This window comes from Nipponia nippon, unplaced genomic scaffold (genome assembly GCF_047370975.1).
Source record: "Nipponia nippon isolate SJK-2023a ecotype South Korea unplaced genomic scaffold, ASM4737097v1 scaffold_20, whole genome shotgun sequence".
NCBI lineage: Eukaryota > Metazoa > Chordata > Aves > Pelecaniformes > Threskiornithidae > Nipponia > Nipponia nippon.
In genome coordinates, this window is record NW_028262337.1 from 1520911 (window position 1) to 1665089 (window position 144179).

General features: G+C 40.4%; 3 protein-coding genes and 1 long non-coding RNA gene across 5 annotated transcripts; 3 read left to right on the forward strand and 1 right to left on the reverse strand.

Annotated features, from left to right (window-relative positions):
- Positions 1 to 28727: 28727 nt before the first annotated feature.
- On the reverse strand, positions 28728 to 112900 carry OXCT1 (3-oxoacid CoA-transferase 1). The gene is made up of 17 exons (XM_087759773.1): positions 112634 to 112900; positions 109906 to 110014; positions 108407 to 108497; positions 95670 to 95805; positions 93453 to 93602; positions 91774 to 91880; positions 86958 to 87018; positions 67656 to 67763; positions 64867 to 64978; positions 64308 to 64402; positions 63584 to 63632; positions 60150 to 60222; positions 59305 to 59380; positions 46025 to 46114; positions 41486 to 41566; positions 39408 to 39509; positions 28728 to 32617 (listed from the first exon to the last, which is right to left on the reverse strand). The coding sequence occupies exons 1-17, from the start codon at positions 112715 to 112717 to the stop codon at positions 32582 to 32584; spliced, it is 1560 nt and encodes a 519-aa protein (XP_087615899.1). The 5' UTR covers positions 112718 to 112900; the 3' UTR covers positions 28728 to 32581.
- On the forward strand, positions 112279 to 117039 carry LOC148055562 (uncharacterized). Its single transcript, XR_015705241.1, has 5 exons — positions 112279 to 112705; positions 113287 to 113393; positions 114246 to 114320; positions 115378 to 115556; positions 116308 to 117039. It is a non-coding gene; the product is annotated as an uncharacterized LOC148055562 (long non-coding RNA).
- A 9653-nt stretch (positions 117040 to 126692) lies between these two features.
- RIMOC1 (RAB7A interacting MON1-CCZ1 complex subunit 1) lies at positions 126693 to 131019 on the forward strand. Of its 2 annotated transcripts, XM_087759848.1 has the most exons (6): positions 126720 to 127235; positions 127801 to 127901; positions 128309 to 128455; positions 128857 to 128988; positions 129191 to 129305; positions 130581 to 131019. In XM_087759848.1, exons 1-6 carry the CDS (start codon positions 127127 to 127129, stop codon positions 130868 to 130870), a joined length of 894 nt encoding a protein of 297 aa, XP_087615974.1. In that variant the 5' UTR covers positions 126720 to 127126; the 3' UTR covers positions 130871 to 131019. The 2 variants fall into 2 exon arrangements, with proteins under 2 accessions (XP_087615975.1, XP_087615974.1); XM_087759849.1 differs by lacking the exon at positions 128857 to 128988 and having other exon boundaries at positions 126693 to 127235.
- Positions 131020 to 131170: 151 nt separating this feature from the next.
- FBXO4 (F-box protein 4) lies at positions 131171 to 139223 on the forward strand. Its single transcript, XM_009469030.2, has 7 exons — positions 131171 to 131371; positions 131474 to 131709; positions 133406 to 133626; positions 134624 to 134699; positions 135220 to 135398; positions 136301 to 136476; positions 137526 to 139223. Exons 1-7 carry the CDS (start codon positions 131186 to 131188, stop codon positions 137613 to 137615), a joined length of 1164 nt encoding a protein of 387 aa, XP_009467305.2. The 5' UTR covers positions 131171 to 131185; the 3' UTR covers positions 137616 to 139223.
- The last annotated feature ends 4956 nt before the right edge of the window (positions 139224 to 144179 follow it).

The following is a 144179-nucleotide window of genomic DNA, read 5'->3' on the forward strand; positions in this document are numbered from 1 at the left end:
TTTATATTTATTGTTTATATTTGGTAAACCCTCATCCAAAGGCGAGGGCTAGGACCCTGAAGATGAGCACTCCTTCACACTGGTCTGTCACCGTGGCAGGGATGGCAGCCTGGCTCTGGGCAGTGGCAGGAGGTCATTGGCACCAGCTGTATGTAGTGACAATTATAGGTTTGCAGATGGCGGGTCAGTGACAACTTTCCATGTAGGCGTTGGTACTCCTGGTCACCCAGGCCATGTGGCCTCCATGCTATGGACAAACGGAGATTCAGTAGACCATGAACAGCCTTCTGGGTTTCTGTTTGAGAGGGCGGGTCTAAATTTCAATAAAGGCATTTTTTGGGTTTTGTTACCTGTAAGCAAAAGACACTCTAATTTTTGCCTTAGAAACGAGAACCCCTGAAAGCGTAACTGACAGTCAGGACTAATTACCTGTGTATCACACAGAGCTGTTACAGTAGCTAGGATTTGTCTGATACAATTGTGCCTGGGAGAGAGATTATTTATGTACCTGTTGTAATGACAACACAGAAAGACGTCAAGAATTTTCCACTGTGTTTAGTTTGAGCCTGAATGAGCTTTCTGCAGGGGTGCTGATCTCTAATCTCTTTATTTTCCCTTTACTTTTAATATACTCATCACAAAACAATGAATTGAAAACAACGCAGCTGGGTTTGATCTGACATGATTAAAATTTGTAGTATTTCATCAGTGTATCAATGTGCTAATCTACAGTAGTGAATTTTCTTCTGCGTTGTTTGGAAATGCTCAGATGATGTTTCTCTCGCAATGTAGTATCTCAAGACTTTCAAAGAAAAGGTCAGTTATCTGAACTGTCCTTTGCTAGGTGATAGTTCCCCTGTTTCTGAGGTTTAATCCTCAACCAAAAATAAGGGACAAACTTCTGATTGTGGCCAGATAGTCTTAGCAAAATATATTAATTATATAATTTTAAAATTACTATATATTTTTGGTTGGGTAAAGAAGTGTAGAGCTTTCTAGAACTGTAGAGCTCAGAAGGTGAATAAGGGCTCCTTTTGCTGCCTGCTGAAATACAACCATTGGTAAAGACAAGTCATCTCTGTCACAGACTAAGAATAACAAGAACGGGTGGCAGACATCTCCACCTTAGAGATATGAGAACACACAGTCTGACAGGTGAGGATGTTGAAGCTGGAACAAAGCACCAAGAGACACTGATGTTCAGCCGTCACTTGGTCTCTCCAAATCAAGACTGGGTATCTTTCTGGAAAATAAATCATAGATCAATGGGCCAGGGTGAATCTTTACAGCATATGGCATATTGGTCAAACTAAATAACTAGAGCTATCTTCCAGCCTTAATATCCATTAGTCAGCTGATCAGAGCAGTAAATAAAAAATCGTGCATTCAGTAAGAACCATAGGCAGGAACCGAGGTAGGCAGGGAATATAATCTCCTGACCTTCCAGTGGCCAAATCACTGTTCCTTACATAAATAAAGCCACAATGTATTCTATAGGAAGGTGCACAGGGTCTTGATTTCACCCCTACATGGTGGGGCTTTTTTCCCTAGGAAACTTTCTGTTTCTCTCCATACTTTTTTTTTGTTGTCATTGTTTTATTATGAGACAAAGGGTCGGAACAGTACCTTAATTTCTTTTGTAGCTCATGATTTTATATCCTACATCTGAAAATGAAACGTAGCATGAAATTTACTTTTTGTCCTAATGTGAAATTGGATCAAGTAAAAGCAATTTCTGTACTCTTAGCAAGGAGCGCTCCTTAAAAATGGCTGAAAAGGCCTCCATTCAGTTTAAAAAACATAACCATCAGATTTGTGCCTTGGTTCACAGTGATTTTATTACCATCTGATGTAAGACTGATGATATCGAATTACAGATGGATCACCATATCAAGCAACAAAATTATGAGATTTTTCTTTTGCACTAATGTATTGTTCAAATCCTGGCTCTCTCTGACTCAATAGAAAGCACCAGGCTCTACACAGCTGCAGCTAAAAGAACTTCTGCCATAAAACATTGGCTCTGTTTGCAGCAACTAGGACAATAGTTTTTATTTTAATAACAGTGTTCAGTGACTCATGTTAATAAAAAATCCTCAAGAAATACAGGCCTGGAATGCTTAGATTTTTTTTTTTTTTTTAATTATTCTCCGATTTGAATGTGGCAGTACAGTTCAGAAATCTCTGGAAAAAAATCATATTATTACTATTATTCATCCTCAGGCTAGCAAGACAGATCAGCTGCCTGGAAGGTTACAGCAAAGTAGGGAGGAAGCACGAGGGCTCATAGCTGCTTCCCTATGCTCTTGGTCCGGCTGCAGGAGCCGGGTGACAAACGCAGGAGCTGCCACAGCACTGCCCAGCTCCCCCCACACAGCCGCCCTGCAGCACCACGCAGCAGCGTATGCTCTGCCACAGCCCCCAAGGTACAAAACAGCACCAGGGAGGCAGAGCGCAGCCCATTTGGTGCAACAAGAGATGCTCTTCTAAGAGCTTCTGAGAAGATGCTCTTTACAGACCCCATCAAGCAAAACAGACTTCATCAAATAAAACGGCTCTGAGACCAAACTGGTCCTTAGAAGTCCTCCAAAGTACCCTCCTCACAGCAAACATTAAATAGCATTAATACACATAAGTTGGCAGAATAAGCAAAATGTGGGTGCCTCCATGCATCTGTAATGCTGGCAGCCCTGTGCATGGGGAAAACAAGCTCTCTTGGAGAGCAACTCTCTTCTCTGCATTTCACATTGCCTTGCAAAGTACTTAGAAATACTGCCAAACCACCGTGATTTGAGTAAATAAATAAATAGTCCCAGTGTGTAATTAGCATAAAGCAGAATGATAAAATATAATGAAAAATGAGACCTTCCCCAAGCCATAAATTATTGTTTCTGACACAGTGTTAAAGAGTGATTTGTCCATGTCCAAGAACAATGCAGGATGAACAGCAAACTGCGAGAGCTTTTATACATCAATAAATTAAAATTATCTCGGTGGAAATTATACACAGACATACACACTCATATGTATATACAGAAATTTCACTGAGAAAATTACTCTTAAGCTACTCTTCTGAAGCCACAATCGTTGGATGACCAAACTCTCAAACAAGTACTCAGGTGCTTGGCTTCATCTGCTCAGGCAGCCCTAGCACAGGAAAGGGACTAGCCACAAGTAACAGCTTAAAGCAGGTGTAGGATGAGCTTCCAGACAGCAAAGCTGCTATTATTTTGAGGAATACTGTTGCCATGGTTTCTACAAAAATATTCCAGGTAATACCAAACCACTTGCTCATCCTATTTCATAGAATCACAGAATCGTTTAGGTTATAAAAAAGACCTTTAAGATCATCAAGTCCAACCATTAACGCAGCACTGCCAAGTTCACCACTAAACTACATCCCTAAGCACCACATCTACACGGCTTTTAAATACCTCCAGGGACGGGGACTCAACCACTTCCCTGCACAGCCTGGTTCAGTGCCTGACTACACTTTCAGTGAAGAAGCTTTTCCTAATATCCAACCTAAACCTCCCCTGGCACAACTTGAGGCCATTTCCCCTTGTCCTATCACTTGTTACTTGGGAGAAGAGAAGAACCCCCACCTCGCTACAACCTCCTGTCAGGTAGTTGTAGAGAGCAATAAGGTCTCCCCTCAGCCTCCTCTTCTCAAGGCTAAACAACCCCAGCTCCCTCAGCCGCTCCTCACAAGACTTGTGCTTCAGACCCTTCACCAGCTTCGTTGCCCTTCTCTGGACACTCTCCAGCACCTCAATGTCCTTCTTGTAGTCAGGGGCCCAAAACTGAACATAGCATTCAAGGTGCAGCCTCACCAGTGCCAAGTACAAGGGGACGATCACTTCCCTGATCCTGCTGGCCACACTATTCCTGATACAAGCCAGGATGCTGTTGCCCTTCTTGGCCACCTGAGCACACTGCTGGCTCACAGTCAGCTGACTGTTGACCAACACCCCCAGGTCCTTTTCCGTTATGCAGCTTTCCAGCCACTCTTCGCCAAGCCTGTGGCGTTGCTTGGGGTTATTGTGACCCAAGTGCAAGACCCAGCACTTGGCCTTGTTGAACCTCATACAGTTGGCCTCGGCCCATCGATCCAGCCTGTCCAGATCCCTTTCTAGAGCCTTCCTACCCTCCAGCAGATCAACACTCCCGCCCAACTTGGTGTTGCCTGCAAACTCACTGAGGGTGCACTCGAGCCCCTCGTCCAGGTCATTGATAAAGCCATTAAACAGAACTGGCCCCAGTACTGAGCCCTGGGGAACACCACTTGTGGCTGGCCACCAACTGCATTTAACTCCATTCATCACAACTCTTTGGGCCCAGCCATCCAGCCAGTTTTTTTACCCAGCAAAGAGTATGCCGGTCCAAGCCATGAGCAGCCAGTTTCTCCAGAAGGATGCTGTGGGAAAACAGTATCAAAGGCCTTACTAAAGTCCATGTAGACAACATTCACCGCCTTTCCCTCATCCACTAAGCAGGTCACCTTGTCATAGAAGGAGGTCGGGTTAGTCAAGCAGGACCTGCCTTTCATAAACCCATGCTGACTGGGCCTGATCCCCTGGTTGTCATGTACGTGCTGTGTGATGGCACTCAGGATGATCTGCGCCATAACCTTCCCCGGCACTGAGGTCAGACTGACAGGCCTGTAGTTCCCCACATCCTCCTTCTGTCCCTTCTTGTAGATGGGTGTCACATTTGGTAACCTCCAGTCAACAGGGACCTCCCCGGTTAGCCAGGACTGCTGATAGATGATGGAAAGTGGCTGGGTGAGCACCTCCGCCAGCTCTCTCAGTACCCTTTGGTCAATCCCATCTGGCCCCATAGACTTGTGTGTGTCTAAGTGGTGTAGCAGGTCGTTAACCATTTTCCCGTGGATTATGGGGGCTTCATTCTTCTCCCCATCTCTGTCTTCCAGCTCAGGGGGCTGGGTGCCCTGAGAACAACTGGTGTTACTGTTAAAGACTGAGTTGCCTGCCCCTTCTTTCAAAGGTCATAAACTCTGCTTTTATTCCTCAGCTCCAGCCAAAGCTCTCTGTTCAGCCAAGGCAGCCTTCTTCCCCGCTAGCTCGTCTTTCGACCCACGGGGACAGCCTGCTCCTGCGCCTGTAAGATTTCCTTCTTGAAGAATGTCCAGCCTTCCTGGACTCCTTTTGCCCTTCAGGACTGCCTCCCAAGGGACTCTGTCAACCAGTCTCCTAAACAGGATATTTCAGCAATGTTCCCCCTGCTGATGGCGATGGTGCAACAAAAATCCTTGTCCTGGCATCTGTGCCTTGCAACCAGAGAGTTTCCAGCCTGTGGCAGGCAGCCACAAGTTGAGCTCCCCATGCTCTGCCATTTTGCAGAAGAGGTGGAGGTGCCCTGGTCACCATGACTAGACCGGTGCCCATGAGCCAGCGGAACAGAGCATCACTGGAGCCCCAAAACTACCGATTTGCCACTCCAGGATGCAGAGTCACCAGTTTAAACCCTGTGACTCCCTCCTCACCTGTCATGTTGGTTCATCAACACCCTGTGTCACCACTGTCCCCTGGAAAGACCCTGTGGACCTCAAGGGCCTGGCCAGATCCCCATAGCAAGGGTTTCCATGAGGAAACCTCACCAAGAAGGGTCTGAGCCCATAACATCTGCCTGAGTGCCCAAACCGCCAGTTATGGGCTCTCCTGGAGCAAAACTCTGTGAGTACCACTTTGCAAGGCATAATGAAATACTCCTGAGGATGGAGAGGGCCTGAATGTGAACACACACAGAAGTGTGGTCAGAGCTCCCATCCACCAGGCTATGGGCTGACCTCATCCAGTGACTAACATTAAATGATATTATTACAAAATATAGAAAATTAATTGCTAACATAATCTGATTTTTAAATGCAATGGCATATGATGAAAGCCATTTGTCTGCAGTATGAATGAATGTGGACTAGAGCAAGCACACATTAAGATGGGTGAGAGTGGCTGGCCAGTCCCTGCAAGGGCATGAAACATCCTGGAGCAGTTAGCTGTGGAAACCATTGGCAAGGAGTGGTGGGAATTTTCTTCTGAAACGCAGTATGAATAAACTAAATACCAGAAACAAGAATTATTAAGGCCAAGAGGTGTGTTTGGCACCACAACAAAAGGTACAAACTGCCACTAATAGTATCAGGCTGGAAGTGAGAGGAAAGTTCCCAGCCACCAGAGGCTCTGAAGCAGCCTCTCAGCCTGGACAGTGGGCAAGATGACATGCTGAAGTGGGGCTTGGCAGACATGTGAATGGGAAAACATGGAGTGACAGACAGGGATAGTGGGAGACTAGACTTGATGGCTCAGGAAGGCTTGGATCCTATTTGCTTATCTGCAGGCAGAAAAAATTCAGTCTGAAATTTGCAGCTTTTTCATGCTGCTGGTGCCAGGTAGCATCAATGAACAGTGGTTTCATCATTGCCATCTCTGTAAGAGGTTCATTCCCATCCTCACACATGACCCAGGCTTCATTTCACAGCTTTTTATTATTGCCACTGAAACTGTAGCCATGTAACATTAATAGGACTTGAAATGTGAAAAGATTCAAATCTAAACAAAAGTATTTCTAAAGTAAAATATTCTTCTGCAACTACATTTTTCCCTCTGAGGACATATTACAGAATGGCCCATGCCTGTCTGAAGTACCATGGAAACTCTTCAGATACTACAGTGATGGGGATTCTGTAAAAGCCCGTATAAAATCTGTACAATCCTGATTAGATATGTGTACACAGAAGGGAGAAGTAAAGATAACAACATGCATTAGAGCCTCCGCAGAGGCACACTGCGAATTGCTTTATGTAGTGCCTTCTGAAGTTTATTCTTGGCTGTAAATCTAAATGTGATGAAGGAAATAACAATGTCTGTTCAGATCATCTGGGAAAAGATTGCTTAATGTCATTAATATTCCATAAGAATTAATTACAAGCCCACTGTTACTTGTATAAACCAATCAAACTCTGTAGACTCAAGGGCTTTTTGAAATATTTTTGCAGCCGTGTCATTTGGAGAGCCCGTAGGCCTCTCACAGCACCATCCTCAGGCCTGCTTTAGCCCAGCACTGGGCGCTCCGTGGTTTTTGCTAAGTGGGTGTTCACAAAGAATCAGGGTGTTCAATGGGACCAGCAAAACCTGGGTATTTATAGAGACTAAGAAAGCTGCTGTTCAGCCACTGTTTCTAGGGCTTATAAGCATAAGCTGCAGAGAGCATGTGCTCTCGTGCATGAGTTGTGTATGAGAGACTAAACAGCCATGAACAGTAGGTGATATCAAAGAATAAAAAAGTAACATTGGGCTTCACGCACTGCCTGGATGGTCTAGAGAAGCCTTCATTTTACACTAGTGACTCCAAAGTCTTTGAGTGATGGCACTGATCTTGTTCTTCACAGTGAGACTGCTGCATGTTCTGAATAGAAAGAGGGAATTACAGTTTAAGGGTTATGAGCATACACATCTGAGCTCCTACGTAACGAATGGCTATCCTCAAAGGACAAGAAAATTATTCTTCTTGCAGAGAGTGAATGTGCAGCGTTCCTGTAAACTGGGAGGAGTGACAAAAATATTCCTAACAATTCAGACTGATTTGGTTTTGTTTATGGACAATGACAAAGCTGTCCAGAAAAACCTCACCTGGCACAGCAAGTGCTGCTGTTTTAAGACACAAGAGCCCCATGCACACATGGAAGCAACTGTGTGCCCCTGCAGAGGACGCTGACATTACAGACCCAAATGCTTCTCATTTAGACAGGTGGCAGATTGTGAAATGGGTGGCTTTTAACAATCCTTGGTCACAATTTCTATGCAGACTCTACTAGTAAAGAGTCCCTAAAGGATGTGCCAGGCTCCTATGGCTAGCATTAGAGATGGTCCTATGCACATCTATGATTGTAGATAATTATTAGCCATGGTTATGAACAATTTATTGACCTATTGCATTTCTTTATTAAGGTATCCATGATTAATTCATTAGCTTGCCCATGGCAAAGTGCTTAAAATTAAAAGCATAATGTAAGGCTAATTATTTCCAAGCTGTGTTTTCCAAACAAAAAATTCTTCCCTACTGAAAGATAAAGATGTCAGTAGAAAATATTGTTCTGAAAAAAAGGACAACTACTGCCATTGACACACCACATCTGCCTGAATGCATTTAGACAGACACATCTATATGGCTCCAGGCTTTGGAACAGTGGAATTGCCTGAAGACTCTTTTCCTCAGACTTGTCTCCTTGCTGGACCAGTCACTCTCACTTTCTCTCTGACCTTGCTGGCATTTCCAAAAGAAATCTCCCTGATAGATGAGCTAGTTTGGTGTTTCATCTTTTATTAACCAAAACTGACCACTAGAGTTTAATACTCCTTCCGTACCCTGCTCTAACATAGGAGGAAAGAGTTAGGCAGTGAGGAACTGAAGAGCTGTTGACTAACCAGGGGTGCAGATACTGAATCAGTGCTTTCACAATATTTTTGCTTACAGTCAAGCTTTTTTTCATCCTTTTACAATGCACAAAAAAAAAAAAAAAAAAAAACAAACAGATTGGGAGTGTTAAGGGGCTAATCAGGGTTGCATGCTGGTGAAGTCACATGGGAAGCTTCACAGCTTGCTTGTGTGCAGAGAAGTCTTCTGCACAGAGCAGGCAAAGCATACGCAACAGCAGCACGAGTAGTAGGAAAATGGACATACTGCCTGATTTCCATTTCTTCATAGTCCCAGAAGTTGTGATGCTGCACTCTAGGCCAGATTTGGCTCTCAGTCTATGGTGGATTATGTATGAAGTTTTCAGAAGAGAAATCCAAACAGTGAGTGCAGAAGGATACAAAAAGAACGAATCTGTTTTTTAAGGACAGGCCACACTCTCAGATAATGTCACATCACATTCTCGCAGAAAAACTCAATTGTCTGAAAACTCAATATTGTTTCAGTGTGCACGCCGTACTGTCAAAATTACCAGAATTTTTTTGTCAAAACTGCCAGATTTGTCCATCCAATGGCATTTACCTACACTGTAAGAATATAACAGAAGAAGGTAGCCAAAACTTGGGTTTTTTCTGTCCCCGAGAACTGAGCTTCAACAGTTAGTGTTACAAGTGCTGCACCCAGCAGGTCCTATGACTTGCTACGGGAGAAGGCTCAACTCCACAATCATGTCTCAGGCAAAGACAACACACTGCTAATGGTCAGAGAGACACTGCACAGTTAAACGAGCAGCTTTTTTGCAAACAATTCCCACTCTCTGACTGTTATATTTCAAGCTATCATAGGCCCAGTTGATATAAGTTAGCATTTTTAAAGTGAAAGTTTATTCTAAGCAAAAAATCTTCATTTAAATGGAACTTCATGATTTCATTTATGAACACTGGAAAAAAGTACACAGCAGATAGATACAGGAGGGTAATTTTGGTCACGGTAATACACTAGAAACTGACCGTGCACTAAAAACCTTACAAAGCAGCATCTCTTGCTGCTATCTGAGGGGCAATGCAGAGTTATTTGCAGGGCAATGGACAGGAGTACTCAGTACATAAAGGAATGCCAAGCTAGGGGGACTGTCATGATCACAAGATGGCAGGCAGCAAGTGTCAAGTGTAGAGGGACCCCAGGACATCCACCCATCTGCCAGGACATGCTGCAGGCCACAGAGCATCCCCCTCTGCAACAAACGCAAAGCCTATGATAATAAACCGAGATGCACCCACAGGAAAAGAACAGGAAAAATCAGGGACATCACTCACACCACTGGCTCTCCAATAACTGCAAATTGATGTGCTATTCCAAAAACCTAAAAAAAATCCTAGATGGACCAAAAAAGCAGACCAGGATCAGGCTACCAGAGCAGACATGAGAAGCCCTCAGTTGTCCCTTCTGTCTAGACCGACTTCTGGTAACAGGTTTAAGCACAGAAGGAAAGAGGACATGCACTGAGACTCCTTTGAAGTGAACACCCCAGCAGCAGCGGTGTGTGTTGCCACCACCCTGTTCACCAGTGACCCGTGCTGGGGGAAGCCAAGGAGACGTGTCCTTCCCAGCACCCCAGAGAGCTGAAACACGAGGTAATGACAGTACAAGCATGGTGTTAGCAGAGGAATCCAGTGACTCTTCAAAAACCCTTTGGATTTAATTTGTTGCAGCCAAAGTCTTACAGCACAAACCTCATCCCTTTTCTCCAAGGATTCCTCCTTTCACCTATTCTATCCCTTGTGTGGGGCCATAAAGCTGTCTTAAAACAAGCCCCCGTTTCCCTGACCGAACAAGCTCTTCAGAACTGGCCTCTTCAGATACCCAGAAACTGTCTTCTAATTTACAGTATGAATTTATTCATGACCACTATGTAGCCGTTAGATCCTGAGCTAATAATATCCTTCAACCCAAAGAGCTCTTTCCTCTCCTCAGCATTTACCATCCGACATATTTATTAAGAGATATTACATCCCCTCTAACCTTTGTTTGACCTGGCTAAATGAGCTAAGCTCATCAGACGAAATGTTATAATTATTTTAAAATACAATTACCAGTTCTTCTAACGGGAGAGAACAGAGAGACTATAAAGTCAGGGGGACTTCAGTGTCAACAATTAAAACATGAAGGTACCTGCCTTAGAGGTTTTAGCTGGAGACAGCCATTAATTTCCCAAATATATATTTCCCCATGAGACACAGCAACAACCAACTCTCCTACTAAAGAAAAGGATAATTCATTTTACACTCCACAGTACCAAACCTTCCCAGCATCCAGCTGGAACAGCTCTTTGCATATCTTCTGGTCTTTGCCAGAGTGGGTCTCAGGAGGTCCCTCCGGCTGCGGCACAGGCAGCAAGTGCATTAGCTGCGGTGGGAGGCAGAAGGCTGGCTGTGCTGAGGAGCAATCATTTCACAGGTTATTACTGAATTTGTTTTCCACTGACACAGACTGTCAGACCCACTTGGCTCCACTTCCAATCAAGTCTTTTTTCAACCTTTTTTTAAGGAAAAAATATCCCTTCTTTTCTTTAACCAAATTGTGATTTGAAGACATTTATGTTTTTACTCTGACATGTCAGAGGCTGAATGGCAGGTAAATAAACTGGGAAATTTGGGCCCATGTTGGGGAAGAGCCCTGTCATTAGAGCAGGAGTGCTCAATATGCCAAACACTCAACCTCCAAGAAGGAATAGCAGAAAAAAACATCTCCGATTTTAATGACAGTCTTCTCCAAGAAGTCAGTGGCTGAACGGACACGAAGCTGTGACTGGGACACAGCACTGCTCATCCATGCCTGGGAAGCAAGGCCCTGGGAAGGCACCCTCAAGGCACTTGTCTCCTTATCTGAATTACAGCCCTGCAGGGGTGAGGGGCACTTAATGAATACAAACCTACTCCAGCAAGAAGGATTAATCAGCTGTTGAACCCTCTACCCACTCTGGCTCACTGTGCTTAAATCCTGATGACTCTTACAGCATCTCTAAGTCTCCAGGAATTATATTATATGTAGATAGATATGCATCTATATAAACGATGCTTCCATAAATGCTAGAGGAAACTGATTCCATTTGTACAGAGGAAGAAAAATGTTCTTGCCCTGCAGTCTGATAAAACTTGTAAAAGCTGTAGGACATGATTTCTCCTCATTATCTGTGGTTCATTTTTCCCAAACCATTACATTTTCCTCCATGAGCAAAAACATGCTAATAGGATACTACAGCTGTTTGGTAGCAAACCACATCGTTTACATCCTGCATGTGGCCTTATGGGTATTTGGTCCAGCCCTGGTGCACCTCAGGAAGGTTAGAATGGAGGACACAACTTGCAGCACCTGGCAGAAGCTGGAGGTGAGCAAATGGCACCAGATGGCACCTGGGCTGTCTGCAGGAGGTGCGGAAACACTTGAATCACTGAAGAACCTGGGGCATCTCCACAGAGCTGCCTCATTGTTGTGGTTTAACCCCAGCCGGCAACTAAGCACCACACAGCCACTCACTCACTCCCCTGCAGTGGGATGGGGGAGAGAATTGGAGGGGTGAAAGTGAGAAAACTCATAGGTTGAGAGAAAGACAGTTTAATAGGTAAAGCAAAGGCCGTGCACGCAAGCAAAGCAAAACAAGGAGTTCATTTACTGCTTCCCATGGGCAGGCAGGTGTTCAGCCATTCCTAGGAAAGCAGGGCTCCATCACACATAACAGTTACTTGGGAAGACAAACGCCATCCCCCCTTCCTTCTTCTTCCCCCAGCTTTATATGCTGAGCATGACCTCATACGGTATGGAACAGCCCTTTGGTCAGTTGGGGTCAGCTGTCCCAGCTCTGTCCCCTCCCAGCTGCTTGTGCACCCCCAGCCTCCTCGCTGGTGGGGTGGGGTGAGGAGCAGAAAAGGCCTTGACTCTGTGTGAGCACTGCTCAGCAGTAACCAAAACATCCCTGTGTTATCAACACTGTTTCCAGCACAAATCCAAAACATAGCCCCATACTAGCTACTGTGAAGAAAATTAACTCTACCCCAGCCAAAACTAGCACACCCATTTATTACCTGCCGCACTGCCCACCCAGGCTGCACACCAGGTAAGTGAGATGGGGGCAAGAAAAAAGTCTTATGCACCCATAAGAGTGCGAGTGCTTTTCCCATTGCTCAAGCTGATTTGACCCTGATCTTCCTAGGTTTCCAGAAAGCAGGCTCTGCAAAATATCACATAAACACAATTCTTTTGTTTTATAGTAGCTGATCTACAAAAGAGATGCAGAGGTACTCAGGATTAGTGCCCCTTCCAGTGCTGGGGCTGCCGGGCACATCCTTGGTGCCAGCCTCAGCTGAGGACACAGACGTGCTCTGAACATGCGATGGAAAGCTTTACTGCATGGCATGGCATTGAGCAGTGTTTGAGGCAGGCTGCGGTGCCCATCCTCCTGGCATCAACTGCCTCCTTTGTTACAACTTCAAAAGACTCAGAAATTAAAACAACCTCACTGTACTTTGCTACATGGCTGAAGCAGGTAGGGACAGCCTTAATTAGGGTAGATAATGCCACAAGAATAAAATCCTGACATAACATAATGTCTCTTGGTGGTACATAAATGTCAAGACATTCATGGAAGACAAGTGTTGCAGCAAAACAAATGTCTGTATTTTCACTATACCGAGTGATGGATGAAGACGCAAATGTCACCATATGGCTGAAGGGTGCTGTGCAGATGAATGGAGGTGGCTTGCTTGCGGCGTGCTGCCCGAGCTGCTGTGCACCACCACTCCCAGGGAGGGGCCGCCCGGTGCAGTTTGTGCTAGAGCTGCCCAGGAGGGCATGCCAGGGCCAGGCTTTGGTCATGTGTGTTGTGGGGTACATCCCTGCAGCTCTTTCCTTACTGGATTAAGCCTGGCTCCACCTGGTGCAATATCTGCCTCGCCCACAAAGCATGCATAAGCAAGAGAAAAACACAGCCCCTTGAAGGAAGAGATGGGGAGAAAGAGGCAGAGAGGACCATTTTCCATAAGCTCTTCAGATAGTGAGGATTTGTGCTCCAAGATTCATTGACGGTACAAGCAATAAATAGCAACAGGATATAACCTGGACACAGGACTTCAGTTTGAAGATAATATGACTTTAAATAAAATTAGCCTTTATGTTTCATTCAAATCATAGTCTAATTTCAGAGGCATTTTCAGAAGTCTCCAACACTACACACAGCAGGAGTAATACATTAAAAATGCAAGTGGCAGGTGAGCGATGAGCTAATAAATGAAGAACAGAAATTGTTTTCTAGAAGGGAATAACTCCTTCCTTCCTTTTGCCTCATTTTAACTGTTGGCTTTGAATAATACTTTGCATTTCATGGTTTTTAAACGTGAACTCAGGTTTCATCACCACATGTAGCTCCAACCACTGAACACTGCAAAGCCCCCAGGTCCTCAGCATGGCCCCGTGCAGCCTCCCGGCACCCTGCCGCAATGGGAGCAGCCCCGAGCCCGAGTCTGCCAGACACAGTACACAAACACGAGCCTGTGTGAAGAGGTTCACATGCACCATTTACTGTTTGGCTGAGGCTCATTTTCCTCCCCTTCCCCTCCTGCTAAACAAGAGCCCAATAGGACTATGAAGGGCCAACCAAGGTCTTGCAGTTGGAAGACCTTGCAATTTTATACAGCTGGTGAATCCCCAAGAAAATATGCTGGATTAGGAAAAAAGGTATCTGCCTTTTCTTCAGGCACAAAATGATTCACTTGAGGGGTGCTACAACAGAGGAATACCCTCCCGATGATGCCAAGAAAAATGTTGAGATAGAACTTAAAGAAAAACCCACATTATTCAAAGCCAATTCCTGTGAAAAACAGAGTTTTCATGAGCAGCCTGCTTAGGCAATAAATGAGTGATTGAAAACATCAGTTGATGGTTTTCTTCTAAGAAATGACAGATTAGACTGGAAAACACTGTAATTTAGACATGTTAAAACAGACTCTAGAACAAATCAAAACCGTTTTTTACTACACATTAATGACATCCATTCCTCCAGCAAAGGATTTTTCCCCACACTGTGGGGAAACTGCAATATATGAATCTATTTTCAAAGTAGGTGATTTAAAAGCAGTATTAAAACAAGACAGAGCCAAATAGTTAAATTTCTTTCCTCTAAAGGACTGGAGGTCAATCTTCCTTACTGTCAACATTTTAGTCTTTAATGCATTTATCTTCTTAAGATTGTTTTTCTTTTTAAATCAGATAAACCTTTAGATAGGATAGTCTGATTTTTTGCAGCTAATGCTGCTCCAGAAGGCAAGTCTTTCCTACCCTTTTCCTCTGTCCCAGTAGGCCTCCTGTGGGGCCTGCAGCAAGCACCCTCCTGCAGCACCTGCACATGAACATGCCTGTGAGCTGTGGGTGCGAGAGAGAAAAGTCATTAATGAAGTAGTTCCAATGCAACCTGTATGCAAATGCACACACCCAGCCGGACAGGAATACAGCTCCAGTTTTGCCCACTTCCAGAGCCCAAGTTTATCTGCAGACAGTCCCGTCCCATGCACAGCAGAAAGGGGTTTGTCGAGCTGATCGTGTTCCATCAAAGGGCAGGGTGGGCCACATTTTGGGGTTATAGCCATCAGTCACTCAGGAGCGCAGGAGGTTGTGGGAAATGGATAAAGCCGCTACAGAAAGAGCAAAGCCTGAAAGAAAGGACCGGCCTGCAGGGTGCAGTAGGGAGCGAAGGGATTTTGGTGGCTTTTTGGGTTTTTTGTTTTGTTTTTCAAACTCTTATTTCTATTCAGTCTCACTTTGAGGTTTTTGTTCAATTTTCAGAGTTTGTTACTTGAGGTCTGGAGTTCAAAGCCTTTTGGTGTCCTTGGCACCCATGGTAAGGGAGAGGTTCTGTGGCTGCCTTCAGAGCTGTCTGTGGCTGGAGGCCCACCACAGCCATTCACCAGCGGGAGAGGGGGACTGATCCATAGACCATTTCATTTTCACTCAAAGGCAATATGAAGGAGCTTAAAAAATAGAAGGAATGCCAAACCTTCTAAAAGCTCATAATTTGTAATATCACAGGATGGGTGGGGTGGGAAGGCACCTCTGGAGGTCATCTTGTCCAACCCCCCTGCTCAAGCAGGACACCCAGAGCAGGTTGCTCAGGGCAGCATCCAGTCAGATTTTGAACCTCGACAAGGATGGAGGCTGCACACCCTCTCTGGGCTGCCCAAGGCATCAGGCATGACCTGATAGGCATGATATCCCCATTGCAAGTATTTCCGTTTCAGCTTTTCTAACATGTAGCAATGCAAAAAGTAGCTTTTCTCTATATATATACTTATGGTTAGCACCACTATAAAAGTCAGTTTCCACCAACTTTAGATATGTCCAATCAAATATATTTCCCACTAAATTAAGGCAAGAATCATAGAATCATTTAGGTTGGAAAAGACCTTTAAGATCATTGAGTCCAACTGTAAGAGACATGGATGAAACAATACAAAGAACTAGAAAGTGTCTGCTGCTGTGTGCAATCCATAATTCCTCTTGCATCAAAATACTTCCAGCAGCAGTCAACCCCTCTGCCCAGCCATGGGGCAAGCAGGGTGGGCTGCCCTTTGCATGCACGGGCTCTGCGGTGCATGAGCACATCACCATGACCCATTGAGATCCTACATGTCTGTTTATTAGCACAAGCAGACTACACACACCACATCTTGTCTTCTGCTCAGGCTTGCCCTTTCCAAGTGTTAAGCCCACCATTATTCAGTGAATTAGCTTAAGATGAGACTTGAACACCAGCAAATATTCTACATGGGACCAACCAGGGAGGACCAGCTATCCCCCACCACATGGTGCCTTTCCACCCTGGGGACAAGCAGAAACACTGGAATACTGTCCCATCCCATCGCTCTCGCTAGCAGCGTGCTCGGTGGCTGCAACCTCACTGGCCTCCCCAGTAAATCTGCACCCACAGTGGACCAAAACCTGTCGGCTTCCCTGCAGCACCCAGCCATCCCTGGTGCAACAGAGAGCAGCCCCAGGGGGAACTGCCAGCTGAGATTTCATAGTTTGTTGCAGAAGGACTCCTCCAAACACTGGGAAAGGCATTTAACACTGTTCCCGCCAGGTGCCTGCTGCTGCACCACATCCCCACCCATTCGGCCCAGCCCTCAGGAGAAGCTGCTCAGAGTGAGCAGACTGAGAAGTTTGCAGCCTGGGTGTCAGTGCAGAGCCTAGACATGGCCCTCACAGTGAGCTAACACCCAGTAAAGGTCTTGTCAACTCATTTGGTCTGTGAGTTTACGAACAGTCTTTGCTTCTCTTTTCCTTGGCCTTTTCACCTACAGGGGAAGGGATGCTTGGAGGAAGCACAGCAGCGGCCAACCCATCCATCTTGCTACCACTCTCCCCAGTGCCATTCCAACCACACCAGCCCTTCTGCTGTGATCTTCTGAACAGTGTCATCACTACCCTTATATTATCTAATGCAGCTGGTCTGCTTAGAATCCCCTTTGGTGTTCATTTAATTCACTAATAACACTGTATAAACACCTGGGGCTTGTCTGTGAGCACCTCTAGGTGATACCAGGGGAGAGCAAGACCTTCTCAGTGTTTCACTGCTCACCAGCATGCCCTTGCCATGCCTGATGGATGTGCAGGAGTGTGTGACTCCTGATTTAGAGAATTAAAGTTGCTGAGGTTTAGGTCTAAGTTAAAAGAAGGATCTTTCTTCTGTCCAATGCAGAGGACAGGTGCCCTCTGCAAGGGACCCCTGCAAGGCCTGTGTATTAATAAACATTAGTTTCCGTGGGGCAGTTCCTGCTGTTTTGGCTTGCAGAACAGCCCCTTCGAGGGACTGGGCTGCAGAAGCTGGTGGGGAGCAATAACATCTGGGACCATTTGCCCCCCACTTCACAGGCCACTGAGGCTGCAGCAGGCATAGCACCTCCACCAGATCCCAGCACGCTTCAACCTCTGGCTGATACCATAATGTTTACTGTGGTTTTATTTGCGCCCCTGATCTTTCAGGGACCTTTTAATTCAGTATTTTTACAGCGGTGGGGGGACAAAGAAACAAAAGACACAGAAAGGAATTATGCCATTGCCTTCAAATTTGGACAAGGCAGTACCTGAGCCTCAAGTTATTTATGTACCAGTCCTGACTTGTGCTTGGCTGAGACGCTGTATGGCATCCCTTTGAAGACAGCTATTTGGCCTTACTAAAATAACAGGAGCACCTGCCCAGTCCCTCCTGCTCTAACACATCCAGCACTTACAGGCTGGCAACCAGAGCTGGGTTTGAGTTCCCCTAGGATCCAAAAACCATGGTTTCACCTTCCACATTTGCAAACCCTGTGCCACAACATTCTCTCACTGTGCAGTGACTCACCTTGTGTATGAGGTAGCCCATACTTCTGGGCTTTTTTTTTGCTGCATGCAGATGTGCAACACCACAGCCTTGCTCCTCCTAGAAACATTTCTGATGACATGAAGAGAGTGAAAGAACAGGCAACCCTTCTGACTGCTGGCTTTTTTTTTTTTTTTTTTTTAAGCCAACTACCAAGTAACAGGAACCACCAATTACCCAAGAGGGAACTGCAGAGGCAGGATTTAAAGAAGAAGGACTGAAAATGCATCACCTCGTCTTGTTCTTAATTGCATAATGCACAGCTGGAGAAAATAAAGGGAAACTTCTCTTGGAGCAAATAGCAGTGAAGGGCAGCAGGTGAGTGCATCAGGGCCCTACCGCAGGGGTGAGTCTCCCTTAGCAAATATTCAGTGAGAAGCAGCCAGTTGCCTTCACCAGGTATCTGAGAGGTTGTACCCATGGGGGCAGGATTAATGCCTAGGACCTGCAGCTGCATGTGCGGCAGCCATGCAGGAGGGAGATGTTCTGGACTGCCATGAGACACTCTGTGGTGTGTGCAAGAGAAAATACGTCTCCTTAAATAACATTTTTCTAGAAACTGTCCTGCCTTAGGGGATATATCAGGCACTGATTGAGGGAGGTTTAGGGAGTCTCTGGGCAGGTTATCGCATGTTTATAGCCATGGAAATTTTGTGTATGTGGGAAGTGGCACTATTCTAACAAAAATCAGTTTCAAAAAGCAACTTAATTTAGTGTAAAACCCCGATGGGGTGCTCTGATAGCAAATTAATCTAGTTATATCAATTTAGCTGAAATGGACTCCTTACCAAACTAAGCAAGGGGTGTTACAGGTTTGATGCAGAAGCTATGAAAGAAACTGGACATCAGGCCATAAGATGATCTTGAGCCCTTTGGGTCTCCAGAAACTATCCATGGTGTTTAAACCCAATTTCAGAGTGCTCAGCCAGGACTGCAAACCTCTGAACACATCACTTTTGAAAATGTTATATAGAGTGGGATGCACATTTGCAGAGAGGCCAGGCAAAGCATCAGCATCTCAGGAAGGCAAAGGGCCAGGGGACAGTGGGGAGCCTGAGCAGTTTGTCTGTCCCACCACCTCGGCACACTGCCCAGCATAGGCTGTCTGTCTGGAAAGCCCCTCTGTGCAAAACCAAGCTGTGCTTTTCAGCTTCAAAACCTCAGCTACCAAATCATTACTTTAAAAAAGCCAAATGGCTGGAGTTTTGCCAATGTGGAAAGAAAATTTTAAAAAGCTTTTGTTCCCCTGCCTTTTGGGAGTTGATCAAAATCTCTCCAGCACTGGGGAGGGAGAACTTCAGCATTTTTTGCTCAAGTGTCTGCAACTATTTCCTACCTGCATTTGCCCTTGGGTTTGCCTGTGGAGGAAGCCTGCAAGAAGGCACCAGGAATTTGGCTGGGGACAAGGCAGCTCGAAAGCTGCTGCCTGCTCAGCCTGTGAAAACAAAACTTTCCAGAGAACACCTAGAAGCTGCTTATTGTATTTTGCAAATACATTGAAAATAAACATTTCAGTTGCACTGTGAAAGAATATTTTGATATTTTTTATTCTTAAGTGGCTTTTCATTCTGAAGTGTTTTATTTTGTATTGCACCTTATTGAAAATAGAAATTCTATTTCATTGAAACAAAATGTTCTAAATGGTTGATTTGAAATTAATTGCTTTTTATCTCGTTTTGTAAAGGAAACTTTGATGCTTTGGGCTTTCTTTTCATTTTGCTATGAAAACAAATAGCAACATTTTGGAGCTTTCCCAAGAAAAGGAATATTGAATTTCAACCAGATCTTTTTAAAAATCACAATTGTTATATTTGCAAGCATATGAATTGCAGAGTTTTGTCTGTATCTTTACAAACAATGATTTTTTTATTCCATTTTTCCTGGTGTTAACAGAGATTTGTGAGCTAGAGGAAGAGGCTTGGAAGAGTCTAATTTGTTGCTTCTTAATTGTACTGATGTAAAACATTATCTACATCCCTATTTACAGCTAATAGCAAGATAAGATGCCCAAGAGACAAATCATAGGCTCTTTAAAGTGCACGTTAGCTCAGAAACACAGCACCCCGCAGCATTCAGCAAAACACAAAGGCTTGCAAAAGCATTGTTAAGTTTGTTGTTAGAGGGTAAAGATTATATGAATGGACACAGGACTATAAATAATATAATTTCTGATCATTTTTTCACTTACCTGGTGAGGCAGGGGGGCTCTCACAAGAAAGCAAAAGAGGGACTTTTTACAAGGGCACGTAGTGATAGAAAAAGGGGTAATGGCTTTAAACTGAAAGAAGGCAGATTTAGATTAGATATAAGGAAGAAATTCTTTACTCAGAGGGTGGTGAGGCACTGGAACAGGTTGCCCAGAGAGGCTGTGGATGCCCCATCCCTGGCAGTGTTCAAGGCCAGGTTGGACGGGGCTTTGAGCAACCTGGTCTAGTGGAAGGTGTCCCTGCCCATGGCAGGGGGGTTGGAACCAGATGATCTTTAGGGTCCCTTCCAACCCAAACCATTCTGTGACTCTATGATTCTATGAGAGGCTGCTGAGAGAAAGAAATGAAGCTGGCACCTTTGCAGCACAACCACAGAAGCAAACAGGGGTGAAGCCCTGCGGAGGGTGATGGAGGAGGGTCCTGGACCAGCTGCTCTGAAAGCCGGTGGGAGGGTGTTCAACAGCTCCAGTCACCCTCACTAAAAGGAAAAAAACCAGACTGAAATCCCATTTGTTTGCCTTCAATTCTTGTTCCCAGGCTTTTACCAGAGTTGCTGTTTCCCTGGGGAGTATTTCTTTGTTGCTGAAGCATGTGCTGGAGAGGCACGAGACTGCAGGGCAGAGAGGCTCCAGGCATGGCTGAGGCGGGTTGGTGCCCCAAATCGGGCGGCACAGCAGCAGCAGTGCTGAAGGCTTTCGGCTTTGATAAGGGAAAAAATCAGGAATTTTTTACATTTCCTGCTGAGAGCAGTCTCAGTTTGCCAGACTAGAGCACTTCCCTCTTGTTTTATCTTGTAGCAGAGCAGGTCGCTTCTCCGCAAGAAACCCTGCTTGCTGATAATTCAGGAACATGCGCCTCTCCCCATGTTTCATGCAGCACTTCTCTCTGGCCCTGCAATACTCTGTGCAGCATGGTAAGTCCCAAGAAACAGTCATGTCATATCCTCATCTTTTTCCATGGTTACTTGAGGACTTCTATCATGAGCAGCCTGGGAAATTGTCTCAAACAACGCTATCCTGTAAGTCCCTTATGTCATAAACATCAAAGAAATGAGCCCATTGTAGGGACTTGGGTGAAGGCTGCACCGTCCCTCGTGGCTGCTCTCTTGGAGCAGGTTTAGTCTCATCAAGGAATGGTTGCATTGGAATAAACTGTTATTGTGCCAGACTTACCACCCCTGGGAGAGTTATTGTATAATTTATTATGAAAAGAACATTTAATACGGGGAATATACAGATGGTCAAAAGTACCTTACACTCATTAAGAGCTGAAGCAAAGGTTAAGTGAGAGGATGAACTTTTAATGATGCTGTCAGATGGGAGGTAAAAAAACCCCACTTTTCTGGTAACAGGAAAACTACCACCATTGGCCAAAAATTTCCTTTAAAACAAGTTTCACAAGATTTCTTCCAGCCACGGGCAAGGGCAGTGAACAAACCGTTCTCCTGGCCTTGGGAGTATGGGAACCACTCGTCTCCAAAACTTCATCTGAATTTTAAAATGAGCTGGTTCTCCTGGATATTCTCATATTTTTCTTTGTTTTTTATTGTACAAAGATCCTCTGGGGAGTATTCCAGAGCTGGATTAAAAACCAAAGCCCTGACCAAGCACACACAGATCATCCTCACCCCAAGCCCCAGCCCCCCAGCAGGTCCCTGCCTGCAGGCTCAGCTGCCCCAAGGGCAGTGGTGGCCTCAGGCTCTCATCAGTACCCCTGGCCCTGGCATCACACACATTCCCCATTTGGTAGTCAGAAATAATTACTTTCACCTGTCCAAAAATAATGCGTTGGAAGTAATGCACATCTCCCCTACCGAAACCAGATCTTGCCCTGCCAGCACTTCACGTCCTCTGTCAGCTCTAGTATTGTCCAAGATACTAATTGGCAAACTTTATGCTCTTTGGTTATCTAAAAAGCTCTGAGACTCTGAAAGTTGAACATTTGCCTGCTGCCTCACTATTCCCTCATTTTAAGAGGCTTCATCAGCAAACCACAGGATTTTCAGGCACTATGGCCCATAATATGATGCGTGGTCCCTTTTCCAGTAACAAGACAGTGATCTGGCCAGAGAGATTTTAAATTATCCTTAAACCACAGCATTTCTAGCCCCGTGCCACTTAGTATCACTGTAACATGTTTGACTGCCATCTTCTCCCCCTTTATCTTACAGTCATGCAGATGTACACATGCCAAGGATCCTGAGACTATCCTGTTAGTATGTGTGAAAGGTACAAAAAAGAATATATCTCCTGTTCCAAGAAGAAATGTGAATTTCTTTTTTTCCCCACACAGGGCAAAGGGTGAAAAACAAATATTGTGTTTGTGCATGGCTGAGAGGGAAGGAAAACCGTGGGGGAACGGCGTGGGAGAGCCAACTCTGCCTGTGCTTTCTGGAGATGGTCCTCAGTGGCAGGGACTTTTTTTGTTTACTGGGATTAGCAAATATCTCTGCAATCTTGCTTTGAACCATTCGAATTGAAGTCAGAGCCCTCTGCTTTGAATAATATCTCTGCCACAGCTCCATTTCATGCTTAAAGACCTCTGTTGCTTTGTGATGCCTTAAAAAATAGTAATGGCAACAAAACTGGTGGAAAGGTGCTGGTGGGAGTGGGCTGGCTCCCTGCCACCAAGATCCTCACAGGGGCAGCGACAAAACCCCGGGGCCCACACCGCCCCAGCAAACCACGCTTTGGAGAAGAATTAATGCTCATTTTAGACCGCCAATTTAATTCACCTAACAGGACATAGCAGCTTTCATTCTCTGCAGGCCTGAGCTTTTGTGGGAGAAACCAGCTAAGAATTGACCTCTTCTTCTGTCATTTCAGCCCATTTGGATACTACCCCTCTGTGGATGAGGATGTGCCGAGTGCACCATTTCCAGCCGTCTTTGCAGCCCCCCGATCGCTCACCCAGGTGATTGCACAGTGCCTGGGAATGGGGCACCAACCTCCTCCTCCTGCCATAAGGTTCCCCAGCAGAGGTGACAGTGCCGATTCATTCAGCAAACCCAGTTATCTTTTTTTCATTTTCCACCTTAAAGGTTCAATACAACCAGCAAGACTCAAGTTGTATTCATTTTTATTGTTGAAGACTTCACCTGCAAATCAGGGTGGTGGAATTAGAGCTTGTTTCCTCTTATCTGGCTCCCGGTAATTATGCAGATGAATGGCTGCTGCTGGGTTTGATTTGCCCAAGTCCTCTTAAACGGTGTAGCATTGTGTGAATGTATGAAGTTTTGCGTGCTAAGAGGCAAGAAAGTCACAGGAAAGCCCTTCTCCTCCTGCAGTCTTTCTTTACTAGATTTTTACAGAACCTCTCAAATTAAATATAGTTGTTAGATTATATTATTATTAGATTATTTCTAGATTTTAGTGCAACCCATCTCAATACTTGAAAGCCACAGGCTTAAAACATTTACTGTGACTCAATGGTGAGAGCTTACACCTGGGAGCAGTAAACCGGGGGTCCTTAGGCCACAATCTCACTAAATTAATACATGTTTAATAGTTAATGCTTAACTAGCTAAAACCGCACTGAGCAACCTCCACACACAGCATGCACATGTCTGCCCCAGCTGGAGCATCATGCTGCATATAGGATTGTCTTGTACTAAGAACTGTTCTCCCTTTGGGGTAAAACTGTCGGCTACTGCCAACATCTGTCACGTTAGAAGAACTGTTCTGTATATGATAGCCTTCAGATGTGCCCTATCCAAGCCAGGGTTCAGCACTCAGCATCTCAAGGAAAAGATGCAAAATCTCTGCAAAACAGGCTAAAATCCTCCCCTTTTCATGCAGCTCTGCATGGCATCGATCAGATTTTGAGATAGGGATTAATAGCATGGGGCAGCTGTCACACCAGCAGCAGCATTGCATAGCACTTCCCAGCTCTCCCGTCCCACCATCACTTGCTCCGCCCTGAGGACAGCCGTACGTCCTGTCCACACTGCAAACAAATGCCCCAGCCGCTGGCAGGTCCTGCCTGGCCATGCTCTGCTGGAGCCAAAAAGCCCTTTCAGGTCAGGATGCCTTCCTCTGGCCTTTGCCTCCAAGTCTGTGCTCCTGGAGGTCCCCAAGCACACGCTTAAATCTCATTAGATTTGAAGATATGCTTAAACTAAAGACACGCTTGTAGAGATCACTCAGAAGAGGATCCCATCCAAATCAATAGCCCCGAGCAGTGAGGTCCGGTGGGTGAGTCCGCTGCCCCAGGACCAGCAGTGCCATGATGCGATGCGTGGGGCCGTTTGCCTGTGAGCTCCCCGTCTGCTGCACCCGGCTTACACTTGCTGCTCCCTGCTCCCTCTATTCCTTTCAGCTTCGCCATGAAAATAATCTGCCACACAATTAAAATCCCCATAGAAACAAGCTCTCAGGTTGATATGTTCTCAGAGGGATTGTTTTGCAAAGGGTCAGACAGCTTGTTAAGCAGAGACATACAACAGCAGTGATTTGGGTAATTAATTACCAGCCACAACCTCTCCCACTTTTGAAGTGAAGCTATCAGTGATTCTTACCCTTTCTCGGTTTCCCTGTGGCAATGTACATTACCTCTAGGTTTTTGTCCTCATTAATATATGGAGATTTTTTCAGATTGGATGAGTTTTGCAACTCCACCCCAAACTGGTCTGTGATGTTTTCTTTGTAACTATTGCCCCACTGATGTACCGACAATGACTTTCCTGCATGACTGAGGGAAAGTACTTTAGAAATTATAAATGGGATTTTGCAAGGCTGTGGTTTATTTTACATTGATCTGCAGCCACTTCTCCTCACTGCAGCAGTCCTAAAAATGCTGAATTACTCTTAATGAGAACATGGATATGCTGTTGCAGACTAATTTCACCATCTCTCAGTTTTATAGCTACCACATTTATGCAGTTGGCTTTTTTTTTCTTTTTTTTTTTTTCCAGGCTGTCAGTTGCCTGAAGAAGAGAAGAATCTGAAAATGTCAGTATTAATCAATACAGCAGCAGAGAATCAGCAAATGCCAGCCTGTAACCCTGAAGAAGAGGGAAGTATCAGCAATGCCACGAGAAGCATCTCCTGATGGAACCAAAAAGCTTCAGTAGTGGTTCTGCCGTGCAGGACAGAGAAGTGTTTTTGTGCCATTTCAGTCCCAGATCTCAGCCCCGCTTTCTGCTCCGAAGAAGGCCTGAGCCATTCTCAGCCAAGGCAGACAGACATGGTGGTGCAGCCCTGTCCCCCGCCGCTGTGTAAGCACGGGCCATACGACAAGCATCTAGGATCTGAGAAGAGCCATGTCCAAGCCTGATGTCTTCCTCCTTGCCCCAGCGGGCATTGCAGCCAGGAGTACACTCAGGGCTTGGGCTAGCCAGTCCCTGGCTCTTTGCTAAGATGCGTCCACTTCACAGGAGTGCATTATTTTCATTTTTCAAACACAGGCATCCACATGATCTCCATGTTGAAATGAAATGAAAAACAGAGAGAACATACCACGCACCTTTTTTTTTTTTCCTAGCAAGAGGTCTGTGAGTAGCAGTGCATTAGGAACAGCCCAGATGTGCTGATGCTCAGCGGTCGCTCTGTAATGCCTTTCCCCAGCACCATCTCTGCCCACGCCATCCGTCGCAGCCACATTTTGGCTGAGACCAGCCAGAGCGAGCAGAGCCCGCCTGCAGCCGTCCAGCCGAGCACAGCACACACCAGCTCTGCTCTTCTGGTCTCAGTTCCCCCACTGGCACGCCTCAGCAGGCACACAGACACACGCTTCTACCTTCTCTCCTTCACCGCAGAACGAGCCCAGGCAAGCAGGAATACTGATGAAATTTAAGCAGTCTTCCCTGGCCAAAGAGAGCTACTCCTTTAGGATTAGGAGGGTGCCAGAATGAGGAAAGTACAGGTGATGGGTGTTATTGGAGCAAATGCAAGACGGAACTAGACAGAAGTGACTGGCAAGCCAGAGTGCCTGATTATAGCTTTAAAGTTTGTATTTTTAGGGATATTTATTGGACAAGACAGCTTTGCCTGCTATAGCCTCGCACAGCGTGCTTTATTCTTGGACGGATCTGAGAGAAAGTGTTAATTGCTCATACAGCCAGGCTTTCCAAAGGGGTGGGGGAAGCACAGTCTTGCAGGATATGGGCATCAGATCCAATTTATAGCCTTTATTCACTCACCGCCTAAACAGATGAGATGATTGAATTTGTCCTAGAATTAATGTATACTTTCTGTAGGTGGTACCAATGTGCTTCTTCTGTGGCTTGCCTTTATTCTTTCTGGGTAACATCTAAGTTTGTTTTTCACGTTGCTTTTGCTCAGTTTATGCAAACCAATTCTCCTCCTGGCTGCAGTTTTTGTGCTTCTTGTAACGTATTTCCCCTGCATTTACAAAAGTTTTCAATTCCCTTTTCTACCTATGTATTATGTACTTTCCAGCTAACAGAACCAAAGGAAGTTTTTAGAAACTTACTTGCCCTCAACATAAAAGTAATTGACATAGGCACCTACAAGAGAATTTGACTAATTTAGGCAATCTAATCCCAAAAGGGAAAATCCCGTGCTGTACCCTGCTGAGGTGCCAGAGCACCACAACGCTTGACCCAGCAGTTCTGTAGGTGCCTTCACGTTTTTCTCCTGTGCTTGCCCTGAAACCCCTGGCTTAATGCAGGTAGGTGCCTACACGCAGGGGAGCCAGAATTGAGTTGCTTACACAGTTTAAAGCCCGTGTTAATAAAAAAAAAAAAAAAAAAAAAGCCATTCTTCAAAGGATAATTCAGGGCTTGCCACTGCTGGGTGAATGACTTACATGCTAGACGACCATCTCCTGCTCCTTCTTTCTTTCTCTATTCATAGCCTCGTAGCCCTTACAATCCTTTCTGTAAAGTAAGCAGTTTTCCCCTGAAGCAGCAGTCTTTCTTACCCACTCACCCCGCAATGCAGCAGGTTACATGCTTTCCTGGGACAAGCAAGACGTGCTTTGAATTTTCCTGGACAGAGTTAGGAGCTGAACCTTCACAAACACTCTCCTTGCTGAGTTAATACAGGGAAAGAAGCATCATCACCGTTTTTTAAAGGAGCTAGGGCTGCGCTGCTGCGGTGTTGAAAACTGCACAAACATACGTACTTGGTGAGACCCTTCAGCAGCCGGGTGGAGGGACACCAGCTTGTGAATCTCATACAGGCACAGGTCTGAGACAAATGTGATGATTTGCACCGCTCCGAAGGCAACACTTCTCACCCTGTGCAACAGCAGCAGTGGCAATGCCCAAAAGCATCGGAGCAGCTGCAGTCTCAGCATCTATCAAGCTTTCCACAAATTTAACAGTTTTTGTCTGGATTGCATGCTCAGGGGACAGCTTTAAGAGCATGGAAATAGAAGTTCTAGTTTTAGACTCTACTACTCCCACAAATCAGTAATGTTCTACTTGCTTTTGCAAGCCATTACAATAATAAAATACAATAAATAAAATGTAAGTACCATGGGAGGCAGATGGCAAACCCATCAGCCTTGAAGGCAAGAATTTCTTCCATGCTCTCACTTCTAAATATGTACATAAATATGTGAACCAGGCACAGCAAGTTTTCGCAACACAAACCATGGCTACTTTTACCTTTGCTGGAGCCTCAACATCTGATGTTACATAAACACATCCAGGAAAAGGAATTTCTCCATCTTCCCCCCACAGCGTGCCCTGAAATTGTTCTATTAAAAACTGCAACACATACTGCGGTGTAGGTATATTCAGAGCGAAGATCCCTGGTCTGTAGCAGCAGATGGGTATGGGCAGAAGAAGGGCTCAGAATACTGCAGGGCATCAGCGAAACGATGGGATATTGTAACACAGGCAACAAATGAAGATACACAACACGCCACAGAACCGCTCAGATATGCCTGTAACCAACTTTCTCTTCTCGTCAGAGGAAAACTTTACCTTCTACATTTGTCTGAGTGGATTTTAGAGCTTAAAGACTGGTGTATTATCTCAGTGGTTTTGGCACTTACCTTGTATCCCCCTTCACAGGGGTGACAGACTGTTGGATTTTGACCACGCATATAAATTACTGAAGGGTTTCATTTCAGAGCAAATCATCAAGGGTTTTTTCTGAGCCTGAAGGTTTTTCTTTGCATTTATGCTTTCCAATGATATTGAAGATAAAATGATACTATGACATATTTACTCATGACCTTATGACATGTATGGAAGAATGACCCCACTATCCACAGACAAGCACCTTCATCACTTTGCAATCATCTATTTTATCATGCATCAGGTGGTTAATGGCATTTGTCTTCATGTGTCATCTAGTACTATTTTCAGAGTGCAGCCACACACTAACATGAATGATGAACGTCTCAAATGCTATCATTTCTACAGCAGTTTCAATCAAACAGTAAAAAATCACTTCTCTAAGGACTACGTATGTAGTCCTTTATTTTACTTGATTGAAAAACAAGTAATTATGAAAATGTGATAATTATGTTTGAGATTGACCCAACGGAGACATCAGTGAGAAGAGAGGACATGGAGAATCCAGCTGTTAGCTGAGTTTTGAGCTTCATTATTTCTGTTCATCAAATCCCTCCACCTTCAGCCAAGACCTTGAGGTCCTTGCGTGAGCTGAGGTGTGACACGGTGTTGTGAACACCAGCTAATCTTTTACTGCTCCTAATGGCAGAACAGAACACGTTGAAAAACGGTAACAATAGATGAAACCTGAGATTTTTAATCTTTATTTTATTGATAGTTTTGCAAATACGTAGGACTTTGACGTTTAGTTTGCAGAGCTTACAGTACAACTACATTTTCTATAATATTTCATTTTTTTGCTTTTTCAGGGACAAAAGTCAATAAAATATAAAGTGAAATAAGTCCAATGTGATAATATAGTAGAATCACCATCTTCTTCAGGACAAAGAGTATCAACTCTCCTTGTCTTGTGAAGTGCTGTCAAGCAGGGGATGATCTCGGGGATGTTCCAATAAACCTTCATGTGTACCATCAACCACTGAAGAAGAGCGAGAAGCTCTCATCCCTCTAATACCAACCATCACAACTACTGCTCAGAGTATACCTCACCTATGAACCACACTTGCATCCACGGAGAGGGAAATACTTAGAAGTGCTTTAATTTCTAATCCTACTTTGCAAATCAATTAAAAAAGTGGAGTCGCAGCTTGTTGCAATTAGCTTGTGCGGAGACATGACATTTTCATAACAATACCAATATCCTACCACAATATATTGTCCTCAAGATAAAAAAATTCAAGTGTGACATACAGATATTTGCACCACTGTTGTATACGGAGAGAGCCTCTTCTCCTTTCTTCCCCAGTTTTCAGCACCGTATTGACTTTTGCTCTCCTGCATTAACACTGATACAAATAAGAGAAGACACAGAACTCATACCCAGCATGTATGACAGTCTTCAAGTACTCTTCCACACTCAAGTGTGGAAGATCAAGTGTGTGTGATCCCCAAGCTGAAGAGAAAAAATAACCTGTTGCAGAGACCTTAGCTGGTTATTCCTCACAACATCCCTGTGAGGTAAGAAGAAAAACATCCCCATTTCCAGCAACAGGAGACAAGGCAGAAAGCACAGATGACATTCCTCAAGGCAGTAAGTGGAGAACTGGAAAAGCTGAAACTCAGGAGTTCTTGGCTCCTAATTCTTTGCTTCAGAAACCAAGGTGCTGAACTCCCAGACATTATCAGGTCATTAGTCCTATTATAGCCACATATTAATGACAATGATGGCTTCTGTGCGTATGCCAGCAAAGCATAGTTCTATGGAAGAAGCAGCACGCACCTGATGCTGCCCTCAGACACTTCTGTACTTTATATATGTCAATAAACGTTTGCTGTAATTAACTAATCAACCCTACAACTAATGTAGCATAGGTAATTGCAATAGATCAACATTTCATTTATAGATTTCTTTAAGACTTCCCCAGCTATTTAAATACATATTTTTTTCTCTGAATAAGCTAATAGGAACTCCCTTCCCCTGTACAATAGTTTTTATACTCCTCCCCTAATAACAGCATCCATTCTGGGTACTCTCTATGAGAGCTTTGAGTGACGACGAACAAGACACCTTCAGGGATCACACCCATCCCCTCAGAGTAGCTCTTCACCCATCCTTGGCCCTGAAGGCAAAGACAGGCACCGTTTGCTGTGTACAGCGCCACAAGGGTCAGAACTGTCACTGAAGTGTCTTTATGGATTGGGGAAGAGGCCTCTGGGCTGCTCTATCCAAAACCAAAACTGTTTCATACTGAGCTAAAATAGAGCCAACTTTTGTTATATAGAGACTTCTCATCTGCAAAACCTCTGTGAGCAGAACTTCCGTCCACCTCCACAGCAACAGAAAGGGCCAAACTTTAAGAAGGTAAGATGTTTGGAATGAGTGAATAACATAGGGAATACACCTAAATAGAGAAAACAGGTGAAAACTAAAGCTAGGTGAAGATTAACTTGTGCTAATACTGGGTTAAGAAATTCTGGAGCACTTTGATCAACATAGTTTCAAGTCTTGCATGAAAAATACCTATCGACCAAATCACTTGTATATGTTTCATGATGAAATTAGCTCTAGTCTTTGTACAACACCTTTCTTTCCCATGGGCACAGCATCAGGTCTTGCCTACACATTCTGGCTATACAACTGCTTACCACCCATTAGCACCCATGAGTTCAAGTCATACAACTTAGTATTATGGGAGTACTTTTGTACTACCATAAAGGTGCTTACAAAGGTATTTTGTTTATTCCTTTGTGGAAAGAAGGATAACCTATTCTGGTATTGAGAAGAGATTATCAAAGAATAGTTTAGAGTAAGTGCAACTAGACAAAATAATCTCTCTGATCAAAAAAGTTTTACTGCTATAAAACCCATGTGCGGATCAAGACAAATTTTATAACTGTCCCGTGAAAGAGAAGCATTCATTATTTTCGAATGGAAAAACGCAGTACAAAGGCTAGAACAGGAGCTAGATATTGTAGGAGTTTCCTATCTGTCTCCTTAGAAATGTGTTATATTCCTTCCACAACACACACTGATGGTAGGGAATACCTAATCCATCTAGTATCAGAATGTCCTTCTATACCACATCTCAACACTGCTTATCAGATGTATGATAGGCATATATATATATATATATATATATATTTATTTATTTGTGCATCTACATTTTACATGTTTTTCAGTCACTTAATCTGCTCCAGTCCTGATGTCAAACATTATGTCAGAAATTATTTCAACTGAAGTGTTTCACGTGTTCCTATTTATATGAATGACAGAAATGATTATACTTGGAGAGAACACTGTATTTTAGTAAATGTGGACTTCCAGTCAATTCATGCTCTGTATAATAAAGACATATGGTGCTGATTTGGGATGTGAGATCCAATGCTGTCATATGACCTATTTGCAAAAGCAACGGTCATTTTGTAATTAATAACAGGGAAAGGAAGATCTTTATCAAACAGCAGAACCAGTATGACAGAATGACTTTTCATTTTGATTGTCTCATGGTGTTCTAGTTCTCATGAGTTTGGGTTCGAAACTCTTTAGTTCTTGCTGATGCCTTAATCGCCAAGTGGTGCAAACTTATTGCTTTTATGCTTAACCAACTGTATTCCCTTCAAAAGATCTTCCAAGTGCCCACAACATTCTCTTCCCCTGTTTCTCTATGTAACACTGGAAGGACAGACCTCACTCCAGAAACAATCTTCTTTTGCCTTTGAATGGGGGCTGGGGAGAAGGATTATATCTGGAGAGTAAGAGCAGTTCACATGGGACAATTGTGCAGCTACCAGTTGTCTGCATGGGGACAGAGACTTTTTAGTCTTCCTCCTCCATACTAGCCCCACTCTAGTTTGTATGATTTAAATAGAAAGGGTCAGAGTTGGACTTTGGGAGGTGCAAGTTTCTTAATGCCAACAGATACATACCGTGGAAACAACAGATACATTCAGCACTAAGGACCTAGTCACTTTCACCGGTATAAACAGTTTTGTCACAGACTCATTAAAATGTTCAGTAAAAGGGAAGTCGATATTCCTGATGTCTCTTGACAGCTGCCTACATTTCCTATAGACCACTCCAGATAAAAAAAGCCACACCTTTACAGGAGAATGGACATGGTAACTGCTGTAGTTCCAGAGCAATGGAGTGACTTGTAAGTTTAATGACATCAGGAAAAGCAGAGGCAATCACAAGTTTTGCATGGTCATTTTCTGAATCTGTGTAGAAAATGTTGCATTTGGCAGAGAGAATACAAGGCATTTTTTTGACAATGTTCATTAACATTTTAGTATAACATTAGTCAAAGTTTAGGGAATAAATTCACGCTTCCATTAAAATTGGTAATGTTATGAAAGTAAAATACAATTTAGGCTGATAGTCACAGCCTGAGTTTAACTATCTGGAAACTACTTAAAAAGCCCTTAAAATAAAATAAAAAAAAAAGAGAAGTAAAATTGCAGAACAGTCATCAATTTCTCTTCACTGAGCTCCCATTTGGAAACAAGCCTTCTGGCAAGTTAAGCCCAGTCTGTATTTCATGTTTAAATCTGCCTCATTGGTATTAGTTTTGGTGAAACCTGGCAAAAAGGAAGAAAAAACACAACAGTTGGCATACAGATATAGCAGTACAACCCACCGTTCACTTCCATCTCTATCAACTATGTGCCACTGAAGACTAGAAACACTGTATTTATTTAAAGTGATATATTTGCAATATTTCAAAGATAAACACTCCCACAACTGAATTTTCTGATGCAGGAATACAAGGTGCATGTGGTGCTAGTATCCTGCCTCTAAACTTCATTTATTTTGAGTTGGGTTACTGATTTAAGAATGCAAGCAGATTAAACCTGGACAGCTGAACTTGTACTTGCCCCTGCTAACTGCATGGTCTTCTCGGATGGCTTCCAATGCCCACAGAAGGGACAGCTGAACTCAGGTGAAGCAGCTCCTCAGTCATAGAGCATACAGGATGGAGCATTAACGTAAGTCAAAAATAGGCTGTGGCTTAGTTAATGCACTGGCCCATGAACGGTCATAGTTTGTGTACAGTGGGGCTGCACTTGCCATGAACAGCAACAGGAGAGAGAGCTGCAGATGGGCAATGGCTTCAGCCATCACCTTCTAATCCACTTGCATTCACGCATCAATACACTGAATGATGTAGAGGCAACAAAACAGATTATATTCAATATATGATTGAATCGCCACTGCAGTATTAAAACAAGCATGACAGGGAATCTTAAACTGGTGATTTCCCTTCTTTGCTCAATAGCCAACTTCATTCTGCTTTTCCTCCCCACTCACCAGGAGATAAGATGCTGTCTGTCAATGCTGGGTCTGTGCAATAGTCAACTGAGTTTTGGAACATGCATATTAGCAGGGCATGTACAATCAAATGTATACATATATTACACACATACTGTACCTATAGTATATGTAAACATTTGATTTCATTATTTATTTGATGACGAAATAATTCAATACCTCTAATTTTACCTATTTTTTAAAAACTTGTCTTCTTCCATTCACATTAATTTGATTTGTTTGATGATGATATAGTTTAATAGTTCTAATTTTACCTTTTTTTTTAAACTTGCTTTTTTCCATTCACATTCATTTTTGTGTGAGGACACACTTAGGTATTCTATTGTTTTAATTCCATATACACATAAAAATCAATTAGTGATATCATAAGATATCCAGCAGACTAAAAATAAAACACAGTAAGCCTAAATAGGAAATTAGATGAGGAAAGAAGGTGTAAATGGGAACAATACAGAGAAGACTTTGAAGAGTAGCAATGGTTAACATTTGGTTGAACCCTGACTGCAGGTCTACACAAATACCCTGAGGAAAAACCCTCCACAGAAGATCCAAGCCTCTTTAAATATGTCCTGTTTCCATTCCTATTTACAAAGGTGCCCCAGGATGAAGACCAAAAATAACTCATGTGAATCTTACTTGTTCAGGATGAAAAACAGTTCCACAGATAATCTGGCTCCTAGTTGATTAATGTGTCCCCCTGAAACATCACATACTGCATTCCTTCTGCCTCCTTATCCCATCTTTTTCACTTAACAGTACTGAACAAGATAACTCATGGAAGAATGATATCTAAGGGCCTTTTCAAGCATTAAAGCCTCTTTCTTTCAGAGGTACAGAACTGTATTTCCTGTACCAGTTAGATTTCTACATTATCCTTCCTCCAGCCACTACATATCATCATTTATAACCTTATGAGAATAGTCACCAAGGAAAGCTTAGTTCATGAAGAATGTGTTTACTGTATCAAATACTAATGAAGTGTTTTCAGTGAACGGAAACTGTTCATTGATTTTCTTCAAAGTTGTGCATGAACTAGGATAATAAATAGATGTAATAGGTACAAGTGTAGAAGAGCTGGAGAAACTCCCTGAGTGCACCAGCATTCCTGGACTAGTTCCAGAAATCTTTCAACATTTCTGACTCCAAGTGCCTATGTGCCTCACTTAGTTTGCGCCTATTTCTGCCTCACCCAGGGATGGTTCCATTGAAGTAAAGGCAAAAACTGGTGGATGAAGATAGCACCATTAAAATCTAGATTCTGCAAATAATGACAAAAGGCAATTACTGGAGGAGATTATTGTTTTTCTGCTGTTGTAGTTTTCGATGCCATCAAAACCTCAAGTGTGGTTTGAATGAGCATATGACGTTAAATGTAACGTCTGTACATCTGATGCTAACAGCTGTCATTTGTGTGTACCACTATCCACTTCAGAAAGGGTCTGATCCCCACGAGTGCTGAAGTGCCCCAATGCCTGCTGAAGATAACAGAGGTGGCAAGAGCCCAGCACCACTCAGAACTGGACCCAAATACAACTGTTTGCTCTAAATAAAAAAACAATTAAATAACCAGAAAGATGCTAATGTAACAAAAGGGATGGTTTGTGCTTAGGTAACAAGAAGTAATCAAGTCTGAAATGCAGAAAGCTTCCTGAGTTCACTCCTTTAAATCTCAGCAGAGTCAGTCAATTTGGTAACACCCTGTGCTAACAGCACAGCATTTGGTAAGGGCTGAATGTGCTTAATGAAGACTATTTTACAGTACACAGCCACGGAGTTGCTACTTTCTTCCAGTACCTCCTAAGCAACACATTCTTAACGATTTCACTTACAGGAAGAACAGCTTATCTTGGAAGCTTCAAAAGACTTTGCTAATGTTGAACAGGTTGGTGTACTGGGAGGAGTTTGCCTGGGCAGCCTCTGAACTGGTAAAAGGACAGGTGGCCCCAGGGACTCCCTGCAATTCGAGCGTGTTGACTTTCTGACTTCCAACCCCAAACTACCCTTTTCAGCTACACAAACAGCCCTATGCTTATTTCATTATGTTTCTTTATAGCAAACAGTTCTTTCAAGGCCTGATTCTGAATGATGCTGAGTCCTAATAACGTCTAATGACCTTATCAGGTGTGCAAAAGCAAGTTGTTGTTCAAAAATGTAGAAACAGCCCCTCAAAAAAAAAAAGTGACCACTCTTACCATATTTCTTAACATAAGAACAGTTCCTTATCCCTTATTAACTCCTAATTTTTTGAAATTGCAGAAAAAAGCAAACCACTATTCCAACATCAGCTCTTGTACAAAAATCTGTTCTTAATGTGACTTTTGCAGTGGGGGTGATTGATCATGAATAAACACAACATCCGTTTAAAAATGGACTCAATCCTGCAACAGTCCTTTCCTCAAAAGAAAATGTACTTCCAGAAAATAAAACTGTATCCTCTATTATTTTGTACTCACTGGCTTGAACTTGAACAGTTGATTTCTGTTTAAACATACACTAGTCATCTCCTATTCCATGTTTCCTTGGCAGATGCTTTTCCTAAACTCCATGTTATCTTTTAAGATAATTTTGTAAAACTGAGCTTTTAGATTAACGAAAAAAAAAGGGGGGGAGGGAAGGGACGGGGAATTTTTACCCAGGCAGACTTACCCTGATTATTTTTATAATTAAATACATCTGCAAAAGTATGGTTCTCAGTCTGTTCTCTCATGGTCTCATCAACGGCATCAGCCAGTACAAGCCCAAACAGATTACCTGCCAAGGTGATCTATATGCTAGGCTACAGCAAATCTGATCTAAGCATGCAAGATAAGCCAACGCTTTGTCTTCACAGCCCAGTAAAATCGAGGGCAAATTGTTTATTTTTGATGTGATGCCAGTCTACAATGAAGATTGTTGACTCTAGGTCACATTTTCTTTGACATTTTGTTGTTGCAAATGTCCTTTAGGAGATGTTTTTCCAAATAAGTAAGGAGGCTGTGAAAATGGGACTGTATAGCCAAATGTGTCTCAAAGAAAGCCATATGGGCTATAAAGTTCTCCTCTCCAAACAGGAGTAGTCTGCATGGGGAGAGAGAGTTATATATAAAGGTACAGCCATCCATTAAAATCTAACTTGTAATGAGCCTAGAGAGATGTTTGTTTTAGTTCAGATCATTCACTGCATCCATTGAAAAAAGCTGCTAGAAAAGGGTCAGCTCCTCATTTTCCACCCATTAGTTTCAAACTAGCAAAACATGTGATCCAAAAGCCCTGCTTTTACTGTAGCAATACATTATCACTAAAGTTCCTGTCACTGATATAAACAAGAACAAGATGTCTCATTCAGTGAACATAAATAATCACAAGCACAACTGTTACTCTTGCAAGGAAGCCTGAGGCAGAGTCTTGAAATGTGGAAAAAAGGACCGAGGATGCTGCTTTCTCAACAAATTACTATCTCAACGCACAAATCCCTATTTTCTGAACTCCAAAACTAAGAGAAGGAGCTCTAGGTGTCTGTTTTATATGAAAATCAGGCCATCAGGGGTCCAATATTACACAAGAGTGACCCAGTCTTGCTGTCACAGATGTCAATAGAAGTTTTGGTATGGATTTCAATGAGAGAAGGACTGGGTAACTGTGGCCTGGAAACATTCTTTGTGGGGGCCGGGGGGGGGGGGAGGGCGGAGAAAGAAAGTGCTCTTCCACGCCATAGCTTTAATAAACAAATCATTGTGGTTCATGCTTTCCATCTGCAGTGCTACAGAGATTTCAGGCACTTTTGGAACTACCAATCAGTAGGTAACACTGACCTCCGCGCATACCTTGGCCGATGTACGTGCTTTGCAAGCAAGCACTGCTTTGCAAACATTTATGCAAGCTGCATGCTTTCAAGATAAATATATGAAAGCACATAAACCGAGCAGCATCTACATTTTTCATGTCCATGTTCTTTTAGTGCAGCTCGTGATTTCATGCATGACCATGGCAGCTGTACAGAGCAGACTGTGCTGGAGTTTGCCTTCAGGAGAACTAGGAAATGGTGCCTGTGAAGCGTCCCTTCCTGATCCCAGTGAGAGAGATCCCAGGGACCTAGATGGTGGATTGTTGCAATACCTCTCATCAATTGCTAACTTCAGGCTACCCTAAAGATTCAAAATTTATACGACTCGTTTGTAACATTTACAGGAAAGCACTAAGGGACAGTGGGTGGTGCTAATCTTTTCTTTGGTACCAACAGCCCTGCCCTATCATATCGACTGTGCTGCTGCAAAGCTTAATCTCATAGTCCATCATTTTAAGCTTATCTCTTCTTTCTCTGAATTCTCTGGTTGCTTCTGCTTTCATCGCCTTGAGCGTAGGCTGCTGGATTTTAAGTTTGAGTAACACACGCTCAATTAAATACATATATATTGGTCACCTGAACCACAAAGAAACCAACTCCTTCCAAACAAGCAGGTTTGGAACATGTAAGGACTGGTGTCTTCTTACAACAAAAGTCCTTTCCTGTAGTTTCAGTCTATTTAAATGCTAACTAAACATGGCACCTTCAAATTCATCATGAAGTTAATCCCCAAATTAAATATGCAAGAACAAAACAAAGTGACTGACTGCAGTAGATACAAACCTACAAGATCATTTTTGTGTTTTAATTTTGGGTGCTATCTGTTTGACAGGCTGATGAGCTAAAGAAAAAGAAGTCCTGACATTATCGAAGTTTTAGGAAAAAATGATCAGTTTTTTAAATCGCAGTAAGAAGCCAAATGAATAACTTCTTTTGCACACAGAATTGCTGAATATGGAAAGTCGCTTCCACTGTAAATTAAAAAATAATAATGACTTCCACAACTTGTTACATAGAAAATTAGTAATGGATCAAAGTGATTTTGTAGCAGTTTCCTGCACTCTGCAGTTGTAGGTCACTCATCTGTAACTGAACAATTTTTCTCAGATAAACGAATGTATTTTCAGAAGTGAACAGCTCTTCATTTAAAATATTTAAAACTCCACAAGAAAAACACACACACATACACCATCATATTTAGTTATTCAGAAATGCTCTCTTATGGACCCAGGAAATGAACAAAATTCCACAGGTTCCTTGCTCAGAAAGTTTTACTTACTGCCAATAGTATGCTCAAAGCCTCAATAACAAACTCTTTCATGCACTAACTGCTCTGCAATCTTTCAGTTATGTGCCCTAGCCCTGCCATGAAACTCTGTGAAGAGTATTGCACTTCATCACCAAATATTCCCCAACTATTTTTACAGCACAGTTTGTATACTGTCATACTCGCTGTCCTTGCCAAAGCAGGCTGACCTGTCCCAAAAGACTTCACAACACAGAAGAAAAAACTTCCTAATGTGCATGTAGGAGAAGGCCATGAAGAAACGATATGTTATCAACCACACGTATGCAATCAATTACAATCTAGTGAGCTACAGCTTTCCATTAATAAGCCAGTTTTGTGCTAGCATTAAGTGAGACTTAAGAATGAATGTGAAGGTCAAAAGGCAGTGGCTTTCTGGATTAATGCAGAGCATAAGTTTCATTCGTACAAGGCAATGGGAGAGAAAAAGCAAAGATATCAACAGCAGAGCATTTAATTCATTGACACTAGTAACACAGAGCGGACACATCTGGTCACCCCTGTTGAGAAGACTCACAACCCCACCTAAAGATAGCATGAAAACTTAGCAGCAGAGAGTTAGGTAAACTAACTTATACAGTGGGAAAATAAATATTCATCTACTTCTCAGATATGAATCAGCTGCCCTCTTGAAAGCATCATAAAAATTCCCTTTCCACATTGTCCTTTTACTCTTAGTCATTCCTCCATCCCTTCTGTTTTTCCTAGCTTCTAATGTTTCCAATATAATCATACTTGATTAGCCCTAAATTATGTTCTTCTTTTCATTGTAAATCCCACAGGTAATCTACCCAGCCCTCACCTGTAAGGAGGAAACTTACTGTGTCTACAAGTCTTCATGTGATGAATATTTGTGGAACATATTTGTTCTGACACCTGATTAACTATATTTGTTTGTAAAATGACTTACTGTGAAGTCACAGCCAGTGCTTTTCTTGATATCATCCACTGTCAGTCCTTCCCAGATTTCCACAAGGGTCAATCCCTTCTTCTTGTCCACATCAAACACAGCCTGTTAGGTTCAACAGCACACAATTAATTTTTTATTACCAAAGCAGAAACTGAGGATGTAAGTAGTAATATTGTACAAAATGGTGTGCTGAAGTAGGTAGCGTTCCCTCAGCAACAAAACATGCCATTATCGATTGGTTTCACTTTTCTGACTGACCAATAAAGATTTCCGCTACACTTACTTGTACGTGAAAGAATGTAAAATATGAGATGTGTTAGTTTTGTGGGAAAAACGTGCAACTGTTCTTCATTCCATGAAATGAGGATCATGCCTCCTGCTCCCATCTGATGAGAACTGGGAGGTCCAAAGGAAAGGGCCGAGATGTTCTTTGCTGCAAGACAATGCTCACCAAGAGACCATGAAGGAAAACAGGAAAAGACAATGTCTCCCTCATTCTTCTATTTTGTTTTAAGGCCAGTAGAGAGGTACAGAGTGGTTGATCACTGTCACATTATAAGCTTCTCGAACAGCTATTGCACACCCAGTGCAAATTTTAGTATTTTCAGAAGCTAGCAAGGAAAGACAAGATTTCTTGTTGTATTTTTAATAGAAAGCCTGGGAGGAAGTGGCTGAAGGAGCAAAGGCTGTTCTTTCTGATGTCTTCATATGACATGCTTTCCACTTCCAAGGCTCACAAGTGCATCAAATAATAACACCTGCAAAAGATGTGCACCTTAATAGTGCCTACCAGAGGGAGATACACAGGTTGCAAGCTAGTTGCCAAGGAAACCATAAGGTCTACAGTAATTTTCCTTTAAAAAAAAAAAAAAGTCAGTAGCAGAAGACCAGTGAAGACTGAACCTGAAATGAAAGTGAAGTCTTAAGCTCATCACAGAAGTGTACTAAAGTTCAGCTGTCCTCTGAGGACATGTCCACATGAGACTGATTTATGGGACTGAAAAAGTATAGCTCCCTAAGTCTGAAAAGAGAACCTAGGTATAAGGAACATACGCACTAGGAAGCTAGTGTGGAAACAGAATTTGCAGCACTAAGTACTGTTGTACATTTGTGTCATCTCCTAATAAAGCAACCAGACCTGACAAGTGGTGACTCTTAGAGAAATTTCTGCTTGTTTGTTATTTTCTAGCAGTCCTTGTTCACTCTCATTTTTTTGCACCTTACATTTGTATGTGGCCAGTTAGTAGAAGGCTGGAAAACCTTTCACATTTTCATTTATTCTCTCTTACTTTGTGGAGGAAAAAAGCCCTTTAAATTACAATAGCAACATACCACCAGGAGAAAGCAAAGTCTACATCAGCACCTTTGATGCATTCTACTTAGTATGACAGATGGCTCACAGGGGGACTACTCTAAGCCCTTAAAAATGTAAACACTGATAATAAAAGGAGTATGATTACAGCAAAAACCTTAAGTCACTTATCCTTTGCTGAAAAGATCCACTAATGTACTTTGAGCAGCGGCAATATCAGATGCTCACATGTACTTGCATTGGAGAGTAAATTGCTTCACAAATGGAATCAAGTAAGGACAAAAGAATTAAAGCCCTCCTACAGATACAAGTTGTGTTTCTCTGAAAGAGTCTGTAGTATACACCAAAGAAGATGCCATTTGTCTTACATATACATGATACATAGTTGTTGTTCTTCTGGAAAAAAAACTGAGCTGTGGTTACAGCTGTATTTGAGGATTTGCATCTCAGACGGCAAATTTTCAAGAATACTTAGGGAAAAATAAGGAGATACACACTTTGCATACTCCTCATGCATGGCATCTTTGTTCTGAAGGTGTCTAAGAGTATAGTCCAGTATGATAGATGTCAATGGTGAAAGCTTTAAAAGGAAAAATACGAGCCCCCAGACCTTTGGAACTGAACTCCAAGGGAATTTTTGCCCTTCATTCGCAAGAGGTACCAAATATATTCTTCATTTTTACTAAGCTTTACTACTTTTACTGAGTGTCCCTTCTTAGGGATTGAGGAGAAAAGTATGGACAAGGATTCAAGAAAAGTACTTTACCTTCTCTGTAATGATGCGGTTTACACATTGTTTCCCAGTAAGTGGTAAATTGCACTTTTCCAAGATTTTATGGACATTGCCCTGTGTTTAACAATATACAGACAAACATGAATTTTCAAAAACACAACAACTTAGAATTCAGATATGTACATGAAAATCACAGCTGTAGCCATTCAGTGTTATTGAAACATTCACCGTACTCAGAACACTCTTTGAATTCACTTCTATGGCAGATCACATCTCTGGCAATTTGGGACAGTTATTACTTAAATCCTACATATGGGGAGATGACTAATCAGAATCTCACTGTACCACTAAGTGGGCTCCTGAGTTTAGAAGTTCTGCGTACTTCTGCTTAATAATTTGTCTTTCCTGCTGCAATTTGAGGATAAGAGATACATGGGACCTCACTGATGACACATAAAGGACAAAAATCAGGGGAAGATGTTGCAGGCATGACATTCTCTGTCTTACACTTTATCACAAACAGTATGTGCAGGATCAGCCATACACACAGGCATTTCAAATCCCCAGGGCTCAAGTGCATAGTCATGCTCTGAAGATAGTAAATCCAGTTTCTTTACCCACATTGAATTCCCATTCCCTCCATCTACCCAGGAAGGCCCAAAAGCAGACCAAGAAATGAGTGCAATACGCTCATGTTCAAGTGGTACACAGAAGTTACATTATCTCTGTTTTAGATAGAACAAATTAGCATGCAAACACAGTAGAGAAGAATGTATATATAGAAAATAGGATTTACTTTAAGGCACTCCCTTTACGGGGGCATCAAATGCCAGCTACTCTAAATCCTGGGAAAAATACTATCTAATGAGAAGACATAGCTTCTGACATGAAGCTGGGGAGGTAAGGTTTGGGTAATGAGTTTCTTCCTTCTCCCCCCCCCTCCCCCCCGCCTTTTTTTTTTTCTTTCTTTTTTCCCTTCGTTTTTTTTAAATAGAAGCTCACAAATGGCTTTAGATCCTGCTAAATGAATGTAGGCTGCACGAGCTCTGAATGGATATAAAAGAGACGGATCACTACATTTTTAGTCAGTATTTGTAGGCGTTTTACAGAGGTAGCATTAAGTGCACATTTCTCCCATTATCACATGCTTTAATTTTTTCTCTAATTATCAATTTTCAGTCACGTATTTCAAAACTCTCAGAGTATTACACGTCTGATTTAACCATCTGAACGCAATACATTTTAAATTAACAATGATCAGTTTGCCTTAAGGCTTAATATAAACTCAGGAACCATATCTCAGCCAGTTTGACTCCTGAGTGATAACAAAATGAGCAATCCATGTGCTTCTGAATGTATCTTTTTCTGTGAACTACTACTTCTTCATTCTAATAATACTGGCAAGATCCGCATCTGGTATCAAGGCAACTGCTCTGATGAAACTCACTCACTCTTAATGAAAATAATGACTTGCGACAGTGTTACTTTCAATTGATCTACTTATATCTTGTCCGTCTCGAGGACCTTCCTGCCCACTTTGCCTAAGAGCCAAGATTAACCTGTGCTATTTGTAATAACTTCAGTAACATAGCAGGTATACTTCTCGGCCATATGAAATGAAGTCTCTCTTCTTGGTACTCAGTTGAGACTGAAATGCGTGGCCTTGCAGAGGTGATAGCTTGAATGGCTCCTGTGACCCTGAGAACTGATACATTCCAGCTTCTTAACACTTGAGCTGAAGATTACTGTATTACCGGTTAGCATTAAAGGTGACTTTTGGAAGACATCCATCAGGGCACTATCAGAGTAGGAATCCACATGGAACTGCATGAATTTTTACTGTCCGAGTTTATATGGGATTTGTTCAGATAAAGGAAAAGACTGTTGTGTAGATACATAAAACCCTAAGGTGTTTCAGTCTGCTTTAAGTAGAAAATTCTCTTATTGAAGAACAAAAATGTCCTTAATCTTCCACAACACATTAAAATCAAAACTATTCACAATGATAGAAAGGAGTTTTCAATTCAGCACTCCATGTTTCAGACACGTCCAAATCAAGTGCTTAAAACTAGTTTTCATTCTATTTTTCTGAATGGTGTCGACAACTCATTTCACAACATGGAACAATTACCAGCCATTACTTTACTATGTTTTGCAAAACATGTCAATGATGGTATGGTGGCAAGAACTTGACTTTTATTTCTCTTAGGCAGTATTTAGCAGATTAGGCACAGATGCACAGTGACTGTTTAGAGATTAAGTAACAACGTTACATTCTATTATTTTTCTTCATGGTTCTAAACGAAAAGTAATGTAGCAAAAAATACATTAAGAAATACTGCAACACATTAGACTTACAGTCCCTTTGCCAAGGGTCTCACAGTGGCCTAAGCATATGGAGCAAAAAATGAGCCACCCTTCCACAGATATGCCCTCCTGGTTTGTGACATGCTGTGATGTATACATTTCCTGAGCTAGAGACTGCTTCATCCATCAAATCTTGACTGCTGTTGATTTAAAGGAGACTTTGGTGTCTAATGATAGATTTCTTCTTATTTATTTGGCGAATAAGATGACAAAAATGTCCCTATACTAAAAAGCCAGCAGACACAACAGATTGTCACAGTACATGCAGACATTTCCTTCACCCAGTAGCACATTGGGCTTTGAGCAGGACGGAAGATTGCTCCTCTGATGCATAGATACAGATGCAATAAGTTTGTGAGAAAATCTTTGGTGTGAAGAATTCAAGAGACATGAATATAAAATTGTCTCTGTAAGAAGCAGTCGCCCCAATAAAATGCTTCTGACTTTCAGAGCTGGTCTCACAGGTGCAATATTTGCTTATGTATTATTAAAAAAAAAAAAAAAAAAGGAAGGGAAAAAAAAGAGGAGCACCTGAACAATGTAACAGCAGCCTTTGATTTCCAAACATTAGATTTCCATATTCGATCATCTTCACTTTCGAGTGAAGAAGACACAGTATGAAGACGCCAAAAAGAGGCTAGGTAGGAGGAAAGAGTGCTAAGAATACCCTCCATTTTAAAATAACAATAAACTGAAAAATCATGCACAAAGTTTAGTTTTGCAGTGCCTTCTCAAAAAAGCAGAAGAAATAATTTATGAAAGCCTATAACTGTCTCTCTCGAAGTGCACACCAGGCATCCCATGTACGTAAGTGCCCAAGTTACGTATACACATGCCAAAATAAATAAGTCTGTGTCTGGACTGTTTGTAACAGTGAACCTATCTGTGTTTCCATCTTTTTCAGGTTTCAGTACTCCTACTGACAAAAAAACAACATGCAAACAACTTTGAAACATTGTACTGAAAAAAGATTTTGGTAATAGTACTTTTAAGAGAAAAACTGGCATGAATAATTACACTGTGTGTGGACTCTGAGCCTTAACCAAATTCCACAGTAACTAGAAATTTCAGATAAATATTTATTCAGGTCACATTAATACCTGAAGTATGTGTCTGAGCAAATGGATAATTACATATCCATTTTTTGGGAGGCCGTGATAGGGATGAGAGTCATACAAATGAATCTGCTTTGTACTTTTGTTTACTTAGTTACACATATACATGTGAACACTATTGGGTCAGACTCAGCCCTGTTACTGAAAATGTGTCCCTTGAGATCACAGCTTAGTATAAATCGTGAAACTACTATCTTTTTCAACATTTTTTTCTTTTTAAAATGAAAATTCATTCTTCAAATCACATTTTAAAAACACACAAACTGTTAATATATTTAGCTTTCATATTTACTATAGTTTAACATGCAAATTCCTTATGCTTGCCCTTATGCATTCTGACATAGACATTATCTTGAACAATACACAACTAATTCTTATTCCAGGCATAAACCAAATATGGAATAACAGAAACACAGAAATTAAACAAAAAGTTCATTTTTTAAACATTCAGTATAGTTCCCTGAAAACAGAGATTTTTGTTCTTCGGTACATTTTTCTCATAGTTTTAGAAGTTTCAAATGACAAGTTTCCTATGACCTTCTGTGAGGGACTGTCTATATCTATAAAACTCCCCCCACAAAGAAGTCTCTAGATTAACCTCTATCACATAATGATGTAAGGCAGCCTGCATCTCATCATGCCAAAAAGATCTATTCCATTAAGCTGTCAGCACCAATTTGACTGGCAACTTCAAAGGTAAATATCTTTCCATCATAACAAGTATTTAACCATGGTGAACATTATTTTTCAAATTATTCTGAGGAGAAAAGTAAAACCTCTGGGGTAGCATCTACTGTAGCTCTCACAATTGCCACCCTCATTAAATTTGCATGAAGTAACTAAAAAATGTGTGCAGCGTTTAAACATTAAGTTAATATTTCATTTCTTTCATGGTGAATGATTCACTTACAAGAAGAAAGGAACCATACTAACCTAGCCCCTTGTTTCACCTCGATAATAACTAACAGCAAAACTGTCAAATCCTCACAAAGTAGCAGAATGACTGTAAGATGTCTTTTTTTTTACCTTCTTTTTTTTTTTTTTGGTATAGCACAAAACACTTATTTAGAAAGAAGCGGCAGAGGCTTACCTTGGCTGAGTGCTCCATGGTGACAACCACTTTGGTCTGTGCACTGGATACCAGGTCCATGGCACCCCCCATTCCTTTCACCATCTTACCCTAGAATTAAATTTTTCATGGAAATGTAACATTTTTACTATTTAAAGAAAATAAAGATAGATAGAATCTATTGGCTGCAATGACAGCAAGAGATATTCACCTTTTCCTGCATAGAAAGCCCACCTACTTCATCACTACTGTATTCAAACACTACCAGAGCTTCACCAGAGCAAAAACAGCTGTCTCATTCTAGGCTCTATATGATGCAAACCAGGAGATGGGGAAGTAGAATAAGGATCCACTGCCATGGCTGGTGCCATGGGTGTAACTTAAATCTGAATAGTGCCATTGGCTTAATGGAAGCCCTGGCACTGAGGAGTGATGAATTTAGTTCCAATGGTTCTGACATTAGAAAAGCAAAGTTCATTCTCCTGTTGATAGAAATGTCATTACTTCCTCAAAATATATTTTTGCTTATGAAATGTAGCAACAACAACATCTGAGCACTCTCCACCCGCCAGTTTAGAAAGCCATGGCTCGTATCACTGTATCAGCAAAACCCGCTTTTTGTTCTATTCCAGATGTCTCTGGATGTCATTTCAGAACATGGGCAAATAAATGAATGTGGATCAGTATTCACTTCTGTTTGTCCCTTGAACCAAGCAATGCTCTCTGCCTCTGTAACTCATTCCTCTCAAAGACTGACACAATTGCACCTGTTATCACAGGAGCTGTATTATGGCTTGGTGTTCAGCTACCTCTATTTTTACTTTCTGTAATGCTACAGCATTCAACCCCTGCCTGCTTCCACCACCTTAAACTGAACACATCTGATCTTGGAAGGTAAGAGGTCAAGACTTGGCACACTTCTGATGGGAAATGACCATATGTACTAAGTTCTATCAGTATAAGCAAAGCAGTCATTTTTGGACAACAAACACCACACCCCAAAAAACAAACCAGGCAACAACCTCATATGCCACTCCAGAGTTGCTGAGGAGGGCAGAAGGGGGAGTGGAACATGAAGGCACCTGCGTGATACGGGAGGTTGTAGGAAACACAAAGCAAGGAATGTTACAGATTAAAATAAATTAATTTCTGTCTCAAGTGTTTTGTATTTGCTCTCTTTTGACTGGTTATTATCTGTAATTAAAAGAAAATATGGACAGTAATAAAATGTATGCTGCTTTAGATATAAAACTTAAAAGTATATGGTTAAGTGACTCGAAAACTTCCCAGTATAGAGCTTTTTTCTCATGCCTCCTTTTATTGGCTATGTGATTCAGTACCTCACTAGTTTCAGTACCTATGGTCCATGATATAAAACATATGGAAGAGACTTGTCTCGTCAAGCTACCAGGCCAGCAATTTACTGGTCTCTTGATCATTATGGTCTCTTGATCATAATGAAGGGAGTATACACACGCACCCCCCCAAAAATAATATTTTCTTACTGTTTGCACAGTGAAGAATAAATAACATCTTCCTATATCTATAAACAACCCCTTTGGAATTTCTCAGGTCAGATTAATATTTAATATTAATCACATTAATTAACATTGCTACTAAATACTTCTTTGCAAACACAAACCTGAAAGGGATGAGAAGATTTATTTCTGTCCTTAACTTCCTGGCACTGCTCAGATCATTCTCCATCCTACCTGGACACACAGAGCTCTTACCGAGACTGCAGCGACCTCTCACCTGCCTGCCAGAGGCTCACTGACAAGGTAACGCAGAGTAGCTGAAGACGATGGATGATCTCCCCAGTAACTCAAAATATATTTGCATTGAGGATTATGCTATCAATACACCTGTCCTGACAATACCATTAGTTCATTTTCCAGGCCTTTTGGTTCTATTAACTAGTACAGACCTACAGCAACTAGGAAGTATCTGAAGAAGTAAGCACCAACGAAGGACAGTGACAAATCTACTGCTGAAGAAGCTGTCATACAGGACTGAAAGAAGAGACTTCATCCCTTTGTGTACGCAGGATCGGGAAAATGCAAGTTAAGTTGAAGAGAAGGACTTAGGACTTTTAAATTGCTACATCTCCTCCTCTTTAGGCAAACATACTCATCACTGTAGGGTGCCTGGTAAAGCAAATCAATTAAGCATTAACTCCAACTAGCCAAGTAATTACATGCTTTCATTTTGAGGAATATCCAAAGCATAAGAGCCCTACATCGCTCTCAGTGCATCTACCAAACTCCCACAACTTGCACTTCCCCCCAGACCATACTGGCATAGGGGACAGCTGCATCGTAAATTTGAATTAAAATGCTCGAGACTAAAATGTGATTCCCAAAAGACATTTTGTTCCTTTTTGCCTAGGATAAGCATGCAAACCAAAACAGTTCTGAGATTTATAAACACTGCACATTTACAAGCAACAAGCAATTTCTGTTTCTTTTAAATTTTAATAGCATATTTAATTGCATCTGACATAAGTCAGACTGTTTTATTTTAATATTTTGCATGTAATATGCAGTCTGTCATAAAAATAAACATTTTCTCCTCCTGAAGACTGCTTGCAACAGCCACCTCTGCTGTGAAACCTCTGAAAAAAAACTAAATTGGGTTTATAGTGCTGGATACTAGCTGAAGTGGGAACTCTACATTTCATTTCAACAAAATGTTAATTTTTATTTATTTTTTATTGAACAGGGTGAATTGCAGACAGTAAAACTCTTCACTCTTGGTTACGTGATAAGGCATTTAAGTGTGATGTAATAACCTATACAAAGCACAACTGTTTTAAACAATTCATAAAAAAAAGAAGTTATTTCAAATAAGGAACAGCTGAAGTACATTTGCAGGTTTCCTGCTCCTTCTTACTATGCTGGGAAAGTCCAGTTTGCATGTCCCACCCTGCCACATTCATTTATTTGACATGATTTTTGTTAGCTCCCCATTGGTACTGCTAGCTTCAGGAACTACAAGGAAAGACTTAGTTCGGTGGTAGAGCACTGGTAATCTGAAGCACTGTTATAAAGCCCACTTCATGAGCAAGAGCATGAAATGAGAAGAAAAGTTTTTTGAATTAGCCATGCACTTCCTGGGAGGCCCAATGTTAGCAATATTTATACAGGGGGTTAGGTAGAGGACAGGACAGAAACAAGCTGGCAGTTTCCTTGTAGCTTCTCAGTTACCATAAAAGGTCCATATTGCAGGGAGGAATTCTGCTTTTCCCATTATGCTTCATCAGCAGTTCTTGCTAAGTCTCAGTCCAAATAATCTTGGGATGCAAGAGGTGACAACTGACGGACCTGATGGATTTTTTTTTTTTTTTAAGATATTCAGCTCTTCTGCTTCTTTGCAGCCATAAAACAACCAAAAAAAATAGTGGAATTTCTTATAATGCCTACTTATTGCAAAATAAATTATTTTGTTATTGTTGTGATGGGGCATCTTTAAGAAAATATGAAAGAAGGGTACATATTTTCTCATGTGATGTCTTCATATCTGAACATCATTTGAGTGGCCAAAATACAACATTAAAGAGCCTGAGAAAGTAATTTAGCCTGATACTAATTCCTAAACAGAAACCTTTCTATTGGTTTGGTCACTTGTGGCATCCAAGACAATCTGTGGCATTCCAGCAGAAGCTTGTGAGTACTCCAAGGTGGGCAAAAGAGTCAAGATATTTTTCAAGAGAATATGAAATTTTTCCACAGTGGTATTGCAGGCTAGAAAGATGCTATAGGAAGCAGGAAACAATTTATAAGAAAATCCAAACAGACTAAAAAGAGGCGGCTGAGAGAAAAGACGAAAACTCAGGAGCCTTCAAACACTGTTAAGGTCTTGAATGCATGCTGGTGTCTTACACTTCTCCTCTACATTCCCAGGGGGAAGGACTTTTCTTCCATAACTGAATTTTATAGCTACTCCTTACATCATAGGATAAAATGCATCTGAACTGATCTAGTGATGTTAAAAGAACATAATCTTTTGAGACAAACACACATCACATCAACAGTACAGCAAAGCAGATGCTAATGATGTGTTCAAGAAACTGTGAAAACTTATCAGTGGTAAATGCAGAGTTTGAAGGATTAGAATACAGATGGAAATAAAACCTTGAATAATTCCATTTAAAAATTAATCTCAAAGGATAGCCAAGGTGAAAACGTATACTCGTTTGAAAAGGAACTGAGCTACTTCCCTGTTAAAGAGTCCTTGCCCATGTTGCCAACTACCCTAATACTGTATTAAAAAAAATAGCATTTAGTCTGAAATTTCTCTTTCCTTCCGTTAAATAAAGAATACATATGCCTCACACTATGCTCAAAGTTAGAAAAACTATTTCAAAAACTCTTACAGAAGATAATGAATGCTTCTAGTTTAAACTACAGTCCTCATGCAGGCTTCCCATTCAATCTGAATTTTCAGGCATCCCTCGGAAGACCTTGAACAAGCTACCTAGGATGAGACAGTAAAGGTTTTAAGAATGTCAGTATGGTCTCTGACAGCCACAGACACAGACTAGGTGGCAGGTACAGAATCCAATGCCACTCTTGGCTTCCTTATGAAAGCAAATAATTATATCGTGCCAGGGATAGCTACTAAAATTCAGAGCAACTGGAACAGTATGAACTCCACAGAGAAAGGCAGAACTGTAGGTAATGCAGTGGATACAAGATACTTCATCACCACAATTGGTGGTACTAATGCTACAGTCAAAAGGATGAACTTAGGACCCCTTCAAAGTTTTCTGCTCTGCCCTTCTCTCCAGTGGTATGTCTGCACTACTAACATAACATTAGTCACACAGGTCTCCCTCTCCGTATAGGCACTGTGTGTCTTCAGCTTCATATGACACACACAGCACCAGTAAGGAGGTCATCAGAGCCACATATAACTATTTAACAAAAATATCACCAATTGTTGTGGAGTTAGATGTGGTTGGTTTCGTGTTTTTTTTTGTTGGGGGGGTGCATATTAGCACAGACCTTAGCTTCGTACAAAAAAAGATACGAATCGGAAGGTAATATTAAAACAACACATACACATAAATCTACTCTAACTGCATAAAAATGTAGATGACAATACTTCGCCCATTGCTAACAGTCCTGTCCAGTGTTTAAAGGAAAGGTGCATTTATAGTGGATTCTAAAATGAAAGTCACAGTTCTTCCAGATTTCACTTTCCGTTTCTTCAGTGAAAATGCTTGGATGAAGACTGTATCAAAAAAGATGGATAAAGCTGAAGATTAAGTGTTCTGAAATATACTTCCTTGTCCTATTTTCCACTGATTTTAAGTCCTTATACAGCACAATTACAGAATTATTGTAATTATACTGTCAACTATGATAGCTAGATTAGATTTTACTCTGAGAAAATGACTGAATAAACATTACCAAGAAACACTGGGAAATCATTAATGGGATTTTTCAATCGGTAGAGTTGATAATGCAACAACACAACAAAGAGTTAATACTGGCTGAATGCAACAAAGCTGAGCACACTCCACATGCACAACAGAGTGAAGATATTTTTTAAAGCATGTCCAAAATAAAGATTTAGTTGTATGGCTTAGCCATACAGAAAATGACCTGATTTTCAAGAGTGCTAACCAGATATCTCCTAACACACACATAAGGAAAGGCAAAACTAAAAAGTAAGTATAATTTTTGAAAGAATAGAACATAAGTTCTTGAGTGACTGATACTTCTTGGCAAAATTTATTAATAACGTTTCCTTAAAATGCAGTATACACAAATATATGCACTAACTATATTTATATTTTTACTTTGCATAACTAGAAAATTAAGACAGCATAAATATGTGCAAAGAAAGTTGGTCAAATTTTATTCCTTTATTCTCCCATAAAACTAACTTGAAATAACCATTGGCAACAGATTCGAATTACTCAGTGAAATTCAAATGAATACACTGAGAAACTGCATCTCAGGAGCAACTCAAAACAGTCTGTGACATGCTTCATTGAAATGGATTTGCTTTACAGTGATGAATGTTATTTCAGTGTAATGGGACAGTTAAGCCTTCCATTTACCTTTGCATACCGTTTCTAAAACACACAGCATAGCATGCAACAATTAAATATTACTGCCAACATAATACTAGTCTCACTTGAAAGTGATGGTTCCATACCGTAGTCACAATTGTTATCACTAACCCACAGATCAGGAGTCTTTTGACATATGCTTGTATTTTTGAGACAGGCAGAATTTCTTCAGCTGCTCTCACTATACAGATGCCTAATGCACAGCTACCACTTCCCACATTGAAAATTTAAGACAGTATGAATAAAATACCAACAGTGAGCTCCTACATTCCTTCCATGCAGTCTGAAGAGAAATAAACACAAACAAAATTGATGGAAAAAGCCCTCAAAAAGGTGGAAGAAGTAGAGCTAACACAATACGCTCCCTTTCTCCTTTGAGGCTCCAGGACTCTTCCAATGGTGGTAATTATATGCTGCAAGGGCTCTGCAGGGCTTCCAAGCACGTATTTGTTGGGAGAGAAGCAGTAAGCTGATGAACTACTGTAGGCTTCATTCCAAGGCACGTGTCCACAAAAACCTAATATCTCTTCATATTAAAATAATATCCCATTGAAATGTAGATTTCCAAGGAGACTCTAGGTAACTGCAGGTCCTGTCCTTCTCTTTTGTTCAGTTACTGCTGTATAAGCCCTACTCAGTCACATCCCAGATATCAGACAACTTCACATTACTACTAAGAGAAACCCAGTCATTGAAGGTAATTAACCTGCATATTTTTTATTCATACAGAATTTAGCTAATTTGTAGTGCTCAATTCATTTTACGATTAATAGTTAAAATATGTTTCTCAAAATTTCTTGCAATGCTGTACAACTTGAAACAAAACACTGACAGTTTGATGCACTCAGTGCAATACAAATACTAGAAGAAGAGAGTTACTAGACGGTGTGTTTGGATTCAAAGTGCAAATAAGTCTTGTGCAAAGACACTCCTATTCAAGCAAAGTGGCAAATAGCCTGCAACAGGGCTCCCTGGAGAAGACCTACAGTGCTCTCAGGCATTCAGGGATATGTGTCCTTTCTCCCATCAGTAAAAATGATAATTTCAAGTCAGAAAAGCCCTTGCTGTGGAGCCCTCTGCTCTCAGGTTTGGCACTACAAATAATAATTAAAAACAAAAACAAAATCAAAAAACCCTCCTACAGCCACATACTCAGCTGGCCTCTGCCAGTTTACTTTCATTTTTAAAATGTCTCTACCAACGAACATGCAGTTCACCTCATGGGCAAAGTGTCCAAAACTGTGCAAAAGATGTACTTTAAAGCTCTGTAGAAAAACTACCAATAATGTATAAAATTATATTCCTAACGCCTTAGGTTATACTGACCTCTACAGATGGTAAATTAAAAGATTTACTACTATATTTGAATTGGGTTTCCTCATGTCTTCCTTTAAGATAATCTTTGATAAAGCTTAGAGTTTTTTTATCATTATCTTTCAATTTATTTCATTATTAATGCTTTAATCCTTTAGGTTTGGCTACTCCAGTCAGAGCATTAAAAATTATGGCTGCTGCTTCTAAAACTCAAGGATTATTTATTTTTTCCAAGAATGATTCAGATTTATGTATCTGAACTCCATCACCCTGCACAAATTACATCACTCTCTTCTGCAGCCCCCCTAACTGCATTACCTTAGCTATCAAAACATGAATTTTATATTTCAGCTGAACAATATACAAAGCTAGAGTTAATTTTCTTGCTCAAAATTGTATTTGGTTTATACTGTTCGTAGGGAATAGAGAAGTTAAATACTATCAGTCCTGGTACCATCCCTGAGGCTGCTGCTTGTTATCTGAACTGCGGGCCACTAGGCTTTGAGCCTGGTGGTTTAGGAAATTGCCAGCTTCCTTGGCACCTTTGGATGTATCCTGTCTGCCCTCATGGATTTACATATATCCAGTTTACATAATCAGGCCTCCTCCTCTTCTACGGTGGGTACTACCCACCCTCCCGCAAATTCTACCACTAACCATAGAGACCATGCCACTAAAGTCTAAGGCAAAGATGTTGAGTAACTCAGTCTTCATCCAGAAGCATAGAATCATGGATTCATTTAGGTTGGAAAAGGCCTTTAAGGGAGGAAGATAAAAAGCCATTAAGTAGTAGCGTTTAATGGAATAAAACTACCAATAAATGCCAGTGTTTAGGAAGTAACTTCTGCCTAAGCAAACAGCATTGTTTACTGCATGTGCTTAGAATATTCTCACCCTCTTCTTCCTTTACTCAGGGGATTTTGCCCTCCATTAGAAATTAGCACATAAGAGCGAAGAAAGGGCTGTAATTATTGCAATAAGCCTTCCTTAGCTCAGTTCCTAATAATAAGTGCAAGTAAATACACACATGCACACACTAGGGCTCAAGTGTTATCAAGCTCTTACAGGACAGAAAGGATAACTTCATGATGGTACTTATTCAAAACACAAAATTTAGAGTTATTACTTGCCTCTGAAATTATGGTGAATACCATCAATCAAAGAACCCAAAAGCTATAGCGTATAAGAAATAGTTAAACCAAACCTAAACACAAAGCTAAGTGAAAAATGTTACAATAAAATACAGCTTAAAGTTTCCTTACATGATGAGTTTTCAACAAAGTCCATCTTTGTATCACCCCACACAAATCTTGTGACTAAGAAAAGATGCATCTTGCTCATAATTCAACTTAACTGACAATAACATACCATCTTATTTACAGGAAAAGCAGGAAGATCTGAATGCCTATGTGCTGGTTAATCCCATTTAAAAAATCTGTACTGTAGAATAGCAATAACACATCTGTAAAGCAGATTAAGTATCACCTGACCAACGGATCTCAAAACAAAGTAAGCAAAGGGAAATGACTGCTGATTGGAACGGCTCCTGGCTAGATTTACGGAGTGCCATCAGGCATAGTTACTGACAAGTAAATACAAATTCACTGCAAAAGAAATTTGGAGACAGCCAAACGTTAGTAAGAGTGGCAAATGAGAACAGTAAAAAGTCACAGGGCCCCATGTGGTGTATGCTAGTAAAAAGGTATACCTTAAAGGTAACAAAAAGACAAAAGCTACCCAAAGTTGTATCTTATACTTTCCTGTTTTGAAAACATACCTGTTATTCATAAATTTGGGCTGAAGAGAATGGAGAAGCATCTTCACAAGCAAAATAAGCAATTCCAGCTATGGAAAATAATGCCCTTCATATGGACGCAAACCTAAAATCTTCTAGAGAACATAAAGCACTGAAGGAAGGAATATGTAAGTCTGCACAATTTTGAGAAAAACTTAGAATACAATTTAACTTTCAATGCTTCAAGAAATATGTTTGTAAATGAATCTGTTTTATTAATGCAAAATGCTGGCTTCATCTTTTGACAGTTCAGATCTTGAAAGACAAGTCACAAAAACTGTCAATGAAAGAATTTCAACATCATGATCAGAAAAATGAGTTTAACTTCTATGGCAAAACGTATTCTGAAAGAAAGTAAAAAGTGCACAGAGCTACTGGAAAAGTGAATATTACTTAGTCCCTGAAAGCACTGTGTGGTATTTTAAGTATTATTTGTGCCTGCAGTGTCTGTGAATGCTGTGCTTTTGTTCAATCTATGACAAAAGCTAAAGTTGAGTTTTTAGAAGCAGTTTAGACTGTTAAGTGTTTTGCTTCAATAGATTTAACTAGCAAATTGAAAATAACACAAAAATAATTCTGATAGTCTCCAGTTGTGACATAGCTTTGGAAACTGGTGCTAACAGGAATCAAACAAGCTCTGGACAGTCAGCTAAATATATCGGGAAAATACCTGTGGAAAATACCTTAATTTTGAAGTTTATCTAAATACAGCAAAAGTTGAATTTTCACCTCTTTCTCTAAAGTTAACTGTATACGTACCCTGAGCAAAAATTTAATTTTTGATTCAATACTTAAACAACATCAAAACATACTTTTTTGTATGAAAAGTAAAGACATGTAGTTTATGAAGTTTAGAAAATGCTTTTTAAGCATGACTAATTTTATCAAACACAGAAAAGACAGAACTACGAAAAACAACAAAAGTTGGCACGAGAAAATGGCAATACGTGTTGATTTTAACTGGAAGCTTTAATTTAAAAAGTAAAAGTCCTGCAACTATTTACAAATACGATAATGAGTAACAACCCCAAACACTGCTTGCTGAAAAGCTCTGGAACGTAGTAGGAAAGTCCTAGGAAAAGCCAGTGGGAGTGGACATCAAAACAAAAATAAAACTGGAAATATAGCACAGTGGGCTTTTTTAAAAAGAAAACAAAAACAAAACAAAAAACAACAAAAAAACTAAAAAAAAAAAACAAACTAAAAAAACCCACCCCAAGTAAAATGAAACCAAGCAAGAAAACAAGTGGTGAATTGCTCCGGCTCATGACATTGCTTTTCAAAAATGAACACTCTAGTCAATAGCTTTTAGATTCAGCACAGATGCAACTGCATGAAATTTTATATCCTGTGATACCAATATGGTCAGTTGAAATTACTGGGATTTTTTTGGCATTAAAATCTATCCACTGATGATACAGGAGTGCCTTTTTTCACACATTTCAGCTTCGCGAGCTATCACTAGAAGTACATTTTTACTGCTTTAGTAGGAATACTTTAGAGCAGGAATCTTTATTTATTACTTGTTCACTCAGGTATTTTGAAGAATACTTCTATTGCTGCTTTAGTTTACAAAAGCAATGAAAAAGCAAAGCAATTCTCCCTACCTAACATTCAACCCACCCCCTTCTGCTTTCTAATAGGCCTTTCAGAAACAGCTTGAGTAAACAGAAGGCTTTACCAGGTGCAGGAACATTTAACACTGCTTTTGCAGAACCAATGGATTGTCAAAGAAGAAAATCTCAGGAGTTAAGTAATCTTGAGTATAAAGGATAGTCTAGGGACACGTTTATATAATGACTTTCATTTTGCAAAAGTATAAGAGAATGTCAGTCTAAGGCAACCCAGCTAAACAAAACCTAGAATTTATCTGTCAATTGAAATAAAAAGATGTATAGATTAAAATCATCTTGAACTGTGCCTATAAGAAAATCTCTAAATACTACTTACAAAAGAAATTCAGTTTATACTATAACAACTTACCTTTAATATTTTTTCTAGCCTATCTTCAAAATTTTGACAAAGAATGTAACAATTCAGAACCATTTTTAAAAACCACTATGCAAGCAAGTAATTTCTACTTGTCTATGGCATCACAGCCACCACAAGTTAACGTGAAGGAAGTGCTTTCACAAAACCAGAGCTACCTCATCCAGTAAAAGAAAAGAGTAGTTCTTAGACTGACGTGAAGGCAAAAATATCCCACTCAGTTTCTCAGTAACATATACCTGCAGTACTGGACTGACAGCATAGATCACTTACATCTATTTACATCAATCATCTGAAAAAAAATACAGTTCACTAAAAGTAAATTTTTTTTAAAGTTAGCTATTCAAAACATACAATTACAGTTTGGGTGACTTTAAGATACAGAGCCATGGATAAATCAGGTGAAGTCCAATTTTAGCTACCTGAGGTTTCAACTCCTTGAAAACTTACACTACCATACTTTTGGCTTGGCTCCAACAGCAAACCTAGGGTTAAAAATGTAATTTGACTTATCCCTTATATTTCAAAGTATGTGTGGATTCCTCCGTAGAGGCTGGTTTCATTGTTTTGGATTCTAGTGACAAGTTCCTGTAACTCAAGACAAAAAAAGTAATTGGAATTGGACAATGCAAAGCTGACCGGTATTACCTTAACGCACATCATACTCGGACTCCTACAGTATATCGGGCCATCAGATTATGTTTAAAACATGGATTTCTATCAAAAGACATAAAACTGCAATAGAAGAGCACACACAGGATCCCAGAATGATGCACTAACAGCAGCATTAATTTTCAGACCCCATTTGTCATAATATTAATTGGATGACACTGTAGAAAAGTCTTGAAAATCTAGCACTTGTACCAGTGGGGTCTGAAAAGATCTTGCCAGCACTAGTCCGTCTGTTTTCAGTTGTGTGACCATAAAACCAGGTTGTGCTGTGAGAACACCTAAGACTGTTTTCTTATGGATTTCTCTCCTTTGTGCCATATTCCTAACCTAGCCATAACCCCTTCACATCCCCTACAATCGCTCACACAGACACCTGGAATAGCCCTTCAGATAAGCCTTTCTCCCATGTTGGCCTGTACAGACCCTGCCTTTGTCCCCTCTCGCAAAAAGCAGCTTATGCTGCAGCCATCACTCCACAACTTGTGCACACACAGGCTTGCTGGAGAAGTCACACTAACTAACACTAACACACTAAATAACTAGTTAGTTGAGCCTAACTAGGGCTCAACTAACACTTCTCCAAGAGACAGGACGTTAATTTGGGGTTTTTTCCTCCTCTACCCAGCTTTCAGTTTTCAAAGACTTTCCTGAGACTGTTAGCACTGCTCAGACAGATAGAAATATGCTTTATTGCCTTAAACCAGGCTAAAAAGGAAATTTGTTTCTAGACATCTCTGATCCAAACCGTATCACAAAGTACCCTATTGAAAGCCATCGAAAATATCAGACGTGTAAACCATGTGAAAGATACGTATGTTGTTTAATGTTAACACATAAACTGTGTTCAAAGAATGGCTTCATGTCACCAGCTGCTTAAATACTACTGGGATTAGCTTATATTTCTATGGTTGAAACCTGTAAGACTATTTGGGTAAATACAATAGTATTGCTTCCTTCTACATGTATCCAAAATGGCAATGCTGTGATCCTTTGAGAGGAACACTGACAAAAAGAATGCAGACTTTTTTTTAATAATTTTATGATGAGCTACATGCTATTTTACACCTTCCTTCAAGTTCTTGCTCCAGGTACAACTATACAAGAGTTGTCACTCTCAAGAAAAAGCATCAGTCCTCAGCAAAAAATCATGACATTTGAAAGGTATAGACCCAAGAGGAAGGAAAAAGGCTTACATAAATCATGTTTAGCTTTTCACAATGCTTAGCACAAACATAATTTTAGAGGGCTGACTCCTGATAATTGATTGCTTGGTGCCAGCAGTATGCAAGAAAACCTGTTAACCTTAAAGCTGCACATATCCTCTATTTTAATGCTTTGAGCTTCACAACCCCCATTCTGCTCTAGCCCTTTTCTCCTTTGCCTGACCCTCAGCTACATTTAAATTATCCTAAATATAGTGCACTGACAGTAGTACAAACACCTACTTACAGGAATCATCCAGTTGGCCAGGTCACCATACTTAGACACCTGCATAGCTCCAAGCATCGTCAAATCAACGTGGCCTCTGGCAACAGAAAGTGTGCAATTAGCATATCATGTTCAAGTAACAGCACACAAATCTTAACAAGCTTTTGTTCACATTCTCATTACATCAATATAAAAACGGTGGCATACCACAGAGCTAGCAACCATTTTGTCACACATGTAGTTGGGTTTTTTTTCCCCTCTAGATGTATCACTGATGCAAATTTTTCTGTCTGCCTACTGAGCCTCAAAATGTTATTAGTTCTGTCTGGTTTTGGTTAATTGCATGCACAGTCAATCAGCTCTGAACTCATACTTTTAAGTGCACTCCTTCACATATTTGCATGCACTCATTATCTTTTCAGAGCCATTAGGATTTAGTGTTTGTTTGCATCCAACCTCCTTCCCAAAAAACAAACAAAAAACAGGTGCAGACAGTGAATTTCCATTAGGGAGGTGGAATAAGGATCACAATTGCAAGCTGAGCAAAGAGAATATACAGAGTGCAAGTACAGATTAGATACTTGGAAATGTCCAAAAAGTAGCTGTGAAAACACAGTTATAAATGTGTTCATGTATGGCCAGGTGGTGGTAGACACGAACATCACTACGGTATCTATTAGTTACAGTGTTTTTCTGCTTCCAATAGCTAGACCTAATCCTCTGTAAACCATCACTGATTAAGTCCATGATCATTTTACAGGTTGTTAAATGCTAACCACATTTCAAAGAATTACTAATGAGTTCAGTCACTGACTCAGTTTATTCTTTTCATGTTTCAGAAGACCAGGGTTTGTGTTGTTACGTACCCTCTTATCATTGCAAATGATTCATCACTAGAGAAATAGGAAGAACCTGGAAGAACCGTGACTGTCTCCTTACCTGTAAAAGAAATAAGCTATCGTATGTATGTATTTTGTCTCCCTGACAAATGAAGTCACAGCTATTAACCAAGAAATAAAGTTGTTTTTATCAAATTCCTTTGGATTCTGTACAATTATGGACCTGATTACACTTACTATGTCACATGTAAACCTAATCAATCATAATGAATTGTGAAGCAGTCTGTTACGGTTTTTAATGATAGGATTGCCACCAGCAATGACCACCAGCTTTGACCACCAGAGGCTAAGAAATATCTGTGTACTTCAGCTTCCTGCTCTCTCCACAGAAAAAGTGAGAGATAATTCTCTTTTGAAACAGAGAAAGAGCATCTTCAGGAAACAAGGACGTTGCAAGGAAGAGCGAGCAGACCAGATCGAACAGTCTAGAATGACAATGATGTAGAATGCAGAAAAATAAATGACAGATCTAGACTGCTCTTGCTTTGTTAAAGTGCACAAGAAAATATGTTTCTGTGTGCTGCACTGTTCTCTGCACAGTGCTCGGGTCAAGCAATGGAGCACACGTGGAAGTGTCTTATTTTGACTCTGTTCAGAGCCCTCTCTTTCCTCTCCTGCCAGCACTTTGAATCAGTCTAAGCAACAACCATGTATACAGAGTGACTCTGGAAAGGCATATGAAACACAGACGAAGGTGAAATTATAAACCAAGCATGGGAAACCTGAGAGAAAAAAAATGACTTCAGCACCAGATGACATTGTGAAGAAAAAGTGTAAAAACAAAGGGGAAGAGGAATGAGACATCATTAAAACAGTTTCCAGAAAATAGGGAAAAAAACACAATGGGATTAACTAAGAAGATGGGAAAAGGGAAGGAAACACTGTAGGAAAGTTAAAATAGAGACCTAGGTTACCTGCTTTAATTGATTGAGTTCACTTGATGTATATTATATGCCAAGACACTGTACGGAAATTAAATTTTGACACACAAAATAGTATAGAATTAAGGTCATACAAGTAGTCTTGCAGTTACATCACAAGAATTCACCATGCTAACATCCATACCTGCTGAGACTGCCTGAATTGTCTTTCCCTACCAGGCACCCACCCAAGGTAGTGGGAGAGACAACACAGCCTGCAAGCAGCAACATGGAGTGAGAACCATGTTGGATAAAGTGGCAAGCTAAGGCAATGCTGAGAAGAAAAAGACACAGGCTGAGGGCCACAGAATAATGTAACAAGAGCACCGTATTACCCACTTCTTGAAAATGCTCTCAGGAAGTCAGTACTTGTAAATATTTCTGCTCTAAGACGGAAGTCTACCTTTCAATTACAGTGAAGATAAAATTTCATGTGAGACATTCAGAAAATGGGACAAACAAAAAAACCCTGTACATATTTCAGGGAAATACAATTACATTTGCAGATAAAAATTTGGCAAAAGCCCAAACCAGGAGTATATTTTGAAAATGCGGACTCTGGGGGCTGATACCGAACCATTTCAGTTGATGAACGCAAACAGAATTAAATCGTATTCCTTTGCCATTTTGTTTCTGTTTTCTTCAAACAGTTTTACAAATTTGGCTGGAAAGCACCTAGAATGGTCTTAATCCAACTAAGTGTCAGTGGGATTTAGCAGCTTCTGAATGTTTCAGCAATGATAACAATAACAATTTTGGTGGTAGAGCTGAGGTTCACCTATCCTGTGTCCTGTCTACTGCAGCATCAGAGGAAGATGTGAAAGTGCTTAGCACTGAATTACCAATACTACAACAATCTGATTTCCATGTTGCATCCTGACCTCTTACGTTAGCTTCATCCCTGCAAGATTATCTCTTCAAAAATATTTATCAACCATAAATAACAAATCAAGATCATCTTGACATCCACATAAAAGCACAATGATTTTTCAGAGTATTTATCAAGTTCTTGGATTATTTTTCCATCATCACTCTGTTAACATGTTCATTTCTAAAGCACCCATATTAGAACTTCAGTTCTAATGTGAGTGCATATCGTTTCACCTTTTATAGTAAATGTTTTTTATTCTAAATATTTTTTTCCTTCCAGTGACACCTTCAATAATTTTTTAAGGAAAAAAACCGCTCAATTTCAGTTCAAGCATTACACAGCTCTCGTGTGCCTCTGACATTTTCCTTCATACAGTGTATCACAACAGTTACCTAGCTACTGGTGAAATGCTGGACTCAATGCCTTAATAATTTCATATCAGAAGATGGCCTTAAATCACTTCTTATTTAGAACACAACACTGAAACAGAGGCAATAACACTGCAGTATAATAATGGAATCAATTAGTTAAGCCAGGTAGCAAATGTTTTAAGTCAGTGAACAATTGCTGGATTGCACTCTGAAATTAAAAGCTTGTTTGATGTCAGTGCTTTATGTCCTCTGACTTCTCATAGTTTAATTGTACTTGCTAACAGCTACTGCGAAAGGTACTGTCTATATAGATACACATGTACACACCCATACATATATGTGTATGTATGTATACATAAATTAAAAATATAAAAAGCATAGGTTTTCCATATGAAAAAACAACTCTAAGATGTCAGGTATGGGTCTATAACCTATGCCATTAAACACCAATGAGAATTTATGAGGTGCCAAGGCCTGCTTCTGTTTGTCACAATGCAATATACAGGCATAATTTTACATGGAAACAGACAACAGACACAGGCACAACTTCCCATGAAGAAAACAGAAATCAGACTGATGCACTAAACCGTAAATAAGCGTAAGCTTTTACACTGCATGGCTGCTTCTGAGCTGAAATGCCCCAAAATAGCTGAGCAAAACCACTATGTGAGGACTGGCATTCCCCCCCGTAAAGTGGCAAAACCAGCTGCCAGCAGCAGAGCACTCCAGTCTGCCAGGTCCCCTTTGGGGAGCTCTTTCTCCCTGCCCTGGCTACCGCTTCCTCTCCAAATGCAAATGATTTGCATTCCTGGCAACTCACTAGCCAGGAATAAACCAGGCCACTAGACACAAGACGTTTTAAAACATGTCCCAAACATAAATAATTGAAAACCATTTTCTAGAAGACACAAGGTGAAAAGTAGCAGGATCCAAATCTGTATTTGCATATAGGCTTCACAAAACAATCTCACTTCTGTAAAGGAAGATTTGACCCTTTACTGCCTGGCCTGGAAGAGAGTTTCCTTCAGTAGCTACTCAAATGCATCAAAGCATTTCTAATTAGCATATTAAACATCTCCATTGATCAAAACCAACCTTCACTTACAAGACGACAAACACATTAATATTTATAAGTAAATAAAACAGGAGTTTGGGCTCAAATACTGAATCAAAAGAAAATTTTCAGATTAACAATGAATAACCATTTTCCATAAATTAAATTTATTTAAAAGATCTTACCTGCATTAATCAGGTCTGGATCTACTTCATTTTCAAGCGGATAAGGACCCTGACAACAACACAGACATAAGTCAGCTTTTTATTAAAATACCTTTGAGATACAATTCATAACTGCTTTATTATTTCTAATGCTTATTACTGAAAACAGATCATCACAGACATGCTTTTTCTTTTTCTTTATCAAAACAACATCCCTGATGACACAAGCCACAATTTACATCAACTGACATATCAGGGCTGATGGACATATTGTTAGAGGCTGTTAGAATTACTAAATAACCATGAAGTGGGGATTTTGTTTGGTTTGGGTTTTTCTTTTTTGTTGTTTTTAACCATTGTGACAGACATTTTTCAGAAAAAGGTGTGTAAGTGCAACTTCATAAAGCCATATGACAGTGAAAATAATATTCACTTTAAGCTTTATTTAAAATTATGTTTGATATGGCTTACAAGGATTGGTCTTGCAAATTACTGAAGGTTCTGACTTGTTCCAGCAAAATATGTACTTAAGAACATACTTAGCAAAGTAGCACTAGAATCCTGAAAAGAGCATTTCCTTAAAAACTTCCCTGCACTACAGTGAGAATTTTATGATCATATAATATGGCATATATTTGAATATGATGTTTAGTAAAATGATAATCAAGTTGGGCGTGCGCAGAGAACAAAACCCAGCCACTGCAAAGTAAGTACACTGCAATAAGTGACCAAGATATATTCTTACCAAACCCAGGACTCCATTTTCACTCTGTAAGTGAACAGTTATGTCTGGACTGATGAAGTTACTGGCCAACAGTGGGATTCCAATACCCAGATTAGCTGAAGAGAATTGGTTAAGGCACAAACAGGTACACACTTACTGCAAACTAGTAAATTAAAACAAGTTATCATTGTACTATGATTAAATTAGAACAGTTCTCTCCACGAACACTTTCATTTTTAGTTAGATGCCTCATATTTGTGATGAATTATTTTGGCATTTGGACTGTCTAATTACATTTTGTCAAATGCTTTACATGATAAACAACCCACAGTGCAAGTAAGCTTCATTTCAAATGTACGTAACTTTTTCAAGAAATTCTTGCAAAACATTCAACTGCTAAGGTACTCCAGGTACCCTATGTCTTAACATCCCATCTGTTTCAATAGGGTGTTAATAAAATGAGAGAATGCCAGACTCTGGGAAAGACAATGAGCATGGTAATTAACCTGTATTAAACAAAATAGCTGCAGTTGTTATTCTAGTGAGTCGTCCTTTAACCTATAGCACAGCTGAAGGATACCATACATGCCATCCTCAAACTCTAAAGCAGCCCGTCTGATGATCCTCTCCCTCACATTGTCTCCTGGTTTTTGTTTGGCTTTTGAGTCTTCAGGCTTTCGGATTGATAAACGCTGCCAAAGAAGAAGTAATCATAATTAAAGATTAGAATCCAGATTCTTGCTTCTCAAGACATAAAAGCCTCATTTGTGATTGCACTGAGATACTTGGTCTAAGAATAGCATTATTTATCCATCTTCTACAAAAAATGACCTTTTATTCTATCAGTTCAAGCTTATTTAAGCCAATGGAGTCATCAAATATCCCCAATGATAGCTTTAAAGCAGAATGTTATTTCTTTGTCTGTATTGCCAAGGCTGAGAGAGTACATGATACACAGACAACTGGTTAAGAAGGCACCAAACATTAGTGCAAATACTAGCAAGTCTGAGATTCATTATCCCAGAGATACCTAAATACATTTGTAAAATGTCAGCCTAAAATACAAATACTGCTCTCTTTCTGCATTCATTCAATTCAGTGGTGCTATTCTAGATTTATATTCATGAGACAGACAAATGACAGTCATCTAAAGATACTGGGAGCTAAGCAACTAAGTTTTCAAACATAAATCTGTATAATTTTGCATAAATCTGCCTGAAGTTGTTCCCTGAGACTTCCAGGCCTTAAGTTGATGCTTTCTAAATCACATGTAGGGGAAAATGCCATGACATTCAAGAAGTTTGTAAGATCTTTTTTGTGAATTATTATTTACATAGATTATGTTCCTTGCACATCTCTTGCACACATATAGAACTGCTCTGGGCAACATCATGTCCTGCATCCCCCTATGTCTTCACATCCTCTCCTACGTCAGGCCATAATGAAAATACCAGGCAAAGAATCCTTGCAGTGTCTTTTTTCCCCATGTTGGGAGTCACTTTCCTCTTAGGCAGTCAGAAACAGTTAGTATCAATCCTCTTGAATTTCCCAGCAACTTTCTTTTTATGCCTTGGCTATTTTCCCTAGAATTGCTGCACTTGCGAGTTATGGAAAAAGTAAGAACAATCACATAGGGTTTCTCTGCAGCAAAGGGAAGGCTGGATAGAAAGTATGACTTGCACTAGAGGGACCATGTCTGAGTCAAATTACGCAGGAACTGCTATTTAAAGCCAGTAAGAATTATGACAGACTAGCTTCTCTTTATTCTCTTTATTCCTCATCTTTCCTCTTACCACTTATCATACTCAATGCTTTCACACGTACAGCCACTTCCTTCATATATAATCTTTTACGGAAGAGTAAATAAATCTGCTATTTCCTTCCGATAGTTCTATTAATGAGAGGCGCCACTGCAAGAATTACAAAATTACACTGCGAGAATTACAAAATTACACAAACAAAACCAGTATCTGTTACAACTTTGCTGTGCAGTTTATAGTAGCTTTTTTTTTCTTCCCCTCTAACTTCCTTTTTTTCTTAAGCACATAGGGAAGGGGCAGTTGACTAGATAGGTGTATCCACTCATGCAGCCAAGCCAAAGAAAATCAGGTGTTTGTATAAAGGTCTTCCCTGGACAGAGTCACCTCTTCATCTGCTGCCAAACTGCAGTAAGAACAGCAGTTTAATAAATGCAAAATGGATTTCTCTCATGAAAGGTAAAAGCTTTTATGTGAGATATTGCATCCACTCAGAAGAAAACAGGTCATTAATTGCAGTCTAACACAACAAGCCCAGAGAAAAAAAAAAAAAAAAAAGGAAGAGGTTTGACACATCTGTTTCCAGTCAAATACCTAACAACATGCAATATGCTTTTGCAGAATGAACAGATGGAAGGAAAAAAAAAAAGCTTTTTAACCTTAACATTCATAAAAGAGTTTACTCAGAGAAAATGCCTTGTATGACTTTTTAAGACTTTGTGGCTTGATTTTAATAAAAGTTTAATTATTACAATTTCTTTCTGCACTTATTTTTTTTCAAGATGTTTTTTTCCTTGTGTCATATATCTCCCGCTCCATCAGCTCTTCTGATGACATTTTGAATAATTCCCACCTCCAGAGTATGGAGACACAAGAGAAATACAGAATTTTCAACTGCACTTTAAAAGTGCTGTCATATCACCAAAATGAATATAGGGACATAGCCCGAGTGAGGCAAAGCCACAGAAACAAAGAAGAACAATTACATAAACATCATTTTCTTGGACGTTTTCAGTGATGGAATATTATTGCTGCAATTTTTAATAGCTACTGATATCTTTCATTCAGACCAGAAATGCCACTGACTAAAAAAGGTCCTGATTAAATAAAAGGAAAGAAAGGTTCCAGGACCTTTGCAATGTAACGTACTTCAGTACACAGCACGAGGGGCTGAGTGAGACTGGTCCTACGTGCCCATGTCAAAAGCACTCCAGTAGAAAATAAAGTATCTAATTATCAAAGTCAGCTGTTAGTCTAGGTGTTCCCCTTGTTGTGTCTACAGAAGGTGAACTGAGAGAAGGAAGGAGAATGAAATAGCATTTTCCATCAAACTTTCAACTGCGTTAAAGCCATCCAGGACTACAGGCAGTTGCTCTACATTATTCAGGGACTGAACCAGAGAGGCTGAGGTGTAAGAAACAAGGCTCAATTCTCAGGCCCCCTACTAACTACCTAAGTACTTACCTAAGCTCCAGTACTCAGCAAAACTTGACAGGTCTTTCTCACACGATTTTCTCTGTGCTAAGACTTGGTGGCTAGAGTAAAAACCCTGTAAATTCTAAAATACACCCCAAGCTGAAAAATGTCGTGACCAAGAAGCTCAACTACTTACTTCAATTCTCTTCTCAAACTTCTCTCCTTGTATCAGACGATCAACATAGATTTTGGGAACATGAATGTCTTCCGGGGCAAATGCTCCTATATCAACAATTTCTTCCACCTACAGAGGGAAAAGGGAAAGCGAAAATATTTAGAAAAAAGTATTCAATGAGAGATTTTATTAGCAATGAAGTTTCAAATATTAAATATTCAGTGGATCAAATCAAGAAAACTAAGGAATGGGACAAAATAGATATACCCTTTAAAACAGGCTGGTTTAGATGCTTATCTTTCCTCTTTCAAAGGATATTTCTACATACAAATTGAAAGTAGTTTATGTTTTAACAGCCCAGTTTGTACGACCACCTTAAAGAAATATACCATGTACAGTTACATCAGAATTGTTTGTACCAACAAATCTTTTCTGTCCAAACAGAAAGAAACAACATACAGGTAACAAAATGTCAGAGTACAAAGCAGAAGTATGAATTTTAAGGATATAAACACAGAAGGTGGCTTGAAGTTTCTCCATAGTGTACTAAAAACTAAAATAAAAAAAATATTTTAACTGTAATTTATTGATTGCAAGAAAGACATGAATACCTATAAGTCTCTACAATTAGTGAAACAGAGATTCAGCACAAAATGGCAGTGATCCACACATAGTACATTTAAAATGTCAATTGCAATTTGAAGCACCATAGACAACAGGGTTTTCCTTCCTTCTACATCGGAGTTCAGGGTGGTCTAGCTGGAGACCCTGCTATGGCCAGATGCCTGCAGCACAGGCCCTCAGCCATGTCCGGTGCTTTCCCTGACAAGTCTCAGGTGCAGAGAGCACATCTCACTCTGCCACAAAACAGACACTACTGTTAGGGCTGTACCTGCATCTGACAACAGAGAAAATGTATGTTGTTAAAGCAACAGGTCAAAGATAACATCTGAAACAATCTATTCAAAAAGAAATTAAATAAGTTTCCAAACTGCTTTATCACCCGGAATTAGTTAAACCTTCAGGAATGGCCAAAATCTAAGAACCCCAAAATGAGACCCAGGGTATGACATATCAGTAGGGTTACATCACTTAGCAGCCATCACCAGTGAAGCAACATTAAAGAGCTTAAAATTCAGCTTGACATCCTACTGTTACTGCACAATGATCAATAATAAAATCTATAGTACATCTGATAGACAATTACCTCCCTACTGTGCCTTGCAGCGTGACAATAAACAAACGAACAAATCCACCCTAAAAGCAGCAGAGGGAGAGGAAAAATTAACAAACTAAAGACCACAGGATCAGTTTCAGATGATGCCCCAAAAAAGCCCCGGGGTAAACAGACAGGAAGAGACAAGTTGTGAAATCTGTAAGGCAACCGCAGTAAGGAAGACCAGTAACAGCCACAGCGACACCAACCTTAGTGTTCATGGAAAGCAGAATCACACATCCAGAAAGTCCTTATCCGCAAGATAACGAGAGACAATCAAGTCAGTATTTTAAAAATTCAGACTACTGTACTCACAAAAAAAAAGGTGCAATCGCATCCATGCCCTATCTCACTTGAAGTTTATTATTTTATACATGAATTTTAAAATTTATATGGAGACCAAGTCAAACACAAGGTAAAATGAAAAAATCCTGAAGGACACAACTGAAGCACACTGCACTCTCAGTGCACTGACTACTATCAGAACATGCTCAAAAAGGAGGAGAAGCAGGAGACAAGACTTTTCAATGAAGCAGTATGCAAGCAGATCATCTGCTACCAGCAGAATTCTCAAATTCACCTTTTCTAATTAAATTTGTCTTCACTTATCAGGTGGAAAATAAGGCCTGGGGAAATACTAATTGCTACTGATTTAAACTTTCTCATAAAAGAACTACATTTATTTGCTGTAGTAGCTGAGATTATAAAACCAAAATCTTTGCTTGCACAGTTCAACCAACTTCAACAGAATTATGCTGTCAGAAAACCTGACACACTGTACTTCTCCCGCCATAGAACAGACAAGATAAATAATTTATCCAACAATAAACTGTTGGATTTTGTTATTAGTCACGCCATTCCCTTAACTGGTTAATTGGTAATTTTGTCTCTTTGGAAACAGCAGTCAGCATGATAGCTTTTCCTCACAAGAACCATCAACACAATTATTTATTATTTCCGTATATTATCGTAAATAAACATAGCACAGACCAACTGTATTTTGTCCTAGGGCTTTCAAATGAGCCTAAGGATCCCTGCAGACTGGAACACCTTTGGTTTCACAGGCAGCCCCCTGCTATTCTTACTGGTGTTTCGGAACTTCCATGTTCTACCATTATGTGAAATAAGCATCAAATGTAATTAAAATTAAGTATGTTAACATATCCATATAGCAATAAAATGGAATTTTGAAAAAGGATTAAAAATTTGCATGTAATGTCTGCAAGAATACATATCATCCAGTTCTGCAAGTGAAATTAATCATCATCTTTATATGAAAAAGAAAGAATTTGTGCAGGGGAAGTACACAACATCTGATTGCTCCAACTCTCTCTCCGAACTCTGCTCACGGGGAACTAGATGATACTCCAGCTGAGACACTGTAGATGGGCTGCCAGCAGCCTCCATCAGTGTTGCCAGCACTGCTACCACAGATGAAGCTGTGCCAACAGAAGTGAAATGGGGAAATCTCATGGCTATGGAAATTAGCAACTTAACTTTCTGTGACCACTGCACGACATAACCCAAGCATCTTTCTAGATAAGAATGATAATGCAAAAATAAATAGTTCCATAGCTGGGCATATTCACTTCCCTTTCAGGTTTCATATTCCTTTATGAGTCTTTTCTGTAACACATCCACAGCCTAAACCTCAATGAGACGTGCAGAAGAGCATTCATATTAATAATTAAAAGGATGTGTGTGAGTTTTCTTCCTATTCCACTCTCCATCTTATCTATCCTGCTGTTCTTTCTTCTCTCTGCTTACCTTGCCTCAGGCTTTATTTTGTCATGAATCCCTGTAAACATCGAAAATCATTACAAAGTCATAGAATCATTTAGGTTGGAAAAGACCCTTAAGATCATCAAGTCCAACCGAGTAACCGAGCTCTGCCAAGTCCACCACTGAACCATGTCCCTAAGCACCACATCTACATGGCTTTTAAATGCCTCCAGGGACAGGGACTCAACCACTTCCCTGGGCAGCCTGGTCCAGTGCCTGACTACCCTTTCAGTGAAGATGTTTTTCCTAATATCCAACCTAAACCTCCCCTGGCACAACTTGAGGCCATTTCCTCTCGTCCTATCACTTGTTACTTGGGAGAAGAGACCGACCCCCACCTCGCTACAGCCTCCTTTCAGGTCTCCCCAAGTCTGCTTTTCTCCATGCGAAACAACCCCAGCTCCCTCAGCTGCTCTTCATAAGAATTGTTCTCTAGACCCTTCACCAGCTTCGTTGCCCTTCTTTGGACACGCTCCAGCACCTCAGTGTCCTTGTAGTTATATGGCATCCCACCTAAGAGACACAAAGTCTGGCAAAGCATAAAGAGGAAACTAATCAGGGCACACTACCTCCTGCACTTTTTTTAATTAGCCAATCAAAATATTCTGGTACCATTTAGATTGCCTTGACCACGTGTTCATTTTAAATCTTAACTTCATCAATATGCCTGAAGATAGAGAATGTTTACATCTTTTCTACACAGGTAAAGCTGAACAGTAACTTCAAGAGACCATATGGGCTGAGTTCCCTCTTCTGGGAAGGCTCTGATGCATGATTCAAAAATCCTTTCATTGTTTCAAGAGTTTCACACTACTGGATTTCTTTCTGGGTATAAATGTTCTTGCAAATCTTGTCTGATTGCTGACAATGGGAGCAGAATGAATAAATTCAATCATTTCTGAATACTGGTTTAGCTGCAAGTATACCCAGAACATAAAAGCTGTTCTCCACTATGATTCACAAGAGCCTTCTGCCATTCCTTTTGGTATCAGCACTCATAGAATCAATGGTCATTTGTTTCACAATATCACTTCCTTCTGTAATTTACATCTACTTTTTCCTTTTTAAAGTAGTTTGATTTATTTTTGCTTACGGAAATTCAGCTACTCATCTACAGTTTTATTTCAGAATTTCTGAAGGCTTCCAGAGAGAAAAAGGGAACCTCGAAGGTTATGAACTTCCAGTAAGGAGGATAAAGAACTCCGGTTCTTGACCAAAAATTGGCAAGGAAATTACAATGACACAACTATTCATGCCAAAACGCTTGAAAATAAAAAGGCCTTTCCTTTGAGTATGTACCTTTTAACCTATTTCTGCAGCCTAATTAGGTCCTTTATGATACGTGAAATGTTTTCAGCTGTTTTAGTTTTAAATCTCAGTTTTCATAAAACTAAGCTATAACCAGAAATGACAATATAATTCCTTATTATGGGGAAAAATCAAAAACATGCGTGTGTGGGTGATGAGAGAGAGAAAGAGACTGGGGGAGAGAGCGAGCTTCACAAAACCTATGCATTTTTAAGTAGCTTATTTTTACACTGGCTTTATTAAATGTCTCTATCACTATCTTAATTATCCTAGTACACTTTAGTTCTTCAAACTGAAATAATAAAAATACCTGGCAGAACATAAGTAGAATAAAACATTACAACTGGTCAAGTGTCCAAAACAGCAGAAGAATGAAATCAAATTTAGCCCCTTAGATGCTCAAACAAGCTCATTAGACTACTTCTTCAGTTCACTACTTGAAAAGTCAGGATGTCACTGCAAAATTCACTGTAACATTTATAAAATCATGGGAAGTTAAAAAAAATTTAAAAAACAAAATAAGGGCTATGAGGAAGCATTGTGTGTGTCTAGTTCACCCAAGATCACAGAAACTGTGATCAACCATTCCCCATGGCTAATGACAAACAAGAAAAAAAAAAAAAAGTCAGCCTTGTTTTTAATTGTTTAGACTGAATTTCACAAAAAGCTTTGATATTGTAAAACAGTGGAATACACTCTGAAAACAGGTCACTGGAAATTAACACCACACTATACAAACTTACTGGGCTACAGGAAAGAGCAAAGCAAGTTGATATTTAGTCAGTTCTGCCTGTATGCAGGGAGATGAAACAGAGGATCTTCTGAGTTCAATTCTGTCCTTTTCTGACTCTAAGATCAGCCAGACCATGGAATTTCTACTCCAGCCAAAATCCTATGGTAATGAAATGACGGTCAGCCAATAGCCATCCTAGAAGAGACTTTTGTAACGACTTTAAAAAGCAAGCAACTACCAAGTAGTCTGATAAAGGCGCACCTTGGTCAATAATCACCATGTTTTACTCATATCACACTTGGAATAAATGTCTTCATAAGCATACTGAGGGGCAGGGGAACAGTAAAAATCTGTGAAGTTCAGATTTATTAGAGAACCTTTAGCCTAATGAGACTGACCTGGGTCACACTGAAGGTCCATTTAGTCCAGTAACACCTCTTCTTGGCAAAGAGCAGGAGCTTAAAAGACAGTGTGGTACCAGCTTCTAGCAAAGTGCAGTTTAAGAACATCCTCAGTCAGAGGCTGGACATAGACAACCTTGCTTCATAGCTTCTGATGCACTGTGAACTTGTCTAATAGTTTTCTTGGAACCCAAAAGACTCTGTCATTGCATTTCTACAATTTAACTAGTATGAAAAACATTTCTTATTATGTCTTGTAATTTCACGGTGTGCTTCTTTCTCTTTGCAATACAGGAATAGCACACAGCCATTCTTTATTTGCCTGTTCCATGCCAGTGAAGATCCTATGTACATTTATATTTTTTCCTTGTTCCTAGTAGACTGTTATCCTCTGTGAATACCACCGAGAAAAACAGTGAGGTGTGCTGCCAGTATGTCATAGCTGATTGTTAGGGAAGCAAACCTGACATAAATCTCCTAGGTTTGTCTCCAGGTTTTTCGGGATGTGGCTACACATCCTCAAAAGTTAGGAGCCTCTGCTAGATTATACTCATTTCACCTTTGTTTTCTCTGTTCTAAATCTCCTCAATTACCTCCACTTCTAGTTGCCTCAGTCCTAATCTCTTCTCACACTTCTCTGCACCTCCTGCCTGTCTCCTCCAACCATCCCTTTCCGTTCCACGCATTTTACCTCTTCCTCCATGTGGTACTGCTGACAGCAAAGAAAAAACCAGACTGCACTAAATTACCTCCTCGAGGTACTCACACATAGCAGTTCTGGGAAAACAACCTCAAAGAAAAGAGGAAGCATACTTGATTATGCACAAAAGCTATTTATATGTAAAGCTGTGTGCATGCATGAAACAATATGAAAAATTTAACCACCAGCCTCTGAAAAAGTTCTGCCATATACATAGAACTATACTTCTTCAGAAATTTTTAAGCTATCCACATTTTAGCACAGCTAGGATACATGATATTCTTAAGTTTCAAAAACATGTTCAATGTCAGGAGATATTGAAATTTCTCAAAGGAATAATCCTAAGACAATAACATTCTCAAAACAATGTATTTTCACCTTTTTTTTTTTTCTTATAACTTGGCAGTTTTACTCACTTAGGCAGACTCACTTAAATCACAATAGAAGTGATTTTATAAAAGATTAGCTACTTCAACAATAAATGCCACCAACCATGCCTATAAATATGTACTGTAAAAATGTATTTTGTAAGCATGAACTGAAACTTGCAGGTTTTTCCTCAAGAAGTTCACAAAGTAGATAATGAAGAAAAAAGCAAAGTCTGCTAACTATTATTGGTTACTGAAGTTACTTCATTAAATTGATGGAATTGCTTGTTTGATGATTTCCACAAGTGTTGTATGCATCAAAAAGCAAAAGTGATAAGTGATAGCTGTTTTCTTGCTGCCTTAAATTCATTCATTTGGATTTTACACTATTTTCTACTGTAAAATTACCTGAATTAAAAGTATGAGAGATTACTTTAAGATCCAGCAATCCACCAGTCCCAGTATTATCAACCAACCCACCCTCCTGCAGCAGGCACACCTAAGGCGTGATTCCTTCCTAAACCCTTCTTAAAATCTAATTGTTTTGATATAAGCAATCAATGAACTCATGCTGGTTGTGATCACGTTTTGTGACTTGTGCTTTCTTGATGAAATGAGGTGATTTCATAGTACTCAGTGCTTATTTTTACTATACTCAACTAGATGATAGTTGTGACAACAAAAACTGGAACATAATTATGTTCTTACCTTTTAATTATAAAGTGCTCAATTTGTACTCAGTACCTAAGTTCTTAGCACAAAATGAAACGTCACCATCCACATGGAATACATATAAAATTGCCTTCTCAGATCCGGAAAAGGCAATTTTGGAAAATATTTTTTTAGATTACAGTATGTAATTATTTTTCAATCAAATCATTAAAATAATGGGAGAAGAGCCAGAAGAAAACAAACAAAAACCCCACAGTCTGTGAACATAGTCTTCATTTGTTAAGGGCTAGCTAATGGCAAAGAACCTGCTTAACTTGTACTAGGTACCTTTGCTGAATAAGGGAACTGACCACATCCCAGATCCTTCCACTCCAGAACAGAATAGCTGCTAACAACATTAACTCTACTGGAATGATATCATTTAACATTTTTGCAAACAAAATGTATGTTGCTTTAAATACATTAATCCTGTACTTCATTGCTTATTTTCAAAATACATTCGATTGAAAGCCTTTAAACTGATTAGAAGGTAAAAGAAGCAACTACCATTTTTTGTTAAAATTATTCACATATTACCAAGAAGAATTGAAATCTAAAACAAACAAAAAAAAACAAAAACAAAGAATTAGCTTTAATCTCAACAAAAGATTTTATTTTCTTACTTATATCAGAGAAATGACAAATGAAAAGAGACTGAAATAGAACTCATCTCCTACACATTCAAAGAAATGTAACTTAAAGGTCAGGAAACAAATTTAAGCTTTAGTTTCAAAAATAAACTAAGAGGAATTTAAGTACTGAAAGAAGAGGTAGAGAAGTAAAAAAAAAAAAAAAAAAGAAAAAAATTCAGAGATTTAATTGCACCATTCAAGAAGGAATTCTTTGTATTTTCCAGGCTATGCAAGTCCAACTAAACCACCCCCAAATTCAAGGAATACTTCTCACTAAGGATCAGACTAAGCAGGAGACATATAGGAAGGTAATCAAGCTAAAACAATGTATTAGCAGCTATTTTGTAACAAATTATGTTGCTGGTTCTCTCCGGTAAGGAAAAGAAACCCCGCAGGTATTTCAATAAAGGCAAGGAAAAGCCACATCATCTCAAAATGGCACTTTATGTGCACACATACATTAGTTATCCTCCTTATTTCAGACATTCATTATAGACAGTGGTAGTTTACAAAGATTTCTGAAAACTACTTTACATGCTACCACTTTCTTTCTCAACAAGGGATCAGTGTGGTCCATTTCACCTTCAAAATCACAGCTGATATCCCAAAACCCCAAAATATTCAACATCGATAAAACTTTTCCGCAGTGTTAAGGAAGAAGGTAGTCAGAGTATTTTTCAAGGAAAGGATTGGAAGAAAGAAAACAACTGATGGTAGTATGTCATGCGGCTTAGACGCTTTCAACAGATTAATCAGAAACCACAGGAATATGGGTTATCAAGAGATTGTAAGTAACAAATATTAAGAAAAATAAAACTTTTCTTACACTTAACCATTATCCTTCCTGAGAGCTGCCTGGAAAAGAAAGCACTAGACATGCATGGAAATAAAAACCAGGAATAAAGTGCTTCACAGAACCACAAATATTACTTGATGCTGAAGCTGATAGAAGCATGTTAAATCAGTCCTTCACGCCATAAGAATAAAAGTTTTTGCTTATCACAGCCTAATGAGAAAATTCTGATTTCTTTCCCTCTAGCAACAGTGAAAAATTGCCTTTAGCACATCTGATATTCAAAGTCATAACAGAGTTCATCTCATCTCCTGATCATACTAAGTTTTCTATTCTGTCTCTGTATTCATTAATCAGGCAGAATAACCAATGAAGCACATCAAGCCAATACCAAGTGGCTTAAAATTCCCAATAGAACTCTTATGCAACTTATTTTAACTAGTTTCTATATAAATTGTTTGTTTAGTTTTTTAACCCTTCCCTCCCCAGCCCCCTCAAAATAGAGATGCATTAATGATAGGTTTCTTTGCTGTCTGATTCCTCTCAATTGTTCAAAGAAAAATTCAGCACTCTCAGAAACCTTTACATCCATTTAGCAATTTTTTTTGTTCTTGTGTCTGAAAGTCTAGATGACGTCTTGAAGTAGGTGGTTGGATGGCCAACTTACATATAACTTGTCTGGTTCTCCCCTTTCCCATAAGCCTCCTGGCAGATGTCTAAACTGGATACATTTGGTTAGCATATGTTCAACCTTGATGGAATCTGATGGAATCCATCACAAACAGCAATTCATTTCTACTTGTATGATGGCTCAATTTAGTCCCTCAGATCTGGAGTTTCTTAAAATCACAAATTAGTTCCAATTTTGAATGAATGAAGCACATCTACCATCACATTTCTGTAAAATTTAAGACCAAAAACATGTAAAAATAGCTCTTCTCAATGCATAAACACCAGGAGAAACTGAGTGCACACATAGCTCAGGAAAATCAAGGGATAGTCTACTTCAGTGTGCATGGGGGGACAGGAGTCTTTTCTAATTGCTGGTGGCCAAGGCAAACACAAAGCACGTAACCCCTGCTAAATGCCTTACAGGAGGTGACCAAATACCACAGCATCAAGAGTGCTGCTGTCCAGGCTAGGAAGCCTTTTTCTCAGCTGGCCTCGTCTCCTCGTTACAAAAGCTACAAGACTTTTCAAAATACACAACTAAAAAAAAAAACAAAAAAAACCCCCACAAAACAAAAAAACTCAACAGCACAAAGCAACAGCAACAAAGGTGCGTTAGAACTTGCCCAATTCACTTAAAAGAACAAGGGAGAACCATGAGACACCAGTACAACTTCCATCAGCCTGGAATTCAAATAGGCAAAAATTTTGGCATAAAAATGGAAGTGTCTATTTTGAAGGTACTGTGGGAAAAAATTTGTACCTGAAACTATTTTTATTGAGAAACTTAGTTTACTTAAAAAACAAATTACTAGATATGTTTGTACCTTCACTTGCAGCTCTTGATGCTCAGAGTGACTGAGAAATTCAGCACCTTGAGAGCCTGGGGGGCAGAAGTGCTCCTTAGCACATTGCTTACACAGCCGACTGGCTACATACCTCCCCCGTTTTGATCAGGAGTATATCCCAGCTCTCCTCTTTGCTTTTCCCCACTTCTTTCAAAAAGAAGAAAAAACCTGGTATAATACATTTGTCTTATTCCAAAGGTTAACAAAAAGGAGAAATGTGCCTGTTTTTCTGTAATAAAAAAACGCAACCACTTCTTTAAACGTGAAGTTGTTTTAAGATTTGTTTAGCTATCGCTTTCTCCAGCTTAATGACAAGTGGCAAACTAAGGAACTTAGTATCTAATTCATAGGAATATCAATGGGAGTGCATTTCCACACACTGGACTTCATGAGTGCGGTTTTCTATAAAGCAATTTAACACAGTTTTCGGAAAAAATGGAAGACTAGGTGACTTTCAAATAAACACCAGGAAACTGTTTGGGAGACAGAAATAGAAAACTACTCAGTGGTCCTCATCCATTCTTTTACCATCTTGTGCAGCCTGAAAAATCAGCATGATTTGAAGTCAAGACAGTCTTGGTATCTCAGTCCTTTACTCCTCTTTACATCCTCACATTCTTCAGCGAATAATTCTATTCTACAGCATTTGCAGGGAAGGATGGGGCAAGAGCCGATGAAAATCTGAGCTATCAATTCAAATGATTACTCCAAAATTCTCACTGCAGCAATAGTTACAAGGCTGCAGCTTTTCAAATCTCAGTATTTTGAGAATACTGAGAATATCTGAGAATATCTGAGAATATTTGAGAATATTTGAGAATATTTGAGAATACCTGAAAAAATGCATGTTTCATATCAGTAGGCAACTACTCCCATTGTGAACTTTTTGTAAGATTTTCAGTTTGAATGTCCAATCTTTCTCTTTGTGTACCAGAAATCTCCATCAGAGATGTTAATAGCACAGAAAAAAAAATTGTTGCTTTGAGACACATAAGTATATATGCATATAAATTCCTTGAATCACGGCTAAAACTCTCTCTGCACCATCTTTTCAGTGATATAATAATGTGTGATTTAAAATGCAAAGACTGATAAATCATTGACTGATTGATTAATGCATCTTACACACAAAGCAGGGCATAAGATTCATCCTTAATTTATTGCACATATTAGTACCTACAATGAAAAGTTAAGTCTAGAGTATTTTAAATCCTATTAATTTTCAAATTCTCACGATGCAGTACATGAGTACTGTTAATGAAATATACTTCAAACGCACAGTATATCAGGCTTTCTACAAACTGTTCTGAAAGAAAACCTAAATTTAGCTTTAGGAGCAGAGAGGCTTTCCATCAGCTTCCCCAGCATGCTGACTTCCTGGCAATCTGCAGTATCTACTGATCAACCATGGACTTGCTTTAGCTTGTTCTTTCTGAATGTCATATTTGTTCTTAACATATGTGACAAGGATAAAAGGCTTTTTTTTCATTGAAGATTACAGTCACATCTGCAATGAACTTCTGAAACTGAATGCTGAGAAAGCTCACAATACTCATTCAAGAAAGAGTCAATTTAGAAAGGGATAAAATGTAAGAGACAGATAAAAGAAAAACAAATTCAAATCTTCCAGCACAATGTTGTGTGTAGGTAAAACTATCTGAACAGCAGTCAGCAACAATTTGATCTGCTATTAGTTTTAACCACTTAACATTGACTACTCCAGCAATGAGGTGCCAAATCTGAATCCACGTAATTAGAGATTATATATATATAAAAATATATAAAAATAATGAATACAAATATAAATATTTATTTTCATATATATTTATATATAAAAGAAAAGCAGCCATAGGGAGAAAAAATCCCAAAACCACATAGCTAAATTAACTATTACAGTTTATTCCCCTGAAAATCAGAAGCATGTTAACCAAAAAGAACTACCTTATGAACTCCCTTCTAGCCCAGTCTATTCCAGTGCTTCTCAAATCATCACAAGATGGTCTGCACAACACCTGCAAAAATGTTTTGTTTTTCTGTTCTGTCGTTTAATAAATGATCACACTGAAGCAAGGAATCAAATACAATGAAGGGAAATAAAAACAACAAAAAAGCATTCAAGTCTTGGGGTGGGCTTCTTTTTGGCAAACTAAAATTACCGTGGCAATGGTGTGCAACTGTTTCTGGGAGCTGCTTTTCCAAATCAGTATTAGTATCTGGATTTCAATTCCAATCCTTCTCTGACTTGTTCTTTAACCTTCTATTACTGGTGCGATAATAGCCACCAAACTGCTTTTTAACATTGCTGAATACTGAAGCAGAAAAGGCATTAAACACTTCAGCCTTCTTTGTACTCTGCATTGGTATTTTTACTCTCTTCATTGAGCAGTGAAGTATCAACGTCCTTGGTCTCCCAGGCCGCAATGTATGTACTCTTAGCAAGATTTCTTGCTGCTTTCAAGTCTTCTTTATTTTGTACTGGGCTGGAGATTTCTGAGTTTGCTCCTATGAGCTTAAGCTTTTTTGTTTGTTTGGGTTTTGTAATGTTTAGCCTCAGGCATCTGACCTTGGTGTCACTTTCTGTCATTTTTCCTTTCTCTGTTTGAGATTGCAATGATTGTGATCAAGGTCAAACTCCTGCTGCTCTTCCAATGCTTTCTCCATGCTGGGAAAGTTTATTCTCAAGCTCTTAACACAGTCTTCCCCTAACTTCATTTCTTCTTAGCTATACCTCCCAGTAGCCTTCATCTACCAAGTCTTTGAGCTCATGAAATCAGTCTTCCTAAGGCATTCCTGATATTTTGCCATTTTCCCTTCTATGCTTTCTAAGGATCATGAGCTTGCATTTCATAGTTACTCTCCCAGAAGCGTTCACTCAAATCTTTCGCGTAAGGTTCCTTTGGGAAAGGATATTGTAATGTCTGTACTTTATAACTGGGTTATCTAAATTCAGATCCACAAGAATCTATGATTCAGGATTTAGCCGAAACCTAGGCATGTAAATCCAATCATGCAGTCAAAAGCCCTGACTAACCACCTAGATGTTTAAGATGCAAAGACTTCCATACTTACACTAGTAATATCTATTTAGATATATAACATATATAATTTGCATATATTATATTAATATATTATGGCAACTAGAATTCTACTGTCACTTCTGTCAAAAGCTGCTGGTAAGGTGGCAAGACTAAGCAGCTCAGCATCCATCCTGTGCCAAATGGGATTCTCAAACAAAACATTCCCCCACTGCAGATCCCTGAGACACTGCCTCAGCTACTATCCCCTGAGTGCACACGGAGTCACCACTGAGCAATTAAACAGTATCAGAAAAGGCTATAGCAACTCAGCAGCTCAGTGGTTACAGCATTTGCACAGAAGGACCTCAATTCTGTATCCTTCTTGGCCTCAAATCCTGATCTGTGGTTTCCCAGAAACTCATCCTGATGCAAAGTCTGTGCCCATCCCAAATCCGCAAGCACTTCCTGTACCAGGGTTCAGTTTTGAGTTCCATGGCTGGGTCATCAGGTAAGGAAAAAGATTCTTTTAGATTATTTTTCCACTTTAAAATAGTACTTACAGACTTTTTACGGTCACTGTGCAAAAACCTTGAAGAATTCCTCAAAACAGAGCTATGATTCTGAGGAAAGTTTTGCCATTTTTAAAGCACTTGGAGGAATAGACACCAAAAAAAAAAAAGGTTCAGTTTCCAGTTTCCTCAATAAAACACAATGCCATGATTTAGCACAGATAACAGGATACAAATAGCTTATTTCAGTCTGCTTCTGTCCCTTAGTGCAGTGCAGTTCATTGTACCTGAGATAATGGCGCTCACTGACGTGGCTGTGTTGTTACTAGGCAACCAGAGATAAAATGCAGGGTTTAATGATTTTTATTTAATGCATTTTTATGAGAAAGTACACTCTCTTTTTTCCTCCCCTGATATTATTTGAGGTGGAAATGCTGTTTACACAGGGAGATATATTTAGCCATCCTCTGCAACCTGAACAAGAAAATTATTCAAACTGGATATTCAAACAGCCAGTCAATAAATATTTCTAAACATATTGAATATTACCACTATCAAACACTTACATCATGGCAGTGGCTGAGATCTCAAACCACTTCACCAGGGACAAGTATTCAGTAGGTCTCACAGCAGAGAATAACAATAGCAAGAAAACAGACAACAGCTTAGGAATGTTTGGGGCTGTTATGGATGTTTATGTACAGGCAGAGAGCAAGGGCCCAAGCCTGTATCACCCTTCACCTCTCCCATACTGCCATGACACCCACACCTGGCAAGGTCACACCACGTTTCTTCCTGTGGCTTTGGGTTGCCTTGATCCTCTCCAAAACAAAGGAGCCTCTACAGGAAGATGCACACCTTAGGAAGCATCCTAATATCACAGCCCCTGTCCGAACAGTCTAGGCACACATCCAGGAGGCCTCCCTGTAACTTCAAGCTGCTACACATTTCATTTCCCATCACAAAATTCAACGGGTCCGTTGAGGGGCCTGACAGCAGTGCCGCCTGCTGAATTCAGCAGACATGTCCTTCATTCAACAGAGCGTGTTGGAAATGTTACCACATATATATGACCACACAAGCCCTCAAGTTTCTTCACATGCCAAGTCCTTCCTCTGCACCTTTACAAGGGCTGGTGGCTCGTATATAACTCGTGACCACTGAGCTCCTTTTAGATCAGCTGATTTCCCAACTCTGACTCTCCCATCTTTGCAATAGAAGCAGGAAAGTGTTTATAGATCGGAAAATCAACTGAGAGCCTCATGCTGAGGGTGTGCCTGAGGGCTCAGGTCCAAACAAAACTACAGCTCTGACTGCATACTTAACTCCTGCAAGTTCTGCATGATGAAGTGAGAAGCAGATGAACAGAGAACTTTTTTAAAATGCAACACTGTAGAAGAACTAAAAACCAAATAAACTCCTGCATCATTTTGCTTTCACATATAGATAAAGCCAAACTAACTAATGCTGCCAGTAATGCATTATTCAACGTTTTTCTCTGCAAACGTTACCTTCCAAATAACATCATGCAATTCAGTTGAAAATGTCTTTTTGACCCTTCATACTGGTCATCTTTAAATTAAAGTAGAAATTCCACTGGACTCAGTGCAGTTGGATCTTTACAGACAGTTATCTGTGCCTCAGCATACATCCTTATTATCATGAACATTAGCAGGTTCTACTGCCTATCACTTAAATAAACAAAAGAGATGCATGTAACAGTCCAAAATATTTGTGCAGGTCAGTAAACACCTCTTGCATTTCATTAGAAGTTTACAATCAATGTATTTCTGATCCCAAAAAGGGTACTGAACAGCTACTTCTGACCATTTGCCTAGTCAAAATAAACAAGGCTGAGGGTCAAGACACTTTAATCTGAAATTTGTTCCAGGGGAATTTTAAAAATCAATAACTCTCTGCTGTGTGCAACAGACAAAACCAAGTAATGGTACGGCCTGACTTCCTCCCACTTCAGAAGCCTCCCTATGCAGAGCCAGCCTCGCTCCTTACAACATGGCAGAGTTTGTAAACAAGCAAATAGCTATCAGTTTGTGGGTTTGCGAGGTGCGTTTTTTTTTGCCTCTGCTCTTATCCTCTACATCCACAAATGCTGCCGAGCTCTCCCACCTCTGAACTGTTACAAAAATTAAGTGTCTGTCTGTAGTTCAGCTAAGAGAGTATAAAATGCCACACTGACTTAAACTATAGAGCAGCAGCTTTAATACATTAAAGAAAAAAGTGTCTTTTATTGTGTATGCATGTCAGGATATTTCACAGCATGTCGGGTTAACTTAGAAGGACAGGTTAACAAATGCAATTGATTCCCAGTGCACTTCCCACTTTCACCAAGTTCACAGATACCTTGAGATTGGATTTCCAGTAGTTTATACTTCCCTTGGTATGGATCTTACTATGCCAAGTGCCATTCCGTATTGTTATCAATGATCAGAAACTAAAATCAATCTCGGGAAAGACTGGTGAGATAATAAATCCTAAGAAGGATGCAGCAGTACCAGACACAACAGGTAAACTGGGTCTATTCAAACACAACATGTTCCATAAAAAACCACAAAGTTAGACATCTGTGATCAAGAAGTACCCTGCCATACTTACAGAATACGTGTTGGAAAACACTGATTACACTTTTCCTGAAATATGCCAGAAACAGATCAACAAGGTGTAAGCAACTAGCAGTGTAGGACCCCCTGCATAATGATCAGCAAACAGTACAGGCATGCAAACAGCGAACCAGCAGGACCGAAGAGCAACTCTACTTTTCAGGTGACATTAGTGGCAGCAGTGTCACAATGCTGAAGACGCTCCAGTTGGTCACATTTGTAAAGTTTTGGAATAAAAACAGAGTGAGAAGGAGATGGACATAAAAAGGACAGGAGAGCTGAAGAAAATGTTTTACAGTTAGAATCATTAAGGCCTCAATCTGTTCATCATATCAACAGCACTGAGAAGTCACTCAGTGGGAAGGAAATGCCAGCTTCAAAAAGCTTTTTAATCTAGCAGAAAAGAGTAAAAGCAGTGGCTGGAACGCAAAGCCAAACTAATTACAGTAAACAGACATATTTATACCAGTGAGGGTGATTAACCACTGGAACAAGCACAAACAGAAGGATGGGTTTTCCATCTCTTTTTTTGTTTGTATCAAGGCAGGATAACTTTCTGATTAAACCTACCTTCCAAAATTCATGTTATACTCTGATTGAAAGTACTTACTGAGCTTAACAGTGACATAAATGAATGGCCTAGCACCCATCCTTCTAATATAAGGTTTAACAAATGAAGTTCTATTCCTGAAAAAGAGATTGCTTCTACAGGACTGGATAAAACTAGATGTATACAAATAATCAGAAAAGGGAAATAAATAACCCATCAGAGTAGCTACAAGGAACAACAACTCTCTTTTTCTGTGTATTTATAGCATTCATTTTAAAGGAAAAATTTGAGCAACTCGAAAATCAGAAAGACAGAGGGCTATGCCTCTAATTTTTGCTAGTTACCTGCCTCAGCTTGGTGCTTCATGCTAGACAAGCAGATGTTGGCAGCATGTCTGGCTGCATAACAGGTAGAAAGCTCCATATTCAAAATCAGGATGGGAGCACCAGACTTGAGAAACTACAGTCCTGCAAATCCCAATTAATCACTGCATGACTCTGAAGACAAGTCTGACCAGTAGCTAGTTTGATGGAAAGGAGCAGGGATGGCTTCAAATCTCTTTCTAGGACTGTCTGCCTAAATTAAGTTAAACAGTCAGTGGGTGAAAAACAGAAACAGAGCTGGGAACAGATACCAGAATTCAGAAATCCCTGCTGCCAAGAGAGCATCCAAATTATTACCCTACACAAACTTTTTTCTCCTCTTTGTAAATGGGATTAGGAACTTCACCCTTCAGCCTTGAACAACATTAACTATGGAGTCAGGCAGAACTCTTTCCAGTTGCCTCAGTTCCCTAGTGATTAGCTCTAGGCAGCTGCAGGCTGACAACACTCAGGAGTGAGGATGTACTAGATGCCATATTGAGATATATCCTTTCAATTCCCTGGGTTTGAACTCTTTAATCTAAACACAACATTCTGAATTCAACTTTGGAAGAAAGACACTTAAAAGTTAAGCCAATGAGGCATTGTATTTGGCTGAAAATATCTATTTGTCCTAAATCTCCGGTTATGCCTCTTCACTGATTAATTTGTCCATAAAAAACAGAGCTGTAAAGTACTATTAATGTGCCACCTTGCAAAAAGATTGTCACTTTTTAAATGGCATTGAAAATGCAACAAGACTCACGGTGAACACAGTTCACAGCAGATCTACTAAAGACTGTTAACTGGAATTATAGCAAGAAGGATGTCACATAATTGCTGCTCACTGACAAGAAAATTCTACCCTATCACACGTGCATAGAAACGCAGAAAGATAGAATGAGATGGAATGTAGGTGGAAGGCTTTGATCTACTTAAATTCTCTAAATGCCAGACTGAACAAAGTATGAAGGGCAAGTGACTAGAAGGAAAGGGAATGATGAAAGATTATTTATTTAATTTTTAAGTGGAAAAATATTTTAAACCTTCCTTGAAAACCAACTGTGAAAATTCACGTACTGCTGCTGAATTGTCACTGTAAGTCATGTGACAAATTCTATGGTATTTTTTGCCATAGTTCTGTAAAACACAAAGAAATAACTCAAGTTCCCAAATGCATTATCCAGAGATGTTTATATAACAAATACATTTTCTAGATAAGATTTAAAAATAAAAAACCAAACCAAAACCCCACACCCAAACAGAAAACCAAACCAAACCAAAAACCCTGAAGAAATACAAGCCTCTTCTATTTAGAATTTACTAGAAATAGTCTAGAAGAGTTTGTCTTGATCTTACTGTCAAACCATATTCAGCTTTTATTAGGCATATAAAAAAATTTCAGAGAGAGTGATGGAAAAGCTAACAGAGCAGTCTATCTTTTAGATATTGCTATGCCTTAGCAACTCTCCAGTCACCAATATATTTCCAGTGTACACTGCTCCATGTTTTTAAACATTATCATTTTACACAACAAGGAAAAACGAAAAAAGATTGGAAGAAACTTCTAGATCATCTAGTCCATCCTCTTTCTCAAGGCATAACCAAATGTCTGTCTCTCATTCTGGACTGACATTTATGTAACTTACTAAATTTTAGAGACCACAACTGTGATAGCGCCATGATTTGCCCAATCTATATTGTTACGTACTTATCCGTATTATCAGGAAGTTTTGCATAAGGTCTTATGTGAATCTTCTCAAGTACAGTCTAAGCCTACTGCTTCTTCTTTCAACCACATATTTCATTTAACAAATTTGAAGGCTGTTGCCATGTTTCCCCTTCAAAGGCTGATCACAGTGAACACAAAGTCCTGGCCGGGATGAGATGAACGATAATAAACTGAGGAACGATAGTGAACTAAACACTAAAACACAGCGTAGTGTTAGGAGGAGGCAATCCAAGGAGACAGGTTAGACCACTGTCCCTGGTGTGAAATGCCCCAAGGAGTGAAGAAAAGGAGAACTCTCTACCCAGAATACCGTGCAAAACAAAAGGGTCGGCTGACTACAGGGGTAGAGGGCTTACTATGTTTCAATTCCCTACCTCTACCACAGTTGTCTTGGCAGCTTTACACATAGGTTGGTTGAAGTTTCTTGCAGTTTTCCTGTGAAAGAAAAGAAAATGAATAAATATTAAAAGCTGTAATAGTACAATGAAAGACTTTTCAGAGATAAGCTACTACAACTACCTCTGTAATACAAACATCACAAATCTTTTCGCCAAATAGCTAGAAGACTAATAAAAAAATAAGAGGAAAGAAAAAGTATTCTGGAATTCGGTAAGCTGCACATGAAATTAAATCATATTTTGCTACATTAGAAAACATTTATTACAGCTCTTTTGGCTTTCAATCTGCACATTGTTTAATTGAAATTGGGTATGCTACTGATATCTTCATTTATTAGATCCAAGAGCAGCAGCAAGCTGGGCTTTGTACAATGCACCTTCCCACTATTTCACTGAACAAAGAATGAAATCAGTCTCCACAGGGGGGCCAGCACAAAGCCTAACAACCTCTCAAGTCCCACATATGCCTTCATAATTCAGACTAGGACTTGGGATAGCACTTTGCACAGTAGTAAACTTAATCCAATTCTCTTGATTAAAAAAGCTGTGCCAGTTTTGGCACTCAATGCAAGACTCTGGCATTCATCCTAAGTATTCCCATGCAGTATTTCTGTAACAAGGAAGAAGAACCTCTAGGGAACAAAAGTAATACATGACATATGACCATGCTGGGATCTGCACTGAGATCCTAGTAGGCACAAGGAAAAACAAGCGAGCTGTGTCAGCCCCTCTCTGTATTTTTCAGAAAGCAAACAAAACTGTGTGGCATGATATTTAAGAAGAAGTATGTATATTTTAGTGGGGTTCACTGACTGAGAAGCCTCAGCATTTTTCCTCTTTTAAAAAGTAGAATTCTTGAAAATTTTTCATCAAAATACATGAAACTAGGGTTCAAAACAAATCAAAACCTCCTTCCCCCCCGTCCCCGTTTCATAGAAGCATTTTCTTCTGACCATCCTTTTTTCGCAAAGCCTTCTCCTTTCTTCACCCTTTTGTGCAAGGACCATGCCCAGTGCTATAGCCATGCTGAACTTTGAGATGCTGCTGCCACCTCGTGGCTTCGGGGGGAGGTAGGGAATCGAAATGGCCAAATCCTGAGACTACCATGCAGTTTTAACAGGATTTCTAGTGCAGAGACTTACAGAATCAAAGCTATACCCAAAGACACATATCTTGGGGAAAGCCCTGTTTTACTGACAATACACAGCAGCTGTGAAGCCTCTAACAGAAGCTACAGAAGGAACACTATCTTTTGTCTGTGGGTCTCCTCTGTGGCTGCGTAAACACAAAAGGATGTAAGAAGAGGAAACCATGGGAAAAAAAAAAAAAACAAAACAAGACTTGAATTTATATTCTTCTCTTAATGCATGAATACAATACTAGCTAGTAGTAATTTACGGAAAACTACCCTAAACTAGGCAGAGTAGAAAAATGAAAAGAAAAACAGAGTTACAAAAGCTGAATTAAAATAGCAGGCGAACGGATACAGATCAGGGAAGGCAGATGTGGAAACAAAGAATTCAGTATTTCATCCCAAGCGACAACTTTTCTGATCCAAAGACTAAGACTTTGGCTCTTTCTGAGCCAAAGATTCTCAAGATCATAGTGGCTGGTCTCCCAGTAAAAGAAACTGATGTAAAATTATTTTTACATAGGGGGAAAAAGTTACAATAAAACATTTCAATGTCAAATTAAGAAAAGTTAATGGGCTTGATTCTGACCCTATTTATAAAAGCTTATGCAGCTTAGAATGTTCTTCGGTTAGTAAAGTTGTTTCAGAAGCAGCAGTCTTCTACAAGATGAAAGGTCTTATTTCTAAAGAACACATCATCCAGAAGAAGAAAAAACAGAAACACTATACTTATTTTCCAACACAGAATATTGTTCAGGTTTTTGCAGTACGAAATCCAGAAACTAGCTAGCCAAGTTGTCCTTTTTATATTAAGATAGCTTTCTGGACATCTAGACTTAGCAATGTCTACAAAGTCCATTGTTCCAGCAATTAATTCCTAAGCTGACCCAGAGACATGACAACAGCTTTTCTCCCAAAGACAAAAGATAGCAAACTAGTTCATATTAGACTAAACCAATGAACTACATCCACTACGTACCTAATGAAGGGAAACCTCAGATAAGAGTTCACTTTACATATTGCAGAACCACGTGAAGCATGAAGAGATGACCTGACATGACTGACTGTGACAGCAGGGACCCTGACTCAGGTTATCCCTTCAGCGTCTCTGTTCCTTTGTCAAGAGTGTACTTTAATCGGCACCAAACCACACCTTCCTTTGTGAAGTGGAAGTATACTGGGCTAGAACAACTCCAAAGCAGAATGGAACCAGATGAAGAGGGAGGGAAGTCAAAGGAGGCAGAATATCCACAAAAGCAGTGGCACTCCCTGCTCTTGTCCCTAAGGAGGCACAGCTCCAGGGGAGCTTAAGACCTGGAGACACTCTGTTCTGCTAAGCAGAACTAGTACCTGCATCAGACTAACAAAGCGAAATGCCCATATATGCATCCTTTCAGCTAGCACAGGAACAAGGTGAGGATTAGTTCATTATGTTTGAGGGAGTCTTGGATTATTTGTCTTGGTAATGGTGCACTATACCTAAGGATTATTATCTACTGGGCCAGGCACAGGTCTTGTTAGGCAGAAGCTGTAGTGCAGAATAGTCCACTCAGCATAAAGATACCTGGAAGGAATGCAGCCATACCATGCTGTATGGAACAAAAGAGCTAGGAGACACCAAGTATCATGTAGAAAACCCTGTTTAAAAAATTGCTTTCTAAAGGAGCTGGTGCCATTCTGTACCCCCAAGAAAACAGTATAGCTTCATGTATGAGAACAGACCAAAAAAACTCATGCTGGCCTGTGATCCAAATAAGTCTACCTAAAGTACATCCTTTAGATTTAAAAAAGCTCTTAGCTTGAGGGTGATCAACAACAGTTTGGCAGACACTTACTCCATTCCTATAAGCTCACAGATAGCAGAGTCATGGGAAACACACTACGAATAGTACCGCACTGCTGTGAAAGTGGTGGTAGATGTGAGTAAACACAGAGCTTATGTCTATCTAGGCATACCTCAGCAAACAAAAACAGAAGTCACATAATAAAAGTATGGAAGGGTCCCACTGGCAGTGAATACATACTCAGTATGTAGCACAATGTCAAAAATACATTTTCCTTTTCATCCTGCAGATCACAGAAATATTGCTGTTATATTCTACTCTATTACAATCTCCTCCTCTGTTGTCTCCCGCAGGCTATATGATAAGCCTGTGTTTCTCTGTTGTAGGCCATGAGGTAATCTATGTCTCATCCAAAACCAGACTGCGTCACTGCTTATTATAAGCAAATTCTTTTAAACTAGCAATAATCTACATGGAATAAACACTGGATGATGATGTTTCTGTCTTCGATTAGTTACACTTGAAAGAAGAAGTCAAGATTTTTAGGTCTCCACTACGGACAAAAGTAGCATCTGGTATCAACTGTATTGTGTGAATGTGGGAGACATACGAAAACTTCTGAAAAAACAGGAGGGAGAGGGAAAGGCATAACAAGAGACCACAGGACATAACAGAAGAGGGAGAAATCGGAGAACGCAACCAGTCTGTTTCAGTGGAGAATGAAAGAATTGTTCACAGGTAAGTAAGCATCAGTAGATAGATACAGAGTAAAAGCACAGACAGTAGAGGCTCAAGATCAAACAACAAGCCCAGGGGGAAGACTATTTCCTGTATTCCATGTCCCAGAGCCTAAGGAAAGCAGTTTAGCAGCCATCAAATTCATGTGCACGCACACAACAAAGTTCAGTTTTCAATCAGAAACTACCTTGTCTTGCCAGTGGGCAAGCCAGGATGTCAAGAGTTGGGTAAAATAAAAAATTCTTTCTTAATTTTCAAGTATTTAAAATTAATATTATATCTGTAAGATATAATAAAAATTTATGTCAATACATGTGTATATATACATATATACACACAGAAAAAAGCATTACTTCATTGGTATTATTTTATCTGTGGATTTTTCAGTTGCTTTTTCAACTCCTTGTTTGTTTTAATACATACAAAGACAGGCTGCATCATTCCGTATCTTCTTGTAGTAAACTCCAACTGATTACCATAACACTTACCTTTCATCTGATAGCCATAAAACAAACAAATAAAAACCAGATGTTAAACATAAGCAAACCTCTCCTGCTTCAGTTCAGGACAAACCAGAGCACAAATGTAGCAAGTCAAATAAATGATGTTATCACTAGTGCAATGCCCAAACTTTTCATTAAGTTCATATGATGCCTCTCCCTACACCGCTGAGATCAAATCAACTTTAAACACAGTTTTCTGGGGACAGAATCAAGTTTTCCCATCACTGACTGGCCAGGAGACTGACTCAGCTCCCTTCTCTTGACATACATGAACCTGCACTTCTTGGGTCACCCTTCAATTGCCCAAGGAGAAGGACCCAAACTAACATGAAAATTGAAATGAACAGAATGTCACTACATTTCTCCACAGTCATCATAATGACATTGGTCTGCTATGTCTCATTTTTAACTACCAATGTTTTATTTCACAGCTATGTTTGAATTCTCAAAAGTCATTAGAAAAAGCGATTATATTTTGTTTTTCATAGCAGTATAATGTGACAGTAGGGAAAGGCAATATGAAAAAGTTAAATCAGTAAAACATTATTTTGCCATCACACAGGAGACAGGATTCTCCTTGTCTTTCATTATCTAAACTATTGAAGAATCTTTTCCCACTGGTAAACAAGTCATACCTGAAAATGATGTTTCCTGCACGATCAGCCTTCCATGCCTTCACAAGAGCAAAATCTCCTGTAATCGACTTCTCCAGAATAAAGTGACGGCCATCAAACTCTCGCACCTACAGAGAAAAATACACTATTGAGATGTAGGTTTCTTCAAACAGATCTCCCATGTAATATATTTTTTATGGGGTTAATTTTACAGACTATTATATTTAAACTTCTTTTTTGTACTACATAAAGTTTTATCTGAAAAAATGTAGCTCAACTGTATAATAACAGAGAAGCATTGAAAGGCTCTAAACCCCAGTTTCATCATAGTGTCTCTGTTTAGTGAAACAGAACAAGAATCAGATCCATATTCCTGCTGCTCCATCTACTGGAATTAGATATGGTTTTTTTCCTGCACATCTACCAGCTAACCAAAAACTGAAATGCTAAAGCAGAACTGTTGAAAAAGTTCATAATCACTGCCCACCACCAGAAACCTCAAATCTAAAATGAAGTGGATTTGAGACAGAGTACTCAAATCACATGATCTGAGCTATTTAGAATTTCTGAGAGGGGGAGGAAGTATGACAAAAATGTATCAGAAGTCAGTTTTTCAGTCCCGTAAAAGCAGATCTGAGCTTTTATAAAATGACACTTGCATTTGAAATGGATTTGGAGAATGATTTGATCGAATCATACTAGTCATGTTATTATCCCCCCAAAAGACTGAGGAGAGTAAGAGAGACTTTTCCACAAATGTTAAAATTACAAGAAAAATGTTATCAAAATTATAAGCTATTTAATAAAGAAAACATTCCTTCAAATGGTAAAACATTACAATGACATATTCAGTAAGAAAATTAAGGAAAAAAATACTAAGTTAATTATTAGATAATACTGAAAATAGCTGTGTATAAAATACATGAAAATCGGGGGGGGGGGGGAATTACCTTTATCCCAGAGACATTCTTGAGGTATAATTTAATGCCGTTTGCAGCCTGATTGAAACATACAGCATTAGCCCCATCCATTTCTTCAAGTACAGTTATGGCACTGAGAAATCTCTTCCCTTCTCCGAATTCTACATCCAATTTCAATATGAAGCCCTTGTTTCTCACTTGGAAGCCACACTCCTTTTGTTTCTTTGCAATTTCAAATACTTAGACTACATTGCATTTCAACTGTTGGCAAATGTGTTTCCTGAAAGTCTGTGTCAGCTGAGCTCTTCCCTGTTTAACAGGAAAACATACCATCTCTTCTAATGCTAAAGCTTCATGTACAGCTGCAGGGCTGCTTACTCCACACCACAGTATTTAAGGAGCACCTGCCCCACTAATAAATTGTTCTTAATCCATACTGTACACTGCACTGGCCTGGTACAAGATTTTCTTTGAATACACAGCGAACCTAGTCAGAGAACTGCCAAGTGAAGAGTAATTCAGCAAGGCAGGTTTTTACTTGGACCAGTTCTTGATGCTAAGTCACCCTAAAGCTGTAAAAACTTTTCTAATGCATCACAGAGGACAGAAGTGAGCAGTGGGATGAAAACTAATGTGTCTGGTACTACAGCCATGCTGTTAATCCAATATACCAATGTTAAACTTGGCCAGGAGGTGTTTAAACCACTGTTTATCTTGGAAATATGTAAGAAATTCAGTTTTCAAAGTAGAAGGCTTCCTAATAACAAATTGACATCTTACCTCTCTTGGCTGGCTGGCAATGGCAATGGTGCCATCTGTGTTGTATTTGATAGGCGCACCCCCTTCCTGCACCAGCGTCCCATAGCCGGTACTGGTGTAAAACGCTGGGATTCCTGCTCCTCCTGCTCTAATACGTTCAGCAAGCGTACCCTATGGGAAAACACATTTAAGAACTAGTCATTTGGGAACAACAAATCAAACTTTGATGAATGGCTTGCATGAACTTGTTTTTACATCCTGTCATTTGGAGCTTTTCCTTCTGAACTCAGCAGACCATCACATCTATTTCTTCCTTCCATTTTAGCTCTCCTTTGTGGGATTGGTACTGGATATGGCAAGAAATGCTTCACCACAGCCATAAATTGCTCAAGAGCACAACATCACTCAACTCACTGTCAACACCCAAGCCCCAGCGCTGTGCTGTGCCTCCTCTCCTTCAGCTTGTTTCCCAATCCGTTAGTCTGAGAAGAATACAGAGTTCTTTTTCTCTTTCCCATGTGGCTACATATGCTAGAATGATTTTCTTTTATATCAGTCCTATACATTTATGTTTCATTCTCCAACATCTTAAGAAAAACTTCATACCTCGCTCCAAGTTGAAACAGCCACACATAGGGGATTGAGAAAGGGAGTCCAGTGATCTGGGCTGCCTGTACTAAGAATACCAAGAAGCTGACAGAACAGCATTTCTACTCTATTTGACCACCCCATCTGCACTCTGCTCTGTGTCCAGCTGTACCACAGATATGAACAACCCAAATTCCTCATCAGCTTTAATTATTGACTTATGGCCAAAGACATGTCTACGTGCTTTTCATTAGTGTCCTTTCCCATCTTTTTTTGTATTTTTCTGGATTCAAAGCAAGATAAGACTGTCATGGTCAATTATCTAGCTTGACAGCCTCCAAAACACAGGTTGCATTTTCCCCAGTTATCCTGCAAGAAACATAATGACTTCTGGTAGGTTTACAAAACGGTGGCAAGAGGCAGATGCAAACCATGCAATGAGACAAAAGTCCTGTGTTCCAAGCAGCCTTAGCATGTCAAGATCTCACCATAACCTCTCCCTTACCATGTAACAAGGAGACAACAGTCCCCCATTTTGCCTAAAGTCATACCAAACTTGAAGAGCATTTTCCAAAAGCCTAGTGCATCTTGACACAAACGTTTCAAATCCTCACATCTCCTACCAAGTCATTAATTCACCTTACTGTTTACCATTACACGCTGTAGACCCAGTATTTTCATGCTGGATCTACATAGCTTGTCTGTGCAGTTCACAAAGCCAATTACATGTCTAAGGAGTTCAAGGACTTCTACATGAAAGCACCCAACATTAGGAAAAAGGAGAAAATGAACTGTGAGATGTGCGACTTTTAAAACATGAGAAGTGACAAGTGCCTGGTTATTTCCATGTCAGCTGACTGTGTATAAAAGGAGCTTTTCTGCCCACCTCTGCAATTCTAAGAGACATTCCCAAGAGATGGAGCCCAAGACTCTCTTCTCCATAAAAACTCAAGACTGTTGCTTCTCCCAGAGACTTAAATCAATAGCTGTTTAAAGCCCAAAGGTTATGTGTCACCTTTCGAAATGCCACACACCAACATGCTGTAGACTTTAGAGTACTAATTTCACAAAACTGGATCTCAATAGAATGTGGCTGATACTCATGATTTTAGGATCTCATTGCATTCAGGCTATTTGGGTAGCTTGGCAGTGCTAAAATAATTAAAACTATGGTGCTAAAGAGTAAACTTGTACATACTGGTTTGTAACACTATGCAGAGATTAATTTAGTTAAGATTTAATGAACAAGCTCAAAAGAGTTATGTCTCACAATGAACTGAAATCCTCTAAGTTGATTCCTACCCACTAGATGGCAGACGCTGCAAACGCAACATCCCAATACGGGAATTCAGCAACTCCCTGACTTTATCCCCTTTACATGGGCCACAGGAGAGACCATACTTTATGTGTTTTTCTACAATCTGGGAGAAACTACCAAAAATCAAACATTGTACAATAAAATATACATATGTATATATACACACACACACTTGACATGAATATAACGTAACAAGCCATAAAAGGAATTCAGCCCATGATCCCAAGATGGCAAGTGCCATCTGTCTTTACTGCACACGTGCACATTAAGCATTATTCAATTCAGTATTCTAGATGAAATGAAATCATCAGTCTCCTAGAGACACTCCTTACCTGCGGTGTAAGCTCAACTTCAAGCTCGCCAGATAAATACTGGCGTTCAAATTCAGCATTCTCTCCAACATATGATGACACCATGCGTTTTATCTGCTTAGTCTGAAGCAGAAGACCAAGTCCAAAATTGTCAACACTGTGTAGAAAAAGCCAGACAATACTCAGCATTTCTAACAGTTTTGTTGTATTCAAAGCACTTGATAAACTTTGATGACTTAACAAGATAAGACAAAGTTATCTCCCCCCATTTTAGACATAAGGAGTTGGAGACAAAAATCAAATTCCAGCTTTTAGGAGAAAGAACATCAAAGCCACAATTAAAATTTAGTAGTCCAATGCTCAGACCTCATCTCTTCCAAGGCACTGAATACCTCCAAAACTTCATTTTTATGACATTTCACATGTAACAGCTACAAATAGCAGCTTAACAAGTGCTGTTTCTTTACATACCTGCTCTTTTAAAAAGCCTTACTAATTAATAAAAAGTCACACATGGCACAACCTGGCTTTGAGTGAACAAAGGCTTATTTTTTGTTTAAAGTCTCACTCCCCAGGAAAAAAGCAAGTGATTGCTTAGCAGCTCAAGGAGAAAGGCACATTCACATGGTTTGAATATAAGGTAAGGGAATATTTGTATTTAAATTTTCTTATTACAGTAAATAATTCGCTTTCTTATTAAGAAATTGCCTACTCCAGCAAAAGATACTAACACTGCAGTCAGGATTTTCTCGTCTGTGTCATAGTCTCAGCTTAAACTGAATGCCGAAGATAACATAAAACATTTTTCTTGTGACAGTGCTTCTAAATTCTAATATCCTAAAGACATTACTCTCTATTAGTCTTTAGCATTTTTGTGATATTTGTCACCCTATATTGTGTACTGATGGGACAAGAACGTATTTCAAGAGTTCCTGTAACAAAAGGGCTCTGTAAAACAGCTATTTCAATTTGAAAAAGACATGAAGTTAAAATATAAAAATGGAAATAAACAGAGATGATATTACGAGGGCATGTTTCTTTCACATTTCCAACACATTATGCAGGATATTGGCAGACTGGTACGTGTGTGCAAAGCTCCTCTACATTTACATTGGTCTCTGCAACATATGAGTGGAGAACTCAGACCTTCCACTCCCACTATGGGAAAGATGGTGTAACCCAGAAGTGCCTCACAAAAAGTGATGTATATCTGCCACTAGTTGTCTCAATTCAGTATGACTTAATTACCCACACAATGGCTTGAGATTTCAGGATAAGAAATATTGAAAAATATTAAAAGAATCCTTTAAGAAACCAAACCCAGTATCCAGCATGCTGTAATTAACATGCACATGTGCTTACAATATATGCATCCCATTGAAAACACCACTCCTGAAGAAGAGCTCCAAAAAGGTTGTCTGTATTTTCTGATTCTATTAACTGCTTTAGTGAAATATATCTCTTTCCTATATAAATCTCACATCTTGGTATTCTTACACCACCATGTCTACAATACTGCTTCCTTCCCTAGGTACTGTCAGAAATGAACTTGCTTTCCACTAATAACCAGATGGAGAAAGTACTGCATCAGACTGCTTTCCCTCTATTCTCCCTCCTAATACCTTACCCAAGTTACTGGTAAGTATAGCCCCTAATCCCAGCTTTATAAGCTATGGTGATGGGGAAAGAAAAAGAATGTACAGGCGACAGGTATAAGTACTGCAATACAAATCTATGCTCCCTATACAAAAAAATACTATCTTACTCAAAAGAGGGGAAAAAGAGTCTCAGATAAAATGCTGAGTGCGCTGAGAGGTTATTTGTTTTGCACAATGAATCAGTGCAGATCAGACGAAAGAAGCCACTGAGCCACAACCAACTCTCATTCAATGTATGTTAATATTCCACCTCTTCAGGATCCGTGTCAGACAACCCAGCTGTGACCTCCTGGCATCCTTTCAAAAGGCCCGATTCAAAAAGTTTACTATTATACAGTATTCATTTTCAAATATAAAAGTGCTAACAGTGAACCCACTTTTACAACAGCACCACTATCCTCTTGCTCACCAGCGCCAATGTCCCATAGCATCACTGCGTGTGAAGGGAGAGGGGCTGAGCAGAGCAGTACCAGCACCAGCTCTTCGCCTCCTACGATACTCACCAAGCTCCATGGACAGACACGCAGCCAGAAAGACTTCTCAACTGCATGCATAATAAGGACTATTTTAAGGTTAGGACTATTTTAAGACGACAGCCCACTTCGATGCATACTCAGGCACTTCGGAAATTGCATTAGAGGAAGTGAAACAATCTTCTCTGATCTGGTTCTCTGAATTTATTCCGTGTTCTCTAGATGTAAAGAACTTGACTTATTATAAAAGCTTTCTCCACTACCCAACTCTGGCCTATTAAAAAAAATTAAAAATCTAACTCTGACGTAATGTTAAAAACGTTGCAGTGCCAAAGCCTTGAGAATAAAATGTGTGCTGCCTGGAAACAGGCTATATTTCTAACTCCCCAAATGAAAAAACCCCAGCAGTTTGAAACTAAAAGAGCTGGGAATAGAATAGAAAAAGGAGTCTTGTGGGCAAAGAAAGGGATTAAAAAAAACAATAAAAATACTAATGCCAGAATTTCCTGTATAGGGTCACTCAAAACAGGACAAACCCTTTCACAAGAAAACCATCAAACCCTGACCTCTCGTTACAAAAGGTAATAAGCCAATGTAGCAGACCAGCCAATATCTGACAGCAGTTTAATGGGTTTGTATAACTACAGTACTGTGTAGCAAAAATACAGAAGTTAAACAAAACTGTGCAGTGCTTTGTAGTGCAAGAAAGAACAAGCAGGGGCAGCTTGAACTGGTTACAAATCAGATTGTGCTATTTCTATGTATCATTCAGAGGGTTAAGACTACTCTTACCATTGCAAAACTTCCAAGCTATCAAATAGAAACAGGCAGACACGAGATTTCTGCATGCAGACAACAAAATTCTGAGTGCACGTTCACATGAGAAAGGGATGGCAACAGCGGGTCAACAGCAGATTTGTAATGGTTAAAGAAATTTCTGCCTCATTTCACTGTATAATTGTGTATAAACACAATTGCTGTCACTCATCTTATATGCTTATTCTAGATGTAAATTTCTCAAAAGAAATATAGTGCTATCCATCCTTTTTAAGGCTGCAATCTGCATTCAGGTTTCCAGCTGAAATAACCGTTTTGCTTTCCATGCACATCAGATTCCCTTTCATCTCCCTCCAAAAACTCATTTTGAGCACTTCAGCCTATTTTATGTTTCCTATGTTTTTTCTTGTATTTGAATATCCTAAGAAACCAACATTTCACACAGCAGAGAAAATGCTGTTCTCACTCCTATTCTCCCTACCCTTTGCTCTTTATTTCTTTATTTCTTCTTTATTCTTTGCTCTTATTCTATTCCAGAATAAAAATAAAAAAACAATTTCTGATTTAGGGAAATTTCTTTCAATATAATATTTCAATACAACATTTTTAATGTTACTTACCTGTTCTCCCTTTCCATATTTTGCTGCTTTCTTGGTTGCTTTGTTTTAGGCACAAAAGTTTCTTTGAACTTTTCAGCTTAAATTATGTCTATGCTGAAAATGTTACCCCTAAAATATCTGTCTTGCAGGTAATGCCCTTCCTATCAAATAGTAACCATAAAAAAAAAAAAAAGATCCTTTACTGAGTGCATGGAAAGAATAAATCCTGTATACCAATTTTAAAAGCTGGGTTCGGTTCTTTAAAAATGTAAACAAAGGTGAGTGCAATCAAAACGTGTTGCCCTAGATGGGAAGGAAAAAGGCGTGGTGGAAGCCGATACAGTTGTTATGTATGCTGTTGGAAAAGGGAAAGTACGCGTTAGTGCTAGACAGAGAATGCGTTCCTTTGCCCTCAAAATTTTAAGGTCTCTAGAAGTTTCCCCATTCTGTATTAGGATGAAATCTGAATCAACAGAATACATGAAGCATATAGGAAGAGATCTAGCCTGGCACTCATCAAGAACATAGGTGACGCAAGTTCCCCATTCTACTGGTGCAGATGACAAAAAGTAATCACAATTAAGGAGGTCTGGTTGTTTAGCAACACATCCCCTCCTATTGTTTTGTCCCTCTCAGACCTACTAAACCTTCCTGTCAAAAACTAACGTCTGCCTTTTCTAATAAATAAAATTAACCAAAGACAAATCCTAGCCCAGATCTAGCCCACATATCTCAAGTATACTGCAAGTAGTCAAACGCAGCATGTCGATGTTGCACTCCACATAAATAGTAATTTGCAGCTCTCAAACCTTTCTCTTCCGTGGCTCAAGCAAAACACCTTCTACAGCATCACAGAGAAAAAGAGATTACCTAAATTTCCAAGCTGATAAAAGCTTCACACACCGACATGCCCTATGCAGCCTGATGAAGCAGGGAATAGAAATTTGCATTCTTATGCAGAAAAAAAGATTTGGAATGTCACACTACTCTGGCAAGAAACGTCAGATTGGGGGGGGGGGGGGGGCTGGGGAGTAAGGAGATAATTACACTCTCCTCTCTCTCTCTCTGCCTTTGTAAAGACATTTATAGGTGTCTAAGAAAAGTGGGAGTAGTCAGGGCAGACTCGCTGCCCTTACTGGGAACACTGGAAACCACTAGTAAGCAGCATCAGTTAGCATGAGGGCTTCACTCTACATCTCTTAAAGAGAAGTCTTCCTCTGTACTTGTTCTTCAAGATTCTCCAGGACCTGCAGCGAATATTCCTGGGAGATCCCACCAAGATCAGAAGTCATTGGTTATGAAAGATTAACATGAATATTTGAGTTTTAGAGAATTAAAACATGTTGGCCAAAGAGGAGCTAACATGATGCCGTATCTGACCTTTCTCCTCTCATAATTTGGGGATTGGAAGGATGGGAGGGTAACTACATCACCCCTGAAGACTATGGAATGAGAAAGAAAAGCATATAGCAAGAATCCCGGGGCAAGGCTCCACCTCAGGCAGAAACTAGAGTTTCCTACAACTTCCTGTTGCTGCAAAAAAGCATATTTATGGTTGGTCCTACTCCTTAAGAACACTTTATGTAGACATTAGTCAGCTTCTGGAGATACACAAGCAGTCTCTCTAGGCATGCGGCAGGTCTGAGCGTTACATAACTATGCATGAAACTTGGTAACAGATGGACCTGTTCCAGAGCTAGAAATTTTCCTGGCAAGAGGCTAGGCCTGGGAGAGGGAAACAATTTCCTCTATCATTCTCCACCTAAAAGAGACTCCATCTCATCTGTTTTACTTTGTAACATCAGCTTTTCAGTCCTCGAAAGGATATGCTCCAAGTTACACGGAATTACGTCTCCTGATAGGTCCACACTTCCTAGGGAAGTCCAGATATGCTTCCCAACTAAAAGGAATGCATCAATCACTACCTCTTTGGCACCTCTTAGTAACACAGCCTTAAGCTTTCAGGATCACAGGGGTGCCCAACTATAGCATGAAACTTTACCAACATGAAAGAAGGTATGTGGCTGAAGATACCATCTGAGTTCTTAGTGATGCACATTCATAGGTCCACAAAAATCATCATAAAGTATAAACCTGGCAGCACCAGAAAGTGATCCTTTATAGCCTTTGTGCAGAAAATAAGTAGATGCCTACTACAGGGCATTTGCCAGAAGACACCAAACAAAAGTGCAGGTACACCAATAGTAAAATAAATGTGGACAATCACTCACATAACAGTTCTTGATCACTCATCTTCCCCAGTCATCCAGCTGGCTCGTAAGAGTGAGACTATGTCCCACAACAATCCCCCAAGCGTTACACTGGGAGATTACTAAGGAGCCAGCTCAGATGATATTCTCTTTTTCCTCCTTTTCTGTCTCCCACTTCCAGTAGGGCACACAGAATGAGGGCAAGATAAGGAATGGGAGTCAACTAACAGAGAGGAAAACAGATTCAGCTCACAGGAAGGTAAATTAGACAGAGGCATAATATTTATTTGCCCTATTGATTCTTCAGAGACTGTCTTCAGCCACCTTTTTTCTTTCCTTTTTCTGAGGACATTTTTCCATCTGTCCAAATGGGAACTGCTTAATGGAAAGCAGAAAAGAGAGGTAGAAGCTCTCTGAGGGAAGATGACAAAGAAAAGAGAAGGAGGACAGAAGTATGGATGCTGCCTTATGCTAAGGCAGTCCTGGCCAGGAGAAGGAAGACAGTGTGTCACACCTCCCAGAAACCACAGAAACTGTCTCCCCACGTTCACAGCCCACGGCAAAGGACGAAAGAAACAGCTCAGCAGCCTGGGACTTCTTCCACTTTGAGGGGAGAAAGAAGAAAGAAAAGAAGGGAGCCCACGGTTGCTGGGAATCACAAAGCCCTGTGTGCAAGTTGGCATGACTGAGCCTTAAACTCCCTCTGCTCCTTCTCTGCAGCATGTGACTGCACTCTTCTCCCTCTACTACTAAAGCCTTCTTAGGGGAACTCTGTCCTCTCTGCTCCGATAAATTCATCTCAGCTCCAGGCTCACAGCAAAATGGCAGTATTCCTCCTCCTCCACCATCCTCCTCCAAAAACAATGCTCCACCCCTGTAAGAATGAAGGGTGCAGGCATATAGGCAACGTCTATCAAAAGGTTGTGAAGGCAAATGGTTTTTGAAGAGGACAAGTACTGTACATTGCATGGTTATGTCAGCAGCAAGGTCTCCTCTTTCCATGTTCCTTTCTACAATGAAATGGCATATTGTGTTTATATTACAACAAATAAAAGAACTCTATTCAGAACTTTTAAAATTTACTATATTTTTCCTTCATGGTGAAGTTATATGGTATAGTCTTAATCCGATAAATATTTGAATTTCATCATGAATGCATCATACTTCAAGCCTCCTGGATGAAAAGCTAGGCTTAGCTTTTATTGTCACTTTTCTAAAACCAGGTTGACACAGTTCCTCAACCACACTGAGTTCTACACTTATTTTGTCTTCCTCATTTGTAATCACAACCAGAAAGTCATCTGCACAGCTGATTTCTCAACAGTTCCATCTAGTGCAAAGTTTAGTACAATTTGCCCTGCCAAAATTCTAAATAACCTCCATACTAAAATTAGCAAGATGACCTGGTCAGATTTTCAGGGATCTGCAGTTCACACAGTGTCATCAATCTAACCGCTGTAATAAAGTATCTGATTAGATTCTTTACAAAGAATGAAAATGATAAAAAAAAAAAGTAAGCTGCTTCAAATGATCAACTTAACACTGAAAATACCTTATATACCTTTCCTCGTGATTTTGGCAACTTGCCATGCACAGGATTTTACCTAACTCCACTCTTATCTCTCCACCAAGAGAGATAAGAGTCATTGGTGACCTTGTATTTCACTTCTGAAAGTATACTTAATTTGGGATGTTTAAAGAAGTTCTTATGCATACACAAAAATGACACACACAATGTAAGATACTCCAAGTATCACCTTAATCATATCTTTGTGGACATACATGCTTTCTTCCCAGTCCCTCATAGACTTTTTCACTTACATTTTAGCTCTCTGAATCAAGGGACTGTCAAATTCATGCCATTAAAACCACCTGACACCTTACACTATGTTAAAAAACTTCTCAACTTTCTGTGAATTCGGAATGCAACTTCCACCTGATGGTATTTTTGTATATATTAAAATACATTTTTAATATATATAAGTACTATAAATATAAATATACATAACATACATATATATGTATCTATAAGTAATAATAAGGATGGAATTAAGGCATGGGAGTTACATACGCAACAACAAACAGGGAGTCTGTGGCAAAGATGGCAGACACACTAACAGAAACATACAATTCAAAGCAACGACAGAAAAATGAGATAACCTTAAACTTTAAGATACATAACATTTATCAATCCTGCCTTAAATTAAAAATATTTAATTGCTAAGAACATAAAATACCTTTTGTGCTTTTGAATATGGGGTACAGTAAGTTTACTGTTGCATCTGATGCCATAGAGTAGTGTCTTATCTGGAGATTTAGCAACTGTAAACAGCCCATTAGGAAAACAAGGGTATTATGTTCAACAGAACTAAATAACAGTGCACTCAGGCATCATGACCAACAGTTCAAATGTTTATCTCAAAGCTATTTTCTCCTTACTAAGGCATAACATTCTAACATAAAAAGAACTTCTTCAAAAAGAGCAGAGAGGAGACTAAAGGTTCAAAAAGATGGTAATGCCTTTTAAGCAGACGGTCTGAATCTGTGATAATCTGACAGCATGCTGTCAATCTCCTTTTAGATGATCACCCAGGTGATTAGTAATTAAGATATTAACTGTGACTTCTCTATTTTTACTGTAAGTGAAACCCTACTGTTCAACACTATCGTATTCAAAAAGAATGCATATTTAAGTCTCAAAAGCAGACATAACTTAGAGGGAAGTAGCTCATTTGATACAACAGTCAGACCACATGTGCAGCTACGACAAGTAATGGATTTCATTATTACCAAGTACAAATTCAGCCTGTTGAGGTGGTAGAGAGAATGAAAGTGTTGATCTCAGAATGTGATTATACCCAAAATCAGTTATCCATTTCATTAAGCAAAATTAACTAAAAATAATGATTTGGTGCAAATTTCTTAAACCTTCATTTTAAATATTTGGCTGTGCTGACAAGAACATAGTTTTTGTTGTAACATAGATCCTGAAACAATAGGTCTGCTAGCATGTGTTAGGGAAGTCTTAGCATAAGCTGACCTGAAATGCCCAAGTCCACTGTAACCTGAAATTAGTGTGCACCAAGACACCACAAAGTCACAAGCAGATGAAAAAACAACGACATGCAAGAACGTACTGTATACTAATCACAACTGTGTCAGGAATTCACTGAATCAAGGTTTAAAATAACGACCTACTGATGTATGTGGAGTGAACCAAACAAACAATAATGCAGCAAAAATTTAATAAAATGGATTTTAGTAGCTTACTGAGACAGAATCCTCTAAATTTAAGGGCTTATAATAACATAGTGTAAAGAAATACCTAAAATATGAACAACATAAGCAAAACAATTTACAAGGGAAGATGTGAGAGGTTGTATTTTAGAAGCACACCCTCCCACCATGGTATCTTTCCCTATCTCCCTGGTTCACAAGCTCCAGTTTCCCCTGCAGCAAGTTGCGTAAATACCAGAGATACTGGATATTTGTACTGCTTCTCTTTCCAACACTTTGCCTTGTTTGGCTTGGCAAAGGAGTAACTACTCTTAAAGCTGTCGTTTCACTAGATAGCACACAGCATACACACTAGCATAATGCAGAGCAAAAGACAGTAAGTTTAGCAGTATGATGTTTCTGACTAGGGTGCCTAAGAACAGCCCATACATTACCGTACAACCTGTCCTTGGCAAGCCTTTCAAAGGCCAAAACAGGGACTTTACCTGCCAGTAACTACGTGATATGAACAAGGATTTGCAGGAGGAATCTCCTCCCTATTACACTGCAGTGCAGAACAGCAGGGTGTGAACTTGTGAACATCCTACTCCTTTAAAGTTGTTTCCAGACACTGGCAAGCATTTCTAGGCTTTGCTGAACCTTCTTTCCAGCTAAAAGGGTTGGTAAGAGCGCTTCAGGACTTCCTAATTACTGCTTTCTCCTAGAAGTGCTGTCTCCCTTGATGCTATTCTAGTTATGAACAGATAGCTCTACAACACATTTTGTGGTGCACGCATATTGAAAGACATGTGACTTAATCCATGTAGCTGCACTGTTCTCCAGAATAGGTTGTCTGTCTATGTACTTGGCTGCTTCCCTGGCTCCAATTTCAAGTTGCTTGCTAACCCCACTGCAGGATTAGAAAACCTAACCACAACCAATTACCTCTTGTTTGCTAGAAGAGCTGGAGAAGAGAAAGCAGCTGCAGTCAGGAAGATGAAACACAGCAGGGCATCAACTGCAGCCCAACAGTGCCAAAGCAAAACACACTGAATCCTGAGGCATCTTGGAAAGTGGCAAATTACTCATCCCACAAAGTACCTGACATCCTGAAATTACAGGAACAATTCACCCTTTGAATACTATTGCTGCAGGGTATATGATTGCTGTGCTACTTCAGTTTTCAAATCCATTTATTAGTATTGCAATACTTGATAATATCATTATACTTTTTGACATGGTATTAGAAGATGCTTAAATGGTATCAATCACTGTGATGAGGATTCTGACTTTATTAATGACAACATCTATGCTTTAACCTGGCTCCCAAACCCTACTGAACTATAGCGGGCTAAGTTCCATATAATAGCAATACAATAAAAACAATAGATGAGACTATATTTTATTATTAATTTAATTTCAAAATAAATGATACTGTTCAACGTGAGAGCAAAACCAGGATTTTTAGAAACTAGACTTTATGAAAAGCCTAGATGCCCTTGGGCATTTTCAAATTATTACACTGTTCTGTGAGGAGCTTACCAGACTTCCATGAATGTTCATGGAAAACTAGTTTCAAGAAAAAAGAAATTAAATTTTGCTTTCCTGCCAGCAACCAAACATTTTACAGTAATCACTCCAGCCTCAAAGTCCTAAGAATTTTCAGGACAGCTAGCATTATTTCAAGCAAAATTAATTCTAACCTATAACACCACCAACTATATGCAGAATACAATACGAAATGTCGTCTTCTCCATTCTATTGCACAATGCTTCTCTTTTCACTTTTCCTTACATTCAAACCCTCACCTCCCTCCCACAAGCATCTGTGCAATCTCTATCTGCATATATGTGTCATTCAGAAATAAGAGTATGAGGAAAGTGAAGGATCTCTACTCTAAGTGCTTGATCTTTCCACTCAAAATTATTTCTGTCTCTTTCTCCTTTTTATCATCCAGCAGAAATTGTTTCCCACAAGAGTCTAAGGAACTTGAGTTTGACTGTGTATGTGTCAAATACCAATACAAATCGTTTCTGTTATGCAATGAATGTGCAATGGCAAGCATGAAGCACAGAAGAAAAACTGAAGATCAACATATTGTAAACTTCAGTCTCAGAAGCTTGGACTATATGTGTGTGTGTATATAGATAGATATGTATAAAAACTAAATCTGTGGGTTTTGAATGGTATTCTGGTTTAAACTTATGTTAAATACAGTCAGGTTAAAAACTAAACAGACTGTGATACAGATCTATGGACAAAGTATATGGGAGATGTAATGATGCAGCTGAAAACAGCACAAAGCATTATTAGATAAATCCCACCTAATTCATTTCTTTGGCAAGGCTGGAGGAATTGAAGGATCAAGGTTTGACATCCATTTTCATTTTGTATGAACAACAAAGTTCTTTATACCCCAACAACCTTTCTGGCTCACATAAACTTCTCTCTCTTTTATTCTAACATAGACACAGAAGTAAACAGTTTCGCAGTGATTTTTTTTCCCCTTACAGCTCTTGTTCTATAATTGGATAAAGGCTGAGCTTCTACAGAACAGATGAGAGACTTCCAACCCAAGGAAAGGGCTCATACTTGCAAGCATTAATGAAGTTCAATGAAAACAATACAAAATTCTCATCACAAATGCAGCATTCAAAAGTTCACAGAAAATGTAATAACACAGATATTACCATTTGCTGAAAGTAAGCAACATTCCAAAAAATAAAAAAAAAAAAACAAAAAAAAAACCACGAACTAAATAGAAAGAATGCTCACAAACTATCTCCCTTACCAACTGGGGCATGTAACCCCAGTACATCTAGCTGTGAGAAGGCTCTTATTTCCCAAGACAATAAAGTTTAGGATGAGCTCCCTAATCAAAGAAAATTTGCTAAAGAAAGCACAATGCCATTAGGAGACATCAGTCTTCCAATATTCTTTACATCTACAATTAACTAAATTACACTGGAATTATTATGTTGCTGAAGGTGACATTTAATAGGGTAAGTCACTGAACCAAGGTCAGGGCCACCTGCAGATGCTAGTTATCCAACAATACTGCAAGAACAGAATATCAGTCTTATTGACCAGGCTGATTTCAAATACAAGTCATTATATTCTGTATATCAATATTTTTATTTAATTTCATTTCTATTTTATCAATGCATTTCAACAGAAGTGGCTGTAGTTATTTCTCTATATGAAGATCGTTAGGTATTTGTAGAGTCTACTACAATGAACAGCTTGTGTAAAGATCAGCCCTAATGAGAAGCTGAGAAATTATATGTAAAAGAATTATACTCACTGTCAACCCCACATGAATTTCTTAATGGAAAAACATTTAAAAAAATAAATCAAAAATTCCAAGACCCATTGAAGAGGCTCCCCATTCTTTCCTCATAAATATTCTCCACTGTTGTGTTGTTTGGGGTTTTTTTCAAGTAACAGAATTACAATAAGAAGGTAGTTAAAAAAAAAACCAACCTATTTAGAACTTCACACACACCAAAAAAAAAAAAATCACTGATATTACATTTAAAGCATCTAAGTCAGAATCTTCAGTTACAGTAAACCAGTTAAATGTATATAAATATACATAGCTGCAACTGTCTACAGCAGTGACAACTGACCCCTGACAAAGCTGAGTGTACATACACTACTATACTTCCTGGGCTTATTCCAAAAATAACACTTTCAAACAAAGCTGTGTGGTTAACATGAAAATTCTTATGATGAAAAGTAAGACTTTTTCATACACATCAGCATTTTCACACGAACGGAATATTTAGTTTGTACTTATTAAACCACAGACATATGAATACCTACCCTGCATTATTACTGACTGCTGTTATTCCCTTTACTCCAGTCTTCAGTAAACCGCCAATGAGGTTTTCAGGAATCCCACACAATCCAAAACCTACATAAAATAAAAGAAAATTGAATATGTAACAAGTGTTTGAAAAAACACAGATTAATCAGAAGTCTAAGAATGTACACTGTTTAATTAAAAATCTTTTCTGACTAGAACAAGCTCCTTAGTTGACTAAATAAACCAACACTTCCGGAAAGAGCTGCACCCTAGTACTGGAATCTCCCAGTCACTAGGTGCTTCCCAGTTTGGATGAAAGCCATTTAACCATCAGAGGTCTGCACACACACAAATGGCCTTTCGAGAAGGGCTCCAGGACCTTGGCTCTTCTGACGCATGCCCTAACCACCGTATTCATTATTCCTCCTTCTGTTTCTACCCAACTAACCTTCAGTTCTTTGCTGCACATAACAATGTCAAACAGGAGGAATGAGGAGTTCTCCCATACAGCTTAGCCTATAATTAGGTGATAAAAATCTGGCAATCTTAACGCTCTCAGGAAGATGTGTAACTGGAAGGGCCCAGATCTCCACCCAGGCTGAAGTGCCTCACACTCCTACATACTATGCAAGAACCCAGTATGCCTAAAATGAAATACCATGCCACGTACATTTGAGGCACCTAGGTCTTAGACCAGACTCCAACACTACAACTACTATCATTTCCTTCCCAACCAGTGAGCCTCAGATCTGCTCTTGTTCCAGCAACAATAAAGAATACAATAATTCTTCCTAGAAGGCATTTTGCCCCATTACCATCTCCAGTGAGGTTTCCCATGTTTTACAACATTACTTTCATTACTTCTTCAATACTAAAAATCACTTATAACCTACCAAATAGAGAGATCACTTTTCTTTCAGTGGCTTGAACAGCATGAAATTGTGGAAATCATCTAGAATATTCAAAAGCTCAAGTCACGGTGAAAGTCAGTATGACACAACTTCTTGACTCTTCTGGAAATGCTACACATAACCATTTGGTGTAATGTAGATAAGCATTATCTCCACTTCCTACAGCCAGAAACAGGTTAGGTGATTTGTTCAAGGTCACAGAGACTCAGCAACTAGGCAGCTACAGAATACCAAGAACGCTACCACAAAAATAATCAAACCAAATTCTATTTCTTCACCACCTGAAGTAATGATGCTAACTTGAAAAAGCCCAAGTTGACTTTCTGCATTCAAACTACTAAAAGTGAAGTCTAACACTTCACTAGTGGGGAAAAAAACTAATGATTTTTCTGAGGCTTTTTCCCCTCTCCTAAGAAACAAACTGGGATTTTCTCACTGAAAGAGTCTGCCCCTCATTAGCAGAGTAGGATATCACTTGTTTAAAATACCCATAAAAGTATATGGATTCTCAAACTAGTTAATATTGAAAGAAACATGGTAAAATGGTAAAAAGTAGCTCCTTAATAGAACATGTGATTGCATCCATAAAGAATTTAAATATTTACCACCAACAAGTATAGTTGCCCCATTGGGTATATCTTTTACAGCTTCAACAGGATCAGTATAAAATTTGGTGTTGCGATGACAGCTGGTAGAAAAAGAACATCCACAAATCTGGAACAACATTAAAAGAAATAAGTGAATGAATAAAAAGCATTATATAGTAGCTTTATAATGATGACCATCCCTCTGGCTAGATACGGGGGAGAATATTTAAAAAAAGATGTTGCTACTGTAAACACTAAACATTGGGCTGGGGGGAAGGGTTCAGGTCTCCAAAACAAGGACTCTATTGTCTCTGTATCTCCCACATCACCGATATTTTACGACATTCATATGTATTATGAAGGCTTTAGGCTTAATATGAGGTGCATCAATTTGACAATATCCAAACAGATCTTAAATTTCTGAATTCCATCCTAAACTGCTGACAAATTGTGACTTATTGTGACCAGATTCACAAATGCAATTCCTCAGAGTGAGTTAGAGCAACCCAAAGACCGCTCCAACCTATATATTGTTACTTCTAGCTTCAAAGATATCCACACAATAAACATAACCAGAAATCGCTGAAGCAGAAAGCCAAACCCACCACAAAATTTGAGTGGAGGCCAAGGAACAATATGAAGTACAATGCTGTGCTGGCAAAATAGTAAGCAGGGACTCCCTTCAACAGAGTGAACCTTCCCCCAGCTGCCTAATGCAGCCTTAGGGCTCTTTGTGTTCTTGAAGAACAGCCCAGAATCAGGCAGACTCCAACAAACTGATGAAACAGGGAGGGCAAGAGGGAAATCAATACAAATCCCACCCCCAAAACGAGACTTCACAGTGCAAAGCCAATACACAGTAACCGTCATAACTCATTATACCTACACACGTTTTAAAGACAATAGCCTCATTCTTCCCTGAAGAGTTGCTTTAAGATCCAGTTACAACCCAGGCAGTAATTTTTGGCTCAGTTTCAAGATTACAGAAACTGCCTTCTTTATAAAATTAAAGCTGCAAGAGTTTATACTGAATATTAACAAAACCTTTCTGAATGGAGGCTTATCTCCTTCCCAGTGGGAACATCGATGTTCCTCTGCTTTGATGGTCTCAAAAAGAAACCAAAAACAAATCAGTACGTGGGTCATAAGGAACAGTGCCAGGTGAGAAACAGTGAAAGACCCTTCCCCATGCTCAATTATACCATGACTATTTCTTTCAGGAACAGTGTCTCTTCTGGTCGCATTTGGTAGGCAAGTGACAAAATGCTGGCAGCCTCAGGAGTCCTGGTTCAACAGGGCTGCAAGCAGGCATGAGGGCCAGGGCTGGAGGGAGGCCAAGCCACTGCTGAGGCCCTGCACCCACACACAGGAAAATATTTTGAGGAGACCACGTGGTACCTTTTCTTTAATCTTCCCAACTGCCTGTAACAGTGGGGAACAACAGAGCAGCATGTGTTACATATGCATGCATTCCCAGATTGGATGTCTCTAACGAGGGTATATACCTTTTGTATAGACAAAATACGTTCTTTTCAGTCCCTTTCCCACCCACTCTGATGTCTGAGAGCAATGGGCTTTCAGGGAGCAGAGGTGCCAGGCATCACCCACCCTCCCCTGTACACCAGGGCACGAAGCTAACACCTCAGGAGCTGGCTGCAATTCTGGCAGCCCAGGTTTAAGAGAGAAGTAACATGGGGACAGATGAGCTCCCAGAATTTTCTGGAAGAAGTAAATGGAAGTACATTTTCTGGAAGAAGTAAATGGAAGTAAATTTTCTGGAAGAATTAAATGGAAGTAAATTTTCTGGAAGAGGAAAATATAACTTAGCAAAACAAAGACTGAAAGAGCTATGATTATTTGTCCATAAAGACACCAGGAAGAGTAAACACGGGCATGAGAAGGAGAGTAGATGAGCTGTTTCAACTAAAATAAAATAAGAAAAGCCACAGAAGCAATTCTGGCTGAAGAGACAGAAAATTAGCTTGGCTATGGTTACACGTGGGCTGGAAACCATTACATTAGTGATGTTTGACAGAAGCTTCCCCCAGGAAGACCAAAGCAAGCAAGCGCGCTAGCTGCACAGCTGAACTCCGCACGTTTATGACTGGCAATGCACGGCGGGGCTGCCAGGGAGCTGCGCTCACCGACCCGGCCTCCCCTGCCTACACCTGCAGCCTACCTCTAGGAAGGGCCGACGCGGCGGGAGCAAGAGCGAAATGCACAGTAACACACAGCAATTGTGCTGCGATTTCAAATGCAGGGGGAATAAAACGAATTAAACCTCAAAGCCAAAGCTCCAGGCCGGTCCCCCAACCAGCCGCCGGGGCCAGGCCTGCCCCGGGGCCGCGCTCTGCCCTCCTCCCCGCCGCCCGCCTCCCGCAGCGCCCGCGGGCCTCCTTCGGGCCAAAACCCTCACGTCGAGAGGAAAAAGGACCAAGACAAAGCCCATCACTTCCCCGCCGGCGCGGGCAGCGGGGCGGCTGCGGGCCCCCGGGTTACCGGCCGCCCGGCCCCCCAGCCCGCCGGAGCCATCGACCCCCGGCGGAGGCGGCCCCGAGCTCGGTCCCGTACCCCGCCAAGGTCACCGCCGCCCGAGCGGGAGCGGCGGCGAAGGCCCGGCGATCAGGGGGACGCGGAGGGGTGGCGGGCGGCCGGCGGGGCCGGCCGCTGTGGGGGAGCGCAGCCGAGCGGCGGTCCGGGGGGCCTGGCCGCCCCCGCCGCCTCGCCTCGCCTCGCCTCGCCTCACCTCAGCCCCAGCGCCCCACGCCCGCGTGGCGGGAAGGAGGATGCGGCGACCGAGCGGCGGCAGGAGGAATTTGTACGCCGCCATCTTCGCGCTGCGCGGTTCTCGGGGAGGGGAGCGGAGGGGCGGCGGGCTGGGCCGAGGCGGCGGCTGCTGCTGTCCAACGCCGGGAGAGGAGAGCGGCAGCGGGCGGGACGGCGGATGCCGCGGGCGGAGGGAGGGTGAGGGGCTCGGCCCTGACGCCCACTGACGTCGGGTGCGCCTGAGGCGGGGCCGCCGGAGGGACGGGAGGCCGCCGGCTGAGGGGAGCCAGCAGCCCGCGGAGCCGCAGCGGCTGCCGGCTCCCCTCAGCCGGCGGCCTCGGGAGAGCTGTCCAGCCGTCCTGCGGCTGCCGAGCCCAGGGAGCCCGGCCCGGGCGCTGTTCCTCGGGGGGGCCGGGGGCAGGGCCGGGCACGGGGAGCAGCCCCCACTCCTGGAGCCTCGGGGAGCAGAAGCAGCCCCTCCAAGGGCTATAGCTCACCGATACCCCCGCCCCAGGGTTTTTTTGTCCTTAAAAACCCCCAGGTGGATAAACCCATCAATCTCACAGTCACTTTAGTTGTAAAGGGGGGGGGGGGGTTGCCTGTTTTCCTTCTGACACTCCACTGCTTCCACAGATGGACAACGCAGATGCGCCATCGCAGATGTCTCCCTGTGAAGTTAAGGTGGCTTAAATTTCTGTCCTATCACTTTGTGACCGAGGACTAACATCACGAGAATGAACGTAAGGACAGAGGCTTTGAATGGTTAACTTTCCAATGCGTAGCTCTCGGGGTGAGCCAGGCTCCAGTAAGCACATGGTCTCTACAGGGCACTTGGATGCTATGTTTGGGTGGGAAAATGTTACTAGAATAGATGTATACTTGTCTGAGCAGCCATGTGATGTGCACTGCTGGCATTTCTGCTGCTGCAAGAAGGAAAATTCAAAGCGTGCCTCCACCATTATTTACACTTTCTAAAAATATCCCAGATGATCAGTGCATGCCCTAACAATGCCTGATGGAACAGAAGGATTCACAGAAAAATGTGAGAAGCTGTTTAGATGCAGGAAAAGAGAAATTCCCCTCACGCACATGACAGGAGGTCACACTTCTTGCAGGTCACGCTGCTCCTTGTCTTGTTTCCAGGCTGTCTCCAGCGCAGCTGCCAGCCTCACTGTTCTTAGCCATTGCGGTATGAACAAGCAGCAGGATAATTTACAACGAGGAAACCAAGGTTTTAAGACCGTGCTGCCAGTCTCCAAAGTGTTTGTGGACACCCAGTCCATTTTATTCAGAGTACTGGTCCAGCCTTGTAGGTCCAGGTCTGCGGCCCCTGCCATGGCACTCTCTTACGCATTTTAAAACGTGGTGGTACCTGTAGTTACAGTTCACATAACAAACCTTGCAGATGCCAGTGAAGCGTGGTGGAGACACCTTCACTGTTGGGAAGGTTTTTGATTTTTTTTTTTTTTTTTCTAGATACCTTATTTAGCTAGTCAGTTAAGTCTAGAACAGTTCCAGGTGTAAAAAGCTACAAATTACCAGGGCTTAGTGAAATGAAAAACAAAATAACAGCACAGCTTGTATTCTTCCAGGGCCAAGCATCAGCAGAAAAGTTTTACAGGACTGGATTTCTGAACCTCGGTTCTACCTAAATTTCATATAGACAGGTAAATTCCTTATGTCACGTTTTCCTTCATGAAAAAAATTTCTCTAAGCATTGAAAAACTTACCTAAAAGAAGTTTATTCTCTTCAGTTCAATAAATATCTTCCTTTAAATGAACAGTGGGCATTCTCAAACTTACCAAAGTGTTCACTCTTGACTACTTGTTACAAACCCAGCTAGCGTTTCTTTTGCATGGGGTTTGGAGTATTTGGGACTCCAGCAGCATTCTTCCTTGCAGGCTGGAGGAAGGGAGCTAACTGCATGCAGTAGGTATAGTGCATAGTATTAATAGCTCCTTGGAACACCTATTATGCAAAGCTGGCAATTCTACTTATATAAATTACAGTTTCTGAACTAAGAAATTAGGGGGATATAACTTTTCCTTATCAGGTGCTATGGATTATCTAAAACCAAAATTATTTTTAAAAATTGTGCAAAGTCCACATGCTTTGGACTGCAAGCCTCTTATTGTGGCTTAGAAAAGCTCCAAACATAATTGAATGAGTAGGTGAAAGAATTTGTGCTGGAGTAGTTTATAAAGGATAGTAGATCATCTACTTTGTCTTAATTTTTAAGATGTCTTAAAGCTCTTCACACAAACAAGTCTCTCAAATGATCAAGAATATCTTTTACCTGATCTTATTTTGTTCATTGAAGTAAACCACATAACAGTGGTAGCAAGCAAGTCAAACACTTTTCAAGTTCAACAGCATTTACAAATGAGTAGTGGGAGAGTTTTGAGCCCTTGAGGCCAAAAACAAGTCAGCAGGTAGGCATTCTGGAGCTACCACAGGTTAATCATTGTATACATGGTATAACACCAGCTTACTTACAGTACTACCAAGCATAATAAGATGTCAAAGCCAGCACTCCAATACAGTGAAATACTTCCCAAAGAAGCCACCAAAGAGTTAGCAGATAGGCAGGCTATTTTTACATGCGTGATTTACCTGTACAGGGGGAAGAACCAGAACTCTGAGATGAACAACTTTCTTTCTAGACAAATTTCTTAAAATTTGTTTATACTTCACCCAGATTTTAGCTAACTAAAATTTAGCAGTTTACCTTTCTTTCAGATCCATTGGAATGTGGCACAAAAATTCACTTATTGAGGCACGAAAATCACATATGGAGCCCCACAGAAGGGAAAGTTCACTAAACTATGCAGCAACTGGAACACACAGAGAACAGCTAAACTTACTTCCAACACGTTAATAGGTCCCAGTTCTGAAACAAGAGGTTGGTGTTTAAGTACTTTTGAGTATTACTCAAAATACTAAAGTATTTTTTATATTAGACATTTAAAAGCACTTAAAACTCATCTTTGGATAAAGTGGAATGAACCTGATTCCCTTGATAAGAGATGGAAAGTCAAAGAAAATTGAAAGATTATTTCATAGCATCTACGTCTTCCTGCAAGAATGCAGTACTACGGGGAAAACAAATAAAGGAAGGATATAAAACTTACGATACAGACCTAAAGGCATTAGGTAATTATAAATATATTCCAGCTGAGAATATAAAAATAATTACAAGCTCCTGTGCAATACATTCAACAATTTTAAGATCAACTCATACTGTTTACAGGAAATACATTTAACTAGGGGAAGACAAGCGGGCTGACACCTGCATCACCAATGATTACACTAGTAAGCCATGTGAACTTAAATATTCAACTCATTAACAAGGTTCAGGTGAAAGGAAGGTCATTACAAAGAAAAATGGGCATTTACAGGTCTAGTGAAAACTACACGTTAAAAATCAGCAGGGATTTGGCAAATGAAAGTTCACATATAATTAAACATAAATACCAAAGGCAAAATTAAATTGGAAAACAAGCAAACAAAAAAACAGAACGATATCTTCTAGACAGTTATGCAAATGTAAAGCAAATGAGAGAATCACAGAGCCAAGATTTTTAAAGGAAGCAACCTGTGGAGCTGTAGAGGAATCCCTTTGCCAACTAACTGGAAACATTTTCTCTTCATAGTCTTAAGCTTAAGATCAAAGAGGATACCAAAGTATGAAAGGATCCTGAAGCTACATAATAAGGAAGAATCAACAACTCTTTGGCAAGAGCAGTTCTTTATCCCTGAAGGACCTCTTCAGCAGACAACAGAAAGTCAACAAATATTTTTGTTACAATGAATATCATAGTAGAATGTAGGAGCTCACCTAATTAAGAAAATTAAAAAAAAAAAATTGGATGGGAAGGTCCATATTGTGAAAAACAGTCTGGGGGGATTTTTTATTTGTTTGTTTCATACTAGCCCAGTTTCTGTTATAGCAGTCTCATATTTTAGGCAGGATGCCCTACTTTCATATAAATGATACAGAAGTTTCTATATCATGTCAGACTATCATATCATTATTACAAGCTAAAATAAGCAACTATGCAGAACTTTTTAGAAGCCACTGAACATTTTATACTTGGTCAAAACTGGAGAATTAAAGTTGTCACAGCAGGTTACTCACTTATTAACCTTGACAGCACTGAGAAACAGCCACCGAAATATCAGCAGTTAAATCAACAGTTAAATAGTTAATTCAATTTGGTAGTCTTAAAAATACAAAACATCAAACTTTCTGACCACTGCAAATGCTGTGCCTCAATTCAAAACCACAGTACTTACAAGGTGTAATTATACAGTACTTAAAATTAAGGTGTCATTTTTGTTTAAATAGAACCACAAAGTCTGTTACTCAGCATGATCCTTGGCACTTCTATTCACGTTCATATATTGCATGTTTAGTAACTGTCATCAACACTGCCTAAATTAGTAAAGTGTAATAACCTTCAACAGTGACAGTCAGTATGTCTACTGGTTCTGGATAAAGGATAAGTGACTTATCATTCCTTTACAGCAGGAGTGAGGAAAAGCCAAAATGCCTATTCAGCAGATATTTGCAGGCATCAGCTGCACAAGTTCCATATGCTTGTCTATTGATATTTATGGAGGCTGGTTTAAATTCTTATTCAGAAAACCCTACTAATCTCTTACTCCTCATTTGTGCCAGGAGTTTTTTGCTGCAAGAATGCAATAGAACAGGAAAGTCCTTTTTTTTTCTCCCCGCTGGCCAAGTTGAAAGAATGGGGTTATTTTACACTCCACACCAACAGTGGTGTAAAAGAGTAAAGGTAAACATAACAAAAGGGGCTACAGAAACAATAAACTGTAAAGAGGAATCTTGAGCAGCTGTCACACTGCAAGTCAGTTCATGTTTGGTAGCACTACTGTAACAGGCTTTTCCGGATTCTGCAATGCAACGTTACATTAATAAGCTGCACGGGGTACTTTCAAACAAACCTCATCAGCAACAGAATGTACTTTAAACTCAGAACCTCGGAGGACTTTGTAAAACTGCTAGTGAAGAAATCTTTTTCCTTGTATTTGATACACAACTTGGAAAAACACATACAGAGCCTTAAGATGATAACGCAGAACTTTGTTTGCAGACGTTGTACACAGTAAACAGACCACACCCCCCACCCCACCCCACCCTGCACCTCACTGCGGCTAGTGCCGTACAGTAAGACGACAGGACGGCCGCCAGCATTGGAAATCAAGAAAAGCAACACCTGCCTGGTCTGCAAGTTTCGCCTGTAACTCATTTCCTCTTTGAAACTTGGAGCTTGCCATCCATTTCACAGGTGTGGAGCATAATTGGCAAGCACCATTTCTTGGCTAGAAGAGTCTAGCATGCAAACTCACACATGCAATCCAAGCCCTTGCAATTATTTTATCACCCACTGACTAGGGAGCCAGTTCCCTGTGTGCCCTGACAAAACCAAGTGCCAATCCATTCTCGTCTGAATTGTTTTGCCTAATTCTTCTAGTCCATCCAGCTGCTGAAGGAACAGCTGTCTGGAGTTCAGCATGGCTTCCCCCCTACAGTGGGCAGCTCACCAATGGCTTGGTTAATATTCTCAATGGTCCAAAACTTACACATCTAATAGGGAAAGCAGACAGTCATTTCCTGTGACATTTCATTTCTCAGTCGCAATCAAATGAACAGAAGAATTAGTAAGGAAGGTAACTTAACTTTCACACAGGATATATGGCAAAAACTGTAACTTTTGTTGTTAAACTTTTTATAAGGTGATTTAATATGAATGCCTGCCATTCACTCGTCCATCTTTTTAAAAGGCCTTTTAGAACCAGTTAGTCTTAGAATGTCATGTTTTCCCTCATCTATCCTCCAGTTTTGGTAAAGTATATCTGTCTGATTTTAAACCTGGTTCTACAAATACACACCCAAAAGGAGCTTGAAGCTGGCTAAGCCGAAGCAGCAGGTTCCTTGCATTTACAAGGACACAGCTGCTTGTTGCAAAGCTCTCGGGCCTCTGGCTCTCAATTTCAGCAGCACCAAACATCTCGCCAAAGATCCGGATGGTTTGTTTCAGGGCCCAGATTGAAGCCATACCCTAGCAGTTCACTGAAGACTTCCGTACTCTGCTTTTGGAGTTCTGCAGAGTTTCAGAAAACGCAACCATTTCGGGTTGACATCACTACCACAAACGCCCCCGTTAAAAGCTGGCCTATATTGAGCGCACTGGTGACACCCTGTGGCACCCTGCTGAACTCTCAAACAGAAAGGGCTTCAAGGTGTTTGACGTTTGTCTTTCTCCAGCACCAATGCCTGTCCTCAGGTACGACTAGCAGGCCCCAGTGAGGTCCTACTTTTGTAGCAAGTTTGGCATAGAGATCTTTAAGTACCAATGGTAACCAGAAGGACTGAGTTGCAACTAATTACTATGGGAATGGCAAGAAAAGTCTTAGATTCCCACATAATTTTAAAGCACCTTTCGAATGTATAATTCACATGACTCTAGATTATTTATCCAAGTGATACACATGATGCTTTTTGGTTATAGTGCATTTAAATTGTTAATAAATTCAAGCACACACTTCCAGAATTTCACTCAGCTTGCAAGTTATCCACAACAGGAATAAGAAAATTTATCAACAATCTTGGATTTCCTATCTACCTCACAGGGTAAAACCTTGATTACGATTATCACGGTTTGCCACTCCAGCAGTTGTGCACCGTAACAGAGGAATTGCCTGTGACAAGAATAGGTCTTCAAAATCAGTATGCTTATGTTTATTTTCTTACACCTTTGAAAGGTAGGGTATTTAGATGAACACAGGTTCAAGACGGTACTCTCAGCAGTCACACTCCCAGGCAGCAGATTTCCAGCAAGCCAACCAGAACACCGCAGGCACTTCACATCCTACTCCATGCTTAATGTACAAGAAACACAGACTTCTTGCCCTAGCAAGGACATACACGCATTTGCATGGGTGAACATTGAACTGTAGTGCAGGAAAAGGGGTGGGGAGGCTTTTAATGCAGATAAGCTTCCCAGTTCATCTGAAAGATGCAATTGCATGAGCACAACTTAAAAGACTGTCATAAAGAGTCGGGAGAAGGTGCAAGAGAGCAGAGCACCTGTTTAAACTAGTACTCTTCCAAGAGAAATGCTTGCCAAACTAAGGCATGACACCTCTGTCTTGCATTCTCAAGTACACGTCGCTTTTTATCCATCCTATGATCCTTTCAGGAACGTTTTGTTTTTTTCTCAAGAGAAATGCAAGAAGAACCAGAAAAGCTCCAATGCTAAGTGCTACATAGATTAATGCAATACCCCAATTAGTAGATTTCATTTTGCTATGATCCCAGGGAATTAACTGTATAAAGCCTCTTACGTTGGCACAAAACTTTACTAAAAGCCAGATGAAGGTTCTCTGAGGGTACGTTACACATTAGTTTCAGAAGGAAGTCACAGCCTCAGCTTACAGCCATCCAGATGAGCTTGGTGATCCAACTGCAGACCAGGTCTGTAGAAAAAATGGGCGGCATTCAGTCAGATAAGCAAGCTGACCTTACACACCAAACCATCACATGACTCTGGGATTAATACAATTAAAGATGGGAACGTGCAGTTAGGGACATGAATCTGGTCACTTGTTTGACTGCATCACTAGAAGCTGACTGTGAAGTAATACCCTAAGTGACATCATACACAGTAATCTTTCACAGCTGGAGACTGGGGTGAAGATTCCTGTAAGAAGGTCTCCCAGACTGACACATACAGGAGCCCATAACTGAGATGTGGCAGGCACAAGCATTCTTCTGGATGAAGGCATCCACAGTACCCACTGTTCTTTGACCATTAACCATATAATAGAAAAACACAGGTTTCCTTGCCTGCTGCAGGTAAACTGTTTTACGCCATTATAGAAGATCGCACACTCTATACTTGCTTTTTAAAATGAAACTACCCCAGCTCTCCCTCAAGCAACAAGAAGCAGTTTCTATTTGTCAGTCTCTAATGCTCCCTTCTTCTAGAGATGTCACTTCAGAAGAAAGTGGTTCCAACACCAACGGCCAGTGCATGCCACTCCTAATAACCCAAAATCAAACTGCTAAATCATCCTGTATGTTCAGAACCTATTTAAATGCAAATCAGGTATCATGTTGCCCTGGTTGCAGGTGACACTGTACAAGAGCAGCTGGTTTATATTTTGTCAGGGCACCACCTGAACTATACACAGAGTAGAAAGCAGGTAGAACAAAGAACAGTCACACAAGGTTAGGCAAACAAAAGTATGACACACCTACAATGTCTATTAATAGTTGGCATTCACATGCCTCACCAGAATAAATATATTTCACATCTCTTGACACAAAGGTAAAATTCCATTCCAGATCACCTTACACCCTGATTTTACATTTGGCATCAACAGTATGATATCAAATGCTCTGACTTGGATATATTTCAGACTGAATACATAGCCTTATTTTAAGAGGACTGACTGAATTTGATACTTCCTTATTCAATGCCATGACATTATTCACTATGACACTGAATTCTGGAAATCATTTCATAGTGCTTAATCCCACCAACATGGAGGAAATCTTTGGTAACTATCTTCCACTTTCTTAGCATTATTCTGAATAAATTCCAGTTTTACACCCCTTCCCTGGTAATTGCAAAGCCACACAGTGAAAGAGAGAGAGAACATGCATCTCCTTTTGTTAATCGGAGGAACACTTGAAAGGTGATACCATAATATTGAGCATCTTTCTTATAAGTATTATTAGATACAACAGACTCATGAAGCTCACATACAATAAATAAAGGCCCTTGTTTAATAGTTTCTGTGCATAAATACAAATTCTTTTTGCTTATTTTCAAGAGCAGAAATATTTGCTTCAAAGAATACAGTGATGAAAGACATGCAAAGGACCAAATATTCTATAACACATTTTAATAAATTCAGTTTCTCCCAAATATTTCTATAAACAACATTTCTTATAATCCTCAACTAACACAGTTTATGGTGCAAGTCCGACATCTACGACTGAGTGCACCAATCCAGTTGTTACTGAGGCAGCTCTGACCAGGGGAGCCACAAAACAGACTGTGAAGCTGGCACATCCCTTCAGTTCACCTCTTTGCTCACTAAAGCTCATCAGCTGATGCAAAATGAAACAAGATGGACCTGATGCAAACTTCAAACTTATTTTGAGCAAACTTCTATTACTCGAATTCACAAGAGGCAAGTATGACTACATGTTATTAATATATCTAAATAAGTAAAAAGAGCAAGTACCTTGGATTAGTTTTTATAAAGTGCTCCTTAGTTACTAGAGGTACACAATAACAGCAAAGCCTCATTTCTAAGACAGCTAAATCATCATAATGCTCATCACACGCACACAAATTCTGATCAAATCCTGAATTCACACTAACACCCAATAAAATGGAATTTGTCCCTAATTCAGGTAGTTATGCTTTTGTACACTATCAAAATTCATAATTTTCTTAAACAAAAAAACACCAAAGAAGATACGTAGCTTCTCATTTGCTAACAAAAATACACCATTACTACTTAACATTTTATAAATATATCCCTAACTTAAGTAATTTATCAGAGATCAAATAAATTTGTGAAATCTGTTGCACAGCTGAATAAGCCTATCTCATCTTTCCTAAGTCAACTCACACCTGTCTCAGTTATAATTATTGTATTAAATTCAGAGACAGCTGAATTAAGTCTAACACTTAAAATACCTATAAAAATTTATGAGGATCACACATTATTCATGCTTGCAAAATAAGGGCATAAATTTATTCTTGAAATCATAGTAATTTAGTGTCATTCTAAGATGCTGTACCAAATACAGTATTATTTCTCTCAGGTTCTACAGGACTTGAAGCATGCTGCTATGAACTCAAATTAGCCAAGTACATCTGTATTAATATCCATGATGTCTTCCCTGTTCATTTTGAAGACAAATTTTGACCACAGACTCTAAAACTGTTAGGAATCTGCTAGATAAGGGATAATGTCTGACATCTTTTGAGTCTTGTTTGATCAGGTCTAATCTAGTTTTTCCATCTCTGTCCTTCCATTCAATTTTTCCATTACTAACTACTTCCACCTACACACATACTCCTTTTTTCCTCTTTTTTTTTTTTTTTAAATTTTTTTTAAACATTAAGAGTCAGTTCATAACAAAAGCAAGCAGTAAGTAATCCAGTAATCATCATCAGGCTTAATAAACTCTGGTCAGAGGACTAATTTGCTGAAAGGAAAGCCTCTTTCTTCCAGCTTTCTTTCTAGAGATCAGAGCAGCACGCAGTCAGAAGGCTGAGGGGTGTCCTCATGGCAGCCCGCACCTTCCTCACGGCAGGTAGCGGAGGGACGGTGCTGATGTCCCCTCTCCAGTGACCAGTGACAGGACACGAGGAGACAGAATGAAGCTGCATGAGGGGAAAGTCAGGCTGGACATTAGGAAAGGTTCTTCACCGAGAGGGCGGTCGGTCCCTGCAACAGTCTCCCAGGGAAGCGGTCACGGCACCAAGCCTGCCAGAACCCAAGGAGCGCCTGGCCAATGCTCTGAGTCATATGGTTTAGTTGCAGGTGGTCCTGCAAGGAGCAGGGAACTGGACTCGTTGATCCTGGTGGGTCCCTTCCAACTATTACATATCATATATATTTTGTGATTCTATGAACATATACAGTTCACTTGAACCCAACGAAATTTCTCTCTTGGCTACTTTCTCCAAGAATTAGTATGAGTTCATTATCACCCCACTTAGGTGCCACTGTTCAAGAAAATCTGCACAACCTGCACAACTTATAAGTTCTTGAAGCTGCTAATAATGATAAAAGTGTATCAATCATTGCTGCGCAAAGCTGCTTTCTCTAGACAATTCTATATTTTTAATTAAAGCTAAAAACATTTTCCTAGTTTGGATAATTCTAAATATACAGAGGAACAACACACTTGTGTTTAAGTATTGTTTCTTTAACTTTCAGAAATAAAAGGTGTAAAACTTGTAAAGTGTAAAACTTATAAATAAAAGGTGTAGAACTTGTAAAACAAGGTAGGTTATGCATATCCAAGACATCAGTTGTTCCAATATGTTCAAAGTTTTCAGGTATTCAGAGATAGCCCAGTTTCACAGTTACATATATCAGGACAGTTAGTAAGTGTTGATGGAATACCACAGGACAATGATAATTACAAAGTGTATAGTTACAACCAGTCTGTTCTCTAGCAGCAGACATATTTACAGACACAAATCCCAGAAGGACAGAAAGAGTACGTGGTTTGGAAGGAAAGAAGCAGCAGCATCTACTGTAGCAACCTACAGAACCTACTTTACGTTCACACCATATATACATACATGCACATACACTCATATTGCCATATTCTTGGCTCCGGAGGACAAAATTGGCTTTCCCTCTTCCATCAACCACAACTGTTTACACATCACAATGCTTTTCCTGTTTTTCTTCCACGAATTTAGGAACACAGCCTGTCTCTAAACAGCCAACACCTTATGCCTTCCCTTATTAGTAACAGTAGCCTTAAAAACAGGTCGCGCTAGGTACTGAAAGATCACAAATCCCACACGAGTCCCTTCAGCTGAGATCGTTTTACCACACTGAAACTATTCCCTAAGGTAACTCTGCGGAGTGAAACGATTTTTTGCTTCAACATAATTTATGTTAAGTGTCACCCAGAAAGAGCGTTTCTTCTTAAACATCGAAAATTTTCAGAAAAATACTGGATGCTACTTTATCTTTGTGTGAAGCTCTAAGAATTTGAATTTTAAGATTTCCCAGCCTGAAAAGAACGGTGAGAGGTCGCAAACCCCAAACCAGTCCATTATCTTTGAAATATCTGGCAGGGATTTTATCTAAACATGTTCCAAGCAAAAAACAAAACATAAGGCAAACTGAGGTCACTGTTCTCTCAAATAATCAGACACCTAGTCTTTCACCAGGCTTCAGACCAAAGGACTTGGCAAGGTGTGGGGAGAAGGCAAGCACAGTTGCTCTACAAAGGACAAAATGCAGCTTGGGGGTTTAGTGCCGGAGGGAACACAGCTTGAGGAAGGGATGGGCACGGGGCTGGGCAGAGGCCACTCCAGCCAGGAGCCAGGCAGGGCCTGGGGGAGCCAGTGTGGGGGCAGCACCCCACCCCGGCTCAGCCTGGCCGCTCTTCCAGGCCCCACAGTCTCTCAGGTGTTTGCCCACAAGTCCCGACACCCCCGTTCCTTGCAAACCAGCTCCCAGCATGGAGTATGTAGGGTATAAGACAAGAAAAACGCTTGAAAGCCGCTAGAGATGTCTTCTGCTCCCTCACACATTTCATGGCAAAATCAAGTTGGAGGGGGATAATAAATAAATTTAAAAAACCCACTAAAAATCTTCCAGGTCCTCTTTTCCTCAGAGAAGCGGACATCACCCCCTTCTCTTAACATCTGTGGCAGCTTCTATTTTACCAGCTTGGTATTAACAGAAACACACCTCTTCCATCTCAACCGCTGATAAGAAAGGTCAAAACCAGATTTTGTTGTATATTTAAAGAAAGAGTGGATAACGATTTCTGGGAAAAAAGTCATTGCATATACATCTAGCTTTCAAAACAGATACAGCTAAAGTAAGCTGCAGCAGTGCCTGAAGCCCAGGAATAAAAAAAGATACCACTTCCTTTATCAAATGAGTCAGCACACAACCATTTTGGGGTTTTGTTTTGTTTAGGTTTTTTGGTTTATTTTTTTTGTTTGTTTGGTTGGTTTTTTTTACAAGAGACATCTTGAAAGCTGGATGACATCTCCTTCACTATGAAGGGCTGACCCACCTGCCCACTTGACTAGTTATGAAGAAAGCAACCAAGAAAGCAACACAGAGCCATAGCTGGGTATTGAAACAGAGAAGTAAGGGCAGGACCAAGCAAGCAAAGGATCTGAAGAAGGGAACTTATCAACCCACAGCCATTCTTCAGTCCCAAAACTGACAACATGGGAAGTGTTGTATTTCACTTAAAACATGAAGCACCATCTCCTCTCCTCTCAGAGGTTATATGGTTAACTACCGTAATACTTTTGGTACTGTTAACATAGCTGTTCCTTAGATGAAAAATTGTATCTGACTATGGACTATGCAGGAATAAATGACAATACATATCTAACCAAAACATTAAGAGATTTCTTCTAAAAATCAACCATTTCGGGAAGCAAACACAATTTTGCCTTTTAGCTTTTACTTTGTTGTATTTGATCTGTTTGGCAACTGTTTCATAAGACATAACATAAACAGCAAAAGCATCTGTGTCTGTAAGCAGACAGCTACTTAAAGTACCCCAGTAAATGGCACTTTTTACTGTTGTTGTTTTAAGTATTTCAGTGGGACACAGGCACTAACAGAATGAACACTATGTGACTTGAAAAGGGGAAAATGTCTTTAGTCAATTATTCTTTTAAAATACTCAAGCTAACAAAGTCCAGAATATTGTGTAAGCTCATGACATATTACTCCAATGGACACTGAGGTATTAGCTTTCCCAGGCAGGTAAAGAGATGGAGAAAGCTGGAGAAGCAACATAGTGAAATACAGCATAACTACACAACATAAAAATACTTCGCAGTTTTGTGGGGTGGTAGCAAGATTTTGTTAAAAATAAAAGGAAAACTTACTATTTTCCCCTCATAACATGGAAGCTATTTAGCACTTCTCAAGTTCACGAAGTGAGCTATTTAAAGTTGGACAAAAAATTGCAGCAGCAGTCTCATTCCTCTAACCAAAGGTATGCAGTTTCAAAATAATCTAGCTGTACTCAGTTGTATTTCTAGGTGTTAAGTAATCTAATATATGTAAAAAGCCACCAATACAGATGTATTTATTGATAAAAAAATATGGTTTTGGTTTTAAAAAACCTCGCTGCCTTTCAGCGTTTGTTTCAGTTCGCTTATGGGCAAGACCGATTTGGCAGTGAGGCCCGAGAGCACTGTTCCATGGGGGCAGCGGAGGGACAGGCCAAGGACTCTCCCTAGGGACCCTGACACAGATCTGCAGAAGCCATAAATGGCTATAGAAAAGCTTTAAAGTCCACATAAAAATAAAACTGGAGTCCCCGCCTTCAGGGCGCACAAGGCTTGCCCGGCAGGCCCGGCTGCCGTTCCACTGCCTGTCCGCTCAGCCCGGGGCAGTACGGGGGAGGCCTGACGCGGCCTGCTCCGCTGCGGTGGTGGCAGGCCCAGCCGGCAGCAGAGACGGGGACCCGCGGCGCCGGCAGGCAGCGGTCCCCGCTCCGCCGGAGCCTGCCCCACGCAGCCCCGCCGGCCGCCTCCCGCCCCCGTCCCACCCCGGCGGCCCCGCCACCGCTGCGCCTGCGCGCCTCTCCCCGCCGCAACGGCCGGCGCCGGGGGCTGGGCCGCCCTGACGGCCGCCCCGAACCTCCGCCGCGGCGCGCCTGGCGGGGCGCGGTGACGGGCGGCGGCGATGGCGGCGGCGGGGGGCGCCGAGGCGGGGGGCGCGGTGTCCGCGCTGCGGCCGCGGCTGGCGGCGCTGGGCCGGCGGCTGGGGGCGCCCCGGGGCGCGGGCGGCGACGGTGAGAGGCCGCAGGAGGGAGGGGACGGGGCTGGACCCTGCCGGCGGGCCCGCTCCGCCCTCGGCGGCCGTCGCGCTGCTCGGCGTCCCGCAGCGCTGGGGAGCGGGCCGCGGGGCGCCGGCCGCCGGCCCCGGGCCGCTGCTGAGGGCTCCGCTTCTCCCTCCTCCGAAGGAGGCTCGCCCCGGGAGCGCTGCGGCTGGTGCCGGCCCGCGCCCCCGCCCGCGGGCTCCGGCTGGAGGCTTTTGTGTGGAGCAGGGCGGCGGGGGCCTAACGTGTTGTGTGTACCTGCGGGTGAGCGAGTTGTGCTCTTGGTGTGTGACTGATGTGCAGATGCAGTGAGTGGAATTGGTTTCGAAGCATCAGACTGAAACCATGAATGCCCTTAATTTAGTGGTGAAAGGCGTAGTCCTAACGGGACAACGGGCCTGTTTAAATGCCGTATTATTCAGCTGCCTTTGTAGAAACGACAAGGATGGATAAAACCGTGTGAAGTGAAAAGGGAGAGTAAGCAAGGCTCTTGCTGAGTGCTTTTCAGTGCTAAGGAAGCATTGTGTTCTTCCTTCAGATATCTTCTTGGCAAAGGGCTCTGCTACTCTGGACAAATTGAGGGACCTCTGTAACGAAGGGAGAGGACATCCTTCCACGCTTTTGCAGCTCTATACACAGGTAGTGTATTTAAAGCATTAAGAAGCCCCTTTCGAGAAAACCTACTGTGTAGGGTATGGGAGAGGGTTGGGTGTAGGAAAGGGGTACAGCAGAAAGGCATCTCTGTTACTTGGTGTGTGCAGTGAACATCCACAAAGTGCAGGGCTCCTTTTGTCTGGATTAGAAGGTAACTTGGAGTTGGTAATAATTGCGCCGGTACTGTAAGGAGAGAAAGGCTTTTGAGTTTATGTTCGCTGTCAACAATATTACAACACTTTTAACTTGCAGCTTTTGTAAACTAAATGTAAAAAATTACCTTAAAATTGTAATGTTTTGTAAACTATAACAAGTTTGTATGTTACTGCACACCACCATTTGATTGTTTTGCTGGTAGCATTTTTCCATTGTGTATCTTCTTGTTTTCATAGGCTGTCTTAGACATCACATATTTTGAGGAAAACCAGCTTGTGGATGAAGATTTTCCAGAAGAATCTTCCTTGCAAAAAGTTAAAGAACTTATTTGTATTCTTTCAGAACCAGAAGACCTAGTGAGGGAATGCAACATAAATGAAGAAGTGAGTACTAATGTTACTTAGCCAGAGAATTAGTTATTTCATTATTTAAAAATCAAAAATCTGAAACAGGATAGTGGTATTTGTATTTTTGATGGCAGAATGTAAGACCTTTTGAAAAATTTTCAAGTCTTACTTGTGTTTAAAGAGTGATTCCTGAAAATGTTTTTTCAAATAACTTGTGGCACGCTCAGAATTTTTCTTGCTAACACTTCATGATTCTATGTGCTTTTGGGAGTTTATATCCAAAGTATTAGGCTTGTCTCTGTGACTGCTGCTGTTAAGTACAGCCTCTTAAGTCAGAGACTTAATATAAGACTGTTGGCATGTGTGAGTATATATATATATGAGTGGTTTAGATGGTTTACTTTTGGGTTAGCCCAGTTTGTTGGATTTTATTTCAGCCCATCAGCATCCTTGGTGCAGAGTTGTTAGAATGTCTTTACTGGAGAAAAGGAGCCCTGCTTTACATGTATTGTCATACAGCAAAAGAAAGGAGTGAATGGCTACAAGAAAACATTGCCATATTTAAAAAGGTAAAGGAGATGGAAAAAGTTCTATGAGCATGTGAATACAGTTTTAAAGTTTAACTCTTTGCTTTTAAAATACAGCTGGTTTTTTGTTTCCTTTTAAATAGGTTTTTGGGAAATTCAGTGAGAAGTATTTCTGGCTATCATTAAATTAATCAGAACTTGTCTAAAACGTTTTTTTTCCCCTCATTTTTTTAACTGTACTCAGTGTCTTAATGATGGAGTTCATTACTTGATGAAGATGTTTAGCTTTAGATGCCCTCTTCAGCTAAATGAAGATGTCTCACTTCAAGATAAAGACACAGCTAGATTACTCAGTGAAGGTAAAAAAAAACCCCCAACTCCAAAAACCCCACAACCTGCTCCTCTTAATAACTGCTCCACTTTATTAAATGCTTTATTGTGTATTTTTGTTGTTGACTTCATTTGTATTCAAAAACTGTCACTTTTTAGACAGACAAGGAGGCAGCAGCGCTCACTCCTCTTCCCCCCCTTCTCTTTGACTCACGGATTTTAGGAGGTGGCAGTGCTCATTTTCTCTATGTTTTTGAGTGCACTGGAGGAAAGTGGACTGAGTGGTATGGGTGTCTTATGCACAGCATGTGTGTTTTACAACCATCCCATTGTCAATTGACAAGTGCTGAAGCACAAATATGACTGCAGAGGGTGCTAGATGTTCCCATGTTGGTCTTTCTGTTTACATCTAGGAGAACACAGATATGAACACAGAATTACTGACTTCACACAAGTAGAAAGTATGTGCAGAATTGGTTAGATTAGGCAAACTTTTATTCTCTCTGTCTCCACTTAATGTAGCTTTATGTAAGTTGCATTGCTATAGTACATTTACATGAGGATCTGAGGCTGCATCAGTGTGATGCAGGTAAGGTGATGCATCAGGAGGGGATTTGTAAGGTAAAACAGCTGGCGCTGAGGATGTGATGTCCACATTGTACACACTCAAAACTAGCTCTACTCTGGCTATGGGGGGATGGAGCACCTTCTTGCTTAATTTCATCTGAAAGTGGCATTGCTCCAATTCAGCTACACAGTGCAAAGCCAAGTTCAGTAACTGATCTGTAGATTTATTTAGCAGGACTTTTTTTTTTTTTTTTTTTTTTCAGTGGTCATGGACACATATGTGGCTTTCTATTCAAACACTAAAGCTGCTGCTGGTTAACCTGAGTTAAGATGAAGCTCAAACAGCATCTTTTAGGCTTAAGTTGTGGGAGGCACAGAAGTATTCTAAAATACGTATGCATAATTATGCCTACACTTAACAGATTGTAAAGAAATACTGAAGTTCTCCAAGACGAATAGGCAAACACAATTATGAGAATAATATTTATATGGCAATCTTAAAGATTTTAGCATTATGGAGGGGCAAAAGGGATAGAGTAATGATCAAGGCCTTGATCCAGGTTCTCTTTTAGGCAGTGTCAGTCATCTTATGGTTAAAATTTGTTTTTTTGGTGTAGCTCTTTAATAGGCTTATACTACCTTTTTGGAATTTTTATCCAGTGAAAGAAAAAATTGAAGTTGACAAGCTGTGTACTTTCTTAGAACAATAAAGTACTTGATCTAAATTATTTTTGCAGGTATATTTAGTGACACTCACTTACTGGCGCTGATGTACAGTGGAGAAATGTGCCACTGGGGACTGCGACACTGTGGAGAAGGGAAGCAGGAATGCCTTGAGACAATAGATTCTGTCTCAAACAGTGACCTGGGCTGCAGATCAGAGAGCGTGTCGCTGGATTTCCGAGAAACGGGCAAAAACATGTTGACGAAGTATGTGGCTGTATGTGAGGGACCTTTAAAAGGCCAAGGGTGGAACACGACAACTGCAAAACAAATGTTGTGTTACTTCGTGAAATCCCACAAGTAAAATAGGCTGCTTTGGCTGTGCTGGAGGAAACCTGGTGTCTGAAGAGCACACTTAGGGAGGTGGTCTCTGCTTCAGTGTCTGACTGTTCTTATCAAAATGTATGCTTTTATTGCATTAAAAACACGCGTGCAAAGAACTCCTGGAATACAGGTCCAAAGTCTAATCAAGTATTTCTGGGAAAAAAAATGACGGCGTAATACACTGGCACGCAAGGATGACGGCGTGTCCTCCACGGTGTCAGAGATGACTCTCCTGCCGCTCCGCTCGCTGGCGCCGGCGCGCTGGGTCTGAGGGGCGGCAGCGGGGCTCAGTGTAATGGCGGCCGGCGGAGCGGAGGAGCGGGGAGGTTTGGAGGCGGCCGTGCGGGATCGGCTGCGCGTCCTCCGGGAGCGATGGAGGCTGGGGACCCGCGAACGCGGCGCTGCCGCCGCGTTCGCGGGTCCCCAGCCTCCATCGCTCCCGGAGGACGCGGAGGAGGTGAGCGCCCTGCAGGCACTGCCGGTGAGTGGGGCCTGGTCAGGGCGGGAGGCTCGTCATCCCGCCTCTGCCATCTTCACTCCTCAGTTCCTCTGTCCTTAAACCACTGCTCTCGACGGTTTTCAGATCAACGTGCAGCTGAACATCATGTCCTTCCTCTCGCCCCAAGATCTGTGCCATTTGGGAAGCACGAGTTGTTATTGGAGGGCAGCTGTGCAAGATCCGTTGTTGTGGAGGTATTTTCTCCTGAGGGATCTCCCCTTTTGGACGTCTGTTGATTGGAAATCGCTCCCAGATGTGGAGATTTTTAATAAAGCCTTTTCAGAGGTCAGCGATAATGCGCTGTACGATTACATGGCAGTGTAAGTATCTTCATAATCTCTCTCGCAGTCTCTCTACAGCAGTAATATTCAGCACACGGGCATGTTTCATATTTACAGCAGTAAAGCCGTGCTGTAAGCCTCTGCTTAAATTTTGTTGTGTCTCAAATCCATTGTTTGTTTTGGAAATACAATTTCCTGTTGTTTGACAGTTTGGTCAGCTCCTTCTGTTTGAAATTCAACAAGAATGTAAAACATTGTAAAAAAAAGTCAAAGCTAAGGTTATAAAAAAATTAAAGTTTTTTGTAAACTGCATGTCATTTGTGCCACAGAAATACAGTCATCTCAGAAGCTGTGCATATCTTGATAAAAATGTGTTCTTTGCTCTCAGTACAATGACAAATGATTTCTTATTTTAATAAAAGTACTAAGAGGTCTTTAAACTACAGCAAATGGAATGAATCTTCCTTTTTTTTCATCTTACCTGGAAGACCTAGGGCAAAAAAAAGTGGTTTTTTTGAATGCGCACAGAATAACAACTAGTACTGCTTTGAGTCTGATGGTCAAAGGCCACAAGACAAAGACTGTGGTTTCAGCTAGTATCTTTGAAAAACATAGCAACATTCATAATATGTTTGGATGACTGAGAAGAACTCTTAAAACAAGCAGATTATTCTGTGGGGTTTTTTTAAACTTCATTCAATTCCCTTAATTAATTTACAGTAATTTTTTTTTTAATTTGCAGTTAAATTTTCCAAAGGTGATTTCATGAAGCTGTTGCTTCATAATAACTGCACTAACCTCTGCAATCTTTGTGCCCTTCATCCCCACTTTACAGATGGGAAAGATGCACCCAGAATTTGAAGTGCAAAATACCTCCTGATTTTGAACATTAGATTTAAATCTCTTTAGGTCTGCATACTTCAGAGCATCACCTATTTGAAACCACCTGTCACTGATTTCCATTGTGTCTGTGAGCCCTTAATAGTTTTGCTGACCGCAACGGAAGTGTCTCAGTTTGGGTGTAGAGGAGCGCACATTTAACGTTTCCTTGAAGTGATTTGTCCAGCACCAGCCTAGCATGACCACAGAAGCAAAGACAGAAGCTGCTCCTCTAGCATGTCGTGTCACTTCTATGGCTGTTACTTCTTTCCCTTGATTACCAAAGTCTTTTCATGCCTTCTAGCTTCTGCATCAAATGAACACATAAGCTTGCAGACAACACCTGTGTCCTTTCACAACATGCATTCTCTGTGCTTACAGGGGAGATGGTCTTTTTCAGGTGGAGTTACCTGCTTCATAGTTAATAAACACAAAAGTGGTCTAATTAAGGTTTGAAATGCACTCAGAAGTCTCGCATTTTTTATATTGTATGTGACTCACCAGCTTTGATGTTATATTACCAATATTGTATGTTCAGTGAGGGTGGGGGAATTTGTAATTTTATTTTATTTTATTTTGTTTTATTTTATTTTTTAAACTAAAATAAAAGATCTGTAGATAGAAGTGTACTACGGTCCAAAAATTCAGTATTTGGACTTGGAAGGGACTAATGCCTTTACCTGCTTTGTACTGGTGCTTGAAACCATCAGTTTTGAACTTCATCATTTTTGACCTGTGCTTGAGTTGTACTGGTAACAAAGCATGAGAAATGTGGGACCTAAATCAATTTATGGTGTTTGATTAATACCCCTTTTGTATTTTGTGTTTAATTTGTAGTTGCGTCTGTTTTACACAGATATAAAAAAAGCTGTCCTCAGAGTAGAAGAAGTTTGAAATCGAGCCGTCCCCGGTATGGGGCTGTGACTTCCTTTTTGCAATCACTGGTCACGCAGGCAGAACCTCGCTTTGCTATGTTTGGGCCGGGTTTGGAAGAGCTGGACAACTCCTTAGTGCAAAAGATGATGACATGCCCAGAAATTCTGCTAGTAGCTGGCCTACCTCAAAGACAAATTCACGGTAATGCTGGTTTTGGTTTTTGGCTTTTTTTATTTTGTAAACAGATATAACACAAAAATCATTAGGGGAGAAATGAAGAAAAGGGATGCTTTGTTTTCTCCCTGAAACTCAGTAGCAAAATGGTAAAAAAAAAGATATTTTCTCTCTTTGTGTTTATTCAGAGGGATAAATGCAATGAACATGTGGGATAAAATTATAGCTGCAGTGAATTTATGATTACATTTGCACTGTATCAGAGGGATCGTTTTGCTCTTTGTACTTCTGTTTTGATCTTAAATTCCACGTTACACCTGCTGTTGTAATGGATAAATGCAGACAGAACTTTCTTTAGATACGGCTTGCAGTAAGTGCACACATTTGTGTTTTTATACAGGAAGTCAAGACTGATCCTTTATATGATTCAGTCTTGTGGTGTCAAATGGTGTAAATTTCATTTAGAAGAGTTATAGGAGCATGTGAAGGATTTTTTTTCAATGTCTAAACATAGTTTTGAACATCTGTAATTTCACTTCAGTCCAAACCAGAGACACAAATCTATAACTTTTTGAGCATCGCAGAATTGGAATAATTAGATTGTATTTATAGAAAGTGTGAAAATATGATTTCTTAGTGGTGTTATCTTTTTCCTCTCATGTCCTTTTCAATGCAGCTTGTCATAAACAGACTAGAGCCTTTGCTATGCCAGTTTCAGCTAATAAATGCAAGTCTAGCTCCTCTCTGACTTAGGTTACTAGGTTCAAGTCTAAGTATCAGAAAGATGGAAATGCCTCCTTGTTTTCTTTTAATACTATTGAATTGATTTTAGTTAAATTAATAGTCTGAGCAATTAGAGCATGTATAAAATTTCATCATAAAATAGTAAATATGCTACCCCTAAGAGCAGCACCTAGGCTTAGATATAGCCATTTTATAGCACCACTGGAATTTTCAGCCTACCACTTAGTTGTGTTCAGTAACCAAATGGTTGTAATCTCATATATTCATTTTTTTCCTGTAGGAATTGGATCAGGAGTCAGTTTTCAGTTTAATAACAATCAAAAATTCAATATTCTGACATTGTATTCAACCACCAGGTAAGATTTGTTCTCCACCAAAAAAAAAGGTACAGTTTCTGGGTTATTTCATCCTTTTCCTCATGTTTTTGTCATGTTATTTTTATGTGTGTATTCACATGCATGGATATCCCTTATAAACTGAAGCTTCAATGCCTGTCTTCACTTTTTTTCTCCAACTGCAACATTTTCACATGGAAGCAATAAACCTTTTCCAAATCTTATAATAGCAAAAGTGCATGACAAATACATAACAGGGGCTTCTATGCCTCTTGATACCTTGATCAATTCCCTTCTGAAACACTACACAAACTCATCCGGGGGTGTACTTTCATACACATCTTGCAGATTGCTAACCATCTGTATATGTACACTAGAAAAGAAGGGGGGGGGGGGGCGGGTGGGAGGGGGCAGGGAGAAATTACACTGTTTTGCTGGCTCAGGCCATTTTCCTCTCCCTTCCTGTGCTGCTTAGACTCTCAAAATTGAGTTTTTGCATTCTCAATTAACCTGACTACTGAAATACTGAAATATCTTTCAGTGTGGAAAGGAGGAGAGCAAGGGCAGAGCAAGCTGTTGCTGTGAATAAGATGTTCTACCAAGAGAACAGCGTAGTAGGGAATCAGCAAGCCGTGCACTACAGTGTAATAGCTCAAGTGAAAAAGGTGTGCGAAGTAGTTGATGGATTCATTTATGTTGCTAATGCAGAAGCTCATAAAAGTAAGGGGTTTCTCTTTATTCATATTTTGTGAATGATTGGAATGTCGTAAAAGATTGTAAAGAATATGCAATACATTGAAATCCATGTTCTGATTCTTTCAAAGTCTGCTTCATTAGTGCTATTTCTTCATGGCTTATCCAGTTGAAGAGGTCCCCTATCCTAGACACTCTCCCTCATCTCCCTGTGAGGGGTTATGACCCCTTCTTTCATTTATGGCAGATACTGATGTGGTTGCCATCTAAACTATGTGTGGGAAATTATCTGTATTAAAAAAAAACAAACAAAAAAAACCCCTGGGCATGGGTAGGAGAAGTCGTCTGAAATGCATCAGTGGTGGTGTAATAGCCTGGAAACACAACCTTCACCAGGAAAACTGCAGTAAAAGATGCAATTAGTCCAAATCAGGATAGTCCTATAAGAGGACAATCCAAGTACCTATTATGGTAATTGTCTTTACATTTATCAACTTTAAATGGAGGGAAAGGGCTAGCTCAGAAAAGAAGAGGGTAAAAAATATGTGAAGGGATAGACTAAGGAGAAAAGCAAGGTCAGCAGGGAAGGGCTGATGATGGTACAGCGCGTACAGCCATTTCTTAATGGCTTGTTACAATTTTCATCTCTGTGAGGTACTTGAAAAACACTCTGATGGTAAGGACTGGAATAGGGTGCCTGTATAATCTATGGAGAGCTTTAAATAACAGCTAAGTGTGACATGAACAGCTGTGTGACACGAATACGGATGATCCAGCCTTGTGATAAGCAGAATTTGGCCATTTCTCTTCCACCCCTCTAGTTTCCTCACCTCTGAAATCTAAATATTTGAAAAGTCAAAAAAAAAAAAAAAAGTTCTCCTTGGGATTTGCATATATTTAATACTCATATATTAAAAATTGTTTCGTAGAGCATGATCGTCAAGAGGAACTGGCTCGTATTTTGGCAATGATTGATCCGGCCCTTGGGCCTCCGAACCGACCTCTGCTAGTTTTGTCTTGTATCTCTCATGTCAGTGTGAAAAGAATTCCATGCGTTTACATGGCACATCAGTTGCAACTAAATCTGCTACGTCAGCCCTGGATGGTACTTGATTTTAAAACTTCATTTTCTATTTCTATGTGGCTTAAATTTGATTTCCTGAACTGTACCTACCTAAGCAAGTGTGCAGCTTTCAACACCTAGTATGTGAGCTCTCCACTTAAGTGAAGAATTTAGTTTTTCTGGTCCTCTTAAGATGAACCATTAGCCTGTCTGAACATAGGGGAGCTAAATGACTTGCCCAGGAACTGACAAGAAACTTCAGATGGAGCCAGAATGTAAGGAAGGACGAAATGCTGGTCTTGAAGGGAGTAAGGAAGCTTCATTTAATTTAAATCTAAATTTCCTGAGTCACGACCCAAGGCCTTGGACACAAGGTAGATTTTTCTGCCATTTTCAGGAGACTGTTAGTTGTAACTCGCTTGATGTGATGTATTGTGGTTTTGACAAAGCATTTTTTTACCTAGCATATGACGTCCTGAACCTGTTCTTTTATGCTTGTCAAGCACAGTGTATATCAGTATGGCTCAGCCACACGTAATTTGTTTTTGGTGATGTTGTGTAGCTGAAGAATAATACTTAATCAGAAAAAAACCAAAATCCTGATTTCACATAAATTCTTTGTTTTCATAAGGAAAATGTTCACAGGATTTTTTAAAAACATACCATTTATAATAGGCACTTCATAATACATTACAAAATCTGAGAAGTGATTATACGCATTGAATTCCAAAGCTAGCAGCATTTTTGCTTTACGAGTTACAATAAGAATTTTCAAGTAGATTCTCCTCCGTAAAGTAAATATAATGTTCCAGAATAGCTGATGGAACAGTTGAGATAAAATTCACCTTGACACCAAGAATGCAAGGCTTTCCTAATGGGTCTTATAATACATTTTGTGAAGAGTAGTGTTTTCTCTTTGTACCTTACTCTTAAGAAACCTTTTTTGTTTAAGAGACCTTTAAACCAGTGATAAAAATTTAGATTTGATGTGAGTATTTCTGACTTTAAGGATAGACATGGAGTGATGCTAAAATGCTGTTAGATCCTGTTACCTGTTTTCTCTAATACATTAGCTTTTTTTATTTTTACAGGTGCAGGACACTGTAGCTGCAACTTTAGCTGGATTGCTAAGTGGCATTGAGTGGCTCCTGGAAGAAGCAAGTTGTAAAAATGCACAGTAGCAGAACTGTGCATTGTTTTACTGTGTAGAGACTTTGGTGTTTTGCAGTTCAGGTGAAGTGAGAATCTTGTCCTGATGGAGCACTGTCAGAAGGGAGATTTCAAAGACAAACCTGCATATATTTCACTGCCCTTAGTTTAATAAATAATGTTCTTCCAACTGTAGTCCTGAATTAGAAGTACAAGTAGGATTGCCTGGATTCCAGCAGCTGATGAAGAAGTGATTTTGGGAGGCAATCTGGCTGTTCCGTTTTTTGTCTTTCTTTCCAGCTGGGGCCTTTAGGGTGCAATCTTTTCTCAGTATGTCTGATAATCTGATCTCTTCTGTGAATATACCTAACACTAGGTGAATTTACCAGCACAGCCCTATGGCACGCATCACACAGTTAGTAAGTGAACATCTTGACAGTGATGGTTCCCAACCAAAGAAAATATACTGTACGTTGTACAGTAGTAGGTTGACAGAAAGACAGGATCTCTTTCAAAAGAGTAAATTCCCCTGTATTTTTTCTAGAAACAATGCCTAAACAAGATACAGCACCTGCAGGAGAATTGTAAGCCCAGACCAAAATTCTTAGAAGCAAACAAACAAACTACTGTGTATGTATTGGTTGTTTCTTGTTTGTGATCTTATTTATTAACCAGCCACAAAAGACTTCAGCATCTTCTGCTTTCTGTTGCAGTGAAATTATTAGCTTGAACTGGACATACTGCTGATGTCATGAAAAAATGTTAAATAGAATAATTAGTACTTCAGGACATTTATCAAATACATATAGGACCTATCAGTTACTCAAATAGTTGTGGCTGTTTGCAGATGTGAAATGTACTTGGCTTGAAATTTTCTACTCAGTTGCAAATATTTTTACCAAAAGGGAAACAGTGTTTTAGAGCTGGAATTGCATTTTCCATATTGATGTCATTTGGGATAGTCCTAGTCATGTTTTTTAATTATTGGATGAATGTTCAGAAACTTCCCTTGGATTTCTTGCCTATGCATGTATTTCTTTTTTTCTGTTTTTTTGTTTGTTTGTTTTTTCCTCTCTCCATGGAAATGCTACAGTCTCACAATTTTTTCTTGATACCTAGATAAATGACTACATGGTGCACATTCAGCTGTAACTGCCCTCAGTCTGGTATATGTGTGTGATCCTTAACAAAGCTACGTCAGAAACATTCCATTTGAGAAATTTTTTATTTTTTAATTAAGTAGGACAGACACAAGAAGTGTCTTTTTCCCCCCTGCCCCCACCCCCGTCTTTATGCACAGTTAATTCATCTTTCTAGATGTTTTTTTATGTCTTCTAATCAGGACATATGGAGTTTCAAGGGAAAATCCATGGGAAGTTACACTATGATAATTCTGTGTTTTATCCTTTTTTTGCCCTTTAAAATAGAGAAGACACAAAAGATGAGTATTTGGGGGGAAATTCCACGCTTTGTGTCTGGGTATATGTGACTTTCCTGCTAGTCATAATAATTCTGTAATGATCTGTCTGTAGAGGGTTGAATGCAGCAACCTGTTGCTACGTTAGCAACTACAAATATGTTTTTTTATGCAAGATCCTTGTTCTACTTTCTTCATAAGGAATAAACTGTTTTTTAAAGAATGATGTTTACAGTCGTTCTGTGTGTGTTGAGCCCCCCCCGCATGTGTGCACACACACATCTGCAGCCATGCTGTCACAACGGATAACGAATTATCATTGTCATCATTAGTCATTAATGAACAAGGTTATTGTATGTTATCTGTTTAATTAACAGATATTAATTCACTGTCATTTTAAAAGGTCAAGATAATGTAGGGAATATAATTTTTCTTAACCTAAAAAGCGTCAGTTATATTAACTTAAAGATGGATAACTTTAAGAATTACGAGTTTTAAGGAAGCAGCCTAGGAAGCAAACAGTGGTAATTAGAAGTCCGCGCAGCCACAGAGCTCCGGCATCGTAGGCATCGCAGAGCTGGTGGTGGGGTGTCTTGCACGACTGAGTACCGCGGTGGGTCAGCACAGGCGAGGAAGACGAGCGTGCGTGCTGTGCAAAGGAACAGCTGAGATGCACGGAGGTGTGTTATGAAGAGGCAACCAGCCTGCGGAGAATTCGTATGCCAAATAGTTGCAGAGATGTGCTGCGGGTTTCATTTAGAACTACCTTTTAAATTTCACCTAAAACACTACCTACTATTTAAATACCCAAGTCTGCTGAGTTTATAAGTGTAGTAAGTCAGTTAAGCTTGGGACTTACAGAATCATAGAATTGTAGAACCGTTAAGGTTGGAAAAGACCCTTAAGATGATCGAGTCCAACCGTTAACCTGTCACTGCCAAGTCCATCACTAAACCATGTCCCACTTAAATTGTTACAAATTCAAAATCAGTTGGATATAGAATAGAGGAATGTCACTAAAACATATTCTAAAACTTTTTAATATAGGAAAACTTGTTTTTTTAACCTATTTGGGTTCATATTTGTCACAGTAAATGCAACTGTGATGGGTTTGTGAGAAATACAACCATCAGGATCTGGATCCCAGAAATCTTGCTTTCCTTGGGATGAAGGATTCTAACAGTGCCAGAAAGAAAACCACTTTCTCACCCACGGAGGCAGGGTGTTTATCTAAACGGTGGTCACAAAATAAAAGGTTAAAATGACTGTGCACGTGATTTATAAGAAAACACAATTACTGAGGCTTCCCCGGAGCCACTTTCCCCAAAAGAAAGTGGCCGCAGGGACGCTAATTTCCAAGTCTTTGAAACTTAGAGTAACAAGAATGCCTGCTGCCAGCTCCAGAGCAGCAGGCGAGGGTCCCTGCCAGGCTCTCAGGACGAAGGAGGCCCAGAGCGTCCCTGGAACTCGCCGGGTGTCGCCGCTTCTTCTGCGGGAGCGGCCCCGAGCGGGAGCGGGAGCGGCAGCGGCGGCGGCGGCGGCGGCGGCGGCGGCGGCGGCGGCGGGAGCGGGGGGGCTCGGGCTCCCCGGCGGCGGCGGCGGCGGCGCGGGGCTGCGGGTCGCTGCAGCCCCCCGCTGGGTGGCACTGCTGGTCCGCCTCAGCCGCCCACGCCCCCCGCGCAGCATCCCGACACCCTTTGCCGAAATCGCTCCAAGTAATCAATTTTACTCCCTTCTCGGATAGGGCAGCAAGCAGATGCGGTTGTAGAAACGCCCGTGAGAAAATCAACATGTTTTTCAAAGGCTTATAGACAGGGGATAAGCTGCCTCTTCTTTTAATCTGGTGGGTATCGATATTGATTTGTACGGTAGGATGAGTATTGCAGCTAAAAGAATAGCTGAAATCACTGCCAGGAGGATGTATGAAAATAATTGCTGGCGTCATTGCAAGGCGATTGACGCTTTAGCCTGTGATTTAGTTTTCCTTTTGTGCCATTTTAGCACTAGTGTTTCTGGATAAATTATTTTCCTCGCGTACAAGAGTAAAGAAAGAATATTCTTCGGCCAGAAGGTGATATTGTAGCTAGAGCTTGTGCTTAAATCTCAGGCCAGAGGATGTCTGTACACGGGCTGCTCTCAGTTCCCTCAGGAGGATGAACAAATCAAGAATGTAGGTAGGCATATAGCAGAGACGTTCAATGGGTGAGGCAGAGCAAACAACAAAACACGGTGGATCTGGTTAGAGGGGTATGAGAACCAGTGAGATTAGATTATCTCCCACGCTAGCTCGCTCCCCCTCTGGCGTTGTTCGCTATGTCTGCCCTTCCCAGCAGGGAGGTCACAGCTGGTCCAGGGTCAGGTAGACGGTCCTGTCTGTTTGTGCTGCGCGGCTGCCCGCAGGTACCAGTCTGGGCTTTACTGGCCAAGGTCCCGTGGCAGGTGCTCCAGCCTCTTAAGCATCTTAGTGGCCCTTTGCTGGATTCTCTCTGGCTTATATCTCACACGCTGCAGGCTTAAAACTGGACACCCTGCTCCAGATTCAGACCCACAAGTCCTGGGCAGAGGGGAATGAGCGCTTGTCCTCAATGTAGCCCAGGATGTGGTTAACCTTTTTCACAGCATGGGCACACTGCTGAATCTGGGTTCACTGGTCCACCGGGAGCTCAGGTCTCTTTTGCAGCACTGCTCCCAAACCAGTCAGTCCCTGACCTGCACTGATGCACACTGTGTTCCCTCCCGGACGCAGGACTTTGCGTTTGTCTTTGCTCAAAATCTGGAGGTTCCTGAAGCACCTGTTGGCCCACTGAATGCACACTTGCAATATTTCTGGCTGCCCTTGCACAAGGAACCTAATATCTCTGGGAACACTGGCCCTGCACATGACAGCATGCAGAATCAGTCACCTGATGGGAGAGAAAAAAGGCATTCAGTCTTTTCCTGAAGGCCGGAATCAATCAAGCCATCTGCTTCATCAAAAACGTTGAACGATACTAGTCTTAGATCCTCAAAATAAATTCCTCCATAGTTTGGCAAACTGGTGAGAGACAAGTATGAAAGGCTGCTATGGGTCCCAGAAGTACATTTCACCAGGCTCTGGAAAGCATTGCATTGTGAAATGATCCTGGTGACAACCCAGAACCACTTACTGTTATTTGATTAAGTTATTTAAGACTACTCTCTGCAAAGTGATAACAATAAAATAAACTCTTCTGTTTGTTCTCAGGAATGACAATCAAGGAACTGAGGTAGGCACAGAGGGACCGAGGGCTCTGTTTCTTAATGAATAGTGTTCTCTTGATAACGGGATATCATTTTGGTGTGGCATCTTTCACATCTTCTCCACAGGCTTGAATTATGAAGGCAATTCCACAGTGTGATGTCAGGGGAGACATCTTGTCCACAAATGTGAACATATAAGGGCTACTCTCCAAGAACAACACCAAGCTTTTTTCTCTACTTTGAATCAAATCCAGCTTGTCTTTTATGAAAGTTTTTTATACAAGTTTCCTAAACAAATTAATCTAGTAACAGTAGTTGCTTAGAACTTTCTCCTGTAAGGCTGATAGTATTGACAGCCAATTACCTTCAAAATTCAGCTGGCTTAATCTGAAATTTTGTGGCGATTTAAAGAAATGTCCATACCTTTAATTCATATGAAAGCAATAGTTTAAATTTGACCTGCATATGTACTATACATTAAATTCTATGGGATAAATTATTTTAAATTTTGTCATGAATCTGAATCATGAGGATTTAAGTAAATAAGTTACTTGGGAATCCTCTTTCTAGAATATAACCTTCATTCATCACACGTCCAAACCTTGCACAGTATAGTAGAAGCTGATGTGCACTGATACAGCTGCACATTATGCTTCTTTCAAAAAGCACAAGCTATTTGCAAGACAATAAATGCAAATTACAAGTTTAACTAACAAAAATACTAAAAGAATCTTACGATTTTCCAAAATCAGTGATTGAAATTTTGTAAAAACATAAATTATTGAGAGCAAAGAACCTAATTACCTGATTACTGCTACATTCACACAAAATAAGAGGAGCAGCTCTGAGTGCAATCAACATGTTGTTGAATTGTGCACTTGAATTCAAGCATCTTTCAGTCTTTTGTTGAAAAGAATTGCTGCTGAGCCAATATCAATGATGTCCTTCTTTTTAGCTGATAGACTTGAACTGCTTTTGGACTGGCTAAAACAAAAAAACTTCTACCAAGTATTTATGTTTTTTAACTTGCTTTTCACCACAGGAAGTGAGTTGGTATAAATCAGCCAGTGTACAGACACACAATGAGGCTTTTCTCCTAGCAGTTCTCTGATCACTTGTTCCAGTCACAAAGAGCTAATAATTTAGAAATAAACTGAAAATTCAGTAAGTTAAAGGAAGTATTGGTGTAAAGATTTTCAGGAGTGTCTTGGTATGCCTGAGTGTGCCTGAGGGTGAAATAGTTCGAGGGGCCCAACTTAAACGAAGGCATTGGAAACTGCTACCACAGTAACCAGCAAGATTCATGGTAGGCACCCAAAATCACCAATAATGGAAAATTCTGGCTAACATCCAAAAACTCAGTATTGATATTACCACAGTGCCCGTTGTCTGTGGGTGTCCCTATTGCCACCTGAGTCACCCCCTCATGTCTCACACGCTGAGCACAAGACGCACTGTCAGCTCCTGCCTTGCTTTCCCCCAGGGGCATACTCCATGTGTCTCTGGTCTCCAAGCAGTCCAGCACAGCAGTTTCCTTCCTGCTCTGTTACTCTGTGCACCAAACTCATTTCATTGGCCTGACGTGTGATTTGCCGAGCAGATGATTCTGAAGTCATGGGTGGAAGAAAATGCAGAACTGTGCTTCATCTGAGCCTGCGGCCCACTCAGAGGTGCAGCCATGTGCTGGGAACCCTCTCCTAATCCTAATCACATCCCAGGTGTATAAATTTACCTCATATTTGAGTACGCAGAATGCATACACTGTGAGAAAGGAAGGGCTTAGAATATTTGAGCCGCATCCACAGAATTTCAATAGTTATGGCACGATATGCAGTAAAATTCCTGAAGTCTGATCCTGTATTCATGGTGAAAATGCTGCTCGGATATTTTTGTGCATTTATATGTTGCTAGTTTGATGCCTTTTCGTGCACATCAAAGTGGAATGGAGATATTGGGATAC

Excerpts from the sequence above, each read along its gene's own strand:
- OXCT1 (XM_087759773.1), bottom strand. The coding sequence starts at position 112,717 with ATGGCGGCGTACAAATTCCTCCTGCCGCCGCTCGGTCGCCGCATCCTC. Across the intron at positions 95,806-108,406 it reads GCAGTCAGTAATAATGCAGG|TGTTGACAATTTTGGACTTG; the intron begins GTAGGTATTCAT and ends TTTTCTACACAG. Across the intron at positions 64,979-67,655 it reads AGTTTGAGAAGAGAATTGAA|CGTTTATCAATCCGAAAGCC; the intron begins GTAAGTAGTTGA and ends CTTCTTTGGCAG.
- RIMOC1 (XM_087759848.1), top strand. The coding sequence starts at position 127,127 with ATGGCGGCGGCGGGGGGCGCCGAGGCGGGGGGCGCGGTGTCCGCGCTG. Across the intron at positions 127,236-127,800 it reads CCGGGGCGCGGGCGGCGACG|ATATCTTCTTGGCAAAGGGC; the intron begins GTGAGAGGCCGC and ends TTCTTCCTTCAG. Across the intron at positions 127,902-128,308 it reads TTTTGCAGCTCTATACACAG|GCTGTCTTAGACATCACATA; the intron begins GTAGTGTATTTA and ends TTGTTTTCATAG.
- FBXO4 (XM_009469030.2), top strand. The coding sequence starts at position 131,186 with ATGGCGGCCGGCGGAGCGGAGGAGCGGGGAGGTTTGGAGGCGGCCGTG. Across the intron at positions 135,399-136,300 it reads TAATGCAGAAGCTCATAAAA|AGCATGATCGTCAAGAGGAA; the intron begins GTAAGGGGTTTC and ends ATTGTTTCGTAG. Across the intron at positions 136,477-137,525 it reads TGCTACGTCAGCCCTGGATG|GTGCAGGACACTGTAGCTGC; the intron begins GTACTTGATTTT and ends TTATTTTTACAG.